Source organism: Adiantum capillus-veneris, chromosome 4 (assembly GCF_014529385.1).
Source record: "Adiantum capillus-veneris isolate H3 chromosome 4, ASM1452938v2, whole genome shotgun sequence".
In the NCBI taxonomy this organism is placed as follows: Eukaryota; Viridiplantae; Streptophyta; class Polypodiopsida; order Polypodiales; family Pteridaceae; genus Adiantum; species Adiantum capillus-veneris.
In genome coordinates, this window is record NC_140934.1 from 55547194 (window position 1) to 55691372 (window position 144179).

Consider the following 144179-nt stretch of genomic DNA (forward strand, 5'->3'; position numbering starts at 1 on the left):
TTTCTTCAGAGGACAAAGGACTTACCACATGCTGATTTTGATTGGATGTTGATAGCTGCTCCTCTGTTGTACAAGGTGGCACCCCTTGTTCCTCATTCTGAAATTTCTCTTCAATAATCTCTGTCCCTTCTTCTCCTACAATTGAATCCTCATAATCAAAATCTGAACTAGACATTTTTGCAACCTCATCATACAGAAATGGATCAGGCTATACATGCCCTTCTTGAAGAGGATTGGGTGCTGCACTAGTAATTGCTTCTTGAGCAAAGTGACTCTTTTGCCTAGTGAAATACACCCTGGAAACTCTTCTTGATTCATCACTTTCGGACATGCATACACCAATTCATCACACACATTGCCCAATTCTACAATCTTGACTTCTAGATTGGCACAAATTCTAGATACATACACATGGAATTTGATAACTACCCAACCCAGTGTGTCAAAAGATACAATCATACTGAATTCTGATTCTTTGAATCACCAGTACACTTTCTGCCTCATACTTGAATGATAAGAACACTTCCATGAACGCACAGAATACTCAAAACACTCAGAACACACAGAGATGGTGGCGATTGACATTCGTATTACAGTTTCAGGAATTTAGTTACATTAGTTACATATGATTCGAGAGAAGTACTCCTTATATAGATTTTTGAATATCAGATTGCCTTCTCACATCTCAAATTATCCTAAGGCTTAATTAGGCTTAAAATATACTCCTTCTATAGTCATAGAATGTGCATTAGAAGCACTTAAGAAGTGGTATTTGAATTTCTACAATGCAAATTACACAAAGTTGCCAAAGCTACTTTTGTTTGTATTTATGGATGATAAGAAAAATTTCATAAATATTGGAATTGTGAGAGCTATTGAAGAAGATGTGAGCTCTAGAGGTGAAGCTTGTGTGGAAGTCCATTCGCAAGGTGTCCATTCTTAGAAAGCTAAGAAGTGGCTCTTAGATCATGGGTACTATCGGGGATGGTTCTTGGAGCCAAATGATAGGAGTGACATATCGATTGGTGTTATCCTTGATCACTATCACAAGTTTGAAAATTCACTTGTCTCTATGAAAGGCTCCACAAAGAAAGCAAGGCAAAGTCAAGATCAAACTGATCAAGGATCCCCTTCTAAGCAAAAAAAAAAACGGAAAAAGGAGACTGTGGCCTCCTCAGATCATGACATGATTCAAGAAGGAGGGGATGTTTTGACCTCAAGTCCCATTGAGAACAGGTTATGAATGATGCTCAAGCTATAGAGCCAATTGCTACTGAGAGTTCAATCCAAATTGATGATGAAGAACCACCCGAGAAACATCATATTTTAAATTTTGCATATAAAGAATGTATTTAGGAGAGTGTTATCAAATACTCACCTAATGATGATATGTAGTAGAAGATCAATAAGAGTTTTGATGATAGAAGTAGTATCGGGTGAGCTGGACTAGTTTTATATGAGAAGTATTATCCATATAGACCAAGCAAATTTCAGTTACATTATGTGATTTGGCAGTTGATGCTTATAAATCTCAACCATTGTCAAAGAATGTATTAATTGATTGACTAGTAGAGGAGTTTGGGACAATGCTAAAGCCACGCTCCTTTGTTAGAAAATCTTATGCCATACAATTTGGAGACAAATCAACCAATTAAATCTCAACCACTAGCTCAGATTTGAATAGACATCAAATCTTCAAACCTCGTCTACAAGACCATATTTCTCATGGGTTTCCTATATATAGATATCAAATCCCACTATCTTTCAATTTACGTGTGGATTTTCCCTAGTTATGGTTATTCCCTCATCACCATTATCTCAAAGTAAATACCCTTGATAGTTGTTGTTGACATACTAAAATTCATCACAAGAGCACTAATTCAAGGGATGAGATTTGGAAAAATGTCTAAATCTTGAATCCATGCTTAAGCATGAGATTTGGATGATTGTCCAAATCTCATACTTGTCATTCATAGGTTATTGACTCTTAGCATCTATAACAAATACAGAATCCTATGCTGTTGGAATTAGGGTTGCAAGGAAACACACATAGCTTGGAGAAGAGAAAGGAAGCTCAAGGAACACAATAGAGAGCGTATTACTTAGTTTGCAATGGGAAGATAAGATAGCCCTAGAGTGATGGGCCTATATGCAATGCACAAGGAAAAAACCCTCCTAGTGAGGGAAAAATTCCTCGATAGTCCTAAGTGTGTTCTCACACATCACTACCACATGCATATGGTAACAAATCTGCCCTGGAAGTGATGTGTTGAACAAGAGCTATTACTTGTCTTGCTAAAAGTCTCTTCTTGACATAGTGATAATGTACCTCAATGTACTTTATGCGAACATGAAAAAAAAAGTTCCTCATAACTACCAATGTGCTCTTATTGTCAATGTAGATGATGATGGCAGTGTCGTGTCCAACACCCAAATCAGCCATTAGGCGTCTGAGCCATACACACTCAACCGTAGCTGTGAAGACTACCCTATACTTAGACTCACAACTAGAAGTGGCCACAATAGGTTTCTTCTTACTCAACCACGATATGCATGAACTACCCAGTATGAAACAAAAACCACTCGTGGACACTTGCGTGTCAAAACAACCATCCCAATCTGAGTCCAAAAAAGCATGTAAATCTGGTGGCAATGATCCCCCCTTGGGATAAAACAACCCAATATGTAAAGTGCCACTCAAGTAGAGAAAGATATTCTTAATAGCCTGCCAATGCTTAGACCCTAGGCTATGCATAAATTTGTTGAAGTGTGAGACTGCAAATTGAATCCAGCCTCATATTGCATGTATAAATAAGGCATCCAACATCATTTTGGTAAAGAGAGATAGTGGCAGGATCACCAGCATCATAAAGACTATATTTCAAACATGTTTCCATGGGAGTGCAATAGGTTTTCAATCCTTAAGTCCAAACTTACATAGCAACGTCTCTATGTAACTTGTCGGACACAAGGAAATGCCACCATCACACTACTTAAACTGTATGCCCAAGTAATGATGCAACATGCCCAAATCTTTCATCTTGAAAGTAGTATTCAAATCATCCTTAAATTCGGCAATATGTGCCTCATTTGGACCAGTGATCAGCAAATCATTTACATATAGAACAACGATGAGAAGTACATCACCCTCACACTTCACATACAAAGTGCTTTCTACTGGATTTCTATGAAAGCCTTGTTTGACCAAACGAGTGTCAGTTTTCTCATACCAAGCACGAGGAGACTACTTCAATCCATACACAGCTTTCTTACATTTGCACACTTTATCCTCTTGTTCTTTCTTGACAAAACCATGAGGCTTTATTACATAAAATTCCTCAAATATATCACCATTGAAGAAAGTAGTAACAATGTTTGATTGATGTACATCCAAAATGAGCTGCCAATGCACATAGAAAATGCACAATAGTCACAAGACAAGTGGGAGCAAAGGTCTCTTGATAATCTATGTATTTTTGTTGTGCATAGCCTTTTTCAACAAGTCAAGCCTTATAGCGATCAATTTCACCATCCGGCTTACGCTTCAACTCATAAATCCATTTTGTACCATTGGCCTTTTTGCCAATAGGCAAATCACATAAAGTCCATGTGGCATTTTCTATAAGTGCATCATATTCTGATTGCATGGCAACCATCCAATTTCTTAAATTATGTGCTTCATCAAAAGATAGAGGTTCCTCATCATCTCATAAACTAGAAACAGTCAAAGCATAGCAATCTCATGCATAAGATGCATGGTGAGAACATGAACAAGTGTGACTAGACAAAGGTGCATCCAATTTTTTGTCACGCAAAGTATGCAGCAACCATTTCAACATACCTCTAGCGTGCTCATTGTTAGCCCTTTCCTCATCATGTACATCATGTAAATCTGCATCAAAAATTGGCTTATCTGTAACATTTCCAGAAACCCCCATAGGCTGTACATTTTTCTCATTAGAACTTACATTCAAACTTCCACCACTGAAAAGAGGCAATAAACTGTCATAAATGTCATGTGAGCTTACATTACTATCTCTAGTACATGATAACAAAGGTTGAATATAATCTTCTATAACAGACACAACATCCCGTGAAACGAAGTTACACTTTGTTTGCGGATGGTACAACGTGTAACCTTTTTTTTCAACACTATAACCAACAAAAATGCACTTGATAACCTTATCATCCAATTTTCTACGCTGCATTTGTGGCACCAAAGCATAAGTCAAACACCCAAAAACATGCATGTGATTAATCTATGGAGTCATAGACTGTAAAAATTTTGTAGGATAGTTGTTGAGTACATACGTGGCACACATGATGATCTCAAGCCAAAATAAATGTGGCAAAGCTTGAATCTTGACCATACATCTTTCCATCTCCATAAGCGACATGTTCTTCCTTTCAACAACACCATTTTTTTGAGGTGTATACGACATTGTGCATCGGTGTTTTATCCCACGACTAGCCAAAAATGCATTATATTCATGAGACATATACTGCCCCCCTCGATCGGAACAGAGGGTGTCCATAGTACATTTAGAGACATTTTCAGCCATAGCCAAAAATTGCTTGAAGCACAAAAACACTTCGGACTTTGCCAAAAGTGGATACACCCATGCATGCCTGGAGTAATCATCAATGAAAGTCACAAAGTAAAGGTAATTGCCTACAAATAGCCATTCGTAGCAGTCAGCACAATCTTTCAAACTCCCTTGACTAGATAAGAGGCATTGTTGGCACAAGTGACTAAATTGCCATGAGGAAAATCCTTGAGAGAGGTAAAAAATTCATGATGAAAGATAATGTGCTTTGTAGTGCAATTTTCATGGGCCCACAAACAGCCATTCGTAGCAGTCAGCACAATCTTTCAAATTCCCTTGACCAGATAAGAGGCATTGTTGGCACAAGTGACTGAATTCCCATGAGGGAAATCCTTGAGAGAGGTAAAAAAGTCATGATGAAAGATAATGTTCTTTATAGTGCAATTTTCAAAGTACCACACACAAGCATCTGCAGAGCTGACATACATGCATCATGGACATGAGGAGCATAAGTGCATTTTGCACTAGAAGCTCATTTTGCATCAAAATTAACATCACAATCTCCTTTCACAGAAGACTCAACAATAGCATTTTTAGTGGAACCAACCTCTTTCTTCTTAGCCTCTTTTGCCTTCGACTTAGGAAACTCCTTGATCAAGTGATGATCAGCTTTACCATAATGGCAACGCATCTTCTTCTTTTCCTTTTCATCAAAATTCCCATACAAATTACTGCCAGCAGAAGCATTAGGAATAGGTGATTTACCACTCACAAAATAATAATGAGAAGTGGATACATTGCTATTACCACCTTTTCTTTGAGAAACAATAAAGGACTATTTCAACAGTACGTTGTTTAACCCTATTTTTCTTGGAAAGTGACTCTTGCAACAAAAATGTACATAATGCATCAAACTCGACAACTTCTGGATTCCCTTGGGTTATAAGTCTCCAAATACTAGCAAAAGTCTAGTAAGAATCTGGCAAATCATCAAGAACAGTCTGCATAAGGGAAATGTCAAAAACGACTTCACCTAAAGAAATAAGTTTCTCATTCATATCCTTGACACCAGCAAGGAAAGTGTCCATGTCATCTTCCTCATGCATAATCTTTGACTCTAGCACTTTACGCAATTATGCAATTTTAGCCTCATTGTGAATTGCATAAAGACAGCCACAATATCCCAAGCCTGTTTTGTATATTTTGCTGAACAAATATGAGGAGTAATAGTGCGCTTCACAAAAAATGCAATCAATGCATGAGCCTACTTATCTCTTACATCACAACAAGCTTGCTCAGTTGTAGGCAAAATAGCTCTGACAGCAACAACCCTACCACCAAAATCTGCAATATCCTCAACATCGCCTACATCCTTAGAACTAGGACATACATCAATGCCCTACACAATATTCCAAATGCCCTTTGACGCAAGGACATGTTGCGTCATGTAAGCCCACATAGGTAATTGTCCCCATCCAGTCTGTCCTCAACAATAAATATCTTGAACACATTTGTATTGTTGTCAGCCATGGTAAATGCCTGCACCTAATGTGAAAACTACTTGAAAAGAGAGAAAAAACAGGACCGAGACGTTCTATATAGGACAACCCATCGAAGACTATAAGGACCTATTATGCAAAAAATGATATTGACAAAAATTCTGCACAAAATTACAAAATTGCATGTGCAACATTGCCTGTAGTGGAAACGGAGGCCGAAATGAGCCCGAATCCAAAATTATAGCGAGCTTACCCAAAGTATTTGTCAACTTATTGAGACTCACCAAAGCTCACTAAAATTTGAGAAAGTGAGCAAGCATGTGTTGGCGACACTTACAACTAAGCACAATAGGATGCGACCTCCTCTAATACTAATTGTTGGAATTAGGGTTGCAGGGAAACACACACAACTTAGAGAAGACGAAGGAAGCTCAAGGCACACAACAAAGAGTGTATTACTTAGTGTGTAATGGAAAGATAAGATATCCCTAGAATGATGGGCGTATATACAATGCATGGGGAAAAAACCTCCTAGTGAGGGAAAAAAATGTCCTGGTGGTCCTAAGTGTGTTCACACACATCACTACCACATGTATATGGTAATATATACCATTATGAGTTATCGATAACCATCCAAACCTTAATTTGAAAATAGATTTTTGACTTATCTTTAGGCCTCCCCTAGACTTTATGAGACATGATAATGATGGTTGTCGATATGTCAATGCTTTCTTAGAAATATATTTATGGTTCTTAACGTCTCTAAAAACACAAAAATCTAGAAGACAATGAGATATGGAGAAATATATAGATTTAAACTTCAAAAATACAATTGAACACCCATTCTAATCTGAAACTCAAGCTACAAACACCAACTTTCCATGGATTTGTTGTACCAGATACTACATATGTATTTTTCAGTTTAACATGTGAGTCTCGTGCTTGTTATGCTTAATTTTTGGTTTTCAAAGCTTATTTCAATTTCAATTTTTTTGATAATTATTGTTGACATCTTAACATTCCCAACATAGATTCAAGTTTAGAAAAAGATATTTGGACAAGTCTATAAATCCAATCCAAGCTTGAATTAGAGATTTGGACAATTTTCCAAATTTCATAGACTTGTCACTAATAGAGTATGACTCTTAACATCTCTAAAATAGTAATTCATGGAGCATAATGAGATTTGGACAACCTTCTTGATCTCAACTCCAAACCACAATAGGATAACCATCCAAATCTCAAATCCAAGCCCCATAGGAAGATGAGATTTGGAGAGCCCCAAACAATATCCAAGCTTGAATTTGGGATTTGGATGGTTGTCCAAATTTGATATACTTCTCACTCACAGATTTATGATTCGTACTATCTCTAACAAATGTGATAACCATATTTGAGAAATTGTCCAAATCTCAAATCCAACCTTCAAAGTATATCTTTCCCATGGGGTTGTTGTATTTTCCACTAGTTATAGTGAGTTTTCTTGTTTTCAAGGCTTATCTCAAATCTTAACCCTTGAACGTTTTTTTAAACATCTTAAACACTTCAAAGACATATATAACCCTTTGAGAAGAGACTTGAATAATTGCCAAATCTCTTTCTCAAACCAAATTGATGCATGAATATGAGATTTGGATGATTGTCACATCTCATAGACTTTTCACTCTTAGATTTAGATTTCTCCTCATCTTTAGGGGATGAGAGATCTAGATAACCACGTAAATTTCAATCTCGGACCAGATTTGGAAAATTATCCAAATCTCAAACTCAAGCTTCAAAAACAACTTTGTCATTTCCAAAGACTTGTATGCATCTTGAGTTGATATTTATCTTTGTCTCTTTCATAGTCTTCATTAGATTTGGATGGACGTCCAAAATCCAAAAATACCGATTGGAGAACAGAAATTACTCACACTCAAATTCATGAACAAAAATTTTATAGAGTGATTTTGATTGATTTTTGTGTTGTTAGTGGTTGATTGGGTTTGTTTCATGGTTTGCAGGAATTTGTGGAAATTAGTCTCGTTACAATTGGGAAAGAGTTTTCTAATCATGACACCCACATTGTGTGCTCACCAAAGGAAGTTTATGATAGGTATGTCAAAATCATATCACCGCATGTAAATGATGGCTTTGGGCACCCACCAACAATCTCAACCTTCAGATGTCTACAAGGCTTGAATGCACAAGGTATTGAGTAGGTTCAAAAGGATTTGGAGAGCAAAAATACTATCATGGTGTGAGATAAAGCCCATTGCAATTATATGGATATACAACAATGTGTTAGGATGATTAAAGAGAATAGATAACTCTAAGAAGAACTCTTACAATTTCTTAAGAAATACTCCCTTCATTGGGAAGTTGAGGCTTCATGATCAAAGCTACATCGACAAAGAAGAATTTTTCATCTCTCCTCTCCAACATGAGGATGTTATCCTAGGGGCACCATGGTTCAACCGCATGGCTGCCAACATGAAGTTCCCTGAAAGGAGAATCTACTTTACCTATAGGGAAAAGAGCATGTATATAGATGCTAATGAGTCCGTTCGTACTATAACACTTGTAAATTCACCTGCTTTTGATAAGTCAATGAAAAGGTCAGTTTCCTTGTACATGATTTTTGTCAAAGAGTCTCTAAATGATGCTAATGTTTAACAAAACAAAGTGGTAGAAATAAAAAAGAATTAGACTTTTCTAATTTTCTAAATAGATTCCAAGATGTATTTATTGATGACATCCCTATGGAGTTACCTCCAAAATGAGGGGACGATGACCATAAGATAGAACTTCTACCTGGGAGCTCACCACCAAATAAATCTCCTTATAGAGTTTCTCAAGCTCAACAAGAGGGGATTATGAGGCAAGTGCACGAGCTTGTAGACAAGGGGATGGTGAGGCCTAGCTCCTCTCCCTTTTTTTCTGCAGTCCTTTTAGTGAAAAAGAAAGATGGCACATACCGCATGTGTCTGGACTATCGAGCACTAAATGGTATCACTATCAAAAATAGATTTCCTCTACTACGGGTAGAAGATTTGTTTGATAAGTTACAAAGTTCAACCTACTTCAGTAGGATTGACCTTAAAAGTGGCTATCATCAAATAAGGACATTGAATGAAGATATTGTAGAGACCGTGTTTCGTACAACGTTTGGTCTTTATGAATATCTTGTCATGCCTTTTGGTTTGACAAATGCCCTAGCCACGTTCAATTACCTGATGGAGAAAATCTTTAGATCCTACCGCAAGTTCACTGGAGTGTTCTTTGACGATATTATCATCTACTCCAAATCTTTGGAGGAGCATAAACAACACCTCCTCCGGGTAGTTTTTCAAGCTATGAGGTAGAATAAACTTTTCATTAACCAAAAGAAGAGTGAATTTTTCCTCCAAGATATTCAACATTTAGGTCATATTATCTCTCAAGATGGTATCCGTATGGATCCAACCAAGCTTGAGGTAATAAAAGGATGGCCTAATCCAAGGAATCTACATGAGCTACAAAGATTTATTGGTATGCGTGCATACTATAGACGCTTCATAGCTAAATTCTCCCAAATAGCAGGACCACTACATGACTTGACTAAGAAAAGTGTTAAGTACATATGGACTGCTAAAGAACAAAGTTCTTTTGAAAATCTTAAAGAAAAGACACATGCTTACACTACCGGATCTCTCAAAACCATTTAAGGTCCAATGTGATGCTTGTGGAGATTGCCTTGGAGCAGTTTTGCCTTGAAGGGCATGCCATAGCATAAGAGAGTCGAAGACTCAATCTTGACGAGCGAGTATTAGAAATCTACAAGAAGGAGCTACTAGCTGTTCTCCATGCCCTCAACACATGGAAGCACTATCTTGTGGGGACTGCATTCATCCTACGTACGGATCACCAAAGTATTAAGCACTTCATGACGCAAACCAATCTCTCCAACAAACAAATGAGGTGGGAAAATCTTCTTTCACAATTCAATTTTCACATTGCTCACATTGCTGGCAAGCACAATCAAGTAGCTGATGCACTATCACGATGGCCAAGAGCCAACGCAATGTCCATAGCAATTCACAATGATCTATCTTCTATGATAGATGAGTATGCAACTGACCCCAATTTTAAAGATGTAAGTTCAGCCCTTGCCTTAGGGAAGAAAGAAGAACCATTCACCTTGTAGGATGGTTATCTTCTTTATGGCAATAGGCTATGTGTTACTTGCTCTCTTTGTGAGAAAGTGATATTTGAATCCCATGCCCCTCCCTATGTGGGGCATCGAGGGATTCAACCTACCCTTTGAGGAGTAGAGATGTATTTCTATTGGCCTACCATAAAGATGGACATACAAGACTATGTGTCAAAATGTGTGGTATGCCAAAAGACAAAGTATGATAGGGGGAAGCAACTTGGATTGCTCCAGCCTTAGCCAATTCCTAATTCACAATGGGAGAGCATATCCATGGATTTTATCATTGGATTGCCCAAGTCCATCCACAAAAATATGGGAATATGGACAATAGTAGAGAGGCTTGGTAAATACGCACGTTTTATACTTGTCAAAAGGACTAGTAAGACACACCAAATGGCAACCCTCTTCATATCCCAAATTTTTAAACACCATGACTTGCCAACATCATTAGTATCAGATAGAGATCCTTGAATCACCAGTAATTTTTGGAAGGGTCTCTTTGAGAATCTAGGTACTAGGCTTAATTTCTCTTCGGCCTATCACCCACAAACGGATGGCCAAAGTGAAATAGCCAACCTTACAATTCTAGATCTACTTAAGACCTATGTTACTGAAGTAGATCAATGTTCTCAATGGGAAAGGTACCTACCTCTTGTAGAGTACGTGCATAATAACAGTGTCCACACTACTACGCGGAAGGAGGCACCTTTTGAAATCATTCAAGGAAGACCAAAAAGTCCCTTGCTACTTAAGGTACAAGGGAAGATCTTTGTTGTCGATGAGTATAGCGGAGACCTAGAAGAATCTTTCCAAAAGATTAAAGAGGCTATATCCATCTCGCAACAAAGGCAAAAGGCTACTACTAACAAGCACAAACGGTCCTTAGCTTTCAAAGAAAATGATTGGGTCCTACTCAAATTTCCCAAGGCTCGATTGAGGCAAACCACGGGCAAAAAATCCTACGGGCCACCAAAAGTATTATGCTAAACTAGCAAAAAGATACTATGGTCCTTTTCAAATCCTAAAACCAATCAATGAGATGGCCTATCAACTCAAGTTGCCCAATCATAGGCTCATTCACAGTGCTTTTCATGTGAGCCTACTTAAGCCTTACAAAGAAGAACCACCACAAGAACCAATCATTGAGGACCCGCCCAACATCAAAGATCAAGAAGAGATGCTTCAGCCCGAATTGGTTCTTTGACATGAAGACAAGGTACTAAGATATGGAGATTTGTTGTCCCTTAAAATACCCATTGGTAAGTTACAGTATCTCCCATCTCAAAAGCTTGCATGCCCAACTTTGTGGCCAACTCCATTGATATGAAGTAGTGAGTAGAGCCAAGATCCAAGATCAAAGAGGATGAAGGCATCATGCTCCCTCACATTCCTCCAAGCATATGAAAGGGATGATCCTTTGCAATGAGAGTCTTCATTTGGAGCTTCGACCGTGGAAGCTTTAGGAGTCTCATTGTGGGCATTTCTTTTGGGGCAAGAACGATAACCATGTCCTTGCTCCACACACTTAAAGAATTTGTGTTCTTTACAAAAAGCCTCTAGCTCTTCAGGAGAGAGTTTGTTTTAACCTTTGTAAACTCTTTTCTCCTTGGTCTTGTTGTTGTTGGAATTTCCTTGGGAAGAACTTTGAGCATTGTTCTTCCCCTTTATATCATTTCGATCTTTGTTTCCCATGGGCTTGGCATTCCTTTTAGCCCCTTGTTGGAAAGTGATATGAGATGCAACCATAGTGTGACAGATGAATTTGGTAATATAACCAAGCTATTGGGAGTTGACATACTTGTCCATTTCTTCAGGTAATCCCACACAAAATTTTTGCTTTTGCTCAACGAAGTCTATCTTTTGAAAGACTGTAGCTTTGAGATGTAAATCCCAAAACTTGTCTACATATTTTTGGATAGACTCCTGGGAGAGTAGCTTCAAGCTTCTCCATTCAATAAGCACTTTGTACTTGGCATTGCTTGCAAGTAATTGCTTCATTATCAAAACTCGTAGAGTTTTCCATGTCCTTGGGGCTTTGCCATTCTTGTAGAGACTAGCCCACCATTGACGAGTAAATTTTTGAAAGTGCATAGCTACACGGTGTAGCTTGGAGGACTCTCTGAAGCCCTCATCTCCAAAGGCCGCATTGAATTGCTGGATGAAGGCCAATACTTTGTCAGTAGCACCAAAGGTGCCATCATAGGTGAGAAAAGAGATACTCTTTTCTCCCTCTTTGAACTTCTTAAGCTTTTGGGACCTTTTCCAAGAAGGGTAGGATTTGCGATGTCCTCTCTTCTTGTATTCTTTAGGAGAATAACCATTGTTCTCATCGGAAGGGGAGGAAGGTGAAGAAGAAGGAGAAGAGGGTGACCTCTTTCTTGCCTTTTTCTTCCTTTGTTTCCTCTGTTCCCTTTCGGAGTGACGAGGAGAATTTTCCCTTTCATCTCTCATATACTATGTGTTACTCTCTGTACTCTGTGATTATGTCTACATATCTTAAAATTCCTCTTACACTCTCTTACACTCTTTCCTTGTCAGTCTGTTCTTTGTGTGTGTGTGTGTGTGTGTGTGTGTGTGTGTGTGCGTGCGTGCTGTCATAGTCAAGGTGTGTGTGAGTACTTGGTAATTGGAAGGGATAGTGAAAGGTTGATAGAGAAGTGTGCAAGCAAGCTTGGGAATTGGAAGCAATCTCTCTCTCTCTCTCTCTCTCTCATCTTCCTTCCAATAGTGGTATCAGATCAACAAGCTCGAGGAAATTGGCAATTAAAATTCAAAAGTTCAAGGAACTATTACGAATCGTCAATCTCAACTCTGCAATTGAAGCTAATTAACAAATTAATTTTGATTATCGACATCGAGATTTGGTATGGCCAATTTAAGTTTCAATTAATAGCTAACTCTTGGCGACTATGAAGGCGAAAGAGAGGGATTCATAGAAGCAAAGGGTTCCTGAAGGAACGGCGATTGAGAGCATGGCATCGGAGTGCTTTGAAGAAATCCTAGAATATTGAAAGCCGGAATAGATAAAATATTATCAAGAAGTAGTAGTGCATCTGGAAGCATTTACAATATTAGATATCAATTTAGTGGGGATAGAGAAGAGGAAGTAATTAAAGACGATGGGTTTCAAGATCTTCAAGTCTTCATAGAGTTGAAGGGGAGAAATTTTCATGGTTCGCAACCACTGTGGAAAGTTTTTCCTTGGTTGCTGGAAAAAATAAGCTTGCTCGTCGTCAATTTCTCATGAGAACCCCCTCCTACACACATGCAGTCACTGCCTTCGACTTCATGTGAAGCATGCAAAGCAAGCATTGAAAGGAGTTCCCTGGCATACTGATCCTTTTTTCTTTCCTACTCGCAGCCCAAAAAAGCCTATAGAGATCACCATCTTTTGTCTATCTCCCTCGCTTGTAGTTTTTGGCCGCTGCAGACCTCGCCAGTCAATTCTTTCTCCGTGCATTCACACTCAAGGTTGAGTTTAAAGGAAAAAAAAAAGCTTATCAAAGCATTTGCCGACCGCCCATGAAAGCTTGACCTTGACTTACCTTCAAGTTGTAGCTAGCAACCGTTCACCCCTTTGCCTCACCCTCTTGGTCGACAGCCAAACAGTAATTCCCACTCATTCCCCCCAATAACCCTTATTGCTTCAAACTCTTTTATTGGTCACCATATTCAAGAAGTTGCCAATCATCAGCAACTTTGGCTGCCCAATATTTCCCTCGGTTGACCACTCCACCGAACCATAATCAAGTCACTTTCAAATTTTTAGAACGTTGCCCATTCATTTCAAGAACTTAAAACTTACACCAAAAACGTGATGTCGATGGCAATTAATCGACAATCATCAAAGGGAAAACACCATTAACGATTGCCATCTACGGAGGAAGGAAGCTCGAACGTAAAAAATTTCCAATTTCTTGCTCACGGGCCTTTTCAATTGGACACCAATTTTTGATCTTGCCATCGTACTCCACAATTTGGACTAGACGGCATCATCCATCTACGAGCTAAGTACCCTTATTCTGTTATTTACTTTATTTTTCTCATTTGTTCCACATATCGAGCATACATTTATTACTACATAGTCATTTTTGAAAAATAAAATAAATAAATAAATGATAAATAAATATATACATAAAAAGAAAAATAAATATCAGAAAAGAGAAAAAAGAAAGAAAGAAAGAAAAAAAGAAAGAAAAGACGCCGTCATGGCACACCTTCCACATGCACCACGCACCCAGAGTTGCCGATCAGCTTGCCAATCTCCAACAATCTCTCACTTATGAACGCATGTGAAGGCAAGAGCTTGAAGATAAATTATTGCATTCTGCACGCATAGAATGTGCACCAACACCAAGCAAAACAAAATTAGCAAAAAAGCCTTCACTTTCAAGGATTTTGATGGCACTAAAGATGCTAGCACGGTTCTAGCATGGGTTAGTCAATTGGATGAATATTTTTATGATGAAGACATTTCGAAACGTGAAATGGTAAATTGTGCATCAAATCATCTCACCATTATAGCGCTGCATTGTGGTGGAACGCCACCAAATAGCATGGTAAAAGACCACATACCTGGCATGGTGTTTGATTTTCTTGCAAGCTTTTTCCAGAATTGACCTTTTTTGCAAACTTCTCGACTATTGAGGAAATTTTTATAAATAGCATACCACTTTTAAGACCTCTATAAATCATAAAGGCAAAACTGTAAGTGATGGTTTATACTCCCCTCAATCCTCCTTCACCCTGAAATGAATGCTCGAGGCAGGAAGAAATGCGACAGCATAGCTCTAGGTCAAACTCTCTCTCTCTCTCTCTCTCTCTCTCTATGTATGCATCTATGCATTCCCCACACTAGAGGATCTTCTCCTCTTTTCTATCTTGTGTGCAACCTTGCCAAGACCAAAGAGTACCTCCATGTCTAATACCACCTTGCACCTACACCTCATAAGATCTCAATATACCATGTTTCAACTCTGAAGGCCATGTTGATCAGAATTGCAAAGATTGAGGGTGGCCTTGATTCCCTTACCATGATGTTGTAGTACACCTAATTGAGCATATCATACCTTTATGGAAACTATGTAGTCTCTCTCTCTCTCTCTCTCTCTCTCTCTCTCTCTCTCTCTCTCTCTCTCTCTCTCTCTCTCTCTCTCTCTCTCTCTCTCTCTCTCTCTCTCTCTCTCTCGTTTTCCTCATAGGCATGGGGCTAGCACAATGGATTATGTTTTGGCTCAGCCCAATTTTATATTGTCTATACAATACTTTATAGTTAAGCCTAGGCCTACCAAGGCAGCTGTAGATCATGTCATTCTCATGTTTACCATCTCATTTCAGTTTAGCACAGCTCGACTAGCACAAACATCTACACGTACTTGATACACTTTTACCTCAAAGAATGATTCTATCTACATAGATGTCATATATATAGACGCTTATGCATAGAGGATCTAGGGAGACCTCTAGAGAAGCTCACATATATGTTGACAGAGACCTCTAGAACTCTGTGTGTATCCCCATCTCTTGCAAACTACACGAGATGGGGATACCCACAGAGTTGATTTGGGGGATCATGGCTCTATACAAGTCAGTAGTGGGGCATGTATGCGCTCTAGAGGGGGTTTCTAATTTGGTTCGCTCCACTATCGAGGTGAAACAGGGCTGCCTGCTATCTCTTACACTATTTGGCATGTATGTGGATGAGGTTTTTGACTACATTGAGAGGGATGGTGATAGAGGAGCACAATTGGTAGGGTCATATGCTGAAGATATTGTGTTGATTTTTGACTCTCCTGAGGGGATGCATCATCACTAAGATGATTTGTACACATTAACCAAGGTTATGGTGTTTAACACCACACCACAGTGAGTTAGGAGGTCAACACCCACATTTACATATGGCCAAGAGACGATGGAGTATATAGATGCATATACCTATCTTGGGGTAGTCTTTAGTGGACCTATGTTTTCATTGAGGAGAGCAGCAGAGACTAGACTGATAAGAGCTTATGCAGCCTAGGGAGGATTAGAGAGGATGTGCTCACAGATTCAACTTCACGAACCTTGAACAAAGCTTTGGACTTTTAACACACTAGTGGCTAGCGGCTATTCTTTACGAAGTTTAGGTTTGGAAACTCTTAGTGGACCACCATGGAAGATCTGGTAGCATTGATGGATGGAGATGTATGGAGAGGCCTTTAGTCTCTATGATCTCCTAGATGATTCAGGCTAAGGCCTCAGTGCAACATGAGATTATTCAAGCCGATTTAGTTGCCCCCCCCCCTCTCTCTCATGGTCGAGGCACGTACTGAATCAATATCCTTCATGCATAGTTTATGGGACCTCCCCATAGACAAATAGGCTCGGCTAGCCCGAGTCATTCCATCAACTAGCACTACATGGTGATATAGCATGTTGGTATGGGTAGATGACATCATGATTTTAGTCACATGGTTTCAACATGGATATGCTACCTCCGTTCTAGTACTTCTTGGATACACCCTCCCTATCTCTCCCATGGATAGAGATCACTAGACTTAAATGCCAAGATCTCATTCAACTAGATATTGGGAGCACATGGATATAGCTACACGAGAATTGGGCACAAAGATGGCTTTCTATAGAGAGCATCTTCTCCAACTAGCCAAGAATGGATATGTGATCAAACCGGCCTAAATGGACACTCAACTAATATACATCTATGATCCTGATATCTCATGGTTGTAGCCAACAATCACCAAAGCCCTCTCTGAATAGAGAATGAAAGCAGCCTCACATCTCATAGTATACTGGACAATGACAAATATGATGTAGCTCTATCTCTAGCTCTATATGACACAACTAGCAAATCTTGGCCTATGTTGGTACTCTTTCAAATTTGTTAGTCTCAATCTCTAATTAATGCGATGATGTTCGCATTTGACCAATAGCACATCATATCCATAGAGCAAGACGTCCATGTCTACAAGGGCCACGACATTGATAGAGGCTCTCAATATGACTATTTACAGTGGTGGACATTGACGATGCTCTTCAATGCGACAGATGCAATACTTTCTCAGACAACGCTCGATGTCGGGCATCCTCAAGCATTGATGATGATGGTGATGATTTTATTTTTTCACTTTACTTCATCTTTATTTTGTATCCAGACATTGTATTAGGTCCACCAAGATTGTATCAGCTTGGTCTCATCGGTCGTTTAATATTACATTTCATTTCATTTCTCTCTTCTCTCTGCAAAAGGGTGCAAAAAATGAAATGCAATGGTGCAGAAGGGTTGTACTAGTAGAAAAAAGAAATTTCATTCTCTTAGTAGCATCAGGCAAGGCTCATCCTAATATAAAATTCTTGACAAATCTAACCCACATACCACAATGCCACATTCTTAAGTGTAACATAGCTAATCATCTCCAAATTCCGGACCCATTGATGTTCTGCTCCAACTCCATCACCGTGCCTGAATATACCTCTCAACACTTGATATTTTATGCACAAACATCTGTCTGGTTTGTGAGTCACATGCCAACCAAAGAACATGTTAGTATATATACTGTGCAAAGCACGAGCTAACTAGAATTGTTGGACTATCATGGAGAGTGTCGTACTCTGAGTTGTTCCGTCTAGATTTGCAAATTGTCGTGTTCATTTGCAAAACATCAATGGCCACAATCATCAATTAGTTGTTGGTCTATACTCTCTAGAAAACAAGGTAGAAGCAGACATCTTGTATGATTTTACTCTCAGAACTATGTATAATAGTTGTGACTTGAGCATAGTTGGTATATACTCTCTAGAAAACAAGGTAGAAGCAGACATCTTGTATGATTTTACTCTCACAACTATGTATAATAGTTGTGACTTGAGCATAGTGAAATTAGTGATTGTCAGGAGGACTTGAACGATGAAACAATGAAGATGCTACCAATGAACCTTCCCAAAGGCTACAAAGCACTCATGGATCTTTGTTGGCTAGGGGGCAAGGGACCATCCGCGTTAACGCAGAGGACCCCCCCTTGCCAGTTTTTAGTGTGCAAAAAGTTGGTGTAATTTCATTACGCTAGGCCACGATGACTTGGCAAGATGAGATTATTCACGCAGGGGGTCATCCACGTTAACACATAGGACCCACCCAGTCAACTTAGTGCCTTACAGTGTAGAATGATACTGAAAATGGGTGGAATTTCATTAAGCCCACCCAAGCTTGGGCGAGATGATTCGGCAAGAGGTCATCCATATTAATGCAGAGGACTCCCCTTTGCCCGTTCAGCTTAGTACCTTAGAATGTAGAACGCTATGGAAAATGGATGTGATTTCATTAAGCTCGACCAAGATTGGGCGAGATTGTTTGGGAAAGGGGTCATCAACATTAACGCAGAGGACCCCCCATTGCTAGCTTAGTGCCTTAGTGGGTACATAATGTTGCAAAAAATTGGAGTAATTTTATTATGCTTGGCAAGATTGGGCAAGATAATTCAGGCAAGGGGTTCTCTATGTTAACGCGGAGTACCCTCAATTGCAAGCCAAGAATTCCTTTAGGGACCTCTAGAGATAAACATCCCTTTTGTTGGCCCACCCTTGTGACAATTAATGCACTACCCTTCCCCAGTCATTGGAAAGATCTCATTGAGAAGGGAACTTCATTAGCTCACTTTTCTCCACTCAAGAGTTTGACCAAAGTGTTTTGACCTCTAGCTCACTCTGCTCATTCTTGGCCATGTCATCCTATACAACCAAAGTAAGGTTAGCATTACAATGACCTAGCTGCTCATATAACCTAATGATTTTTTGGTAGAGATTGAAAACTTAAATGGCTTGCATGATACTAAAATCACATATTATCAAGATTCCCCCCTTCCCTTCTCTTCGCCCTCCTCTAAAGTCCACAACTGCTTCCAGTTTGCCTTGCTTGCCCTCTCCATCCCCTTCGCCCTGGTCTCCAATCGCACGACCTTATCATATATATATATATATATATATATAGACAGACAGATAGATAGATAGAGAGAGAGAGAGAGAGAGAGAGAGAGAGAGAGAGAGAGAGAGAGAGAGAGAGAGAGAGAGAGAGAGAGAGAGAGAGAGAGAGAGAGAGAGAGAGAGAGAGAGAGAGAGAGAGAGAGAGAGAGAGAGAGAGAGAGAGAGAGAGACCCTTTCATAATAGAGAGGGAGCCACTTTGCGCATCTCCACACACACACACACACACATAGAGTCTGAAGAGAAAGAATTTGTTGAAGAGTCCTCGATTTACTTTTTTTTTTTTGGTGTGGTCCACACATAATTGAGTTTTAGATTTTTTGGATATCAAGTGGCCAACCCATCATCTCTAGACATCGTTGATTAATCTTTTGCAATCTTGAACGTCAACCTCCTATATTTTAGGGCATATCTTGTGCACAATCGTGCCCAACAACACTGTCAAGAAATATGTACCTATGGACCTTATTTTGGTTAATGTTGCTATCTACAACTTTTAGTAATGGGTTCTCAAGCCCTCAAGCCACACAAGCAACCATCTTACTTGCAATCTCCCAACTAAGTAAGGTTTCATAGTATGTGGGTTCCTACATCATGCATGATCATTGCTCTTACTTAGTCTCCGTCATAATCAACTTTCACCATAGTTTGTTGCATAACCCTCCATCAACCAAGAGTGACCCTTCAAGCAATTGCTCCATCACCATTGTACAAATTACATAGAATTTTTTTCACCTCACTTCTAGTCTTCCACTATGTACCAAGAGTCCTTCTTTTAGTTCTCCAAGAAACTTGCTACCCACTAGCCTACTCTCATCACAAGCCCCATCTTAAAGTCCTTAATTTTTGCACAAGTTTGTAAAAACTTGAAACGTGTCTCCAAATATTGTATGGAAGTTTTCTTTCAGGGCATATCTTGTTAACACTTAATAGCATGACTAACTTATCTAAGGTAGGACTTCAAGTTTTCTTTCAGGGCATATCTTGTTAACACTTAATAGCATGACTAACTTATCTAAGGTAGGACTTCAAGTTCTTTCAAATTCTTTGAGCCCTTGGCACAACAAAGCTGGTTTCCTAGCTAGCCCTGTCAGCCTCTTTCCTTGCTTTTTCACAGACCTAGTCTTTTACTATCTTAGAAACAAAATGCTCAATAAACCTCTCAAACTTCTCTTAACCTTGCCCTTTGAAAATTTGCTAGAGCTCCATTGTCTTACCTATTGCAAGTCTTATAACTTTTGCTTAAGCCTCCTTGTTGCAAATTTTTATATTTTCTAGAGGTCCATCATCTTACCAAATACAACTCTTATAACTTTTTCTTCATCGTGCCTAGTGTAGATTTTCTCATTGGTAACTTTACTTGTTTCCCCCTTTTAGAATACTCTATGGTGCCCTTTGCAGTATCTACTACATTGCAATTTGAATCTTTATGGTAGGCCCCTTTATCTACTCCACACAAATCCCTCTAAAGTCCCCTAGATTGAGTTATCAAGTCACCCTATTAAGGCTCTTAGAATAAAATTTATTTCATGAAACCAAACCCTTTTTCCTTTAGTATTTTTACCTCCTATTACCATACTCCTGGCGCCTCCTACCCATAAACACAAGGCACTAAGCTTCAATATCTAACCCATCCCATATCTTTTGGTTAACCTTGCTAGAATTGTGGACATAACCTTTCAAAATGCTTATGGTTGAGAGGCGGATACCTTTCTTATCTGATTATCTTTTGCCTACCATACTCCCTCCTCATATCTTTATGTGTGTTGTCGGTTTTCTTGCCCATAAATTAGGGCATCCACCTTAGCATCCTATACTTGGATATGATTTCCCAATATCAACCCCAAACTCCACTAGCTTGTGGCTTCTTGAGAAACCTCTCCTTACTGGCAAGAAAATAACCCCAGCCTCATTGACCCTTTTTGATAGCCATGACCACAATCACAAGCTCCCTTCTTTATTCTTATTCAATGTGTTCCTTCATTGCTAGCTTGGTCAGACATCCCCTCCCTCCATGTGCATGTAAGGTATCAATTTTTGGTGATTGACAAAAAAGCAAGAAGAAGAGTTTCTATTGGCTTGCAATCTTAGAATGAGTAAGTACACTTAATTTCAAAATGAGCAAGTGAAGTTAATTTTCTTTTTAAGTCAATAAGTGCTAATCTTTGTTGAAAAAAAATTGTGGTATTTTATAGATTGGTGCATACTACTATAACTCCTACACTATCGCATGATATACTTATGTTTCAAAGATTTGGATCGATTGACAAAACTTCAATATTAGAGTATCTGAGTGAGGATCTAAAGAAGTGGGTTGCAATGGAATCTAGCTTAGAGCGACACATAGAAGATCAATGGTACAATGCTCCTGCTACTATTATAGGCCAACTTGTATGGAAGGTTATGTTGGGGCTCCCAATTTTACTAGATGTAGAGCTTAATAGTTTGTTGAAGAAATAGAACTAGTTGATTTGCAACAAGAAATGTTATTATTCTAAGTATCAATTTTCTATTTTAGATTTAGCACTCAAATTGAAGTATCTAATGTTAGATTTCAACTGGTTCACTCCTATGTAGAATGAGGGATGTCATATGGAAATGATCAATCTTTGTGGACTAAGATGTGATTGTGGTTAATTGTAATGAAATATGTCATCATGTTTGTTAAGTGGATAAAAGCTTGCATAAATAAACCATTTCCAATAAAAGCTTGTTAAATTGAGCTCGCGAAAAAATATCCCCAGTCCAATGGTAGAGAGAAGAATAACAGAGGAAAAAAAGAAAGTAGATGAAGAGGGTTTGGAAGTAGAGGATGAGGAAGAGAACTTGGATAAACCCCTTGAACAAGGAAAAACTTAATAGCTTGAAAAGATCAAGCAGTAGAAAAGAAGGAAAGTGGTAGATGCGGTGGAGCTTACCGACACCATGCGATAGCACATCCACAAAGTACTAAAGAGGTATGCTTAACAATGAGCACAAGTAGATTCCAAGAAACAAACAACAAATGATTTAGAATAATATGAGGACTCCCCCAAGGGCAAGGATAAAGAAACTTAAGAATTGCCAAGGGAGGAGACAACTGGAGATCCTCAAGAGATGCACACAGAGATCACACCACATCTCTCTTCGAGGCCGACTAGAATGCCACCTATTGTAGAGACTAGAGATGAATCTAAAAAGAAGGACATAGCTCAAGAGAAAAACCCTTTGGAGCAAATGGATCTTGTGGAAAAGGATGAAAAGCAAGCGGGTAAGGCAACTGACAACACTGATGACCAGCTACTTGAAGACAAAGAAAAAGAGGATTCTCAAAAGAATGACAATGATCAAGAGCAAAATCCTACAAAGCAAAAGGATCCTGAAAGGCAACAAGCTAATCTAGAGACCAAGGAATCTAAAAAGACGGATTAGACTTCACCAAAGGAAGGGAGCAAGATTGCTTTTGCTAAATCTAGTTGTAGCAATAGTCACTTAACTTGAAATCTGGTGTTGTGGACACTTTGGCCACCATCACATGTGCCATGTCAATTTCCTCTATCTAATCATTATCATCGTTTTCTCTATCTAGCTTGACTTTGCCTTTGTCCTCATGTGAATTCATGCTTTTGCCTTTGGCTTCCCATTCTTGAGCCAATAAAAGCGTCTTCTTGCATTTTTAGCAATAGATCTTGGACCTCGTGGGTACTGAGGCAGCTGGCTAAGCATTGGTTCTGCCATCCTTGTCAAGATTGCCTTTGTCTCCATCCTCTAGTGAGTTCATGTAGTTGCATTTGACTTCACAATCCTCCAATAAAAGCGTCTTCTTGCATTTTTAGCAATAGATCTTGGACCTCGTGGGTACTGAGGCAGCTGGCTAAACATTGGATCTGCCATCCTTGTCAAGATTGCCTTTGTCTCCATCCATCCTCTAGTGAGTTCATGTAGTTGCATTTGACTTCACAATCTTGAGCTAAACAAATCGACAATTTTCTTGAGAGCTTTGCTTGAGCATATGCTACTAACTTGGTGTTGGTTGATACACCTTGCATAGCCTTTAGTTGGTGTTGGTACTTGAGTATCAATGGGGCTTAAGCAAGGGGGTGCCATCACAAGGTTACAAGCCTTTGCAAGGATTTTTCCGCTCCTTTTATCTTTAAGGGTAGTCCCCAAGCCACACCAAAAACAAGTCTCCTTTGCCTTCCCAAATGAGCATTCGAGTGTCCATGGTCACTGTTGAGGGCCCTTTCAATATGGTTCCAACTCAACTAGCAGAGCCCAAGTGACATCTTAAAATGCCATAAAATCAAGCATAGATTTTTGCTAGCATTTCAAAATTCCTCTTGTAGTAGGATTCCCCTCCCGATCCCCTTCAATTGGTATCAGAGCGTAGGTGCAGAGGGAGCGCGTGTATGCACAGTCACGACGACAACGAAGAGACAGAGGAGAGTTGTTGGGGTATAGGCGTTTGTGCCTTGCCCGGCCGCCCAGAGTCTGGGCGCCCACTGACTTGTATACCTTATACATAGCATAAGTGTATAGGGGGCTGCTTACTCTTTGAGTCTCCCCACCCATATCTGTGTGTCGTGTGTCTCCTTCTCCCTCTCACTCTTTGTCTGTGGTGCTCCCCGATCCCCTTCAATTGGTATCAGAGCTATGGTGACCGCGGAGAGCACGACGGCTTTGAGAGCTTCGAGGCGATAGCTCGCTCGCTCTCAACGGTGGAGTTCGATCGCGGAGTTTCACGGAGAGCGATTTTAGCTTGAGGAGCATTGTCTTTGGAGCTTAGGAGCTTGGTGTGGTCAAGCTTGGTCGAGGAGGCGGTTGTGTCCCAAAAACACTGTTTTTGGTATATCTCACACACACGGAGTATTTTCTGCAGCAACCAACAAATTCATAGGTGTACACAGGTTTTTGGATATGCATTTGTCCAGAGAGCCACTCATGCGAGAGTGAGCTATGTTGCCATGGTCTTGGCGGTTTATGTATGCCATATATGGATTTGTGTATTTGTTTGTGGCTGAGATTATTTGAGATTTGGCTCAATTTATAGAAGAAACTCTGTTGGATTTTATCCAGGTTCTCGCCATAGCTTCTACGTATCCGTAGGTTGCTCTTTGACAGTTTAGTGGTTGAGTTTACTCCCACTTTGACAGGTGATTTTCAGTCATCATTTGGTTGGAGTTTGGAGTCACTTGTGTATGCCCTTGTGTGCCGTATTTCGCATTGCGCATAGCGACAGATCTTGCAAGGTTTTGCGAAATAGTGCTATAGTTATCTGGCAGACATTTGGTCATCGATTGAAAGGTATTTTGGCAACAATCTTCACATGTATGTCATTTGAGGTGCCGTTGAGTGGTACTCCGGCCAGAGCGGGTATGCTCATATGTATGACTTTGTGAGGTGATTCCGGTCGAGTTTATTCCTGGATTGGCCATTGTGGCATATATTATTGTCTCTTTGAGGTTTACTGTTGAGATTTTGCTCCAGTTACAAAGGAGACTCTGTCAAAATTTTGTCAGATATTTATGCGCGATTGAGTCATATTGACTTGTGATTTTGTGCAAGGTTTTGCACGGTTATTGGTGCAACTTTGCATCAGGTTTTGAGCCATATTTGCAGACTTTTGTTGATGCGATTCGAGCCAGTTTAGGGCTGATTTGGTTGACATTTGCTACTCATTGTTGGTTGCTCTTTTGCGAGCATTATGGCTGATTTTTCATTTGACTTCCAGCGTTATGGTCTGACACAGTTTGATGGTGTAGATTTTGTTGCTTGGAAGGAGCATATGCTTGTTGCATTGGCGGATTTGGGGCAGGATAAACCCTTGCGTGGTTTATCGGCGAAGCCCAAGTCTATGCGTGATGATGATTGGTAGGATCTTGATGAGTTAGCAATGTCTACGATTCGTTTGCATCTGGTTGAGTCTGTTGACTGGCAGGTCTCGAGGGAGACTACAACTCATGCTTTATGGCAGAGTTTACATGCTATGTACGCGACATCCATGTCTACAGGGGAGTCTAGTCCCACTTCTATGTCCATGGGAGAGATTGGTCCCACACGCAAGTCTCGATGGCATAGAGACTTGACATGTTGGCATTGTGGACATAGAGGGCACATTAGGCGTCGATGTTTCAGGCGTTTGAGACAACGGAGGCGACAGATGCGTGATGCAGATTTGGGCATGACAGATGCTAGTGAGATTAGTACGGTGGTTATTGAGCATGCTTGTGACGGCGATGTCACATTTACATCTAGCTTGTCTTCAGACGATCTTATGTCTACGGATTGCATATCGGATTGCACATTGTCTTCACATTGGTTACTAGATTCAGATGCTACTTTCCATGTCACGTCTCATCGTGAGTGGTTTAGCACATTTTCTAGTGGGAGACTTGGTTGTGTGCACATGGCTGATGGTGCTGTGTATGACATTGAGGGTGCAGGAGACGTATGTTTGTCCTTGCCCAGTGGTATGAGATTTACCCTGCGTCATGTACGTTATGTGCCAGATCTGAGATGGGATTTGATCTCAGTCAGACAGTTATGGTATAGTGGATGTCGGGTATCGCTGCTTGAGCGATCTTTTGCGTTGCATTTGGGTTCGCTAGTGATTGCGAGAGGTGCCAAGAGTGGTACAGGTTACCCATTGCATGTGGATCATGGGAGAGACGGTGTTGTCTCTGTGATCATGCAGCCAGGTAGAGAGCGAGAGAGTAGGCGAGTCTCTTTTGCTCATGGGTTGCAGGATGCCTTGCATGGAGTGCAGAGTAGTGAGCTCGTTGTGCACACAGTTAGGGCACGACTTGAGCAGTCACACAGAGAGGTGACAGAGTCAGACATGCATGCTTTGCTAGTGACTGAGCAAAGCAGAGAGTCAGTTGTGCGAGATACTTCTATGCAGGATAGACAGGTAGAGCGGTCTTGCTCTAGTGAGTCACGACAGGAGGACGTTGTGCAAGAGTCTATGCATACGGAGTTAGAGCATGAGAGCTCTAGTGAGTCACAGAAGATTGAGTGGTCATGTTTGCAGTGGATGATTGCAGGGGAGACTGAGATGTCAGCGATTATGCAATCATTCCTTTCTATGCTCGACAGTGAGCATGGGGATATAGTTGTGCAGGATATGTCTTCCAGCAGACACCTAGAGCAGTTGGTTTGCTCTGAGGTTGCACGACAGGTTGATGCGTCTTTTGCGGACAGTCAGGAGATGCATGTGGCTGACACGCCTTGTCAGTCAGAGATGCCTATTGCCAGGGATATATATGTTGATGCATGCTCCGTAGAGCTAGCAGGGCCCGCTAGCATTGCATCGGCATTCGGTGGTCTCATGTATGAGATGTTGATCTTGAGACCGGATATCGCAGCTGCAGTGGGAGCATTTGCAGTTGGGGTTGTCAGTCGTTTGTTGACTGATGATGGCATAGTGCACGAGGGAGATATGCAGGTATTGCGTACATACTTGCAGTACGTGTGTGGTACGTCTGGTGGTGTATGGACTTACACAGGAGCAGGACAGCCGGATGCACACGTTCACAGCCAGCCAGTGGGCATCGGTTGAGAGCGGTTTTCTCTCAGCTTTTGTAGTCTTTAGACTAGGTTCCCTTGCTTAAAGGCACAGTCGCCTTTAAGTGGGAGGTTGTTGGGGTATAGGTGTCTGTGCCTTGCCCGGCCGCCCAGAGTCTGGGCGCCCACTGACTTGTATACCTTATACATAGCATAAGTGTATAGGGGGCTGCTTACTCTTTGAGTCTCCCCACCCATATCTGTGTGTCGTGTGTCTCCTTCTCCCTCTCACTCTCTGTCTGTGGTGCTCCCCGATCCCCTTCAGATTGTAGTAGTACCTAAGAAAAGTAGAAAACTAAATGTGTGCATCAACCTCAAGAATGCGAATGCATCAACCACTAGGGACAACTATCCTCTTCCAATCACAAACCATATTTTAGAAAGAGCGGCTCAAAAAGAATCCTATAGCTTATTAGAACGATTTTTTGCCTAAAACCGACTGCCCATTGATAAGAAAGATTAACATAAAAAATCTTTTGCTATAGACTAGGGCATATTCACATACAGAGTCATATTTTTTGGGACGATTAATGCTTCAGCTATGTTCCAAAGACTTACGAGTCATGCCTTCAAGAAATATCTACAAAACTTCTTATAATTTTACACGGATGACTTGTGGATGCACTAATCCAAAAGATCTGACCATTGTTGAGCACCTCAACAAAGTCTTTGAGAAATACCATATATATAGGATTTTTTTAAATCTTGAAAAATGTGTATTCATGGTTAGGAAAATAAAAATTCTTGAACATATAGATTCCAAAAATGGGATTGTTATGGATCTGGCAAAGGTAATAGTCATTGTTGAAATGCCTAGATCTATGAGTGTAAAGTAAGTTCAAGCTTTCATGAGACATTGTGGACATTACTGTCAATTTATCTACATGTATGTTGGGATCTAAAAACCCATGTATGACTTGATCACTCAATTTTTCTAGACTAAATAATGCAAAGATTGTTTTCAAGAACTTAAGCAAGACTTGTCTTTGAATCCAATCTTAAAAGCTCCAGAGTGGAGTAGTATTTTCCATGTACATGCCCATGCTTCTAACTTTGCCATTGGCTGCATACTAGCATAACCAAGAGATGGACCCATGGGCTTCCCAATCTCATAAGCTAGTAGGAAATTGAATACAACCAAAATAACTTACACCATGATGGAACGAGAGGACCTTGGAATGTGCTATCAAAAAGTTTAGACACTAGTTATTGGAATATAAGTTTGTGTTCATTGTAGATTACTATGAGCTGCTCTACCTAGTCAGCAAGCCATGTAATATAAGCAAGATAGTAAGGTGATGGTTCATCATTTCACTAGAGTTTGATTTTGTAGTGGTTGTTAATAAGAAGGGTACCACACACCAAAGGGCTGATTACTTTTTGTCAAGGATCACCTCAAAAGAACCTCCTAGGGGATTTGATGATGATTTGACTGATGCTTATCTATTCTCCATAGAGATTATCCTTAGATGGTTAGAGGACCTAGTTACTTTGATGACTATAGCACAAGTAGACTCATATATTCCTACTCCTATAACATCAAAGATGATTGAGAGATCAACCATGTATCAGCTGCTGCTAGCAGGGAGATTATATAAGAAAAATAAGGAGGGGATCCTACTCTTGTGCCAACTACTTAAATCAAGCTCATATGATAGTAATCTAAATCCTATTTACTAAAGACCAAACCATGAGAAGGCTTACATGGTTGGGGGTATATTGGCCAATTGTGAAAAGAGACGTCCATCCAAATATCCACTGTACCCAAATGGAGAAAATATTTGTTTGCAAACAAAAGATTTATTGAAGACATGATCAAACATTAGGGAAATATGAACTACAAAAGGTCCCTTTAGAGTCAAAGATGCTTTTGGAAAATACTCTCTACACCAATAAGAATGGGCTTATGTCCACGATCCCACCAGTTTTTGCATTTTTTTTCAATGGCCATAAATTGAGCGTTTAAACTTCAAATTTGTCGGACAATAATGAATTTGAATTTCAATGCTAGCTCTTTCCATAGATATGCTACATGATATAGTTTTGAGGTACGTAGATATGGGCTATCCATGCCCCCCCCTCCCCCTTTTATGTCCTACTGTTGACTGAAATCTTATCCTTTGCTCTTACAAGTCCCTTTGGGGTTCATCTTTGTCCTAATGATGTGGCCAAAGGGTAATCAGAACACAAGCAAGAAGTTATGCAATGATTGATTGGATAAAAATTTTACCAAAGAGGAAAAGATCAACAGTTCAGACTATGTGCCAATGAGGATGAATATATCTCGATCTTAAAGAAGGAAATGTAGGTCTAGCGAGAGGCCATTTTTTCCATGAAACAATAGCTAGAGGAATGTAAACGGTTGGCATTTGGTAGCCAACTTTGTTTTTTTATGATAAGGAATTTGTGAGATGATGTGATGCATGCCAAAGGGCTTAGATGTCCACTCGAATGGATATGCATGCCATTCCAACCAATGATGGGAGCTAGGGTATTTGCAAAGTGGGAAATAGACTTTGTCAATCCTATACAACCACCAATCTAAAAACACAAGCACAAAATATTATTGTGGCCACAAATTATTTGACCAAGTGGGTTGAAGTAAGGGCTAAACAAAAGAATGATGCAAGAACCATGGCCACATTCCTTAATGAATGTGTCTTCACAAGGTATCGACTTCCAATCAAGATAGAGAGTGATTGGGGCACCCATTTTTTTAACAAAGTGATCAAGATTTTGCTAAATGACTTTATGATCATCCATAATAAACTTACACCATATCATCCTCAAGCCAATGGCCAAGCAAAGCATACAAACAAAATTCTTGCATTTGTACTTATGAAGATTGTGATTTCTAGACGTACTGAATTGGGAGATGAACCTTCATTTATCTCTATAGGTTTATAGAGTTCCATACAAAACAACTTTGAATGCTACACCTTTTAATCTAGTTTACAGTCTAGACATGATACTACCTATAGAATTTCTACTTCCAACACTCTAGAGTTGCAAACAAACTTGAGTGGATAGGTCATGACCTATCTAAATGTGTACAAAACCTCAATAGATAAGAAAAGGCTTGCAGCCATTGTGCATATCTATGCCCAGAAAAGAAAACAAAAATAGTTTTTTGACTCTCATCTATTGACCAATATCTTCAAGCAAGGTGATCCTGTGTTGACATATTACTTTAGACAAAACATTTCAAAATTCAAAAAAAAAAGGAAATGGTTCATTTTTTATTAAAAGTGCTTCACCCAGTGGGCTATGAAATTAACCACTCTAGATGAAGAAGTCATGGAAAATTGAATAACTGGTTGTCAATTAGGAAAATATAATATGCTACTAGCCAATGAACTACTAGAACAAATGCATGCAACAAAAGAATGTGGGACAAAGTGTCAATAAGTTGTTGATGAAGCTTAAGAAGAATCTCACATCAAAGTATTGAAGAGAAAAGAAGCAATGCAACCGACCCAAGATGTCATGCCAGTAAAAATGTTGCAGATCCAAGCTCTATAACTCACTCAAGCCATTGCCAAAAAGATGAAGTAGAGATGGGTGATAAATGGTTGGATGGGCTTGACATGCATATCATGGTGTCATTCAAAGATGGAATCTAAGTCGATGCCTTATCATATACAGGTGCTAGGATTAATGTTGTTAGCTACTCCACTTATAAGAAGGTCATTAGACAATCCTTGTAGTGCTGTAAAGACATAGTGAAAGCTTGTCACAAGGGATTCAATCCAAAATTAGGGATGATTTACCTCAAACTCTTGGTACAAGGATTTCCATGCCCACATATTTTTATCTACATCTAGATGAGCATATGAACAAAGACATGGTATTGGGAGTTCCCTGGATGAGGATGTACAAGGCATCTCAATATTGGGACATTAAGGTCTTTGAACTCTCTCTTAAGTACAGACAACTAAAAGTACCATCTGCATTCAATAAAGAGGAGTGTAAAATTGAACTAGGATCTTCTAGATTGGCAAAACTCATGTCAAAGAGCCACATGTGCATCACATGGGCATCAACATCACCATGCTTGCCACAAGATTTACCCTCACCAAATAGGCATGCAAGGATCTAGGCAATATTGGGTGCCAAAAATGCAACTTCAATCAAATTCTAAACAGATTTAAGTGCCCAAGAAATTTTATTCTAATAGCTACCAAGCTACATACAAGCCCCAAATACCACCATCTATTACAAAAAATAAGCAGAGAGTACAACCACTTGTGACTAGATGGGTTTGGAACCCAAAGGCAACACTATTAGAGAGAGCACTAGTCAAATAATCCTATAGATGGGTGCCAAAGCTTCCACAACCAAGGATTGAGCAGTCAAAACGTTAGCTAGTCTCTCAACCATTTGATCAACAAAATCACAATAGTTGTTTGTAGCTGACTATGAAAGAACATGCTCAACTACTACAAAATCCTCTATGTAAGAGAAACCACATGTAGGAAACTTCATCATCATAAACCCTTGATAAATACCCTCAAGGCCCTCTTCTTCCACAACATAACAATCAAGTATGTGGTTCTTGATATGTCTACAATAAGATAGAGTGAAGCTTGGTAGCCTAACCCAATAGTCCGAATGAAAGCTATGCTTCCCTCCCCTACACTCTTTCATGTTGCTTGGATTATTTTCACTAGTGGTGTGGATACCAACTCGCAACAACAACACATTCACAAGAAAACGGGGGTGGGAGCACCCTCATCATCTATACATTTGCTAATGTGGGGTGCTCTTGCCCCCTCTTTTTTTACTTGGTTGGTATATTGATCAGCTCTTTGCTTCACTTTGTTGGACTACTAAAGTGGAACTATAGGTTTATAAATATTTTTGCGACAAGAGTTACGTGAGAACAAGGACCCTCTCCTTTTTTACTTGGCTAGCTTGTTGAGTGCATCAAAAGCAATTCATGAAGTTGACAGGTTGGGTTTCATGTGCTTGATGGTAGAGGAGCATTAAAGATATATAGAAGGATATTTTTCATGAGGCTAAGTTGAAAGAAGAGGACCAACATAGAAATAGTGGTGATGATGGACATGATAGCATAAGTGAAGTCAATGGAAAAAGTCACAAAAGATATGATGATGGAGATTGCAATAGACATGATTGTCATGATGATGGAGATCTTGGTAGACATTATCAGCATGAGAGGAGGTATGAAATACAAAGAGACCTTGATAGAAAAGATGAAGATAGAAGAGTTCATAGCCACACAACTTATGATGAGCAGACTCACACAGAGTAGCAAGATGCTTGTAGGGATGTATACAATGGATATGTTGGCAATGACAATGATGATGAACGTAGAGACCCAATCAAGAGAGATTAAGACAATAAATACTTGAGCCATGGTATGGTTTCACATGTCACCCTTTCTGTAGTGTGCCAATAGTTGTGATCAAAAGGAAGGGATTTTGCATGTATCTAAGGTTAAAATAAAATATTTTACATTATTTCCATATCTAGTTTGGTGTTTCCTCTTTCATGCTCCTTTTCATAACAATCAATTACCAAATCAAATCTTGCTGAATTACCTAGCAATCTAGACTACAATAGATCTAGACACAAAATTTATCAACAACAAGTGCATGCACTCAACATAATGAGAGAGTAGGCTTCAAAACTAGCAGAAAATCAACCAGTACTACCTCACTTATTTCAAGTGCTATCTATACATATTAACATGAATCAAATTGATACAAGCAAAAACAACCATAACCCAACTTATGTGGAGGCCTCATTATGGAATTAACCTTAAGATATTTCTTTAAGTAAGCAAGCAAGAAACTTTTATAGGACCCAATACTACTACTACTACTATGAGAGAGAGCGAGAGAGAGAGAGACACTGGGGGGGGGGGGGGGGGGGGGGGGGGACTAGCATTAAACACAAGAGAATGAGGTAGAATCATATCTATAGGGCTAAATGTTGCACTCTTGCTTTACAAAAATTTCATAATCTTGTTCTTTATATAGTGAATTTTACTCTCATGATCTTTAAACTCTTAAGCCCTTTACCTTCCAACCTTCCAATATGCTAAGGCTCATCCGGTACCTTAAATCTCTTTAATGATTTTTTGGTGGGGGTTTCTACTGTCACACACATGATTGCTAATGCAAAAGATGGAGATCAAGAGGCATAGGATAAGTTTGCAGTCAACATTGTAATGAGAAAACATTGATAGGAAAGGTTCAATTCACACCAAGATCCATTGTCAAGTCTTGATTTATGTACTTGCAATACTTAGAAGCTGCCTAACATATTTTTCTAGTTGTGTGCTAGAGCTATAGCGGAGGGGCAGCTTGTATGTCATCTTGCATCCTCTTTCACAAGACCTCCTTGTATACGTCCAACAACTCAATGTCAAGTCAATGGACATGGTAAAGGTGGAGAGAGAAAAAAAAGGAAGAATGATGGGAAAAGGTTAATCCACCTAGTTACTCACTTGTAGGCATACTTCATAGGTTGAATTTTAGAAGGTCAACAATGGTGAAGTTTTTATTATGCATAGGTATTAGCTACTCCACCCTCTCATATATTTTCTCTCGTCTAAAATTTCATATATGACTCTCTCTCTCTCTCTCTCTCTCTCTCTCTCTCTCTCTCTCTCTTCCACAAAGTAGTATAATATCATAGCATAATAAATGTTTAAGGTTATTACCATGTGGACAAATCTTATTGTCTACTCTCTATCTCCCTCTCTCGCTCAATCCTTGACTTTTGTCCACATGGTCAAAACTCTTTCTCCCTCTGATTTCTCTCTCTCTTCCTTTCTTCCTCTATCCTTGAGTTTTGGCCACATTGTTAAAACTCTTTCTCTCCCTTTGTCTCTCTTCCTTTCTCCCTATTCCCCTTTGTCCACAGGGTCAAAGCTCTCTGTCCCCCTTTGTCATTAGAGAGAGGCCTTGTATAAATATTAATAACATCTCTCTTTCCGTCCCCATGTTTGTTTTCTCAATAAATCATTAGCCAAAGACATCTGCACATGCGACTTAGAGATGACCATATGGAATTATGGTCTTTTTTTGGTTAGGAAATCCAAAATACCAAAAGATCTCTCTTAGGAATGGTTATACTCTCTTACTTCATAGTCACCCCGTCAATGGTTTATTGTCATGCTTGGTGCATAGGCTACTTATAGCCATGATATAACTCAGATTTAGGAGAAACTCATTTGAGTCTTGATTTATGTTGTTGCAATACTTAGAAGCTCCCAAAAATATTTTTCTAGTTGTGTGTTGGGCTATTGGAGGGGCAACTTGTATAACATCTCGCATCCTCTTGCACAAGACCTCCTTGTATACATACAACAACTTAATGTCAAAAATCAATGGACTTGATGAAGATGGAGAGAGAATAATTAATAGAAGAATGATTGGAAAAGGTTAATCCACATAGCTACTCACTTGTCGGCATACTTCATAAGTAGACCTTAAGAAGGTCAACAATGGTGAAGTTTCGATTATGCATAGGTATTAGCTCCTGCACCCTCTCATATATTTTCTCTTCTCTAAATTCTCATGTTTGACACCTCTCTCTCTCTCTCTCTCTCTCTCTCTCTCTCTCTCTCTCTCTCTCTCTCTCTCTCTCTCTCTCTGTGAACACGTTTACCTCAAAGTGATTTTGCCTAAGCGTTTGTTCACACTTTAGCTTCATTCACCTTCAAGCATGAATACCCCAAAGATCACCGCAAGGGTCCGGCCAATCTTTGCGACTGTCGTAGCAAGCTCACTCAGACAGCTTCAAGCAGCCCTTGATCGGGTCATGGAGGAGAATCACAACCTCAAAGCTCGCCTTATAAAGCTTGAGGCACGCTTTGACCTTTCCTTTTGCCTTTTTTACCCTGACGATTGGACCCTCAGTCCTTAACTGATATGTAGTTGATGGCCTCACTTAGAAGCAACGAGTCGATGCAATGTTTTTGTGATGGTCCCATAGGTCATATCTGACCTCCGAAATCTCTCTCTCTCTCTCTCTCTCTAAATGATGATCTTTTCTTAGTACAAAACCCAAAATACAATCTAGGATGAGGTTTGAAAGCTTTCAATTGTCTGTGGATGCTCTTTTCATGGAAAGAGAGAGAGAGAGAGGATTGCAATAGCATTCCGCAATGATTTTTCTCTCATTTAAGTTGTAAAAATATGCCCTCTATCTAGGTTGATTCTATTTTTTTTGTCGACACTATCACCTCTATTTTTCTCCTAGGTGATATGCCATGTTTATATAAGAATTTTCATGCCATATCTTAACATAAGAAAGGTTTTTTTAGGCTCAAAAATATGTGCATTTAAAATGAAGAGCTCACAAAATTTATATGCCCCATAAAGGAAATAAAGCTCCCATTGCATTTCTCACAATATGCAACAACACTAAGAGCAAGCATCAAAACTCCTTTTTTCACATTGTGATAAAAGAGGTGACATGTCTTAAACCCTAAACCGTAGACCATGACATCAAGAGAAGCATCAAAATTGCATTGAAATAGAGGCAAAAAGCTTGAAGAATATAGTCAAAATACAAAATCACAAAAAGGAAAGCTCAAAAAAAAAAGAATCTCCCTTTGGAAGACTCTTCTCATTATTCCAAGATGAAAGTAATACATATTGAAGCAATTTATGAGGGTTGTATTATAGACTCTCTATGGCAGCTAATATTTTCCCCACAAGAGCTTGTGAGAATACATGGCTATTTCCAAGGTCACAAGGTGAGAATCATGGTAGATGATGGAGCCTCTCACAATTTCATTGATTATAAGTTGGTGAAACATCTCAGTCTGCCTCAGACACCCAATTCCCATCGCTATAAGTTGGCCATGATAAACAACCATGATATGAAGTGTGGGACACACAAGTTAAAGGTTTACCTCTTGAGATCCAAAGATGTCGGATAATCTTAGATCTTTAGGTAATGAATATGGATAGTGAAATTGTGGTTCTAGGTAGGGAGAGCTTGCATAGTTTAGGATCATCACACGTCGTAGCTATCAACATAACAAGTTGATGTTTGAATCCAATGGTATGCACATGCTACTGTTGGGAAAAAAAGATGTACCCTCCTTACCACTCATTTATACGAGCTTATGATTCTCTCTTTGAATGATGAAATAGAAGCTCTCTTTTTGTGTTACACTCTTTGTGTCATTTGTTATCAAAGGTTAATAATGATTCTATTATGGTCGAATATTCCTTCATGCCACATGATTCTCTTTATTCTCGTCATTCTCTTGTTACTTCTTTGTCACCACAACAAGCAGATATTGTCAATAAATTTAAGGAACTTGTAGTTGAATGCAAAGATGTTTTTCCACAAAATTTACCACTTAGGTTACTAGCGACATGTTCTGTGCAATAAGGCATAGAGGTGGTTGTAGGTAGTAAGCCAATTAGTAAACCACCCTATAGATTGAGCCGTTCTATGTCTATGAAGTTTGAACCTCAACTTGCTAACTACCTTAGTAGAGGATTTATTCAATCTATTTCATCACCATGGGCATCTTCCATTTTGTTGGTGAAGAAAAAGGACGGTAGTATTATGCACATGTGCATAGATTATCGTGGTTTGAACCCAAAAACTATTGAGAATAAGTCTCCATTACTACTATGGATAAGTTATCTGGTAAACTCATACATGCCCGTACTTATCAAGTGAGAATTAGACTTATTGATATACCTAAAACTACTTTGGTTATACCTTTTGGTTTAATCAATGTGGTAGTCACTTTCACGATGCTCATGAATATTGTCCTGAAACCATATCTGGGCAAGTTTTCCTTTGTTTTTTCAAAAAAATCTTAGTCCACAGTGCATATGAGGGACAAGCACAAGTTTTCCTTTGTTTTTTCAACAAAATCTTAGTCCACAGTGCATCTGAGGACAAGCACAAGTTTTCCTTTATTTTTTCAACAAAATCTTAGTCCACAATGCATCTGAGGACAAGCACTTACAACATTTGAAGTAGGTGTTTGATCTTCTCAGGCCACATATATTATATTCTAAAGAATCCATGTGATTTTTTGAAGACAAAAATTCACTCTTTTGAGGAATGTATTTTTTGTTGCAAACCTTCATATGAGGATGCCATCTGTAAATTTCCTTCTCTTAAAAAATTGAACGAGCTCCAAATTTTCTTAGGATTTGCATGTTTTTGTTGCAAGTTTGTTAATACTAGGTTGATTATGGAACACTTATGCGAAGATACTTTTATTTCTTGTTGATTGAGAAATTTCCTTGAATCATTTAAAGAATTTCAAAAAAGACTTTTAAGCTTTCTATATTCATAAATTCGACTTATGGGGTAAAAAAAGGTGGCATTTATTTGGGTTATCAGTTCTACGTTTAACTTTGTTCTGGCAAATGATTTTTCAACTTAAATTGTGCCATAAAACGAATGTTGTTTTCTTCATCTACACGAAAAGGAAAAATAACTTAGATCAACTTTCTTAGAATTCTATATAGTCCCAAAGGTTGCAAGCAGCCAATATTTTTATATAAGGCAATAACTTGCCCCCCACTACCTTCAAACATCAAGCTTCCCTTACTCTACATTTTCCATCATTAGGAACAAAATGGGGTCTAGGAGGGTCTCTTTATTTGGTAGTTTAAGGGTTTCAAACCTTTAGTATTTAGAAATTAATCAAAGGATAGCTTTTGAATTCAACTAGGCAAAACGACTAGTTTATTCGAATTCAATTTTCTTTCCAAAATAAAATTTGACATCTAGCAGATAAAACCATATCTTCTATCATATCTATGGAAAGATGTCAATGCATAGATCACAGATCTATAATATTTGCTCAAATCAAAAATCATATGTAGGAGTTATGGAAGGCAAAAAATCATAAAATGATCCACCTGCTTTTTGGAGGGGAAGGGGCATCCTTTGATCCCTTATACATACCCACCATTCTTGCATACATGGTATACAACTATTCAACAAAATGTTAATCCCCTCGATAATCTCATGGAAAAAAAGGAAACCCTTCTAAACCCCATCCTCTTCCTAACAGTTGGATATTAATTCCTCTTGTGTATCCACAATGCATGTGTTTCTCCCTGTACTCCTAAAAATCCTTAAGTGCATCAATAATATGTAAGTCTTTTGTTGCCTCATGTTGATGAAGCCCTCAAATATGAGCACCAGTGCATTACATGTCTTGCAAGGCCTACCTTAGCAAGTTTCACATGGATAATAGCTTGCAAGTTAGACATACTTAAATATACTGAAGAATACATAGAGGTGAGAGCAAGTAATGAGCCTTAAAAACTTTGGAATTGACTTATATAGCATACCTTACTTTAGAAATTTTAAAATCACTAAAAACCAAAAAAATTTAAAAAATGTGGAGAAAGTATACAAAAAATTTGAGGAGAAAGTATACAAAAACTCAATATCTACTAATTTAGAATGGCAATCCACTTTAGGTGGAAACTTGTGCAATAATGCATCATAGGAACACCACGCCCTTACAAAAATAATATTTTTTCTTCCTAGACCAGATAATGTTTTCATTGATGGAGAAAACATATTGCACGCTCCAAACTCCATATTTGCCAAGTCATTTGTCTTTGAAGAAACCAGTGTTGAGTCCAATGCCTCCCATCCTCCAATAAAGATTCCACCTTTTGACATGGTCTGTAATGCAATGTGATGTCTGAAAAAAGGCTTTTTGTGAGGTGAAAGATCATTTGAAAACATCCCCCTAATGTTACCACTAATGTTCTCAATCCATAGGAAAGGAGCCTTGATATTAATTGTTTTCCTGGGTAGATCCAATTTGTTGGTGTTTTGTGCATGTTTTGCAAAAAAAAAAAATCAAGAAAATAAAGTGGAAAGGACTGCATTAGGGATTCTTTATGTGAGCCATAAGTGAATTCATTGAAAACTAAACATCGACCTCCATTTGCCCTTTATGCACAACAATTGTGGCATTATTAGGTAGTATTGGGGCATTTCATGCTTGCCAAACTTGGCATAGGGAGGGGAATCAAAGTGCCCCACACATTATGCATTGGTGTCATATACCTATGGTCATAGAACTATATTTCCCTTGCCACAAGACTAATTACTACATAGCTAGCTCATGAGATATTTTTTATGTCCACATGATTCAAAGGTGATTGTAAAGACTCAACTAACTCCCATTCCACTTAATGTGATGGAGAAAGGTCTGCAAAATAGCCAACATATATAGGAAAAATTAGAAACTCCCACGTTACCTTCAATAAGATAGAACACTATACAAATTGGGGAACCTACAACACATTGAAAACCTTGTTTGATGAAAGGAGGTATAGAAAATTTTACCAGAGATTTAGTGCTTCAATATAGCTAGTCGCTCCCCTTCTAAGCTCTTCATTATAACTAGAGGATCCATGCCATCCAATAAATTGTCCATGAAGACAAGTTTCTTCTCAAGACCTTATGATAAACCCTTCTTTTGGCTTGCTTGATCACCCACATGAGGCACCGATACTCAATTGAGACCCATTATCTATTGTTTTCTTGCAAATCACTGCAAGATATTCCTTCAATGTAAGTTCTTGGATGTTGATCACTCAAGGAAGCCATAGAAAAGGTTGTGAAGCCTGTAGCTACTCAAAGCTAAATATAATATAATGCATTGACAACAAAATGGATAAGAGTTTCTAGGATAAATGTCTTACCAAGGAGAAGAAATATAGAAACATATTTGTTGTTTAAAATTGTAGCTACCTTTGAACTTGCATGAGCTCCAAATTTTTGGTTGAAAGGTTTGGGAAGACAAATCAGTAGGAATGGTTGAATTGAGGAGAAACCATGTTAAATCCAGCTACACCTTCTAGTCCATATCTTAGCAAGCTATTCATTTTGAAAGAGATGTTGTAGAAAGTAATGGAGAGCAAGTAATACCTTTAGAGGGATGTGGCTACGAATAAACTCTAATGGAAGCTCAATGGGTAGATAGAGGAGATGGAACAGAGAAGATTCAGACAGTAGCTTCAATGACAAGTGGAGGGAAAATTGAGGTTGAGTAAGGAGATAGAAGTTGCATAGAAACAATGGAGAGAGTAGAGATAGGGAAAAAAGTGATGCATGTTTTTAAAGGGATCCCTACTTTAGGAGGAAAAGGAGGGGAAGGAATGCCAATTTCTAGAGAGAGAGAGAGAAAATGGATTTTTATCTCTACTTCTTGAAAAAGGAGTCAAAACTTCATAGTTTAATAGTATTTCTTTTATTTTATCATAAAGGTATTTCTTTACCTCTAGACCTACAAGTTTGACCCCTACCTAATCTCATTTCTAATCCCATGGCAAATAAAGAAGCCCTCCTTGGGCACATTCCCTTGCTAATGGAATTGTAAAAAAAGATTCATTCACTTGGGAGACTATTGAGGCATCATGTAGCAAGTGTAGTGCATCCCATCTCCCAAACCATTTCTTTATGTCTTGCATCTATCTTGTGCTCAACGTCTTGCTTTTATGCGTCTTATGAACTTCTTTGCTTGCTTCCCATGGAATTGTAGGAAGTCAATGTGAGGAGTTTTAACGCATCTTTATCATATACTCCACAATATTTTCCATGCCCACAATGTCAACTAAAAGAGACCTTGACTCAAGGCGTAGGATCATATATGGTGTTTGAGTCTTAACTTGGACAAAGTTGGTAAAAAAATACCTTTGCACATTCTTAAAACTCTTTCCAAGTAAACTTTGAGATGCTTCCGCTCCACACTTCAACTCCCAACTTCCAAACGATGCATAGCACATTTATGCCACTTGTGATTGTCCAAAATCTCCAGGCTAAGGTACTTAAATCTCTGAACAAATTAAAGTACCTCATTGTTGTATACAACTCATGGCTTCTCCGTATGTTTGGTTTTCACAAGCATAATCTTTGTTTTGGATTCATTCACGATCAACCCACTATGCAAAAAAAAATCAAGGACAACCATAAGCTTTTCTATATCCTCTAAAGTGTGTGATAGAAGCACTACATCATCCGCATACAACAAAAGCATGATAACCGCATTGCAAATAATAACCTCTTCAATGCCTTCTTGTTACATAAATTCAAGTACCATTTATTGCAATTCTTCAATGCATAGACTAGAGAGAGTTGATGACAGTGGACATCCTTGTTTAACCGCAATAGTTCTTGTAAAAAAATTCACAATTGACGTATCACCTTCTCATAGATTTCAAAAACCATAAGCATAAACTCACTTGACATTTGGAGCTCTTCCATCCTTCTCCCCAAATGTTTAGGGAGAATCGTATCAAAGGCTTTCTTAAAGTCCACAAAGTAGCAAAACAATTGCTTAACTTTGAACCGACGGTTTTCCTCCATGAGAACACGAAGAGTGACAAGATGGTCAATGGTGCTATGAGTCAATATTCACTTTATATTCACACTATTGGAGACCGACAATAAAGAAGAAAATCCATTTGCATGCTTTGCCACGCGAGACTTTGAAAAAATGATTCTAGAAGTGGACCTTACAATTTTTTTATTTTTTTCACATCTCCCCCAGGCTTAAAGGTACTTTAGGAACCACGTAAAAACTCCTTAAAAATTGTTGAAATGGCCACACGAAAAAGAAATTTTGTTTGAGTGTTCAAGGCTTTTAACTATTGGGAATCACACACTCTCTCTCTTCATCTTATTTTTTTGTGGCAGAACTCACAATGGTGAGTTCAATGTATTACAATAACCACAAAGATTTACAAATTGAAGCCATGCTCATATTAAGCGTGGAGTCTCCCAAACACCACAAAATATATGCTCTTCAAAGTTCTTCCATTTCCCAATGGAGACAATCGCCTCCCTCTTTTCTTGAATAATCTTTGTGAAGCTAGTTGTTTTCAAAGGTGTTATTGAGTACCAACCGTTCTTGACCTTCCACACATGCTTGAAGTAGAAAAATTTAACAATTTGCATACAAATAAGCAACACGTGTCTTTTTATCACCTTCCATCCCATGAAGAGATCGTTCTTGAAGAAACCTATCTTCCAAGTTTTTTGAACCCATTTGCATATCTTTCTTGCTAGGCCACAAACTGTCGGGCACTCCGTGGAACAAGTGAGGGAGGTACTCACTAGCCATTCTGCATTGCGAATATCTATATGAACCAATACCTCTTGCTAGAACCTTCACACCAAAGTACCTTCCACAAAAAGTATTTCATCCCATGCGGCCATTGTGGACTCGAGATATTCTTCACAATGAAACTCCATCTTGATTCCGGCCAATGCTTACCCCATTGCTTGTTCAAAGAGGGAAATCGATCTAACGAGTCCATCAAGGTGTGGTATACATCCTTGCTTTGCGGCTTAAGAAAATGCCTCTCCTTGGGCCACCGCCACGCTCTCCACTCAAAATTGGACTCGCAAGCTGACAAATAGAACCTATCAAGCCCTTTGAAAGCTCTATTGATCAGTATACTCTCAGTCCCATTGAGGTGGAACTCTCTCTCTCTCTTCATCTTTGTTGGGGTATAGGCGCTTGTGCCTTGCCTAGCCGCCCAGAGTCTGGGCGCCCACTGACTTGTATAACTTATACATAGCATAAGTGTATAGGGGGCTGCTGACTCATCGAGTCTCCCCACCCACATCGTGTGTGTGTCTCCTTCTCTCTCTCTCACTCTCCGTCTGTGGTGCTCCCCGATCCCCTTAAAAACACAGAGACTGTTTTTTATGACAGTTTTGGGCTCTGTTGTTTTCTTTGCTGCAGACAGCTTACCCGTGTACATTGCAGGTAGCAGGCACATATGAGGTGTTACAAGATCGGGTTTGACTCCCAGGTATAGGTTGAGTCTAGTACTCCCACAGGTGTTGCCAGTTGCAGTTGAGTGGTTCTTCTGCAGTGTTGTGGCTTGCATACATGGTGTTTGAGCGGGTAATGCTCTATGTATGCTTATGTGGTGAGCAGTAGATCTTGTGAGCAAGTGCAGAGGTTGGTTATGGATGACATGTATGATCACCTGTGGTACTCTTTGTGAGCATTTGTTGGACACAGGTTTGCAGAGCTTATGCATGTATATTGAGTGTAGTTTGATGCGCATTGATTGCTCATTGTATTGAGCTTGCAGGACAATGGTTATTTTGTGTTTATAGCCATTGTACGTCGAAACTCTGGCGAAATTTTCCCAGGAGTTTTATGCGTATCATTTATGTGATCTAGGTAGAGATTGCGGGTTGCACTCAGCATTTGCGTGCGGTGTTCTCTGCAAGTGGGAGATTTGTGCGTGTGTATGCATCGATACCGCACAGTGTGGGCTTGGTGATTAGCTCACGGTTTGACAGGCGTACAATTATCTTGGCACACTCACAGGAGTGAGTATTGTGATGTATGCTTGTGTGGCTACGAGCTAGGTAGCCGGATTCGAGCACTAATGGCTTGAGGTTTTTCAGTAGGTTTTACAGGTTTACAAGTTTACAGGCAGGTTTGAGGGCTTATTTGGGTGCTGAATTTTCAGCCATTGTTTCCTCTTTGCAGGTGTCCATGTATGGCTCAGTTGTAGGCTGATCTAGGACATGTTTCTGACTTGTTTATGCAGCTGTTTAAGAGCTGAATTTTGGGGCTGATTTGCAGCCATATTTGCAGACTTTTGTTGATGCGATTCGAGCCAGTTTAGGGCTGATTTGGTTGACATTTTCTACTCATTGTTGGTTGCTCTTTTGCGAGCATTATGGCTGATTTTTCATTTGACTTCCAGCGTTATGGTCTGACACAGTTTGATGGTGTAGATTTTGTTGCTTGGAAGGAGCATATGCTTGTTGCATTGGCGGATTTGGGGCAGGATAAACCCTTGCGTGGTTTATCGGCGAAGCCCAAGTCTATGCGTGATGATGATTGGCAGGATCTTGATGAGTTAGCAATGTCTACGATTCGTTTGCATCTGGTTGAGTCTGTTGACTGGCAGGTCTCGAGGGAGACTACAACTCATGCTTTATGGCAGAGTTTACATGCTATGTACGCGACATCCATGTCTACAGGGGAGTCTAGTCCCACTTCTATGTCCATGGGAGAGATTGGTCCCACACGCAAGTCTCGACGGCATAGAGACTTGACATGTTGGCATTGTGGACTTAGAGGGCACATTAGGCGTCGATGTTTCAGGCGTTTGAGACAACGGAGGCGACAGATGCGTGATGCAGATTTGGGCATGACAGATGCTAGTGAGATTAGTACGGTGGTTATTGAGTATGCTTGTGACGGCGATGTCACATTTACATCTAGCTTGTCTTCAGACGATCTTATGTCTACGGATTGCATATCGGATTGCACATTGTCTTCACATTGGTTACTAGATTCAGATGCTACTTTCCATGTCACGTCTCATCGTGAGTGGTTTAGCACGTTTTCTAGTGGGAGACTTGGTTGTGTGCACATGGCTGATGGTGCTGTGTATGACATTGAGGGTGCAGGAGACGTATGTTTGTCCTTGCCCAGTGGTATGAGATTTACCCTGCGTCATGTGCGTTATGTGCCAGATCTGAGACGGGATTTGATCTCAGTCAGACAGTTATGGTATAGTGGATGTCGGGTATCGCTGCTTGAGCGATCTTTTGCGTTGCATTTGGGTTCGCTAGTGATTGAGAGAGGTGCCAAGAGTGGTACAGGTTACCCATTGCATGTGGATCACGGGAGAGACGGTGTTGTCTCTGTGATCATGCAGCCAGGTAGACAGCGAGAGAGCAAGCGAGTCTCTTTTGCTTGTGGGTTGCAAGATGCTTTGCATGGAGTGCAGAGTAGTGAACTTGTTGTGCACACAGTTGGGGCACGACTTGAGCAGTCACACAGAGAGGTGACAGAGTCAAACATGCATGCTTTGCTAGTGACTGAGCAAAGCAGAGAGTCAGCTGCACTGGGAGCATTTGCAGTTGGGGTTGTCAGTCGTTTGTTGACTGATGATGGCATAGTGCACGAGGGAGATATGTAGGTATTGCGTACATACTTGCAGTACGTGTGCGGTACGTATGGTGGTGTATGGACTTACACGAGAGCAGGACAACCGGATGCACACGATCACAGCCAGCCAGTGGGCATCGGTTGAGAGCGGTTTTCTCTCGCCTTTTGTAGTCTTTAGACTAGGTTCCCTTGCTTAAAGGCACAGTCGCCTTTAAGTGGGAGGTTGTTGGGGTATAGACGCCTGTGCCTTGCCCAGCCACCCAGAGTCTGGGCGCCCACTGACTTGTATACCTTATACATAGCATAAGTGTATAGGGGGCTGCTCACTCTTTGGAGTCTCCCCACCCACATCGTGTGTGTGTCTCCTTCTCTCTCTCTCACTCTCCGTCTGTGGTGCTCCCCGATCCCCTTCAATCTTATTTAGTGCTTTTGAGGGGGCATTAGCTTGGGGCCACATGCACTTTCCCATGCAAAAAGTATGTAGGCCACTATGACTATTCACCTTCCTTTTTCTCCTTGTTTCTTCTTTTCTCTCTTCTGTGTGTGTGTGTGTGTGTGTGTGGTGGGGGGGGGTGTTAACTCATTGAGGATAAGGGTATATGTACTCAAGCATTGGAGAATGCTTTATATGGTCATGCATTTATTGCACAAACAGATTATCAAGAACCAAAATGGCTTCAATCCATAACTTGTGCATATTAGAGTGATAGAAAATCACAATGACCTCAATTACTCTAAAGATTTGGTAGACTTATTGGATATGTGTTTGGTTATGCTAAAGCTGTGTTGCAAATGCATTGAGTATGCAGTGAAAATTTCTCTTTCTTGAGCGTAGCTCTCTTCTTTCCCATTAGAGGTGTTAGTTTTGATTACATGAAAAATAGGTATGCAAATATCAAATTTGAAAAGTATGGGTCATAAGAAGTGTTTGCACAAGGTCTATGTAATATGACATGCCTTATTGCACTACATCCTTGTGAAGATATGTGCATTCATTGCACAGATCTTGTGCAATAACTGCACCTTCTACAATATCTACACATGATCTGTGCAATTATGCCATGCCTAATGTTTTTCTTTTCATGTATAATTGGATATATGATGAAATATCGTAATGTATCCATTATGTATTGTACACATGACATACTTGTGAATAGATACTATGGAATTAGTGCAATATTGGAAAAAATTACACGATATTTTTGCAGGCCTAGCATAAGAAAGAATGTATTTAAATATGTAAAAAATGTACACTTTGTCAAAATATTAATGTTTCTTATGGAAAGGAGGTTCCCGGATATCTTTGCTAATTATTTGGGGTCTATTTAAAGACATATCTGTGGATTTTGTTACTAATTTAACTCCTACATTCATAAGAAACACAAGAGGCTTGAGTTAGTAATCTTTGAATGCTCATCCTTTGCAAGGCTAGAGTTACAACACAAGATGTTGCTAAATCATTCATTAAGCATTGGTGTCCTATGTATGCTCTACCTATGTGAATTGTATCAAATCATGATACATAGTTCATATCTTACATTTTCAAGCATGCTTTGTTTGAAATTTTTGGTGCACGATGTATTCTTTGAGTGCATATCATCCACGGTCAAACGATCAAATGAGATCTACAACCAGCTAGCTCTCATACGTTCTCAAAGAATATGTTCATGATCAATAATTTAAATGTTTTCTACTGAATGACACATTTTGTAGTGCTATTGGTCACACTCTTTACAAGGCTACATATGGTGGTCGTTTTCAATCATTGTTAACTAAGTACGTCTCTTAGTTGCATGAGGCTAGCTAGGCTTATGAGGAAATTCTTTGAGAGCATTAAGCTTTGGCTTACCAAGGCTTGAGAGTCTTATTCTAGCCAGAACTGACAAGATGTCTCATTTTGACTAGGTGTACTTGAGAATCATGAAGCGACATCTCAAGTAACTTAGTAAGAAATCTCGTGAACTCTCTTTTTGCATGTGTGATCTACTTTTCATCACCCAAAAAAAAATGTAAACGATGTATGGAATTACTATTGTCCTCTTCATGGATGTGTTCCATGTTTTGTGTTTAAAAGTGTCTCAGGGAGATGCTTTATCCAAGGCTACAGGTTGGTCACATATGTATAATAACAGCCATTGAACATGCGTACAAATCATTTTTGCAAGAGGGTTCTAACTCTCAGATACTTAACTTTATGGTCTTTGGACATGTAGATCCTTTGAACAAGGACATAAAATTTCCAAACTAAAATTCCTAGATTCTATACACATTGTATGGCTTTGGAAGTAGGCTTAGAATATCCCACATTGCACACGCGACTAGTATGCATGTGACATATCCTACTAGTGCGGAGCTACACGGCCGGGTAAGAGGCTATTAATTCTGGATAGTTGATGAGGGAGTTTACATTCACTCAAGCCAGTGTGCATGTGACATCCTCTACTACTTAACATGAGACATCATTGCCGAGCTACAAGACATCCTTGTAAGCGGCTAGCAAATTTGAATAGTTGATGAGGAACGTCCTCATTCACCCACGTAGATTCATGAGTGCCTCTATCCTTGAACTCCATGAAATATTGCCTTGCTTGCTTCCCGGTTTTTCTCCTCTCTTTCTGCACCCATGGCCAATGAAATTTGAGGTCGGGCTCCCACACTCGAAGCATGATGACTAGCAGCATTCTAGGCCTAAAAATTCCTACCTCAAATCTACTAGCGCTAATTTGGCCCCTTCTCTAGCATTTTCATTTCCATGTCTAACGCCCATTGATAGTACTTAGGTCTCTGTAACACACAAGCGCTCGGAAGGCCCGAATAGATTGTTTTGGGCACCTTGGCTATCACACATGACCGGATACATCAAAGCAATTGGTTAAGCGTGAAGCTCTATGCACGAAGTTCGGGATTCAAGATCCATTTTTAGCATTTGCGCCTTTTGACAAAATTGTGACCGCAAGTGAGGAAGGGGGTGGGGGGGACTCGACCGGACCTTTCCCTCAATGAACCATCTTTCGCCGACTCGATCTCAAACACGTCCTTCCGAATGTGTGTGTCATAGGCCTTACATCAACTATCACAACCCCCTTTCTACAGCATTTTGGCAACCCATCGCTCTCCTATTTGGCCCATCTCGATTCTCCATTGCTTTTAGAAGCGGCCTCTTGTTACCCATTCAATGACTCATATATAACATCTCTCCCTATCCATTGGAGCCAAATCTCCTGCATTTTTAGTCCTTTGTGCCCGCGTTTAATTCGCGTTTTTGCAACCTTCATCCCTTGAATCTCTCACATTAGAGGTGAAATTGAATCACAAGACCCCTTGGTGGCCATATCCAACCGAATCTCACCAATCCATCAAATTAGTCTGAGACATGGAGAGATCTTACTAATATATGCAATGTTACTACTCAATTACTCCAAGTGGAATACTTTTTGTACATAAAACTTTTGAAAATGAAGGATCTATAGTAATGGCTTCGAGCAAGCCTTCAACTCTCTCTTTAAACCTAATGGTTCTAACTTGTCACCCTATTCAGAACAAGAAGCTTTCTAGAGTCTTCATAGTTGGTTCAAGTTATTTGCAAGGATTGCCAAAAACAGTTTTCTAACCAAAGAAAATAAGGGCACACTTAAAACTCTTCCGAGTTTAGGTAAAAATATACGACATTTGTCAGTACTTTCACTAAAACTTGTAATATTTGCTGGTTTCAAGATCGGAACCTAGCTGAGATTTTGCAAATTTAGCCAGCTAAACATACATTAAACATCGGCTTTTTGCGGGGTACTCTAATCTTCAGTCTTAAGGAGCAAAGACATGGTAGCTTCAAGACCAACTCCTAACAAATTCTTGGATGACATACTTGAATTAGATTTGGGTCTCTCTGCATCAGCCAGCCTTCAAGGGCTTCCTTTAATTTCTTGGATTCATACAATCAAAAGCTTTGGGATAAGCTTTGCCCGTTTCTACCTTCAGATATTATATTTTGACTGATCAGCTTGAGATATGCACATTTGGACTACCTTTTCCACTCTAGAATTGCTGCATGGTTCTCAACATGAGGAGCTTATTGCTCATGCCCGAATTTTTCCTTTGAGAAAAGGAATACTCATTAGAAATCAGACAATTCAAACAGGTAACCGCATGGCAAAACACCTAGTTCAGGTCACCATGATTTTGTATTGAGGACTACACCTCAGTTGCAATCAACTTTTATTGCATTTTTTGTAATTTGCTTCACATATTTCCAGCAAAAGAGAGAGAGACTAGTGATTCTTTTGTTCATGGTGTTGCAAAGGTTTTGAATGGTGCAAATACTCATCAACATGTTCTTTGATAATATTGTCACGGTCTGCTATAGAGAACGTTCTCGGAAGATTCCGTCTATTGATTCTTGTGTTTTCGAAGTTTGTTGAATAAGGGGCTGGCACACCTCACATGCAAAAACAGTCCTGAAAAAAAGTGCAGAAAGGAAAAAACCGAGTTCAAAGCTTTCTCAATACGAAGTTATTTTTTTAAGACCATGTGTCTTACCTTTGGGCCAGCTTCCACCTCCGAACTTCCCCGTCACACCGCCGGCAGTATTTGTGACTGTAAATGTAATAATCATCTCCATTCCTCGAGGGAGAGGGCCTCACTGTTTATGCACATAATTGTTACAAAATGTGTGAACCATCAAAGGGTAGGCACTCATATACAGATCGTCCACAGCATAATGAAGCTCTAGATTTAATTGGTAATGTCAAGCATATGTCACAATGGGCCTACATAAAGTGATGCCTAATGATGGTCCTCTTACAAGAAATAGAAAGAACAAAAGCTTCCATCATGCAGCATTAATCAATCGATACAATTGCTACCAAGAGTTCCATGCTTCATTAAGGCCTTAAGTAGGCCAAAAATAGGGTCAGGTGCCTTGAAGGTCTAGGCCTATTTGCTTTGCCACAACTGGGTTCTTTTGAGATTAAGAAGATAAAAGGGTCCCGCTACCTAGAACTCACAACTAAATCTGTGAAGATAACCTGCATCACGATCTTCTCCACCAAAATCTGGGAAAATAATTACCCATCTGAAACTATAAAAAATTGTCACAAAACGGGAGCACACAATGAAAACAATTAACAAAAATATTGAATAAATGAGTTATTTGAGAAGCCACAAACACAGAGAGAAGAAGAGAATTTTTAACGTCATAGGAAACTATCCCAAGAGACCTTAAAGATCTATCCGACGAGGGGAGAGAGAGAGAGAGAAAGAAAGAAAGAAAGAAAGAAAGATTTTTAACGTCTATGTCAGGCCGAAATCGGCCTATGAGACAAATCAAATGTACATGGTGTGTATGTCATCCGTCTATCGGAAAGACAAATGAAACAAAAACTGATACAAAACTGAACTGAGTGTAGGTAGTGGGGTATCTGAGGAGGGATGGAGCTCTATCTCTAGGGGTATATGCATGTCTATATGCTCAAGGTAGTACAATCATGAGAATGCATCAAGCTATCTAGCTCCATCCTGTACTAATGGGGGGATGTAAGATGTGGTACATGGGCGGGTCTGGTGCCAAGGCTGCCCGGATGAAAGCTGTCGGGTTGGCCCTCATCCGGGCCACTCGCTCCTCAGTGGCACGGCGCTCCCGGGCTCGGATCTCCTCGATCTGTCGGTGGTGGGAGCTCGCGCCCCTGTAGCCTGTGACTCGTGGTCATCGTCTAGCTCGGCTCACCTCCGCCTGTGGGAGTGTCACTCCCCTCTGAGTGTCTGGTGGGGGAGGGGCGGTAATCCTCTGAAAGAAGTCTGTGAGCTGCGACTGTCTCCCCTCTGTCTGTGTAGCTGTGTGTGGCTGTAGTAGTGTGTCCCGATGGCTCTGTATCTCTAGTAAGAACCGTCCGAGCTGTCTCTGATCTCGAGAGTCCATGATCTCTCGGAGAGTGGGCTGTCCTCTGAATAGGGCCTCATACCTGCCTCTGATCTCAGTGTATGCTCTGCATCTACATACAAAGTGCTCCTCACTCTCCACCTCCTCTGTGCAGGCTCTGCAGACGCGCTCCTCCCTGGGAACACCAGTATGTCTCCCGATCTCAATCTCTAACCTGTGTGAAGCCACTCTCAGCTGACCAATCGCCACCCGTGAGCTATGTGGCATATATGTGTCCATGTAGCGTGGTCTCTGTATGAACCCCCCGGACAATATGGTGAGAAACTGGTCTCTGTAATCTGACATCCTCGTCCCCAAGCCAGGTGACTCCCAGACTCTCCTAGTGTATAGCTGCCACAGATCCTGTCTCAGTACCAAGTTCCTCTCACTGCGAGAGAGGTGAACATATGGTGAGTGGGGGTCGTACTGGAATGGTGGTAGGCTCTCCATGTCAAGACCGTGTCCCTCAAACCATGCTCTGACCTGTGAGTACCATGCTCTCTCATGCCCACTCTCTGATAGCTGTATAGCTGCCTCAAATGCTCTACGAGTAAGTCTGTCAGGAGGTAGCTCTCTCATCCTCTGGATGAAGCAGACTGTCTGGAATAGTGCCTCTACCACCATGGGTGGTGTGGCGAGCTCGGCTCTAATAATGTCATGTGGCACTGTCTTCTTGCTGCGGAGCAAGCGTGAGATCATACATACCTGTGGCCTCTCAAGCTGTGTCCACTGGTCAGCTGTCAATCCTGGTGCCCATACTGCCGCCGAGTACATCAAGGCCGGGGTGACTAAGGTGTCGAAAAGCCACCCCTTCGTGCGGGGTTCCTGAAAGTGTGCCTGGTGGCATCTCCGCTCTAGCATGGCCAGAGCTGCATATCCTCGGGTGAGCCTGTCAGCAGCAGCCTGCCTCATAGTGAAGGGTCCTGGTAGAGAGAGAGAGAGAGAGAGAGAGAGAGAGAGAGAGAGAGAGAGAGAGTCAAAACTCTTCTCTTATTGTTGGTGCTCTGTAATCACTTCCATCAAGTGATCAAAAGAAAGACGAAACTCACTCGATCTTTGCAAACTTGAATCATTTCAAAACTTCAACACGACTGAATTATTGAACAAAATCGGCAAGACAATGAAGGTTGAGAGAGAAGATAGTGGAGAGGGATGTCGATGGCCCTCAACCGCCACTGTCAACACCCCCACTCATGTATTTATTTATATTCAATAATTGGTATGAAGTTGAGAGCCAACTCTAAGAACCTGTGACTGTGTGAAAGTCATGCCTAGGAGCTGATTTTTATACTGGAGCCAGGCTCTCAATAGTAGAGGCCTTTAAAAACAAACTCTCTAAGGATTTTGCTGGATACATAGCTCATAGAGCAGGTTGTGGCGCTCTGGACAGAGAGTTTGGACACATAGGGGGACCCTGCTGCTAGAGTGGCCATTGGCCTTGTGGAGCTCAATCGTTTCTTCCTCCAAGAATTTGCAGCTCGCTTGGCTGCGACCAGGGAGGAGGAGAAGTGACTCCGATGGGGCATTGCCTCCTTGCAGCAGATGCAGGAGCATCACCCTGGTAGCCCTTGGATGGAGGAGCAGATGCAGCAGGCTCGATAGGAGCTGATCGCCATCGAGGAGCGGCGCCACGAGTTTTCCTTTCATCGTCAGGCATCTCAATGGACTCAGGTGGGCGACAAAGTTACTGGTGAGTCCTTTGAGATTGTGGGTCCTCGCCATGTGCACATCAGCGTTGGTCAGTTGAGGTCCAATGGGTCTGTTGCTACACAGCCGGAGGATGTGCGCGCAGTTGCTACTGACTGTTACCATGAGGCATTCAGTTGTGAGACATGAGGGGGGTGCAAAGCATGCGTCAGGATATTGTAGAGGCTATACCTGCACAGTGGCACACCCCTATGGGGTCCCAAGGCAAGAGGGTCCAGCCAGCCCGCTCTTTTGGGGACTGGCTGCAGTTTACAGTACTTCCTGAGGAGATCAAGAGCATTCAACTGCGAAACATGAGGGGGGTGAAGACCATGGGTCAAGATATTGTAGAGGTTATACCTGCAGAGTGTCACACCCATATGGAGCCGACAGCTCCCTGCCAGATGGGTTCTCATTTCAATAAGAGCTTGCTGGTTCCTGCATGTTCTTCGAGGTTCAGCGGGAAGGCCGCCTCCACAAAGCCACTGCAAAGGCACGAGAGGTGGCCGAGTCGCTTTTAGCGGATCAGAGTTTTGGGCATCAGTGGGAGGACTTGTCATAGACCACGACCTGTCAGATCTTGAGTCAGGACACTGATGGCTTTGGGCTTGGGAAAGCCGTCCTTCGGTGCGAGTACAGTGGAGCCCGTGGGAGTTGCATTGGCAGGATCCCTTTACAACCGATCACCCAAGGACCTCCTTCTTCCAATACATAGCTCGGTTGGGTCGCCACATACTAACACCGCAGAGAGAGGCTCGTCCTGCTGTAGCAATTTACTGGCAGGAGGAGGGTCTCACGTCCGAGTTCTTGGCAGGGTTTTGAGTATCTCCTGCAATCACCAGCTTGAGACCACCGTCACTGTTTGTGGGAATGTCCAATGGCACGACAGATTGGCTTCAGATTCTTCCGCAGATGTCTACACTCTCTACATCGTGCGAGTAGACTTGGGGTGCTGCAGCTTGGGCCACATTCACGGGCCCAGCACTTCGTTTTGAGATGGCTACAGTCACAGGATGATTGTGATACAATCCTGCTTGTGATACAGGAGGGCCGGCCTACACTCCAGCCTGCCACAGAGCTCCTCCCTCAGGAACGGAGGGGCGATAGAGAGTGGTGGTTGGAGCTCATCTACAGCCTTAGGCTGCCACAGAGCTCCTCCCTCAGGAACGGAGGGGCGATAGAGAGTGGTGGTTGGAGCTCATCTACAGCCTTACACTGAGGTTTATCTGGCGAGTCCGCTACTTCCGCTTCATCGAGGCTCGACCTATTCCTAACGGCGGAGACTCTTCGTGACAATTTGGCTGGAGCTGTTCCATACGCTTAGAAGCCATCTTGAGAGACTTCAGGGCAGCTCCAACCGCATGTGGGAGCGCCACGAGGCCTTCTTGCGACTTTGGTGCCTGGAGCCCTTCTTCACCATGGTTCATGGCGCGCCTAGATGGTGATACAGTCCACAAGTGTGGTTGTTTCCTCCTCCCATTTCCTGATTTAGCCATCATTTTACATATCTTGCATTTCACTGGGAGAGTCTCCCCACATGTTGATGTAGCCCTCTCTAGCAGGAGCAGATTGTAGCCCATTGGACAGTTTTCTTCACTAATGGAAGGATCTTTTTCTTGCCAACAAAAAAAAAAAAAAAACTCTCTAAAAACATACAACTCTAAGAGTAAGCTCCAAAAACAGTCAGCACATTTGGGGGGGGGGGTTAGGGTTTTTGTGTTGAGGTCATATGACATAAACGCGTCCCATCAATGCATTTGTTTGGCCAGTCACACTGACTCACTCTCCCTAGAAAGGCGATCCATGCCAATCTCTTTGTCAAAACCAAAATCCTCTATGCCATGATCAATGTCCTTATGTACTATATTTGCATTTGTAATCATACGCGTGGCATTTGGAACATCTTAGTGACCTTCACGTCTTGGACTAACTTGATAAGTTTTGCAAATCCCAGCTGAGGGGCCTAAAGCCTAGGAAAGAAGAAGAAAGAAGAAACCCCGGTTGGGATTTATTAATCCCAACCGCTGCCCCATCCTATCGCGTTGCCTCACCTGTCCAACCCGCACTTGTCACAAAGTGATGACGTGGCACGACCTAAAGGACAAACTCCAAACAGAGAGGGGCCAAGACCCTATGGAAAGATGCAGAGAAGTGCTACCAACTTGCAAAGCCCAGCTGAGAGACTTGAAAATAAAGACCAAGGATTTTCAAGTTGTTCGAACTTATGGGCTCCTTTCCGACAGGGCCTAAAGGGACACTAGAGGATTAAAATAAAGGAAGAACCCCCAAATCGCGTGGAGATGCTGACATAGCAGCGCTATACGGACGTTTTGCAAATCGCGTTGGCTGCTGCTGATGTGGCACCTGTACAGATTTGCGCGATTTGCGCTGGCAGCAAAGCACTAGCTTTTGGGACCCATATGCTTTCAGATTTTAAGCTTTTCATGTACATTGCTTTTGGAAGGCCAAGGGCCTATAAATAAAGTGCCAGGGCCTCAATCTCAGGCAAATACACTCGGGAGCATTGTTGAGATGAGGATCCTCGGACATTGTACTTTGTGAAGCATTAATAATAAAGAAATACCGAAAGGGGTGCCAATCTTTGGGGCCAATCTCTCTGAGCGCGGAACTACGCTGTGCCGTGTCGTCTCTCTCTCGGTTTTGTTCAGTCCTTTCAGTTTGCTCCTGACTTGGAGTGTCCAAGTCTGTTACAGTCGTATTAGAGCTCAATAGATTCTTCTTCTACGAAGGATCGAATCCCTTTACTCACAGAACACATGGATTCAGTCGATGAATGCCGCCAAGAGGAAAATGTGGCACCCGACCATTCCAGCTCGAGCGAGAACAATGAAGATTCAAACAGGCATTGTCCATCTTCTGAAGATTCGAAAGAGTACGGTCCATCTCCACCTATTGAGTATGAAAGGATGGAGGTGCAGCGGCAACAATAGGTTGAGGTTGACGCTTGTGCCCAACAGATGCGAAAGTACTCCAAGGATCCACAGTATGCGACATTTTTGGCCAAGCATCCGCTTGACAAGAGGCACCATCAGATCACCTCGGAAGTCAGCACTGAAGAAGCTGACTACGCAGCCCAAAGAGATAGTAGAGGATTGAAATAAAGCAAGAACCCCCAAATCGCGTGGAGATGCTGACGTGACAGCGTTGTACGAACGTTCCGCAAATCGCGCTCGCTGCTGAGGTGGGATAGTACGGATTTCCGGGATTTGCGCTTGCAGCAGAGCGCTAGCTTTTGGGACCCACATGCTTTTAGACTTGAAGATTTTCATGTACATTGCTTTTGGAAGGCCTAGGGCCTATAAATAAAGTGTCAGGGCCTCACTCTCAGGCAGATACGCTTGGGAGCAGTGCTGAGACGAGAACCCTCGTACATTGTACTTTGTGAAGCATTGATAAGAAAGAAATACCAAAAGGGGCCATCGGACATTGTACTTTGTGAAGCATTGATAATAAAGAAATACCGAAAGGGGCCCTCGGACAATCTCTTTGGGCGCGGAACTATGTCCTGCCGTGTCATCTCTCTCTTAGCTTTGTTCAGTTCTTTCAGTTTGCTCCTATGTGTTGTGGTAGATTCTCGACTTGGAGTGTCCAAGTTTGTTACAGCACCCCTGCCGTTGTCCCCCCCCCAACCCTTGCCTCACATTGACCAGCCCCGCCCTGAAACCTTTCAATCCTCTAGCCACCAGCCCCTCCTCCCTCGCGCGTTGCCTGTGGCCTACCTTCAGCTTATCAGTGGCCTTCATCATTGCCCTCGCAATTCCTCTTTCTAGGAGACATAGAATGGCGGCCCTTGCTCCATCGCAGAGGGACTCTATTGAAGCCCCTTCCTCCGACACCACGGAATCGACCCTTTGACTTGCTCTTTCACCAGAAGAGCAAGCGAGCTTCATGGCCGAGGTAGAACGACTTCAAGCCACCTCCGTCATTTGCAAGATTGTTGGCACACTGTCCCGCAGAGGCGAGGTTCCAAACTTGCTCCGAGCCCAACTCCTCACTGAAGTGGGCAAGCTTACTGATGTGCGAATTCTCGGGAGAGGCTACTACCGGTAGAGTTTGAGTCTCTTGAGATGGCAGCCAAAGTGAACTCAATGAGCTTGCTAGGCATTCGTGCGACTCGAGCTTACAATGGCACCATGGCTTCTACCCGACTAGAGATGTGCTTGAAAAGGCAGATCTCCCTATATGAGTATGCTTTCGAGGACGGAGGCGGGAGTATCTTCCCTTACTTTCTATGATTGGCTCCATGATTCGGACGGTCTTGGAGACCCCACGCACTTTAGCATCAGTTGTGGCCAAAAGGCCGCAGTGTTACCCACTGTGAGGGTTCTTGTTCAGGATACACTCTCTCCCAAAGATGGTTTTGTTGCCTTGGGTGAAGTGGTTCGATCAGACACAGTACGGAGTATTCGGGCCTCTCCAACAAGTGCTTCATTTGCAAACAGAAGGGCCACCTTGCAAGGGTCTCTACACACAAGAGAGCTCGCCACAGCTCCACAGCCACAAGGCCCCTTATCGAGTTCCGAGGTCCCCCAAACCGGCGCTTTGAAGATCCCTGGAGATTAAGCTTCAGCAACGGCAGATGACCACATTGAGGAGGGATGGCACCAGGTTGGGGCTGCCGTCTCTAGGGCAGGCTCCTCGCCCACCCATCCTACTATTCCTCTCAGGACCCTCCCCCTCCACATCTTTTGTGGAGGAGGATCCCCCCCCCCCCTCCTTTTTTTCTCCTTCAACTGCTTTTGAGCACACTCTTGCTGCACCTCATTCCTTGGGCAGCTCTTTTGTTGTGAGTAGGCTGGTTCGGCCTTTGGGGCTATTCCAAGGGGCCTCTCCAATTTCGGGATCAGCAGACAATGGGACGTCTTCAGCTACACCTTCATTCGGTTTCTTGGGGACCCCCATGCTGACTCAGCGGCGGCTTGCTTTCGGGTTCATGTCCTCTTTCTTGCGGCACATGGTACGAATGCTTTAGACTCTGCAATGGGATACTCTTTTACACTTTGTGGTTGAGACGAGCAGGATTGGACCTTGGATTCGTCACTTGAATGGCTTCGGACTCAGGCCCTTGAGTTTTCTCATCACATGGGGGACCTCGGGATCGAGGATTTGGTACAGATTTTGTGGCCGTTGGGTGAGGCTGTAGACACATTACTATTCACTTTTTTATAGATGTGCAGCTCCCCCTTGCTATGTTTATACTCATGAGGACTCTTCGGTAGAGGATGTGGCTCAAAGGACTGCACGGGCATCTTGAGCATGGGTGAGACATGTGATGCAGACTCGTTTATCTCGAGGTCGATCGGATGCGGATTACTCGAAGATTGCTCATCTGGCTACTGTAGAAGCATCGGTTTTCTCTCATTGGCCCCATGAAGATTGTCTCACGGAATATCCAAGGCCTTCGAGGACCACAAGTTGTGTGCCATCGGGGTCATTTGACACGGGAGCTCCAAAGATGCCTTATGGGTGGTCCTATTGATATTCTTATGTTGCAGGAGCATCATCTGTGTGTATGAGACATTTTTGCCAGTTGCTTTTGGTCTGGCGGCATTCAGGGAGGTGAATGTATGACTATTGCGGACTCATGTGTGGGTTTCTTGAACATTTATGCGCCCAACCATGCGAGTGCATGGGCTGAGTTTTGGTCACATACTGTGGAGTCCTTGCCTCATGCAGAGCAGTGGGGGATTGGGGGGACTTCAACATGTTGGAGGACCCCTCGGATAGGATTGGAGGCAGCCATGCTACTGTTCACGAGGCTGAATTGGCTGCTTAGGAGCGCCTATGTATGACTGAGCCGTGAGGATCTCAGATGTATGGCAGCTTGCAAGCTTTGTACCGCCCTCAGATAGCCTCTCTTTCTCTCGGTCTGACCATCGAGTAGAGGGCGTGAATCTATCTAGGATAGATCATTTCTGTGCTAGTGACCACTTTTGTGACAATGGCAGTATCTTAGCAGGAACTGCTTTTTCTGATCATGGCCAGTGATTCTTACTGTGTCAGATAGACAGAGGAGTAGCAGTGTCATGCTACGCATCTCTCTGGACTACTTTTTTCGATCATGGCCAGTGATTCTTACTGTGTCAGATAGCCAGAGGAGTGGCAGTGTCATGCTACGCATCCCAGAGAAAATTTTGTTGGATATTGAGCTCAAGGAGCAGGTTGTGGCCCTATGGACACAGAGTTTGGACTCGGAGAGGGACCTTGCTGCTAGAGCGGCCATTGGCCTTGTGGAGCTTAGTCGTTTCTTCCTCCATGAGTCTGCAGCTTGCTTGGCTATGACCAGGGAGGAGGAGAAGCAGCTCCGACGGGGCATTGCCTCCTTACAACGGATACAGGAGCGCCACCCAAGTAGCCCTTGGATGAAGGAGCAGATGCAGCAGGCTCGACAGGAGTTGAGATCACCGTCGAGGAGCGACGCAACTAGTTTTCCTTTCATCATCAAGCAACGCAGTGGACTAAGGTTGGCGATAGAATTACTGGTGAGTTCTTTAAGATTAGGGTCCTCGTTATGCGCACACCAATGCTGGTAGCTTAGGAGGCCTCATGGATCCGTTGCTACAGAGCCTGAGGATATGCATGTAGTCGCTACTATTGACTTTTAACATGAGCCTCTTAGCCGACAAAGCGGTGAGATGAATGCAAAGAGCAGGTGTGGACACAGCTGCCTCGTTTAGTCACTGAGAAGATGCCCAAGAGGCTTGAGCACCCACTCCAACCTAGGAGCTACAAGAGGCCCTTAGGGAACTCCCCAAGGGTAGTTGCCTAGGGGAGGATGGCTTGACTCCCAGTTTCTTCTTGGAGTACTGGGAGGTGCTTGGTCAAGACTCTATACCAGCACATTTTGCACATTTTTCACACTGGGGAGATGCCTGACAATATGAGTGAGGGATCGACCTACCTTATCCCCAAGAAGGTAGGCTCCTTGGACGAGATTCCACAGTGGCGACCCATCACCAGCCTACAAAATCCTACAAAATCTTAACAAAGGCTCTAAGTTTGAGAATTCAGCTGCTACTTGAGAGCATTATACATGAGACCCAGACGGGTTATGTCAAGGACCACAGCATCCTTGACAACATTTTTAGGTGACTACCCTTGCATGTCTTCGAGGAGAGGATCTTGTGATACTCCTCGATTTTGAGAAGACGTACGACAGAGTTGACTGGGGCTTCCTTAAGGGCACTATGCGTCGGATGGGGTTTTCAGATGCATGGATTAGAAGAGTGTCAACTCTCTACAGGCGTGCGCACAGTCAAGTGTTGTTGACAGGGGGAAGAGGGGAACGCTTTATGCTCACATGCTCGGTTCGAAATGGCTGCCCTCTTAACAACCTTCCTGTTCCTCTTTTATGCTGAGGCGATGAACAGGTTTTTGACCTCACAGGAGGTTGGTTTGCGTGGATTGCAGTTGCCTATTTGGGGAGAGGAGCTTCTGGATGCTAAGTTTGTTGATGACTCAGGCATGTTTTTGGAAGGTCGTGAGGCCAACTTGCACAGGTGTGAGCAATCTCTTGAGGTGTTCTGTTGTGCATCAGGAGCATCGATCAACTAGCGGAAGACAATGGCTTTCTGGGTTGGTAGTGCTCCCATGCCCGATTGGTCGCCTGGAGAGGGCTTTAGGTGGATTTTTCTAGGGACACTAGTACGTTACGTGGGCTGCCTAGTTGGTTTGGATCTATCACCAGAGCAACAGATTGCTCCTCTCCTCCTTTCCATCAAGAGGAAATTGCTCCATTGAGCTCAACGGCCAACAAGGCCTTCTCTAGCTAGCAGGGTTGTGATGGCCAACCAGGTGATGTTGGCTACTATGTGGTAAATCACATCTTGCTAGATTTTCTCCAGCACTCGAATCAGCAAGCTGGTGTCACAAAGTGATGATGTGGCGTGCCCAACTAGAAGAGAAACAGCCGAGTGGACAAAAGAAACTGAATCCAAGACAACTTAGAAGAAGTTGTGGCTGAGTGGGCTAAAAAGGGGTTAGGAATTCCACCAACTTAAAGAACTTGTGGAGCACCAGCCGAAGGGCCTAAAACCCTAAAAATTGAAGGCCTTAACACTGAGGCTGATTTTCGTAAAACGTGCTGGCTATGCCACGTGGCAGGCTGTACGGATTTTCGCTCTGTTTTGGACAGCTTTTCACGTCGCTTTTGAGAGTAGAAGCTTTTGGGCTCAGTCCTTCTGAACCTCATACTTTTGGGCACCCCATGTAAGTTTATACGTACCTAGAGGGTAAGAGCATTTGGATGCAGAGTCTCGGAGAGAGTTAGACCCCTTGGGAGTTGTACTTTGCAAGCATAATAGTAAAGAAATATCGGAAGGGGCATCAATCTTTGGGGCCAATGCGCCTTGGCTTGGACCGCCCTACCGTGTAGACTCTCTCTCTCTCTCTCTCTCTCTCTCTCTCTCTCTCTCTCTCTCTCATAACAGGTCTTCAGTTCAACTCTCGTCGGATAGATCTTTGAGGTCCCTTGGGATAGTTTCCTACGATGTTAAAATCCTCTTCTTCTTCTTCTTCTCTCTCTCTCTCTCTCTCTCTCTCTCTCTCTCTCTCTCTCTCTCTCTCTCTCTCTCTCTCTCTCTCTCTTCAAGTTCGTGTGTTGCTATTGATTTCTCGCTCAAAGTGTCCAAGCCTATAATAGTGGTATCAAAGCTTAGAAAGATTTCTTTTTACGAAGGATTCGATCCCTTCTTTAGTACACATGGGTCTCGCAGAGAATCTGATAGAGACAACACCTCTCTATGGGGAGATGAAGAAAAGTGGAAACCCAGTGTGGGAACTGAAGAAACCAACGGAAACTATCCATGAACAGGTGGCTAGGACGCCAATTCCTCAGGTTATACCAGTTCACCCAACCACGTTTGAGCGTCGCACCCAATCATCTTCCTTCAATTGCAAGTCGCGTCGATGTTTATGAGCTGCCTTTTTATGCCATGCTTGAGACTTCTCAAGAGCCTCGCAAACCTTGGCAAAAGCAGTGTCCAAATCTCTCGTATACTGAAGTGTTTGGTCTGAATGGACAAGGAACTACTCTCCAGGCTATGCATCAAGTATTTCCACCACCTACGGTACATCCTAGGTATTTTGGAGGTGGATCTGTGTTTCAAAAGCATGGCTGATTATGTGCCTAGAAATCAGTAGTACATGCCCAGAACAGTGTTTGGGGGTACGCAAGGCATGACGCCAAACCCCGTGTATGGTAATAGCAGCTTACAGCAGGGGTTTCAGCGTATTGAGTGCCAGTTTGGGGTGCCACATGGCACAGGGCAATTTTGGTATGGCTGGTTTTTCCAATCAGCAAGCAAATATGGCACTAGAAAGCCAAAATGTTAATGGCCAAGGAGCACAGATGATCCCAACCAATGTACCCATGTTAAAAACACTTCCTTATGACAACTTGACAGTGCTTGACAAGCCAAAACCATACAAAGAAGATGGTGCAACTGTGAAGTTTGACACTTTCAGTGGTTTTGTCACGAGGCTGTGGCAACCACTAACCTTAGTTGTTGGTTTCTTTCCCTTGATTTTTCTTTAATTTTTGGGACTGTCTGTTTGAAGCCACAAATGGCCGGATACTATGTAGCCAATGTGAAACGGCCGATGACCGAGAGTTTCACCCGCAGTCAGGAAGGGCAGGTCGCTACGAGATGGTCGGGCGAGTCGGCACTAGAATCCAAGAAGTAAAAGGGTGTCTAGGCTCAGTCATTTAGGCCCCACGCTACACTTTATAAGTTGGTGGGTACTAGGAATTTAAACCAAAAGAGGCTAAGTGGACACATGACAGTGCCAGATAAATTTACCAGATCTGCATGAACAGGGGGGCGCCCAAATTGAGACAAGGGCTGATTTGACTTCATTGAACTACTGTGTGTGAGATAGTAGGTGCAGGTGATCACAGCTTTAATGGAAAGCTTGCCTTCTCCCTTGTGTATGTAGCGCGATGATTCCGCTATCGTGCACACCTCCCCCCCCTTTGAATACAGGATCGTAATGCCCTGCTCGAGGGCTTTCCATCTGTATATACATTTGTGTGGACTCATGCGCGTATGCCGAGGCAAGAGCCTCTTGTCCAGGTACTGGATTAGCTAATTGCTAATCCCCTGCAGGTACAGGTGAATTCAGAGAGATTTCACGCGAGAAATCTCATCCGATTTAAAGGGCAAGTAGTCCTACAGGTGCAGGAGTACGAGGACTTGCTACAGATGCGACCGGCACGCGAAACGGAGCCCAAAACAGTGAAATATATCCTGTTGTGTATTTTTGCACGCTTTGGGTTTTGACTCTAATTGATCCATAATACCTCCGAGAGCTTCGGGGAAGTGATGGGATCACTGTACAGATGATCGGGCGCATTTTCACGGCAGAGAATTCAGCATGCTGCAAATTCTTGCCAGGTTTGGAAAAGTGTCCGTATGCACAGGGAAAGTCACCTTTGGCATGGGGATTTTGTCTGTGAAGCCTCCTACTGCGGTTATGCTGCCGAAATCGGGCTAGAATAGGCCATTTTCAGCCCGGTAAAAGCGGAACATCTCGTAGGAACTTGCAGGTTTTCTCCCAAGTTTTATAAGAATAAAGAAATATCAAAAGGGGCGCCAGTCTTTGGGGCCTATAGGGTGTAGTCTTTGGGGCCTACAGGGTGTCGTTGTCTGCTTGGGAGCCCTCTAGCTACCAAGCCGTGGTTTGTGAATTCCAGTCACATGTTTATTCGAGAAGTTTTCCTCTGTGTCATAAAGTCAAGTAAAGATTCAGGTGAAAGCTAAAGTCTACCACCCTAAGGGCGGTTTCAGGTTTTGAAGAAAAGACAAAGGCTCTTACCTTCCTCCAACAATTTGATACTCCTTATGCCGGGGGGGGGGTTTACAGAGGCTTCGAAGGTTCAGAGAGCTGCCACTTTCTTAAAAGGAAATGCGGGTTCATGGTGGACGACCTTATTGATGTAAGGACAGGCACCCGCCACATGGGCTTATTTCAATCAGATGTTTGCACTTGCATGGCTGTCAAATGAGTTTAAAGTTGATTTCATGACAGATTGGCACCAACTCAATGCGGCTATCTGCAAAAGCTTAGAGTAGTACAATCGGAAGTTTTGTAAAGCACTGCTTTCTGTAACTTCCTACAGATTTGTGCTATTGACAGAGCAGATAGAGAAGTATTGTTGTGGGTTGCCTAAAGGGCTTAGGAATTATTGTACAAAGAACAGAGTGGCCACCTTTACTCAGCTAATGGAGGTTGCCAACACTGATCATGCCTTGTTGAAAGGAGAAGACAGTGGATTCTAGGCAACATGAAAGGGGGTCAGTCAAGGAAAAATTCAGCAAAGAAACCCTTTGCAAAAGCAACTCCTGAAGCTTCCCAAGGTTCATGAAAACCGGAGAAAGCTAAGGACTCAGCCAAGACGTCTGGAGGACGGGCCAAGAAACAGAAGAAGCCTTTTAAGCGCAAGTCTTTCAAGGAAAATCAGGCTTTATTAGCAAGCAGCCTGGTCTCTTTGCTGCGGATTGTCCAAACAAGAAGAGGCTAGCTCACTTAGAGGACAAAGAGGACAAGAAAGAAAAGAAGCCCAGACCCACGGCCGGTTTATTGCCAGATATGGTGGGCGATAGGTCAAACTCTGATGCCAGTGAGCTATGCAGAGCGTGGGTTAAAGTCAGGGATCAAGCAGCATGTATTTTCTTTGATCCAATGCGAAGGCAAACTTTATCTCACCAGAGTTGGCTATCAAGTTGGGCATTAAAGCTGAAGAAATAGGGTACACAATTTGAGGCATGTTTGGCATGTCCTCGCCATTTAGAGTGTGTAACTCCGATCATTGGAAAGCTGCATTTGCATATTCAGTCGTATGTGGACAGGGAAGAATTTTATATCATGCCTTTAGAAGGGTGCAATGCTTTGTTGGAAATCCCATGGATATTCCGTGTACATGGAATGTTGGATGTCTTCAGCAAAAAGGTAACCCTGCGGCACAAGGGCAAAATTCACATCTTGGATGTAAAGTTGAAAGGAGAGTCTGTCCATATTGTATCAGCTTTGGCTATCACTATAATTAAAAATAATCTTTTTGCGTACTTGATTTTTGTGCGTGATGTTTCGGATATAGGTCAAGATTTTTTGCGAGAGTTTAGTGACTGTTTCTTTGATTCATTACCGTCTCAGTTACCGCTGGAGAGGCCTGAGGATCATGCAATAGACTTGGTACCAGGTTGTAGCCCACCAAATAGACCCTCCTATAGGGTTGGTGTGGCTCAACATCAACACTACCAACTGTGCTATGATGGTCCACTGAGGGTCCCCATATCTCCACTCCGTATAGCATGGCAGAAGTGACTAGAGTGTGGAAGAGCAAGAGCTTCGTTCGAGATTCTTGGAACTGAACTTGCGAACACGTCCTCTCCAGTCTCCCTAATGTTGCGTAAGCTTTGGTCAATCTGCTGAGAGAGAGAGAGAGAGAGAGAGAGAGAGAGAGAGAGAGAGAGAGAGAGAGAGAGAGAGAGAGAGAGAGAGAGAGAGATGAAATGATATATTAACTTCTTCAAAAGGCCAAAAAGACCTATGAGACAAAAGAGTTTACAAATGGTAAATCTGATACAATGTCTGTGTACAAGACTGAAAACTAAAAATTGAAAAACTGAAACTAAACTGAGCTAAAGTGAAATGGAACGAAATGAAATGGGACGAAATAGAATGAAATGAAAGGCTGAGATGCTAGAATCAAGTTCCTATCCTATGCTACCCAGCATCGGTCATTGGCGGAGCTCATCAATGTCCTCAAGAGTACTCTAATTGGGCGCCAAAACAGTCCGGACCCTCTGATGCAGCTTCCTACGATGTCTCGATGACCGTGGCAGTCGTGGGCATCTGGATCTCCCAAGCTCAGTGGCCCTATCAATCACTATACCTCTAGTACAAGTAGAATCCGAAGTCTGCTGTGATGCGTGCTCATTTGAATGTCGTGCATGTAGTCTGAAAAAATCAGTGATCTCCCTCTGTGAGTGTCTCCTACTGTCTGGAATCCTCAAGAGGCTCTCCCTATGTCTGCACAGCTCCAATAAAAATATCCCAAGGCATCTTTGATCTTGATATTTCATAACTTTGGCCATTGGTCCAAAACCCTCTCTGAATAGGCAGTGGAAACGGCCTCGTATCTCATAGTAAACTGGCAGTGACAGATGTGATGTAACTCTGCCTTTGGCGCTATATGGCATAGCTGACAAATCCTAGCCTCTCCTGGTAATCCTCTAAATCTACCAGCCTCAATCTCTAATTGATGTGATGATGTGCGCATCTGTCCAAAAGCACATCGTAATCCATGGGATAGATGAGTGTCCATGTAGGCGGGTATGATCACAAAACCATCATCTATAAGCTCAAGGAGATGCTCTCTATAGAAATCCACCTTCGTGCCAAGCACACGCATAGGCTGTATCCATGTCCTCCTAGTGTCTAATTGAATCAAGTCCTATCGGATGAGCTGAGTGATCTCAGTCCGTGTGAGGGGACAAAGAGGGTGCGTCCAGCGAATACTGGAAAGGGGGTAATCTATCCATGTCAAGACCATGCAACTTGAACCAAGCTGTCATCTGTGCATACCAAGAAGAGATGTCTCCCTGTGAGGCAAGCTATTGAGAAGACTCCAAAGATAGATGGACATATCTGTCTCTAGGGAGATCCCAGATACTGTGCATGAAAGAAACGGATCTGGTGAGTGCCTCGATGATCAGTGGTGGAGCAGCGAGATAATCTCATGTGGTACAAAGGGCTTGGCCCTAATCATCTGAGAAATCATAGAGACTAGAGCCCTCTCCATGCACTTCCATCCATCAGTATTGCCAGCCCGGCTATGGCGGTCCACTGATGGCCCCCACATCTGCACCCCATAAAGCATAGCTGATGTGACCAAAGTGTCGAAAAGCCATAGTTTCGTTCGAGGTTCCTGAAAATGAACCTGCGAACACATCCTCTCCATCTTCCCTAAAGACGCATACGCTCTCGTTAGCCTGTCTTTGCTGCTCTCCTCAAAGAAAACACTGGGCACTAAAGACCACACCAAGGTAAGTGTATGCATTTTTATACTCCACCGTCTCCTGACCATATGTAAAGGTAGGTGCAGATCGCCTGACCCACTGTGGTGTGGTGTTGAACACCATAACCTTGGTCTTGCCAAGGTTCACCGATAAGCCACTATCACTAGCAAACGTGTGCAATGTATCCAAAGGTCGCTACATTACCTATGGTGAATCTGAGATCAACACAATACCATCTGCATATAGTAACAATGAGATCCAGGTCCCTGCTAACTGTGCTCCTCTATCGCCTCTCTTCTCAATGCAATATGAAACCTCATCCACGTAAATACCAAATAAAGTAGGGGAAATTGGACAACTTTGTTTCACCCCAATAGTGGAGTGAAAAAGCTCAGACACCCCCTTGGGAGTGCGGACCTAACCCACAACTGTTTTGTACAGGGCCATGATGCCCCAAATCAGCTCTGTGGGTACACCCATCTCCTGTAGCCTGCGCATCAGTCGAGGTCTAGGGACTGTGTCAAATGCTTTGCAGAAGTCCACAAAAGTATAGCAGGATTCTACCATGTGATCTGCCCTCCTCAATAATAGCTCTGAGTGTCAATATGTGATCAAGAGTGGAAAAACGTCTCTTGGAACCTGCCTGTTCTGATGCTCGTATGCTTGCTCTCTCTGCCCATCTACTCAATTGCTGCTCAAGAATAGATGCATATAACATGGCGAGTGTGTGCCCAATCATAATGGAGCAATAGTTCCCATTGGATCTCCTGCCTTGAAAATAGGCACAACAATCGACATACTCCAAGTATCAGGAAAACGCTCACACATGGCTCTATTAAACATCGATGCAAGAAATTATGCAAGCATATCTCGGGAATGTATAAAGTGATCCACCACCAATCCATCATGATCATATGCTCTTCTAGTCCTCATCCTATCAATAGCTTACTTCGCCATCTCAGCGGTAAAGAAAATGCATGTCTCTGGACATGGCATCGAGGGGTCAGGTAGAGGCGGTTGTCCTGGAACTGTGCTGCATACTCACCCAAGTCTCAGTGGATGTGATAGCCGGTGGAGGGGAGTGCTCATGAAAGAATCTCCATGCCTCACCTCAGTCCTGGCTCAAAAATAACTTATACAACTCCTTCTCTAGCTGAGCGAGATAAGCCCCAAAGACACCTCTTTGAAGTATGGCTCTCGTTTCTCTACACTCCTCATCATACCAACTGTTTTGGGGCATGTTCCCAAAACGGCGTTTGTGCTCAGGTTGACTGTGTGGGTATGCCTCTCCTGCTACATCATGTAATGTCTCTATCAGTATCTGGGTAAGCTCCTCTAATGGAAGTCCCGGCTCCTCAATAGCTAAGCGTTTGTATATGCCATCTATGTGGACAGAATCAGTCTCTGACGTGAAATTGTATCGAGTATGTGTGGATGTTTGTGTCAATCGAGTTGTGCTGAACTAAAAAGAGACGATAAACGTGAGAAGGGCATGATCTACTGCTACACTGAGAGGCCTAGGCCCGACTGTAAAATCTTGAATAGAGGGTGTAAAATTGGGGCGAGCCAAAACATAATCCATTGTGCTAGCCCCATGTCTGTGAGGAAAACAAGTGAACCCACTCGATGCTAGAAATCTCTATAGACCATTCAAAATGGCCAGTCCATGTGTAGTCCCCATGTCTATAAAATATCCCCATAACCCATGTGCTCCTCATCTTGCAAACACCTGACCAAACCCATATCACTGACATCCAATTCTCTCAACATCTCCTCTGTGGTATCATAGAAGACTGTTTGAGAGTGGCCCGTCCTGGCATTGAAGTCCACAGAAGGATAACATCTCCATCTCTAGAGAACTCCCATATATCCTCATCCAAAATCATATAAGGTGACTATCCCTTAAGGGATGCATAGTGAGATGTGCTTGGTGGAAAATAGCATATTGCAATGTAAAGTGGCCTCCCAGTCTCCGCTCTCACCTTGACCCACATATACCTGGCATGCTCATCTCTATGGACAATACGAATGAGGGACTGCAACTCCTCCCTAAATAAGACTGCCACACCTCCATGCATAACACAATAGAGCTACAAAAATCAACCAAATAGAAGTGATTATCTGATCACACCCGACACAAACATTGCGCTCGCTGCTGATGTACGCTGCCCCCCCTCACCTTCGATGACCCCCCCCCCAAAGCTTCATTTCGCACTACCCCTGCCCTGCATTGCAGGCTGGTGCTCCAGCCCTCGCGCGCAGCCCGCTCCCCGCTCGCCCTCTGCCCACTCGCGCCAACCCCCCTCCTCCACCTCTCCCGCTGCTGCCGCTGCCTCAGCCGGCCATTGCTTCGCCCGCCTCCCCTCGGCCTCCTCAGCCCGCCTTTCGCAGCCCGCCTTTGCCGCCCAACCCCCCTTTGCGCACCTTTAGACCCCCGCCCCCCGAGGCCTTGCTCTGTTTAGCCTTGCAGTGGTGCTCTCTGGGACTCTACTCTCCGAATTTCGCAGGGATTTGTCTTCACGCGCCCCCTTTCCATCACAGGAGCAGACACATATGGAGGCTCATGCTCCGCCCTGAAGGGACCCCTCAGAAGCCCCCTCGCCCGACCCTGCAGAGCCCACCATCCGACTTGCTCTCTCGCCGAAAGAGCAAGTGAGCCTTGCCGCAGAGGTGGAGCGCCTCCAAGCGACCTCCGTCATCTGCAAGATCATCGGCACTTGACCTAGCAAAGGGGAGGTGCGTGATCTCCTCCATGCCCGCCTTTTGCAGAGGTGGGCAAGTCAGTTTCTCCGGCGTGGCTACTACCAGATAGAGTTTGAGACTCCTGAGATGGCATCCAAGGTCATTGCGACGAACCCCCTAGCCATCCGAGCAGTTCGAGTACACATCCAACAGTGGCGTCACGATTTCGACCCAGCTACCGACGTTCTTGTCGAGGAGGCAGACCTGCCCATCTCAGTCTGCCAGGATAGGCCCAGCGATTGGGACTGTCCTGGAGACACCTCGCACGACAGCCTCTATAGCTGCCAAGGCGGCCGGCATCTCCACAGTACGTGTTTTGGTTCGGGACACCCACACTCTCTCGAAGGTCATCCTACTACCTCGGGTGAGTGGTGGTTGGTTCCATCAGAGCGTGGAGTATTCGGACCTCCCGAATAAGTGTTTCATTTGCAGACAGATGGGCCATTTGGCAAAGGCCTGTCCTCGCAAGAGACCTCGACACACAGCGCACGCGCAACCTCCCAAGGCTGAGCATTCCCAGCAATCAGATACACAGGACGCACATGCTGGTACCTCGATTGAGACCAGCGATCAGATAGCTGACGGTTGGCGGTGGTGAGATTGACATTCTTATGCTACAGGAGCATCATCTTTATGAGAGCCGCATTAGACGGTGTGATCAGATTTTGCGTGGTCGCTATGAGACGTTTTGGTCAACTGCCTTTGGACATGGAGGCATCCAAGGAGGGGTATGTATGACTATTGCGGATTCTTTGCAGCAAGCCATTGTGGGAAGAGGGATTATTGTACCAGGCAAGGCTCAGTGGATTACTATGCAGGTTCAGGGTTGCCTCATAGGCTTCCTGAACATCTATGTGCCCAATGTGGCGAGTACATGTCACAAAAATACGGAAGCGTAAACTGACGTTTAATTGCACTTCAAATACTCAAGAGAATTAGAGGGGGAGAGAAAACTTGACACTCCATTGGGGACCAGAAGATGGGCTGGTCCCCCGCCATAAAGAGAATATCTTTATTACTAAGGGAGAATCTTTACAAGCACAGGAAGGGGGCATACGCCTGTCCTCCTATTCTTTCTTCTGTTCTGTTCTGACTACTGACTGAGAAAGTGTTTCCACTTTCTTTCTGCTTAGGGGATTTCCCTCTTCTGCGAGACTGGTTGGAAGCTCTCGAACAGAGAGTCTATCTTCCAAAACAGCTCATCGGAAGCTCTCACAGAGGAGAGTACATCTTCCCTTATGTGTTGCCTTCATGCTCATTCATTCATGCATCGAACACAAAAGAGAAACAAGCAAAATGCACACGCACATGCTTGCTGTAATTTTCTGCACATAACCTGAAATTCTTACCTGTGCACACCCCTACGCCGAAACAGAGGTCTTCTTCGCGATGGAATCGCGCCAAACTTGATGTAGACATAGGATAAGGAGAGAGAAGAGAATTTCTATGGCTGATCTGCTGAAAACAGCCCTAATCGAGGTGATTAGGGGCTGAAAACAGAGAATTACAGCAGCCGCACTCTGCTAAGAGAGCGTCTACGGCAGCTTCTCGCGATGAAACTTCACCAGAAGGTGTCTATGACTGTAAGATCCCTTGTTCTTGACAATGGGAGCACAAGGCTACCACATATGTCGCAAGGGGCTGCTCTCAAGCTTCAATGGAGGGCTCCACCGCGTAGAGCACGCTCACATTAGGGGGGGTAGGTGCACTGCCAGCCCTGAAAATGGGGGAGGGGGGCTCCTAAATAGCCATCAGGGAGAGGGGGCGCTAGGAAGAGAGAGAGGGTGAGAGAGAGTTAGTTTGCATTGGTAAGTGTGCCACTTGGCACACTTACTTTAAAAACCTAAAAACAATTCAACTTTTGACTTTAAAAACTTCTAGCTCATTAATTAAAAATGTACAACTAACTAACAAATGCTACCAATGATTCTTTTATGAGAACACCAAAGGTCTGCCGGCGCAATGCCGCACTGGCACTGCACCGCCTTTACCTGTTCACACTTGTCCGGCCGCCTGCCCGGGTACGGACCGTTAAATTTAATTTAACGAAACTTACCCTAAGGCTTTATTAGCTTTATTAGCCTTAGGGTCACTGTTCTAAGGACCCCATCTCATTCATGTGCTTGTACTGACGCGCGTATTTTTCTGAGCCTAAAATCTGAGGCTACTGCTTACCCCTTTCTGAAGACCCGATTTCCCAATCACTAGGGCTTCAAGGTAATTTCTACTAAGGTCCCTCTGAGGTGTTGTGGCCCGCATTTAGGCTCACCTGAGGCCTTAGAACTGCTAGGTCTATTCTGGTGTGCACACAACTAATTAGATAATTCTTTTTTCGTAAATAAATTAATTATTTACAAAGTCTGACTTAGTTACAGTACACGTGCAGAGTTTTGGTCTCATATTGTTGAGTCTCTACCGCAGGTAGAGAAATGTGCATTGGGGGTGACTTCAACATGTTGGAGAACCCCTTTGACAGGATTGGAGGTAGCCATACTATTGTGCATGGAGTTGAGCTGGCAGCTTGGGAGAGGTTATGTATGACTCTGCGGCTTTCAGATGTGTGGCAGCATTCTAGCTTTGTGAGGCCCCTAGACAGCCTAGCCTTCTCTTCGTTCGGATTGCAGAGTGGGAAGAGTGAATCTATCTCGGATAGATCGCTTCTACACTAGTGACCCCTTCTGTGATTTGGGTCGGATAGTTTGCATTCTGGCTGGGACTTCTTTTTCGGACCATGCACCAGTGATTCTCACAATGACAAATAGAGAGAGGAGGGGGAAGCTCAGCTTAGTCGGCTTTTTCTTCACGAGTCCATGGCCCGCCTGGCTACAGCGAGAAAGGGGAGCGGCATCTTCGACGGGGCGTTGCTTCCTTGCAGAGGATGCAGGAGCAACATCCAGACAGTCCTTGGTTGGAGGAGCGATTGCAGCAGACTCGCCAGGAGCTTGCCAGCACAGAGGAGAGGCGCTATGAGTTAGCTTTCCATCGACAGGCATCTCAGTGGAACCAGGTAAGTGACAAGGGCTTTCTTTGAGACAAAGGGACTCCGACATACACAAGGCAAGGTCAGCCAGTTGAGGAGGCCTGATGGGTCAGTTGCTTCAGAGCCAGAGGACATGCGAGCACTTGCTACTGACTTTTACCATGACCTGCTGTCAGCCGAGCCTCAATCAGAGCGTCAGGATGCATGCAGAGAGCAAGTTTGGGCACAGATGCCTTGTCTTGTGAGACTGAGGAGATGCACCAAAGGCTTGAGCTGCCTCTTCAAAAAGAGGAGCTCCACGTGGCCCTCAGAGAACTTCCTCGTGGTAGTTGTCCAGGTGAGGATGGTTTGACTCCCAAGTTTTTCTTAGAGTACTGGGACTTGCTTGGCTCAGATCTCTGTAGCGCTTTTCAGTACATCCTGCACACAGGAGAGATGCCTGACAGCATGAGTGAGGGTCTGATTTACCTCATTCCCAAGGAGGGTGGCTCCTTGGATGAGATTTGACAGTGGCGGCCCATCACCATCCTCAACTCAGCCTACAAAATTCTTGCCAAGGCTCTGAGTTTGAAAATTCAACGACTTCTAGAGAGCATTATACATGGGACACAGACAGGTTTTGTCAAGGAGCGTAGTATCCTTGACAGCATCTTACGTTTTGGGAGGCATCTGCCCTTGCTCGCCTACGTGGTGAGGAAGGTGATACTTCTCGATTTTGAGAAGGCCTACGATAGAGTTGACTGGGACTTTTTGGAGGGCACTCTACGCAGGATGGGGGGGGACCAGCCCATCTTCTGGTCCCCAATGGAGCGTCAAGTTTTCTCTCTCCCTCTAATTCTCTTGAGTATTTGAAGTGCAATTAAACGTCAGTTTACGCTTCCGTATTTTTGTGACAGTGGTATCAGAGCAAGGTGCTCTCTCTCTTCGTGAAGGGATTGACGACTCTTGGCAGACTGAAGAAAATTTGAGGACGCGAGATAGAGTTCTCTCTCCTTCAACAACAGGTGGAAGAGTTGCAGAAAGCTCTCTCCCATCCAGAAGTCCAAAAGATTCTCCATACTCTTGAAAAAGGGAAGAGAAAATGCCGATGGGGTCGGGAGAAATCCCGCAGAACCCAAAGGCGCCACAACCAAGAAAAGATCCTTTGATTGGAACTTCCCGCATGCACGAGAGGCAGAAGAAATCTCCAGAACGTCATGTGCGGTTAAATCCAAAAGTTCAAGAGCAGGATCCCCCTGATTCCCCTCAGTTCTCTTTCATGAAGGATCTGGCAGACATAGTTTCTCCGGAAGACATGTTTCTCGACGATCCGTCGCAGCAAGAAGTACATTCAAGGGAAAGGACTCCTGTCCCCAAGGAGTCTAAGCATCGAAAGAAGGAGCACCATAAGAAGAAGCACCACAGGCAGAAAACATTTAAGTCGGGAGATAAAGATGTGAAATTCGACACCTACAATGGACGGCGTGATAATGACAAAGCTTTGGCTTTCATCCGCCAATTTGAAGTTGCATTTGCTGAAGGGAATTTTAAAGAAAGATCCAAGCTTCGCCATGTTAGTTTGTACCTGAAAGGCACCGCCAGCAATTGGTGGTTAACCCTTATCCTGGAAGATCGCAAACCCCAAGATTGGACCGCTTTCAAGAAGGAGTTCTACGCACAGTTCCTTCCTCCAGACTATGAGGAAGAGGTAAAGAAAGAATGGGATCGACTTTCACAGTCAGAGAACGAAACTGTTCCACGCTATGTGGATAGGTTTTGGGACGTTCTCTTGAAAGTCACTCCATTCAAGAAGATTGACGATTCGGAGAAGATGAGCAAGTTTGAAGCAGGTTTGCATGAAGCCTTGCAAAAGGCTATGAAGCTTTACCCTCGAGGTAACTTGCAGATACTTATGGAATCAGCCCGCATAGCTGATGGAATACATGACAAGGGTACTCCCAGGAAGATGGAGCAAAGCACTTACCATGCTAAGCAGAAGGCTCTCCATGAGCAGCCTACCTCTTCTACTTCTCAAAAGAAGAAAAGAACCGCCTCCGAAGCAGAAGCAAAGCCAAATCAGCCCAAGAAAGGGAGATATCTCTCTCCTGCTGAGTTGCGAACATACATTAGTGAAGGAAGATGCTTCAAGTGCGGACAAGTTGGTCATATAAAGGGTGACTGTCCTACCAAACCTCCACAACCACCCTCTTCCAATGCAGTCCCAGATGTACAGGGAAATACAAGCAAGGATGGAAAAGAAAGAGCTCTTCTCAAAGCATGGGGTAGTATCAACAACCAGCGGACTCTTATTTTGTTTGACCCTGGTAGTACATACAACTTCATCTCTACCAAGCTAGCTGACGACCTGAACTTGCAGCCCAATCGTTTTGGAGTCTCTATTCAAGCGCAATCTGCTTTCAAAGGGCAGAACTCAAACTCTACTCCAATCATAGGGAAGTTGAATCTAAAGGTCGACGACTACAAGGATCAAGAGTCTTTCTTACTAGCTTCACTTGAAGGATGCGATGTTATCTTGGGAATGCCTTGGCACTACAAGATGCATCCCATTCCTGACTATGTTTAGAAAACCTTATCTTTTGCTCATAGAGGAAAGGAGTATCTTGTACTTGCAGATGCAAGTGATTGGCGTATTCCTATCGCCAACCACATTGCCATCAAGAAAGAAATGAAAAAGTGTGTTTCAACGTACTTGATTTTTGCAAGAGAGAGAGATGTGTCTGTTTCACAACTTTCTTTCTCTTTAGAGCAAAAAAGACTTAAGTTAATAGAAAGATATAAAGATTGTTTTGCAGATGAACTTCCAAATGAACTCCCACCTTCACAACCTGAGGATCATACAATTGATTTGATCCCAGGAAGTTCTCCTCCAAATCAGCCCCCTTATCGAGTTAGTCTAATGCAGCAAGAGGAAATTCTCAAGCAGGTTAACGAACTTTTGGAGAAGGGCTTAATAAGGCCTAGTACTTCTCCATATTGTTCACCTGTCTTGCTAGTACAGAAAAAGGATGGCACATTCCGCATGTGCATAGACTATAGATCTCTAAACAAGATCACAATCAAGAATCGATTTCCAATCCCTCGGATTGACGACATTCTTGATAAGTTACAAGGAGCCAGTGTCTTTAGTCGTATAGACTTGAAGAGCGGTTATCATCAAATCCGCATAGCTCCTCAGGATGTGCATAAGACTTCATTTAGAACAACCTTCGGGTTGTATGAATTTCTAGTGATGCCTTTTGGGCTCACTAATGCACCAGCTACATTCAACAGAATGATGGATAGAATCTTCCACTCATACAGAAGCTTTACAGGCGTTTTCTTTGATGACGTCTTAATCTTCTCAGAGACGGAAGACGAACACTATAAGCATCTCGCCTTAGTGTTTGAAGAATTACGCAAACACAAATTATTTGTGAATGCTAAGAAGAGTGAGTTCTTTCTAAAAGAAATCCACTATTTGGGCCATATAGTATCTCACAACCAGGTGAGAATGGACCCTGATAAGATTCAAGCAGTTGTAGAATGGCCTACGCCAACTACAGTACATGATGTACGAAGTTTCCTTGGCCTCTGTTCTTATTATCGGCGTTTCATTCGAGCTTTTGCCGCGATAGCAGGTCCCCTCCATGACCTAACAAAGAAGCGGATTCCATTCCATTGGGGGTGTGGACAAAAACAAGCTTTCGAAAAGCTTAAGTATCTACTCAGTCACGGACCTGTTCTCACCGTCCCTGATCTTCGCAAACCTTTCGAGGTATACTGCGATGCATCTGGAGATTGTGTAGGAGCAGTTTTGAACCAAGAGGGTCACGCGATAGCCTATGAAAGTCGGCGCCTTAAAGATGCAGAGTTGCATGTCTCCATATACGAGAAAGAGCTAATGGCAGTAATTCATGCTCTTTCCATTTGGAAACACTATCTATTAGGAGCTGATTTTATTATCAAGACAGATCATCAAAGTCTTCGCTACTTCCTCACACAAAGAAAGTTATCAGAAAAGCAGATGAGATGGGCCAACTTTCTTTCAATGTGACATTTTCAGATTTTACACACTTCTGGAACGAAGAATGCAGTTGCAGATGCTCTCTCCAAGCGTCCAAAGATCAATGCACTAACAACAATTTATCATGAGGAACTAGAATCTCTCAGCGAGATGTATCCTCAAGATCCAGACTTCGCCACAATTTGGGCAGATCTTCAAGCTGGTCATTCAAAGCCACCTTATTGTATAAGGGATAATACTCAACAAGCAATATGCATAGCTCAGCCCTTACGACAAAAGGTGATGGATGAAGCACATAATTCTCCTTATGCCGGGCATCGGGGAATTGCTTCCACCACTAGTGCCCTCGAAAGGTATTTCTTTTGGCCAACACTCCGTGCGGACATTGAAAAACATGTACGTGAGTGTTTAGTATGCCAAAAAGTGAAATATGACAGACATAAAGTTTATGGCAAGCTTCAGCCGCTCCCTGTGCCTAACACGCCATGGGAAAGTATTGCCATGGATTTTATTACGGATCTTCCTAGATCCAAGAATGGAAATGATGCAATCTGGACTATAGTAGACAGGCTCAGTAAGCAAGCACATTTTCTTCCAGTAAAAAAGACGATCAAAGCTGATCACATGGCTAGAATATTTCTAGCTCAGATTTTTAAACACCATGGATTGCCAAAGACTATTGTCAGCGATAGAGATCCCCGCATGACTAGTCTATTTTGGCAGGCATTGTTCGAAAACTTGGGAACTAAGCTTGATTTTTCATCAGCTTATCATCCTCAAACAGATGGTCAAAGCGAAATCGCTAATGCCACTGTTTTAGATCTTCTCAAGTGCTATGTTTCGGAACGACAATCCGAATGGGAACAGTACTTACCAATAGTTGAGTTTGCGTATAATAATACCATACATTCCTCAACTGGTAAAGCCCCTTTCGAAATTATTTATGGGAAGCCACTCTTACTTCCTATTATGGTGACCAAAGAAAACATCTTCGCCGCAGATGAATTTGTGCGCAATATTGATATTGCCCATCAACAAGTAAAGCAAGCGATTCTTCGTACTCAAGAGCAATAGAAGAGAAAAGCAGACAAGCACAGAAGGAATCTCAATCTTGAAAAAGGACAATATGTCCTGCTTCGGTTTGAGAAAACTAGATTGAAAAAGCGGGTCGGCAAAGGGAAAGTTGTCAAACTTTCCCATAGATTTTACGGCCCTTTCAAAATTACAGATAAAGTCAATGATGTGACTTTCAAATTGGATTTGCCTTCTAACTGGAGCATCCACAATGCTTTTCATGTCAGTCTCCTCCGACCATATGTTGGACCTCCTACAGTGGCGCCCGTACAAGAAGATCCTCCAGAAGTCGAAGAGACTGAGCAAAATCCTTCAACCTGAACAGATAATACACCACTCGGAGAGACAACTCAAGTCGGGGAGTCTACATCGAAAGTATTTAGTCAAGTTCAAGAATTACACTCCTTTAGATGCAAAGTGGATGACTGAGTCCGATCTCAAGGACTACCCTGACATCTTGCACAGTTATGTTGACGCTCTACAGTTGAGGTCAACTGTTTAGAACCAAGAGGGATGTAACTAAGTCAGACTTTGTAAATAATTAATTTATTTACGAAAAAAGAATTATCTAATTAGTTGTGTGCACACCAGAATAGACCTAGCAGTTCTAAGGCCTCAGGTGAGCTTAAATGCGGGCCACAACACCTCAGAGGGACCTTAGCAGAAATTACCCTGAAGCCCTAGTGATTGGGAAATCGGGTCTTCAGAAAGGGGTAAGCAGTAGCCTCAGATTTTAGGCTCAGAAAAATACGCGCGTCAGTACAAGCACATGAATGAGATGGGGTCCTTAGAACAGTGACCCTAAGGCTAATAAAGCTAATAAAGCCTTAGGGTAAGTTTCGTTAAATTAAATTTAACGGTCCGTACCCGAGCAGGTGGTCGGACAAGTGTGAACAGGTAAAGACGGTGCAGTGCCAGTGCGGCATTGCGCCGGCAGACCTTTGGTGTTCTCATAAAAGAATCATTGGTAGCATTTGTTAGTTAGTTGCACATTTTTAATTAATGAGCTAGAAGTTTTTAAAGTCGAAAGTTGAATGGTTTTTAAGTTTTTAAAGTAAGTGTGCCAAGTGGCACACTTACCAATGCAAACTAACTCTCTCTCACTCTCACTCTCACCCTCTCTCTCTTCCTAGCGCCCCCTCTCCCTGATGGCTATTTAGGAGCCCCCCCTCCCCCATTTTCAGGGCTGGCAGTGCACCTACCCCCCCTAATGTGAGCGTGCTCTACGCGGTGGAGCCCTCCATTGAAGCTTGAGAGCAGCCCCTTGCGACATATGTGGTAGCCTTGTGCTCCCATTGTCAAGAACAAGGGATCTCACAGTCATAGACACCTTCTGGTGAAGTTTCATCGCGAGAAGCTGCCGTAGACGCTCTCTTAGCAGAGTGCGGCTGCTGTAATTCTCTGTTTTCAGCCCCTAATCACCTCGATTAGGGCTGTTTTCAGCAGATCAGCCATAGAAATTCTCTTCTCTCTCCTTATCCTAAGTCTACATCAAGTTTGGCGCGATTCCATCGCGAAGAAGACCTCTGTTTCGGCGTAGGGGTGTGCACAGGTAAGAATTTCAGGTTATGTGCAGAAAATTACAGCAAGCATGTGTGTGTGCATTTTGCTTGTTTCTCTTTTGTGTTCGATGCATGAATGAATGAGCATGAAGGCAACACATAACGGAAGATGGACTCTCCTCTGTGAGAGTTTCCGATGAGCTGTTTTGGAAGATAGACTCTCTTTTCGAGAGCTTCCAACCAGTCTCGCAGAAGAGGGGAAATCCCCTAAGCAGTAAGAAAGTGGAAACACTTTCTCAGTCAGTAGTCAGAACAGAACAGAAGAAAGAATAGAGGACGGGCGTATGCCCCGTTCCAGTGCTTGTAAAGATTCTCCCTTAGTAATAAAGATATTCTCTTTATGGGGGGGGACCAGCTCATCTTCTGGTCCCCAATGAAGTGTCAAGTTTTCTCGCTCCCTCTAATTCTCTTGAGTATTTGAAGTGCAATTAAACGTCACATTGAAAGAAAGTTGGCCCATCTCATCTGCTTTTCTGATAACTTTCTTTGTGTGAGGAAGTAGCGAAGACTTTGATGATCTGTCTTGATAATAAAATCAGCTCCTAATAGATAGTGTTTCCAAATGGAAAGAGCATGAATTACTGCCATTAGCTCTTTCTCGTATATGGAAACATGCAACTCTGCATCTTTAAGGCGCCGACTTTCATAGGCTATCGCGTGACCCTCTTGGTTCAAAACTGCTCCTACACAATCTCCAGATGCATCGCAGTATACCTCGAAAGGTTTGCGAAGATCAGGGACGGTGAGAACAGGTCCGTGACTGAGTAGATACTTAAGCTTTTCGAAAGCTTGTTTTTGTCCACACCCCCAATGGAATGGAATCCGCTTCTTTGTCAAGTCATGGAGGGGACCTGCTATCGCGGCAAAAGCTCGAATGAAACGCCGATAATAAGAACAGAGGCCAAGGAAACTTCGTACATCATGTACTGTAGTTGGCGTAGGCCATTCTACAACTGCTTGAATTTTATCAGGGTCCATTCTCACCTGGTTGTGAGATACTATATGGCCCAAATAGTGGATTTCTTTTAGAAAGAACTCACTCTTCTTAGCATTCACAAATAATTTGTGTTTGCGTAATTCTTCAAACACTAAGGCAAGCTGCTTATAGTGTTCGTCTTCCGTCTCTGAGAAGATTAAGACGTCATCAAAGAAAACGCCTGTAAAGCTTCTGTATGAGTGGAAGATTCTATCCATCATTTTGTTGAATGTAGCTGGTGCATTAGTGAGCCCAAAAGGCATCACTAGAAATTCATACAACCCGAAGGTTGTTCTAAATGAAGTCTTATGCACATCCTGAGGAGCTATGCGGATTTGATGATAACCGCTCTTCAAGTCTATACGACTAAAGACACTGGCTCCTTGTAACTTATCAAGAATGTCGTCAATCCGAGGGATTGGAAATCGATTCTTGATTGTGATCTTGTTTAGAGATCTATAGTCTATGCACATGCGGAATGTGCCATCCTTTTTCTGTACTAGCAAGACAGGTGAACAATATGGAGAAGTACTAGGCCTTATTAAGCCCTTCTCCAAAAGTTCGTTAACCTGCTTGAGAATTTCCTCTTGCTGCATTAGACTAACTCGATAAGGGGGCTGATTTGGAGGAGAACTTCCTGGGATCAAATCAATTGTATGATCCTCAGGTTGCGAAGGTGGGAGTTCATTTGGAAGTTCATCTGCAAAACAATCTTTATATCTTTCTATTAACTTAAGTCTTTTTTGCTCTAAAGAGAAAGAAAGTTGTGAAACAGACACATCTCTCTCTCTTGCAAAAATCAAGTACGCTGAAACACACTTTTTCATTTCTTTCTTGATTGCAATGTGGTTGGCGATAGGAATACGCCAATCACTTGCATCTGCAAGTACAAGATACTCCTTTCCTTTATAAGCAAAAGATAAGGTTTTCTAAACATAGTCAGGAATGGGATGCATCTTGTAGTGCCAAGGCATTCCCAAGATAACATCGCATCCTTCAAGTGAAGCTAGTAAGAAAGACTCTTGATCCTTGTAGTCGTCGACCTTTAGATTCAACTTCCCTATGATTGGAGTAGAGTTTGAGTTCTGCCCTTTGAAAGCAGATTGCGCTTGAATAGAGACTCCAAAACGATTGGGCTGCAAGTTCAGGTCGTCAGCTAGCTTGGTAGAGATGAAGTTGTCTGTACTACCAGGGTCAAACAAAATAAGAGCCCGCTGGTTGTTGATACTACCCCATGCTTTGAGAAGAGCTCTTTCTTTTCCATCCTTGCTTGTATTTCCCTGTACATCTGGGACTGCATTGGAAGAGGGTGGTTGTGGAGGTTTGGTAGGACAATCACCCTTCATATGACCAACTTGTCCGCACTTGAAGCATCTTCCTTCACTAATGTATGTTCGCAACTCAGCAGGAGAGAGATATCTCCCTTTCTTGGGCTGATTTGGCTTTGCTTCTGCTTCGGAGGCGGTTCTTTTCTTCTTTTGAGAAGAAGTAGAAGAGGTAGGCTGCTCATGGAGAGCCTTCTGCTTAGCATGGTAAGTGCTTTGCTCCATCTTCCTGGGAGTACCCTTGTCATGTATTCCATCAGCTATGCGGGCTGATTCCATAAGTATCTGCAAGTTACCTCGAGGGTAAAGCTTCATAGCCTTTTGCAAGGCTTCATGCAAACCTGCTTCAAACTTGTGCATCTTCTCCGAATCGTCAATCTTCTTGAATGGAGTGACTTTCAAGAGAACGTCCCAAAACCTATCCACATAGCATGGAACAGTTTCGTTCTCTGACTGTGAAAGTCGATCCCATTCTTTCTTTACCTCGTCCTCATAGTCTGGAGGAAGGAACTGTGCGTAGAACTCCTTCTTGAAAGCGGTCCAATCTTGGGGTTTGCGATCTTCCAGGATAAGGGTTAACCACCAATTGCTGGCGGTGCCTTTCAGGTACAAACTAACATGGCGAAGCTTGGATCTTTCTTTAAAATTCCCTTCAGCAAATGCAACTTCAAATTGGCGGATGAAAGCCAAAGCTTTGTCATTATCACGCCGTCCATTGTAGGTGTCGAATTTCACATCTTTATCTCCTGACTTGAATGTTTTCTACCTGTGGTGCTTCTTCTTATGGTGCTCCTTCTTTCGATGCTTAGACTCCTTGGGGACAGGAGTCCTTTCCCTTGAATATACTTCTTGCTGCGACAGATCGTCGAGAAACATGTCTTCCGGAGAAACTATGTCTTCCAGATCCTTCATGAAAGAGAACTGAGGGGAATCAGGGGGATCCTGCTCTTGAACTTTTGGATTAAACCGCACATGACGTTATGGAGATTTCTTCTGCCTCTCGTGCATGCGGGATGTTCCAATCAAAGGATCTTTTCTTGGTTGTGGCGCCTTTGGGTTCTGGGGGATTTCTCCCGACCCCATCGGCATTTTCTCCTTCCCTTTTTCAAGAGTATGGAGAATCTTTTGGACTTCTGGATGGGAGAGAGCTTTCTGCAACCCTTCCACCTGTTGTTGAAGGAGAGAGAACTCTATCTCGCATCCTCCCATTTTCTGCAGTCTGCCAAGAGTCGTCAATCCCTTCAGGAAGAGAGAGAGGACCTTGCTCTGATACCACTGTCACAAAAATACGAAAGCGTAAACTGACGTTTAATTGCACTTCAAATACTCAAGAGAATTAGAGGGAGAGAGAAAACTTGACACTCCATTGGGGACCAGAAGATGGGCTGGTCCCCCGCCATAAAGAGAATATCTTTATTACTAAGGGAGAATCTTTACAAGCACAGGAAGGGGTCATACGCCCGTCCTCTATTCTTTCTTCTGTTCTGTTCTGACTACTGACTGAGAAAGTGTTTCCACTTTCTTTCTGCTTAGGGGATTTCCCTCTTCTGCGAGACTGGTTGGAAGCTCTCGAACAGAGAGTCTATCTTCCAAAACAGCTCATCCGAAGCTCTCACAGAGGAGAGTCCATCTTCCCTTATGTGTTGCCTTCATGCTCATTCATTCATGCATCGAACACAAAAGAGAAACAAGCAAAATGCACACGCACATGCTTGCTGTAATTTTCTGCACATAACCTGAAATTCTTACCTGTGCACACCCCTACGTCGAAACAGAGGTCTTCTTCGCGATGGAATCGCGCCAAACTTGATGTAGACTTAGGATAAGGAGAGAGAAGAGAATTTCTATGGCTGATCTGCTGAAAACAGCCCTAATCGAGGTGATTAGGGGTTGAAAACAGAGAATTACAGCAGCCGCACTCTGCTAAGAGAGCGTCTACGGCAGCTTCTCGCGATGAAATTTCACCAGAAGGTGTCTATGACTGTGAGATCCCTTGTTCTTGACAATGGGAGCACAAGGCTACCACATATGTCGGAAGGGGCTGCTCTCAAGCTTCAATGGAGGGCTCCACCGCGTAGAGCACGCTCACATTAGGGGGGGTAGGTGCACTGCCAGCCTTGAAAATGGGGGAGGGGGGCTCCTAAATAGCCATCAGGGAGAGGGGGCGCTAGGAAGAGAGAGAGGGTGAGAGAGAGTTAGTTTGCATTGGTAAGTGTGCCACTTGGCACACTTACTTTAAAAACCTAAAAACCATTCAACTTTTGACTTTAAAAACTTCTAGCTCATTAATTAAAAATGTGCAACTAACTAACAAATGCTACCAATGATTCTTTTATGAGAACACCAAAGGTCTGCCGGCGCAATGCCGCACTGGCACTGCACCGCCTTTACCTGTTCACACTTGTCCGGTCGCCTGCCCGGGTACGGACTGTTAAATTTAATTTAACGAAACTTACCCTAAGGCTTTATTAGCTTTATTAGCCTTAGGGTCACTGTTCTAAGGACCCCATCTCATTCATGTGCTTGTACTGACGCGCGTATTTTTCTGAGCCTAAAATCTGAGGCTACTGCTTACCCGTTTCTGAAGACCCGATTTCCCAATCACTAGGGCTTCAGGGTAATTTCTACTAAGGTCCCTCTGAGGTGTTGTGGCTCGCATTTAGGCTCACCTGAGGCCTTAGAACTGCTAGGTCTATTCTGGTGTGCACACAACTAATTAGATAATTCTTTTTTCGTAAATAAATTAATTATTTACAAAGTCTGACTTAGTTACAGTACACGTGCAGAGTTTTGGTCTCATATTGTTGAGTCTCTACCGCAGGTAGAGAAATGTGCATTGGGGGTGACTTCAACATGTTGGAGAACCCCTTTGACAGGATTGGAGGTAGCCATACTATTGTGCATGGAGTTGAGCTGGCAGCTTGCGAGAGGTTATGTATGACTCTGCGGCTTTCAGATGTGTGGCAGCATTCTAGCTTTGTGAGGCCCCTAGACAGCCTAGCCTTCTCTTCGTTCGGATTGCAGAGTGGGAAGAGTGAATCTATCTCGGATAGATCGCTTCTACACTAGTGACCCCTTCTGTGATTTGGGTCGGATAGTTTGCATTCTGGCTAGGACTTCTTTTTCGGACCATGCACCAGTGATTCTCACAATGACAAATAGAGAGAGGAGGGGGAAGCTCAGCTTAGTCGGCTTTTTCTTCACGAGTCCATGGCCCGCCTGGCTACAGCGAGAAAGGGGAGCGGCATCTTCGACGGGGCGTTGCTTCCTTGCAGAGGATGCAGGAGCAACATCCAGACAGTCCTTGGTTGGAGGAGCGATTGCAGCAGACTCGCCAGGAGCTTGCCAGCACAGAGGAGAGGCGCCATGAGTTAGCTTTCCATCGACAGGCATCTCAGTGGAACCAGGTAAGTGACAAGGGCTTTCTTTGAGACAAAGGGACTCCGACATACACAAGGCAAGGTCAGCCAGTTGAGGAGGCCTGATGGGTCAGTTGCTTCAGAGCCAGAGGACATGCGAGCACTTGCTACTGACTTTTACCATGACCTGCTGTCAGCCGAGCCTCAATCAGAGCGTCAGGATGCATGCAGAGAGCAAGTTTGGGCACAGATGCCTTGTCTTGTGAGACTGAGGAGATGCACCAAAGGCTTGAGCTGCCTCTTCAAAAAGAGGAGCTCCACGTGGCCCTCAGAGAACTTCCTCGTGGTAGTTGTCCAGGTGAGGATGGTTTGACTCCCAAGTTTTTCTTAGAGTACTGGGACTTGCTTGGCTCAGATCTCTGTAGCGCTTTTCAGTACATCCTACACACAGGAGAGATGCCTGACAACATGAGTGAGGGTCTGATTTACCTCATTCCCAAGGAGGGTGGCTCCTTGGATGAGATTTGACAGTGGCGGCCCATCACCATCCTCAACTCAGCCTACAAAATTCTTGCCAAGGCTCTGAGTTTGAAAATTCAACGACTTCTAGAGAGCATTATACATGGGACACAGACAGGTTTTGTCAAGGAGCGTAGTATCCTTGACAGCATCTTACGTTTTGGGAGGCATCTGCCCTTGCTCGCCTACGTGGTGAGGAAGGTGATACTTCTCGATTTTGAGAAGGCCTACGATAGAGTTGACTGGGACTTTTTGGAGGGCACTCTACGCAAGATGGGCTTCTCAGATGCCTTGATTAGAGGTGTGTCAGCTCTCTATAGACGGGCACACAATCAGGTACTTTTGGCAAGTGGTAGAGGTGATCCCTTCATGCTCACACATTCGGTCAGACAGGGTTGTCCTCTTGCCCCCTTCCTCTTTCTGTTCTATGCTGAGGCGATTTGAGCAGATTTTTGGCTTCACACCAGGTTGGTCTACGTGGCTTAGCGCTCCCTCTTCGGAGCAACGAGCTACTGCATGCAGAGTTTGCAGACGACTCAGCTTTGTACTTGGAGGGCCAGGAGGCCAACCTTCACAGGTGTGAGCAGGCTCTTGAGACCTTTTGTTGTGCATCAGGCGCACGGATCAAGTGGAGAAAGACAGTGGCTTTCTCGGTTCGTAGTGCTCCTACGCCTGATTGGCTGCTAGGTGAGGGTTTCAGATGGATTCCCCCAAGGACTGCAATTCGGTACTTGGGTTGTCAGGTTGGTTTGGACTTGTCTCCTGAGCAGCAGATTGCTCCCCTCCTTCTGTCCATCAGGAGGAAGCTTTACATTGGAGCTCCACACGACTTTCTCTGGTAGGCAGAGTTGTAGTGGCCAACCAACTTACCAAGTGTTGTTGGCTACTATGTGGTACATCACATCTTGTTGGATCTTTTCGAGCTCCTGCATCAGCCAAGTAGAGAGGCTGATCAAGAATTTTCTTTGGTCAGGGTGCGACACTGAGATAGTTCGGGCCAAAGTGGCCTGGTAGGTCATCGCTCTTCCTTATTCTCGCGGGGGGGGGGGGGGGATTACAGACCCAGCACAAGAGAGCAGAGCCCTTCTTTGGAAGTTTGTTGTCAAAGGATTGCTTCTAGCGGAGGAGCCCTGGAAGAAGTTTTTGCTTCAGCGGCTTAGTGCTAGAGTGCCTCAGGCTGGAGGCCCGTGCAGACCTTCGAACAGATGGATTTTCACAGAGATGCGCAGAGTTGGCCTGAGTAGGTCCTCCAAGGAGACTGGAGGACCGTTTTGCTGTGAGTTTGCTCCGCTCCTGGGAGCATTTGAGGAGAGGCCTGGAGCAGCACCAGCCTACTTGCACAGAGGAGCGTTTGCGACATCCCCTTGTTTGGAACCCCATGGTCAGCACTCAGAGAGGCCACTTGGTTGGTAGTAGGCCTCATGTTTCTTGGGGTTCCATGGCAGAGGGTCCAGCACGCACCGTAGATGATTGCTTTTAGTTCTCACGCTTGTCAGAGGAGCTTCAGAGCATCCAGCTACAAGGCATGAGAGGGGTGCAGAGCATGTGTCAGGACATCACAGAGGCAATACCCGAGTCAGCAACGCCCAGATGGATGGGGGCCTTCACGCGACTGGAGGTCATCGCAGTTCGGGCTTGTTCAGAGACTGTATCTTTCCTGTTTTTCAAGCTACAGGGTGAGGGTCATTTACACCGAGTTTCAATTGAGGCCCCACAGGTTGCAGAGTGCTGTTTTCAGAGGATTCGATTGTGGGCATCTGTGGGAGGACTTGTGTCATAGATCCTGACCCAACAGCTCTTGAGACTGCCCACTGGAGGCTGTGGGCTTGGGAGAGTTATCCACTGGCACGAGTGCAGTGGGATCCTGGAGAGTGGTTTTGGCGGGACCCCTTTCCCCTTAGTCGACCATCCAAGTGTCCCTTTCTTTTAGTACACTGTTCGACTGGGACGTCACATATTGGCCGCATGGAGAGAGGCTCGTCCTGCTGCAGCACCTCATTGGCAGGAGGAGGGTCTCAGGAGGAGGGTCTCACAACTGAGTTCTTGTCAGCTTTTTGGGCGAGGTTGTGGGACGCGAGACAGCCGCGGCGAGTCACTGTTCCAGTGGCTTTCGCATAAAGCTACAGTAGTGGGGAGCTGGCTTGTACATAGGTGGTCTCGGAAGCATGCGCAGCTTGTGGCCATCCTGTGGAGAGTCAACGTCATTGTCTTTGGGATTGTCCTATCCAAAGACAGTCCCATGGCACAGCAGGTTTGGCTTCGTGTCCTTCGGTTGATGCCAGCTTTTTCCACAGCACGACAGTACACTTGGGGGGCAACTGCTTGGTCCACTCTCACGGGCCTGGCACTACAGTTGAGCTATCCTCCACTAGCAGGATGATAGTGATCCAGGGGGGTCGACCTACACTCCAGCCTGCTCTACAGAGCTTACTCCACAGGAGTAGTGCATAGAGGAGTGTTGGGAGCTCATCTACGGCCTGACACTCTGGTTCATCTGGCAGGCCCGCTGCTTCCGCATCTTCGAGACTCGCCCTATACCACCAGCAGAGAGTTCGAGATATTTGGCTAGAGTTGATCCATACTCTAAGGGGAGAGTTCGAGAGACTCGAGGGCAGCTCCAACCGCATGCGGGAGCGTAGAGAGGCTTGCCCTCCGACCGCATGCGGGAGCGTAGAGAGTCTTTCTTGGGTGGGCTCAGATGGCACTATCGTCCACTTGTGTGGCTTTTCCCTCCTCCCATCTCCTGATTTAGCCTCATTGTACATATGTTGTTTTATCATTGGGGGAGTCTCCCCTTATGATTGCTGTAGACCTCTCTAGTAGAGGTGGTTGTAGAGCTATGGGCAGTTTCATTAGCTAATAGAAGGATCTTTTTCTCGGGAAAAAAAGAAAAGATTGCGACACCTCCTGACCCACGTCCTCTATACTCCGATCTCACCTCCCGTCTACAAGTAATCTCCCAACAATACGTCGACACTCTAGGTAATGTGCCACCGGGAGTCTAGTGCGTCTCTGAGTAGAAAATAATGTCTCTTCCTTTGAAGCTATCTTCAAAGGCGCCCACATCTAGCTTCAATGACCCAATGCAATTCCATGCTGCTAGTTTTAGGCTTCTCCCATAGGTCTCGCACCGTCATGCGGTGCTTCTTTACAGAATCACTACTTTCCCTCCTCTGTAAAAAGCAATTTTTTTCTCTCTCTGGCTGCCTTGATCTCTGGCATCTTCTCTTGCATGTGCGCTATCTATGCTAGGGTGAGATCATCCCCCAAGAAAATCCCAGTCTTCTTGAGTGCTGATCTTTTCTTCAAAAACTCCTTCCTAGCCTCCCAAGTAGGGCTCTTTCTTTGGAGCTACCTATCCCATCTTTCCCTTTCTTCCCCACTCTCCAAGCCCCTGTGCGAGTAGGCTCGGGGATGTTCATTCATTTCAAAAGTTCCTTAACTTCTTCTTCCACATTGTTAGTGTCTTTGAGGCCAATGACACCTACATGAAGAGCTCTCATCTCTCTTTTTCTCCTCCTCCAAGGTCAAGTTAATGATGGTAGATGGGGGTGTGGTAGTAGACATTCCACCTTTTCCTTTCTTTGCAGTCTCAGTCCACTTCTCCGCTTCGTCCGCCTTCTTCTGCGTTTGGAAGAGCCTATCTGCCCACAAGAAAGCTTCCTGTGTTTTTTGTTGCTCTTCCTCCTTAAGAGTTTTTACTTGCTCTTTGATATTGTTCAATTCCTTGATCACTTTGGGCTGGTCTTCTTTAGCTTTTTCTGGTTTACTTTTGCACTCTGCAAACTCTCTTGAGTTCTTCAATGAGGGCATCCTTTTCAGTCATACACTTCTCCATCTCTGATTTCCAAACCGCAAAGGTGGTGATTGTTGAATCCAATTCCTTTCTCCAAAGGACCTCTGCTACCTCTATTTCTGCCCTCATCCTTTTCTACATTTTTGCTATCAGTTCGTTATACCACTAGACTTTGCTTGCCTCCTTGGCTTTGACAAGTTCTTTTTCCATGTCTGCTCTCATGAGATTTAGTTCAACCCGAATAATCATCTGAACCTTTTCATACATGGTTTCATCCTTGCTCTTGTTAATCTTGTCTGCTCTCATAGAGTTCAGTGAGAGCACACTATCTTGCATCTTCCGCCGAAAGCTGGCCATCACCTTAGGTGGAGTCCGGTAGTCATCACCCTCTTCATTCATAAGTGGGTCCATCTTGGCACACTCCACTAGAGAAAGATTTTTGTCCCCATGGTGCGAGTTGATGCGTTTACAAACTTCCGATTGCCTTGCGCACGCCGTAGAGCATCGTAGAGGGAGAGAGGGTAAAAGGGAAGAAGGGGAAAAAGCGCAAGGTGTTTGTCTTCCACTTTTTTGTCTCACGACGCGCAAGGATGCGTTTACTACCCTTTGGTTGTCATGCGCGCGCCGTAGAGCATACTAGAGAGAGAGGGCTCTATCCTTCCCCCCTCTCCTCTGTCGTCTTCCCTCCTGCTTTGGTCCTCCTCTCTCGCACTTGCTTCCCCGCTGCTCCTCCCTCCGCCCCTCCTCATGCCCTTTCCCTTGTGCACCTATCTAAGAGAGAGAGAGAGAGAGAGAGAGAGAGAGAGAGAGAGAGAGAGAGAGAGAGATGAAACTGTTGACCTGAAAACTCTGAAGCCCGGATTATTTAGGGTTTCATGTAGCAGTCTGCCGCATATTTAGGGGCTTTGTTGAGCTCTCCACACTGTCCTTCATACCTGCGTGCTGCCTTGCGAGAGAGAGAAGGAGAAGAGAGACGTGTCGGCCAGTTAGGGTTTCACCGTGGCGAGCTTGCTACAAGAGAGAGAATGCAGTCTGAGCTTGCTACGAGAGAGAGAGAGAGAGAGAGAGAGAGAGAGAGAGAGAGAGAGAGAGAGAGAGAGAGAGAGAGAGAGAGAGAGAGAGAGAGAGAGAGAGAGAGAGAAACATATTCTAGACTTAAAACATTCTGCCAGGAGAGGGAGAAAACGATCCCCACCTATTACAGACAAGCAATAAAAATCAGGTTTGGAAAAAAAAAACCAACAGTTAGTGTGTGCTTAGGGGGATTCTTGCAACAAACTAAAGATTGTCATGGACCACCTTTCTACAGAGAGTGAGTCTGTGACTGGCTGAACAAACACTGTAATTAATTGTGCCTTCGATCGACACATAGAGACCATAACCATGAAACCTGTCACAAGAGGACAATCAAACTTGTACCCTACTGATATTGTAATAAATAAATACCTCCACGGGCCCTGACCATGGTGACTCAAGACCACCAACTTCCTTTACGAATAAGTGCTCATACTAATCTGATAGAGATAATAGCATACATCATCTTCAGTATCGCCTTCTAGATGGTTATGATAGCATCAAGGCTAGATGGTTACAACTGAATTTCTAGAAGGAACCGAGAAGCATGGAATGATTTAGCAGTGTGGCTACTATTGCTAGATGGTGGATTTGGTGTACCAGATGCATTCCATGCACTGGAATATTTAAAAGTATGACTCCTATAACTGATAGGTGCACTTTATGAAATAGAGATCCAACAGCTACCAGCTTGTTTTCTTTAAAAACTGATGGACTACGATTCAAACAATGATTTTTTTAAATGCCACTCTCATCAAGGGCAGAAAAGCTAAGTAGAGCAACTCAGAAAAACCTGGCTGACATGCTCTAATTTCTGTGAGAAAAAGAGAACCTAAATCAGCGCACACTGCCCCTATCTAGCTTTTCTACTTCCTCAGCTCCTATCTAGCTTTTGCAGTTTGTTTTTTTCCTTTGAACATTTATCTTGTGATGCACAGATCCTTGATATACTCTTTCAAACTAACACATGAAACATAGAGAAGTCAACTTGCTACCCCTGAATTAGAAACCAAATGGTGCCAAAAAGAAATCTTCCCTCAGCTTGACAAAGTTTTAGAGTCAAGTCATACATGCTTCATCTGGAGATACTGTGATGAGTGACCCTGTGATGACTCCAACTTGAAATAGTCTTTGAGCCTGGTGCACAAAGGTACAAGTTAGCTGAATCAAAAGGTCACATATATAAAAGCATATTCAAGTATCTACTCAACTACACAGTACATCCTAAGAGTTTAGATGTACACATATAGAAGAATCGCAGAAAGGGGTGATGCAATCAAACGTTCTGCTTCTTTGAGCACCAGGTCTCAAAACGCTTGGCTTTCTTCAGATTATGATGAAGCCTCTGGACATAAACAGAATTTTTGTGAAGGTCAATACCTCAGACCACAGCTGCTCAAAAGTGGAGCGTGCCAAACTTGAAGCTGGTTGATTGGGATGCACTCCAGTAATAAAAAGCAATTCTGTGACACATGGCGTGAAACAAAGTTCAGCAATCGAGGTAAACAATTAATCAGCATGGCACCAAAGTGTTGAGGCTTGCCTCAAGAGATGATGTACAGGCCCACACAATATTTTTGAGAAAATGGAGGTTTCCATGAAATAATATAATGCATGCCAATCCCAATATTAAAATCATCTGACATTATTATGTAAGATGCATTTTTCTAATTGTACCAAAGTCACATCTAGCTACCACTCTGGTATTAAGCTTGTTTCTTGAGCTTATAACCTATATAACTGCAGGAAAGTAGGTATCCTCGGCTTTCCCCGATTGCACAAAAACAAAAAAGTTGGTGTGCTTTGAAAATTCGTATAGCATATGACTGAAAAACAATTCTGATTCTTTCTTATTCGGTATAAAGAGCTCAGAAGATTATCTGCCAAAACAAGATGTACCCACAATTGTTCACAGATGTTTTTCATTTGCAAAACATCAATTTAGAACCCCAAAAAACACATGAAACTTGAAAATATTCCATCACCACCTTGCAGCATATGATTATTGCTGGAGAAGTAAAATGAATTATTCTTTCAACCCATTAACCCTAATCCTGGATTACAATCCTGCTAGATCATAATTAGGAGAAAAGATGTCGAATTGGTGTTTCTGGATGTTGAGTAGAGACCCATGTTTGATACAATATGGCGTCTCAATTTGTGTCCAAAAATTATTAGATTCATTTGATCTAAGTAATTATATCGCTGTCTATTTGTTAATATGAATATTCATTCATTTTATTCTTGTAACTAGTTGCCTCAACTTGAATCAGAGATGGATACGATGCTGGTTGTCCTCTGTGATCAACCCCACTTTTACACTCCCCCACACTGAAATTTTGCTATGAGTTACCAATTTGAGAAAGGCAATGATTCTCATAGCCTTTATTATATCAATCTTGTACCATACTGTGTCATAGCCTTTATTGTATACAATCTTGTACCCTACTCTGACAAACTATTGATTCTCACGATTAAACTGTTCATTTGAGGTTCCTCAAGCCCTTGCCTCTATTATCCATACATTTGTGCCACCATCTAATTACAATCACTTTTCCAGAGCCTATCCACTGGTGTGCTCTCCTTATCACTATCCATCCATGCTTCCAGGTCCTCAACCCCTTGCCTCTATTTTCCATACATCTGTGCTACCACCTCATTACAATCACTTTTCGGGAGTCTATCCACTATTGTGCTCAAGATCCTATCCTCCTCACCATCCATCCACGCTCCCAAGTCCTAAGCCCTTGAAGGATGAAGGCTACATGATCAAAATTGATCCCTTTTTCCATTGCAATCAAGCTTTGTAATTTCTTCAACAGTTTGGCATCATCTTCACTACAACATTGATACTAAAGACTCCCAGATTGCTAGAGCGCTCTAAAACAGAATGCTATAAGCAGAACGCAGATAGAGGAGAGTAAATAGAGGAGCCCACTGTGAGAGAGAGAGAGAGAGAGAGAGAGAGAGAGAGAGAGAGAGAGAGAGAGATGAAATGAAATGAAATGATATATTAACGTCTTCAAAAGGCCAAAATGACCTATGAGACCAATTTGTTACATACTGGTGAATCTGATACCATGTCTGAGTACAAAAAAAGAGATACTAAATTGAATCTAGGAGTGTTACTAGCTGGAACTGTGCCAGGTATGTGTGATCACTGATACAATGGGTGCCCAATGCAAGAGAGAGATACAATGGGTGATGAATCCATCCTCATCTGTACTCTGGATCATCTCCGTCTCTGGCTCTGTATGGCATAGGCGGCATATCCTGCTAGCTTTTGGTATCCCTCTGAATCTACCAGTCTCAATCTCAAGTTGGTGTAAAGATGTTCGTATCTGACCAATGGCACACCGTAACCCATGAGATAGATGTGTATCCATATAGTTGGGTCAAATCACAAACCCATCCTCTGTGAGTTGGAAAAGATGCTCTTTATAAAAAGCCATCTTCGTGCCCAACTCCTGTGTCCGCTCTATCCATGTCCTCCTCTATCCATGTCCTCCTGGTGTGCAATTGGGTCAGGTCCCGGCAAATGAGTCTAGTAATCTCCACCTGTGTAAGAGACACTGATGGTGCATCAAGGGAGTGCTAAAAGGGAGGCAAGTTGTCCATGTTGAAGCCATGTATCTGAAACCATGATGGCATCTGCACATACCAGCATGATGCGTCCCCCTGTAAACCTAATTGTCTAGAGGACTCAAGGGCCAATCTAGCATATCTGTCTCTCGTAGTATCCCATAAGCTGTGCGTAAAGGAGACCGATCTGGTAAGCGCCTCTATCTCCATAGGGGGGTGTAACAAATTTGGACACCCCAAGTCAAGATTCTACCGTGACACAACAGAGATTCACTTCAAACAGTTCACAAATTTGACACAGGCTTGGCGTAGCTCTGTGCCCAGAGGTATTGGCCCCAAAGATTGGCGCCCCTTTCGGTGTTTTTTTTTTGTATTAATCTGTGTTCAAAGTACCAGAGAGCGGGTAGGTGCTCACTCTCAGACTCCGCGTCTAGATGCCCTAAGAAGTGAGGCCTTGCCCACTTATTTAAAGGTACAAGGGATGCCCAAAAGCAGAGCTCTAAAAGCATTAAACTCAAAAGATCTTAAATCAAAAGCAATTGTCCCAAAAGCTTTCAAAAAAAGTAAAGCATTCAGTCCCAAAAGCTGCCGTAAATCAGCCAACGCAAATCCGTACGAAAATGCCACATCAGCTCTGTCACAACGCAATCTACACCATAAAATCCGGAAGTCCGTACAATGCCACGCGTCACGCTATTAGCGCAAAACGCGGCGCGTTTTCCGGGATATCCGTATAGTCAGCCTCTCGGCGCCTTTTTGGGGGTCCTTGCCACGTCATCACTTTGTGACATACCCCCCTCTTGAAAGAATTGTAGTCGTCCTCAACTATGCTTGCAAAAACAGACAGAGGCCATAAACTGTCTTAGTAGACATTGACTGTTAGTACCGACGCACTAGGCACAACACATCTAGCACATGTACCAATCGACAGTCACATCACCGAACATCACCGGACATCACAGGACATCACATGACTAATCACATTCAAATTCATTCCAAATCTCATATCATGATTAATTGGCAACGTATTTAGCAATCGCATCTAGATCCAGTCGGGACCTCACAATTGCCCGATTAACTAATCCATATTGCAATCATGTCTATTGTAACAGACTTGGACACTCCAAGTCAAGAATCAATCGCGACAGCGCCAAATAACCACTTCAAAACAGTTCACAATTCACAATAGATTTGCACTGGCCCGGCGAAGTTCCGTGCCTAGAGATATTGGCCCCAAAGACTGGCGCCCCTTTCGGTATTTCTTTTTGTATTAATCAATTCAAAGTACAAGAGTGGTTGGGTCTCACTCTCAGACTCTACGTCCAGATGCTCTCCAAAGTGGGAGCCCAATCCACATATTTAATGTTTACAAGGGATGCCAAAAGCAGAGCCCCAAAAGCTTAAAAATAAAGCAAGGGCTCTTTTTCTCTCTCAAGCTCTCTGGAGCTTATCAAAAATAAAGCAAAGTTCCTTTCTCTCTCTCTCTCTCTCTCTCTCTCTCTCTCTCTCTCTCTCTCTCTCTCTCTCTCTCTCATGATAAGTGCGTATAGCAAAAAGCTAGTCACGCAAATTCCAAAAATCTCCTTATTTGGCGTCGCAAACACCGGAATTATGCCACGTCATCATGCTTGCGCAAAATTTTGCAATGCTGCCATTAGGATTAGGTTTAGGGTTTTTGGCAGGTTTTAGGGTTTGTAGGTTTTAGGGTTAGGGTTAGGATTAGGGTTTTTGGCATATTTTAGGGTTTGCAGGTTTTTGGGTTAGGGTTTCCAGAATTAGGGTTTTCAGCAACAGTTAGGGTTTCTGCTCTCGAGTAGACACGTCATCACTTTGTGACATCTTGAAAGCATTGTAATCGCCCTCAATTACGCCTGCAAAACACACAGAGGCTATAAACCGTCTTAGCAAACACTGACTGTTAGTACCTACGTACTAGGAACACACATCTAGCACATGTACCAATCGACAGTCACATCACACGACATCACAGGACATCACTAGACATCACATGACATTCAACATTCATTCGGATCTTAGACCATGATTTTTTGGCACTGTAGTTAGCAATCGCATCTAGATCCAATCAGGACCTCATTGATGTCCGATTGACTAACCCGTATTGCAACCATGTCTATTCGAGATCAATCAGACCAAAATGCTGCAGTCATTTCATCTATCAATTCCTGCACTTAAAAGAAGTCAAGAACAAATCAGTATCATATTCAGGAATTCCATTTCATAAAGTCATACAGCAGAATACTGTCAGCTTTCAGTATCCCTAAAGCTCAAAGAGACATCAGTGACTCTAGTATCAAAATCAAGGCATCTGTTGACAAAGGAGCGGAGTAATTCCACTCTTGTGCATCCCACTGCACCAGATCTCCGGCCAAGCTGAATTCTGGGTTCCATTTGGAGTAGACTATGCTAAACCAAAAGCCTCGAGGTAAAGTTTCACAATCTGAGGAGTATCTGCTAGGTCCTCCTCCTCCATCCACTTCGCATCCAATGCAGGATAGTTCTTGAACTTAACCAAGAACCGCCTTCAAACTTTACCTTTATTCTTCGTATCCTTATGTGCCAAAATCTGTTTAGGAACAAGGGTTGCTCATAAGGCTCCCCATCATCAAGCACGTCACCTTTGAAAGGTTTCAAGAGACTCACATGAAATGCATTGTGAATCCTCAAGTATCGCGCAGTTTCAGTCGGAAGGAGACATCATGTATCTTTTCAGAGATCTGGAAAGGTCCGTAGTATCACATACTAAGCTTTGGAAAAAGCCTCTCCTTTCCCTTTTTCTTTCTGAGGAGTGCCTTCTCAAAATGTAAGAGCACCCAATCATCCTCCTTCAATTTCAAGTCGCGACGATGGCGATCCGCTGCCTTTTCCTGTCGTTCTTGAGATTTCTGCAAAGTCTCGCGAGCCTTGGCAAAAGCCGTATTTAAGTCTTGCGTATATTCATCCGCTTCAAAAATCTTATCTTTCGTGCTTAGGAAGGGTGGAACCTTCGCAACACCTTCAACAATCTCAAATGGCGCCTTCCCCGTCGAAGAGTGTATCGTGTTATTGTAGGCAAATTCCACAGAAGGTAGGTACTTTTCCCATTGAGTCTTCTGATCCGAGATATAAGACTTCAATAAATCTAAAACCACTGAATTGGCAATCTCATATTGCCCGTCAGTCTGCGGGTGGAACAATGACGAGAACTGCAACCGCGTGCCAATGTTCTCCCAAATTGCCTTCCAAAACAAACTCGTAAATCTAGGGTCCCTATCGGAGACAATCGTCTCAAGCATGCCATGTAATCTAAAGATCTAGGCCACAAACAGTCTCGCTAAGTGATCCGGCTTGACTGTCTTCTTCACTGCAATGAAATGAGCCTGTTTGCTAAATCTGTCAATAACAGTCCAGATACCATCGTGACCACTCTGTGTTCTCGGGAGATCAAAAATGAAATCCATTGCGATACTTTCCCAGGGGCGGGTGGGTATGGGTAAAGGCTATAACAATCCCTGTGCTTTATGCCTGTCAAACTTGACCTTCTGGCATACTAAGCAACTGCGCACAAACTCTTCCACATCCTTCTTGAGTCTCGGCCAAAAGAAGTATCTCTCTACCCCTTTCATGGTGGTAGCAATGCCGCGGTGACCCGTAAAAGGTGGACAGTGGCATTCAGTCATAACCTTTTCCCTCAACGGCTGTGTAACGCACATCATGGTTTTTCTTATCAAGTAGCCATCCCGAATGGAATATCCCGCTATTGTCTCCCCATCCCGCGTCCGTGTGAAAACGTCTACAAAATCTGTATCTGTGGCATACTGGTCGACCATATCCTCGAAGCTCCTATGATGTATCGCGGAAATAGCCAGAACCAACGGCTTTCGAGACAAAGCATCTGCCACCACATTCTTTTGTCCCTGCACATGGACAATTTGGAAGTGAAACTGTGACAAGATGTTCGCCCACCACATTTGCTTTTTCGAAAGCTGCTTCTGTGACAAGTAGCGCAAACTCTGATGGTCTGTAAAGACAGTAAAATCCGCTCCGAGTAGGTAATGCTGCCATTGAGTAAGAGCATGGATAACCGCCAAAAGCTCTTTCTCATAAATCTGTGCTGTCATCTCCGGCCTTGAGAACAATCGGCTCTCGTAAGCAATGACATGGCCTTCCTGCATTAAGACCGCACCCAGACTACGACCACAAGCTTCACAACATACTTCAAATGACTTCTGCAAGTCTGGCAAAGTCAAAATTGGTCCCGTAGTCAATTTCTCTTTCAATGTATGAAAGGCAGTCACCTTTGTGGGGCCCCACAAGAAAGGGACTCCTTTCTGTGTCAAGATATGCAAAGGGGAAGCAACTTCTGCAAACTTTCGAATGAACCACCTGTAGTACGAACACAATCCCAAGAAGCTTCTAACTTCATTGACATTCTTCAAATCGGGCCAACCACGGATAGTCTCTATCTTGGCCGGATCCATTTGCACTCCTGCTCCTGAGACAATGTGTCCCGAAAAGTGTATCTCTGTTAGGAAAAATTCACTTTTCTTTGCATTAATCACTAACTTGTGATCTCGCAATGCCTGAAAGACCTGAAGCAGATGATCTCTGTGTTCTGCCTCATTCTTGGAGAAAACAATGATATCGTCAAAGAAAGTGCCATAAAATAGCCTGTACTCTCGAAAAATCATGTCATCATCCGGTTAAATGTCGCACGAGCATTGGTTAAGCCAAAAGGCATCACCAAAAACTCAAATAACCCAAAAGTCGTCCGAAAAGCTGTCTTGTAGACGTCTCCCGACGCGATTCTAATCTGATAATATCCACTCTTCAAATCAATCCTGCTAAAGCACGAGGATCCCTGTAATCTGTCGAGTATATCATCGATCCTAGGAATCGGAAATCTGTTCTTGATGGTGATTTTGTTGAGAGCTCTATAATCGATGCACATTCTCCAAGATCCGTCTTTCTTCAAAACAACAACACTGGAGAGCAATACGGTGAAGTACTAGGCTGGACAAGACCCTTTTCCAAGAGGTCTTTCACTTGGTTCATAATCTCTTCATTCTGTGCTCGGCTCACAACGGTAAGGTGGCCGGTTTGGTGGTGTGCTTCTAGGTATCACATCAATGGTATGATCTTCACAACAAGCAGGTGGTAACTCGCCTGGTAGGCCCTCTGAGAAGCAATCGGCGTGAGAGTGGAGAAAATCTTGGCGTTCTTTATCAAGTTTAGACATATTTGTCGTATCCTTATCGTTCAATTCTTTCATAAAGATCGAGTAAACGAACAGACTGAATTTCATTAATTTAAAAATGGCCGAAGCCGATACAATAGGGACAGACTCGCCGTTCAGTTTAATGTCAAGTACAATGGTTCTACGCTTCTCTGTAGTCAATGTCGCTTTCCTCCCCGATAGTCGACCACGGTATTGTTCTTGTGGTACCAGGGAATTTCCAAGAGAACATCACAACCTTTCAAAGGCATTATGTAAAAATCCTCATGCCCCAAATACCCCTGACAATGCAACCAAAGTTTGCCAATGACAAGTGTAATGGCTACGTCCCTGCCGGGTGCCGCTAGAACTGCCTCGGCAAGTGGTCCCATCCGATCCGGAGTGACCTCGAGCCGTGCCGCCAATTCCGGTGAAATGAAGTTGGCCTTGGCTCCTCCATCAAAGAAGATCAGGGCCTCTTGGTCTTTCACTTTGCCCCAAGCTCGGCAAAGTTTTGTACTCTCGTCCAACGTGCTGGGATCGGTACCCACGCAATCTGGAACCAGTCCTGTTTTCATCTTGCCTTTTCTTCCACGTTCCTCAGCTGCTCTCGAACTCTCACGCCTTTCGTCGTCCTTGTCGTTCTGTTCTTCTTGTGCCTTTTTTGGGTACTTCGCGGAGATATGTCCGGTTTTCCCGCATCCAAAGGACTTCCCCTCCCTGATGAAGCGAGCTCTCCCCTAAGGAGTAAGCTTGGATCGTGCATCCTTCTTTTCTGGGTTGCTCTTTCTCTTTCTACTTTCATTTGTTGAAGTTTGTTCGGCTCTATTTGTCATGATCTCATCGGTGGGGTAGGTTAAACTGCCAGAGTGAATGGCAAAATCCCGTTTCGCATGACTCATCAACTCTTGAATGGAAGCTGACTTCTGTTCTAAGCAATGATCTCGGATCTCTGTAGGTAGACCCAAGGTAAACCGCTCAATTTATTCCTTGAACGAGATCTTCTTGAATGAAGAGGCGGGTAGAAAAGAGCTCCAGAATCTCTCGCAATAAGCGTCCACTGTATCTTTCTTGGTGATCCGAAGATGGTTCCAAGCAGCTCGTATATCGCGTTCATACTCTCGAGTCAGCCAAGAAGAAATGAAAGCTTCTCGAATTTCATCCATTTAACTGGTTCAATCTCGTTTAAAAGAAGCGTGGACCACCAAGTTCGAGCATTCCCCTTAAAGTAAGAGGCAGCTCTCCGAATCTTAGAGTGCTCTGAGTAACGCCCTCCCGCGAAAGCAATGTCAAACTGCTGTACAAAAGACAAAGCCTTCGAAGCATCTCTATAACCAAAAAAAAATGTCAAATTTAATTGACTGTCCACCTTCCTTAAACTCTCGGACTTTCTTGCGTTTGTCTTCCAGAAAGTCATACTGGTTGGCTTTATAAAAATTGTTCTTCTTTGCATAAAAGTTGTTGTCGTCAGAGTCTGAACTGTCTGTAGACGAGTCCTCTGTAGAACTGTCTCTCACTGGCGACATTTAGACTTCTTTGCCTTTTTCTTGCCCTTTCCGAAGCGTTGTTTCTTGCTTCGCTTTTTGCTTTTTTGGTCTTCTTCGCTCGAGTCAGATGAGCTAGAAGAACTCGAAGAAGAAGAAGAAGAAGAATTGGGTACTCCTTCAAATCGAACACGCTTCTTCTGTTTCTTTGCCTTTTCAAAAGTCAACTGACGACCCAAATAGCCCGAGAAGTCAGTTCCTTTCTTCTGCTTTTTGCCGTGCTTTTTAGCTTTGTTCTGCGCGTCAAAAAACTGAACAATTCGTGCATCAACCACCTCTTCTAATTCCTTCTCTGTATATTTCTTGTGAGAAAAAGGTTTCTTGAGAGCGGGTTTTGGGGGTAGTGGGGTTTTCTGCCACTGCACGTGCACCTCCTGGAAAGAAGTCTCGCTCATATATTTTGCAAATTTTGGGTCCTTCACAAAATTGAGCATCATCTTTGTTGCATCGTCGATCAACTGACGATGCTCCATCTCTCGACGCTCCGCCTGAGTAGGCGAAGGCCATACTCCGCTCTGATACCACTGTAACAGACTTGGACACTCCAAGTCAAGAATCTACCGCGACAGCACCAAATAACCACTTCAAAACAGTTCACACTTCACAATTTTATTCGACACTGGCCCGGCGGAGTTCCGTGCCTAGAGATATTGGCCCCAAAGATTGGCGCCCCTTTCGGTATTTCTTTTTGTATTAATCTGAGTTCAAAGTACAAAATTGCAAGCAGGCGCTCACACTCAGACTCTGCATCCAGATGCTCTGCGTTGTGAGAGGCATGCTCACATATTTAAAGGTACAAGGGATGCCAAAAGCACTGCCCTAAAAGCTGAAAATCAAAAGCTTTCTAAAAATAAAGCAAAAGGTTTTATTTCTCTTTCTCTCGCTTAATAAAATAAAGCAAAGAGGCTTTCTCTCTCTCAATTGCGTAGGAAAAAAGGAAGGCCAAAAAGCTTTGCCCAAAACTACCGCAAAAGCATCGCTCAAAATCTGCCAGCGCTGCCACGTCAGCTCCGTGAAAAGCGCCGCAAAATGTGCTGGTGTCTATATTGCCAAGTGGCAGATTCTCCGCAAACTTCGGAACTGCCGTACGGCCAGCCACGTCAGCATCTGACCCGTCAGCATTCTGTCCGCAGCAGCCAGCCTGGGTGCACCAGGGGGGTGTGTGTGCACTGGGCAGCCACGTCACCAGTTTGTGACAGAGTGCGCACACCTGAGGGGCTATCAAAGATTTTTGAATCTAACATTGCAGTGAAACAGGGCTGTCCACTTTCTCCCACTCTTTTTGGCATGTATATTGACGAGGTTTCAGATTATATTGACAAAGATGGAGACAGAGGTGCATTGTTATCAGGGACTTTGATACCCTTGTTGTTGTATGCAGATGATCTTGTGCTCATTTCCGAATCAGCAGAAGATTTACAGAGCCAGCTGGATACATTGGAGAGAGATGCACATGATAGAGACTTGTCTGTGAACCTTAGCAAGACCAAGGTGATGATTTTTAATACCACGGCACAATGGGTGAGAGCATCAGCACCAACGTTTCTCTTCGGCGAGGAAGAGGTGCAGCTGGCTGAGAATTACACTTACTTGGGGGTTGTTTTCACTGGACCCTCCTTCTCCGTGAGAGAGGCAGCAACCTCTAGACTTACACGAGGATATGCAGCTCTAGCACGCTTGGAGCAGATGTGTTCACTAGTACAGTTCCAAGAGCCCCGTACTAAGCTGTGGTTGTTTGATACGCTGGTGACATCCACCCTATTGTATGGAGTTCAGATTTGGGGACCGAGTCTTGACCACCGCAAGCGGTCTGGAGAAACCTCTGACGGGTGGAGAGGGATGGAGAAACCTCGTCACTTGATCTCCAAGCTGATTCGATGCAAGGCAGCAGTGCCCCATCAGATTGTTAGGGCAGAACTGGCAGCTACTCCGATGGTGGTTGAGGCAATTACCAGGTCAGTTATGTATGTACATGGATTGTGGGATCTGCCATCTCAACTAGATTGGCCCTTGAATCATCCCGCCAACTAGCTTTGGGAGGTGACTCCAAATGCTGGTATGCACAGATATCAGCATGGTTTCAGCTACATGGTTTCACGATGGACAGGCTGCCACCTTTTCAATACTCCCTGGATGCAACATCGCTCGTACTGACTCGCCCGGAGATCAGCAGGATAGTCAAACAGGATCTCACACAACTCGACACACAGAGGACATGGTTGAGCCCCCCTCAAGAATTGGGAAAGAAGATCGCTTTTTATAGAGAGCATTTTCTTCACACTTCCGAGGATGGATATGTCTTGTGGCCGCGATACATGGATTCAAACCTCTCACATGGACTCCGCTCAGTGACAGGTCAGCTCCGCACCTCCTCCCATTAACTACATATAGAGACAGGGCGATATACTTCGACTCCTGCAGAGGAGCGGATATGTGAGCTATGTGACATAGCGCCAGAGACAAAGGAGCACTATATCTTCCGGTGTCCAGTGTATTATGAGATCAGGGGACACTTCCACTGTCTTTGGGCCTTTGTCTAGGGTGATGGATTACACTGATTAGAGGTGCCTCGGGCTCTTCCTGCTCGAACTACGGCGACACAAAGAGGACCTATTACAGAGGGTGAGGTGTTCTAGGCGGGGGCCCATCCAGAGGCGAGTTATAGACTACTTCCCGAGCAGCCGCCCCCAAGCAGCAGACTACATGACAGCCCCGACCCACACCACGTGGGATTCTACTTGAGAGAGCCACAGAGATCAACAGATCCCGACGCCACGACCTCCCCGCAGGTCACACCGCCGCTCCATATACCACCAGCGTATTTGGGCTATCATTGAGAGATACAGAGCGACTCCTACGAGGTTCTTCACTGAGCAGGAGATTGATATCATGTTATAGAGACCCATGAGAGAGTTCACGGGATGACAGAAGACAGAACCAGGCCCAAGAGGACACCCCTACACCAGCTGCTTGGAGCCTGCTCCTATGCCATCCACTCACCCCCCCTCCTTTTCAGATGTTCAGCCTTTACTTTAGTACTTTATTTTTGTATTAAACACTTGGACACACTTGATGAGGATGTGACGTATTGGTCTCATAGGTCTTTTAGGCCTTTTATAGATGTTAATAAACGTTTCATTTCTCTCTCTCTCTCTCTCTCTCTCTCTCTCTCTCTCTCTCTCTCTCTCTCTCTCTCTCTCTCTCTCTCTCTTATGCCACATGTGAAGGGTTATTTATGGGAAACAGCTGGTTGACCAGACAAGAGATCTCTATGGGGTAGCCGGGGTTCAGGAGTAGTAGCAGTCTTATTTAAAGAGGAGCTGAAACCACTACTACAGATTATCAGGAAAGATGAGCAAGCAAGGTATATGTGGGTGAGAATGAGAGCCGAGATAGGTAAATTTCTATATATCGCTATATGCTACTTCCCTCCAAGTACATCAGTCTACTCCTCACCTAAAGGACAGTCCCCTTTCTCCATATTGAATAATGACATATGGGAGTTCTCTAGAGATGGAGACATCGTTCTCTTAGGAGACTTTAATGCCAGAACGGCCAACTCTCAAGCAGTATTCTATGATACTTCTGAGGAAATGCTCAGAGAAGTGGATTTATCAAAGAGGGGGCTTACTAGAAACTCACAAGATAAAGAACACACTGAATATGGGAGACATCTCATGGAGATGGAAACTATACATGGTTTGGCCATACTTAATGGTATAGAGAATTTCCCTTTATCTGGGGGATTCACATGCTTCCCGCACAGGCATGGGGCCAGTACAGTGGATTATGTCATGACTTCACCAAGCTTTATTTCTAGTATCGAGGACTTTAAGGTGGGACCCAGACCGGTTGGGATTGCAGTGGATCATGCTCTCTTGACCTTATCAATCTCCTTCCAATACAATGCCTCTCAAGTACAAAGGAAGAAGACACACACAAGATATACTTTCACGCCAGAGACTGATTCAGTCTATGTGGAAAAGATCTATAATAGGATGTGGGCAGCCGAGCCAGTATATACTGTAGAGGAGATTACTTCTCAGTTAACAGAGAGATACTACATGGAGCAGCACAAGAGGCATACCCACATACTCAACCTGACCAGAAGAGAGGATCTGGGAACATGCCTCAAAACAGTTGGTATGACGAGGAATGCAGAGAGACGAGAACCCAGGTCCAGAAAGAGCTTACACTTGGGATCATCACATATAAGCAGTCTCGGATTGCTCTTCGGCGTATAGTACGTCGCAAGAAAAGGGCATCTCTAGCCAAACTGGAGAAGGATTTATATCAGCTCTTCTTGAGTTAGGACTCACATGAGGCCTGGCGTTTATTTCACGAGCACTCACCGCCTCCGACAATTACTTCTCCTGAGATTTGGGGTCAATATGTAACATCATTATATATGGTATCTGGACAGCCTCCATTACCAGATCCGCTAGAGCCATGCCCTGCTACTAGTACTTTCTTTACTACGGAAATGGTGAAAAAAGCCATTGATAAGATGAAGACGAGAAGAGCATATGATCATGATGGTTTAGTAACAGAACATCTGATCCATGCCAGGGATCTACTTTCAGAAGTCCTTGATCGTATGTTTAATCGGGTCATGTGTGAAGGATTACTTGAATCTTGGAAATTATCTACTATCGTACCTATTTTCAAGTCAAGGGATCCTATGATACCTGGGAACTACCGTACCATTATGGTAGGTCACACATTGACCCGACTGTACGCATCCATTCTTGAACAAAAATTGAGTAGATGGGCAAAGAATGAGGGCATAAGGGCAACAAGACAAGCTGGATTCAGGAGGGGTTACTCCACTTTAGATCATATTCTTACGCTCAGAGCCATTATTGAGGAAGGAAGAGCAAGCGGGAGAAGGATGTATTGTTGCTTTGTGGATTTTCAGAAAGCTTTTGATACAGTACCAAGGGCCAGATTGATGCGCAGGATGCAAGAGTTAGGGGTCCCCAAAGATATTATTTGGGGGATCATGGCCTTATACGGGTCAGTAACTCGTTATGTACGTACTCTAGAAGGGGATTCCGACATTGTTCATTCCACCGTTGGAGTAAAGCAAGGATGCCCACTGTCCCCTACTTAATTTGGTATGTACATAAATGAGGTATCGGATTACATTGATAGAGAGGGTGACAGAGGTGCTCATCTTGCAGGGTCATGGATCCCTTTATTGTTGTATGCAGATGATATTGTATTGATAGCAGAATCACCAGATGGAATGCAGAGGCAGCTAGATGCATTACATAAATTTGCGGAGGACAATGGACTATCGGTAAACTTGGGTAAAACCAAAGTTATGGTGTTTAACAACACACTGCAGTGGGTTAGGAGATCGGCACCTACATTTGCATATGGCCAGGATACAGTAGAGTACACAGATGCATACACATACCTTGGTGTGGTATTTGCAGGACCGAAGTTTACTCTTAAGAAAGCAGCGGATGCTAGATTGTCCGGAGCCTCTACAGCCTTGGGAGGGTTGGAGAGGATGTGTTTACAAGTGCAGTTTCAGGAACCACGAACAAAACTTTGGCTCTTTGATACTGTGGTGGCTTCGGCTATGCTTTATGGGGTCCAGATTTGGGGACCATCTGTGGATCAGGATAATTGGAAGTCAATGGAGAGACCTTTGGTATCTATGATTTCCCGAATGATTAGAACCAAGGCCTCCGTACCACACGCGATTACCCGAGCGGAACTAGCTGCCCCTCCGATAGAAATTGAAGCTCTTACCATATCAGTGTCCTTTATACATGGTTTGTGGGATACAAATAATTGCCAATATACTAGACTGGCCCTCGAATCCTCTCGACAATTAGCAATGAAAGGGGATACATCATGCTGGTATGCGCAACTGTCCTCGTGGTTTCAGAGACACAGGTTCAGTATGGAAAGATTACCCCCCTTCCAATACTCTCTTGAGGCTCCATCACTGGCAATTACACGAACGGAGATTAATAAAATCATCCGTCAGGATCTTATACAGTTGGATACTAAGAGGACATGGGTAGACCCTACACAAGAATTGGGCACGAAGATGGCCGACTACAAAGAAAACTTCCTGCAGCTATCTGAAGATGGATTTGTGATTCGCCCGAGCTACATGGATACCCACCTATCTCATGGTTTGAGATGTGCTATTGGACAGATTCGTACGTCCTCACACCAGCTTGAAATTGAATTTGGCAGATTTAGGGGAATCCCACCTGAGAGCAGAATTTGCAAGTTATGCAGAATGGAGCCAAAGACAGAATTACACTACATATGCCATTGCACCGTATACTATGAGATACGTGGGCGTTTCCATTGCCTATTTAAAGAAGGCTTTGGACCTCTAGATAGAGTCATGCAATACCAAGATCAAAGATGCTTAGGCTTGTACCTACTGGAACTACATCGGCACAAGGATAATCTAATGAGAAGACAAAGAGCACTACAACCTCAAAGGCAGATCACAGATTTCTTCGGATCGAGAGAAGCAGGAGTGGAAGGAGAAGCAAGAGGCCAGCAGCCAGCACAAAGGAGTACCCACATTCATACCAAAGGCACCCTCATTGACAGGGCGATTGAGCTTAGGAAATCGAGACGACCACGACCGAGATGCAAAAGCACACTTCACCGGAGGAGACTACAACAAAGGATTAGAAGCATTCTAGCCAGACACCCAGAATGCTCCTAAGAAGTTTATTTAATACTTTGTATTTATTTTTTCACATTCACATTTATTTTCACACTTTCACACTTAGTACTTTAGTACTAAGATACCCAGACATTGTAACAGATTCACCACTTTTGTATCAGTTTGGTCTCATAGGTCATTCTGGCCTTTTGAAGACGTTAATATAACATTTCATTTCATCTCTCTCTCTCTCTCTCTCTCTCTCTCTCTCTCTCTCTCTCTCTCTCTCTCTCTCTCTCTCTCTCTCTCTCTCTCTCTCTCTCTCTCTCTCTCTCTCATCATTGGTACTAGACTCATCATTGTAATCAGTTGGTCTCATAGGTCATTTTGGCCTCTTGTAGACGTTAATATATCATTTCATTTCATTTCATTTCTCTCAGAGGGACACCAGCAGATAGCAAGATATGCCGCTTATGCCTTCTAGAGCCAGAGATAGAGGTACATTACATATGTCATTGCACAGTGTACTATGAGATACGAGGCCGTTTTCATTGTATATTCAGAGAAGGTTTCGGGCCACTATCTAGGGTCATGAGTTATGAGGATCAGAGATGTCTTGGGCTTTATCTACTTGAGCTACACAGGCATAGAGAAACTTTATAGAGGAGAGCTGAAGAGAGACAACCCCAGAGACAGATCACAGATTTCTTTACACTAGATACTGAACACCCAGAAGAACAGACAGAGGAGCAACCAACAGTGGAGAGGTCTACCCGCACTACTGGCATTCTCATAGACCGTGCATTTGAGCTAGGGAGATCTAGACGGCCCCGATGGAGAAGAGGAGCTACACAGTTTCGAAGGAGGCTGCGGCAAAGGATTCGAGCCATACTTTTTCGTCGTCCAGAGTGCAGATGAAGATGGATCTCTATGCAGATAGATCTCTACTTCCCTCCCAAATTGTCTACACATTGTATAGCTCAGTTCACACGTTTCACGCCTCTCGCCTTTCACACCTATCCGCTTAGTTTAGGATTCCGCAGTATTTATATTTTGTTATCCCTAGTCTAGTTTAATTTATTTTGTTAATCTGACTTGATATCAGATACACCGCATTGTAACTTCCTGGTCTCATAGGTCACTTTGGCCTTTTGAAGACGTTAATATAACATTTCATTTCATCTCTCTCTCTCTCTCTCTCTCTCTCTCTCTCTCTCTCTCTCTCTCTCTCTCTCTCTCTCTCTCTCTCTCTCTCTCTCTCTCTCGCACGCACATAGATGAATGGTTTATTCCTTTATTCCAATTTGTTGATCATGGTATGCGCTCCTGTTTTTCACACACACTATATACATACCATCATCAAGCAATTGGAATAAATGAATAAACCACACACACACACACACACACATAGATGGTATGCGCTCCTGTTTTGTCTGGCGTGCGCGCGCGCATACTGGTTTATTCATTTATTCCAATTGGTTGATGATGCTATGTGCTCCTGTTTTGTGACACAATGCTACATCAAAGATAAAACTCTTTCAAAAGCATTGACAATCATACAGACCAGTATCACTTCAAAATTCTGGACAACGAGCCAAGAGAACCATTGCCCAACTATTCAGACAGATGATGAATGCAATCGACATTTCAAAAATTTTGATAGCGATTTATATAAATATATGAACTCATACGCCTACAATGCTCGATCAAATGCTTCAAAATTCAACATGTATTGCCTTAAGCATTAATTCCCAAACTACCTGTCCTGTAAATGTTTCCAATACCAGCTACTAGTGATTGATCCATCAACACAGCTCCAATCTTCTTTCTGCTAGTCTGGAAATAAATACAAAACCATATTGAGGAATCTGACCTCGACATTTAAATAGGGATACCGTGCTAAAAACATGGTAAATTGAGGATACCACCTGCAAAGTAGCCCATAGACGCTCCTTATCTCCATCTTTCCGCAAAGGGTCTGGTCCAAGGCATTCAACCTTTTTCCTAAAGGAATCATTGAAACAGAGCCACACAATCGTTGATCAGCTGGGATGCCTTATTCTAGAGAAAAGGTGTACATCATCTATAACTAGCTAGATCTCTGCATTTTTCATATGCAATTTATTCACTTGTCACATGGAGCAAAACAAGTTTTAGATGGGATCAAAATTCGGCAAAGGTTTCGCGTGTGCCATGCTACAAACCAATATTGTACTGGGCTCCAAAAAAGCACTCTTTGGTCTGCCTAGAAAATATTAACCTTACCTATGCTTGCCTCATGAGTCAAAACTCTATGAATCTGTTTAACTCATCTTAAGAGTCTCACAAACTCAAAATTTTGCTGCTGATCTGATCATATTCTACTATTGAATCATGTTAGCTTAACCCCACAACCCAGCATGTCACAAAATCATGGATAGTTCATCTGCTGAATAAACGGGAGTACAACATTTGCACCTTTTGAATATCCCATTTTTGTAAGACGTGGTGTGCCATTGTCAGACTTCATTGGGAACACAGAACCAGCATCATATGAAGCTTAAGTCTCACCCAAAACCAGAATCCCACATCCCTTCCCTAAATGCACTCGAAAAATCTCTCCATCCATGAGGGAAATGGAACCCAAAAAAACCACCAATTTGACCCTCTGCACGCACAAAACCCCAGGAGCTAGTCTCAAGAAACAGTTGAAGTGCATGCTTTCCACACACCCTGAAAAACATTGAACCACCTTCCCTATCATAGAGGTAATCATACATGGTAAAATCCAAAATTGTGAAAAAAAGCCAGCTCACGAGGACTACAGTCAGATGGGCAATAAAAGGCCTGATCAAACAAGACACCAATACTATGTCAAAATCTTGCTTGCAGGTTAGCTTATTATATCCTTATTCTTAACCTCAACCCCTTGAGTGAGTACTATTGCCTTCACAAATTGAGAATACCCTAAGCATCACTTCAGCGCCACTGTGTGATTCGTCACTGAAATTCCTCAACGCCCACATAAGCCATTACATAAACTTGCCCAACATATAAGCAGCAAAAGAAAGGTAGATTTGGATGCACTTTGGATATGATAACTAGTCTATTAGCCAACAAGGTAAGCTTCTTCAAGAGAACAACCCCCAGGAAAACACAATCTGCAAACTGTTGAGATATTATAAGGTGCCTCCAAAATCCCCGTTTAAGAAGACAGGCCATTCATCATGCAGAAAATGGATGCAAACAGAAGAAAAACTGAGAAGAACACTAAAGGACCAGCAAACAACACATGACAGTGCAAGAAAAAGAAAAAACACCTCTACCTGTAAAATTCAAGATTTCCATGACTGCAGACATTGGCACTAAGATGAGCCACAATGCCCATTTTCTCAGCAACCAACCTTAACCGTGTTGTTGGACGCACCTCCGGACCTGAAAATATTTAAACTTTAGATATGTACCTTCATGAGTCCAAAAGAAAGTCTCAATTTATGAGCTTTAAGAGGGGTCTGCGAAATTTGAAAACATACGGAATGAAGTCTACCAAAATTCACTTGAACTTTCTCTTCTATGAAACATGATTTGAAAGTCAATATACCAGGGGCAGTATACGTTTTAAAAGATCCAGACAGTCCAAAATGAATGTGAACAACAGTGGCATCCTCTGGAAGATGTTGCGGAATAATTTGGTTGCTGTTTGCAGGCTTCAAGCGCGTAAAAAACTTGAAGACCATTACAAAGAGCATATTAGTGAAGAAGTAAATACAATCAAGCCTATCACCCATCAAGATCTCTACAAAACTTACATAAAATATATTTTTCCCATGTGCCTCAATAAGGGCCAACACTTGGTTATCAACCAAGGCTGCTCCACCTCTAAACTTCCCATTTGGAGAGGATGCCCTTAGCCTCTGAACAAGCATGAGAATGAAATATCATTGCACAGCAACAGAAACGTAAAACACTATTGGAGATGTTCAATAATTCCTTCCAATGACATTAGCTGCAATTGCTTTTATTGGATGATCTATGGTGATAATGTTTATTTGAGTGAGTTATGGTAAAAAAAAATCGGTGATACAAAGCTCCAAATCAGAAAAATGACATGTTAACACATTACAAGACCAGTATCAAGCTGACATTACAGCAGCAATAAGCATCTATAACTATTGAGTGTTCATGCCCACATCCACCCAATAAACATATGTTGTCTTATGCTTATGTAAAATACAGATGTGAAATGCTATGGTAACTAGGAAGCAATAAAGGGACCAAGCATCTCTCATTTTAGTAAAACCACTCCTTCGAAAGCATGTTGGCAAACACCATTTCCGTCTGTCAATATGAAAGTATGATTCTAGAAAGACTATATTCACTCATCTTAATGTTCAAGGATAACAGAGAAAGAAATGATCTAACCAGCTTACAGCCATCAAATAATACCTGGCCAAGGAGTAGCCTCCTATGCACAGTGGCAACGAGGTGCACCAGAGGACCCTCCACCATGCTTTCAGCTGTGGCATGCGTACGCTGTCTTCTTTATCTCTTCTTCTTCTTCTTCTTCTACTAAACGCGCGACAGAATGTTTCAACTTGGAAGTTTAGCTCAAGATTGCATGCAAGTCCGTCTTTCACTCGCCAACTTTGCATACTCTGACGACACATGCATGTCACCAGCCAAACTTCAAAATGGGACATGGCCCTCTTTTTATGAGTTGAGTTGGACATCCATGTCACGGCCGTCTTTACTTCGATCCCGCCAATCACAAGCTGCTTCTTCTCCCTGACCACAAGCCTACTCGAGAGCATAATCTACTCCAGCACTCTCCCCCTTGGCCAACTAAATGTGACAGCCATGCCAAGCCATCACTCTCTAGCTATGGACCCATGTAAGGATGGCCATGTGTCCTCCGGCAAGATGAACCATAATGTCATCAAGGTTGCAGGTTCGAGCACTGTTGAGTTAATCCTACTTGATACAAGCCTAGGAGGAAGTGTGGTGTTCATGCGTGGGTGTGTTTGTCCTCTGCAACAAGCTCATAAAACAACAAAACAATGCATTTATTTTTTTGTAAAGCTAAAAGAAGTAAAGTCAAGTTTCTCATAATTGTATGGTCTCTTAAAAAGTATCTTTGTTGAAAGTCTTAGCTCTTCATTGTTTTAAAATCCACCAATGGATTGCATGGTACTAACATGGTTTTCTTGGATGTGGAAGGGGGTGAAGGAACTTGTAGACCAGTGCACACATAAAGCAAGAAGCTTGGTAGCTCTCTCTGTCTCTCTCTCTCTCTCTCTCTCTCTCTCTCTCTCTCTCTCTCTCTCTCTCTGTAATCATGCTTTTGTTGTATGCGGATGATGAAGTGCTTCTAGCACGCACTTTAGAGGATGCACAAAAGCTTATGGTTGTTCTTGAGAATTTTTGCTTGCATAGTGGGTTGATTCTGAATGAATCCAAAAGAAAGGTTATGCTTGTGAAGACCAACCATAAGGAGAAGCCATGCATTGTTTACGACAATGAGACACTTGAAGTTGTTTAGAGCTATAAGTACATTGTGTAGGGTTAAGGTGGGTGGATTAGTGTGTCATTCATGCTAATGGCTCTGGAGAGGTTAGTGTAGAGTTAGAGAGAGAGACTATTGCACAATATAATAGGGTATAATTGCAAATGATAAAACTTACAATTATTCAGCAGGATGTGCCTCTACATACGCTTATACAAAAGAGACAGCTTTTTGACACATGAGCACAAGATGTGGTTGCCTATGCACAAACATCAAGTGGCTTTTCTTTACACATGGGTTGTAAGCGGTTCTTCACATGGGCTATTGACACATGACACTTTTCTAGGTGGAAGATTGTTCACACAAGAAATGCAACAAAACCTCGCATCCCAACAATCCTCCCCTATATGGGTTTTGGCTGCATATCACTCACACAATCCTCCCCTCAAAACACACTAGGGTGAGGCACACTAAACACAAGCCTCCCCTTAAACACAAATCTGCCTCCTGTAGACACAAAGGGTGTAGGCACACAAAATATCAAGGTGCAAGCACACACAAGCCTTCCTTGGCACAAATAGAGGGTAAGGTACAATTGAGAGAATGCTCACAGTATATCATCATCTTCACGATCTGGCTTGTCTGCCTGGTTGTCCTCTCCTTCTTCATCCTTCTCTTCTTCCCTTTTAGAATCCTCATCAAGATTATTCTGTTTTTCAATGTAATCCATGATGGCTTGATTTGCCAATGTTGTATTGTATTTTGAGAGCTTTTCTTGTAGATCCCTTTGAATAGTCTCCATTAGGGCTTTCAGATTATCCATATTCAGAGTGACATTGCCCTCTGGACTCAGAATATCAACAAGATTATTGTAGATATATCTCTCTGTCAGAGAAGCCTTGATCAAAGTGTGAGCTGTCATCAGTTCTTTGTAATCTGTTCGCTTCATTTGGAGCAGATTCTGAAAGCGATCAGCATCTCTCAAAGCTGATGCCTTGTCTTTCTTTAGCTGTCGATTTTCTATTTCTACTTTTAGTAGCTTTGTCTACAGATCATTGATTGTCCTTACTGATTGATTCTCAACAACAGTATGCCTGAGTTGTTGTGCAGCCACATCCTTCTGGAGTTTTTGAACTTGTTGTTGGCTGCTCTCTAAATCTTCTTTGAGCTTAACCACTTGCTCACTAGGCGCCGATGCATCCATCATCTGACATTAAGCATTGAAATGGTATTCCATGATGATTGGATAAGCATTGAGCAACTATCAGCCACATTTTCCTGGTCAGTTTGAACTGGCTCATAAACCATTACAGGAGCCATGTATGGTAACTTTGTTAAATCAGTGGTCTGAAATGTGAGTTTGCCTTTAAGGGGATTATGATGCAATTGCTGCAGTTTATCTTTCTTGGTAATGGACAGGCTAATTCACTAAAAGGAATTATGTTTGATGGATTGCCAAGTACTGGTCCCTTCCCCTTATCTTGTACTACAGGCTGTGCAGTGCTTGTCTTTTCTTTGGAGCCCTTTCCAGTGTCAGTGTCTACTGGGGTCTGTTCCTTTTGCTGGCCCTTTGTAGTACTGGTCTTTGCTGAACTTTGTTCTTCAGTTGTGGCTGAAGTTTGGCCTGCTGAAGCTTTCCCATTAGACAAAGGCTTTGCCTGATTTTCTAGCTGCTTATAATAAAAGGAGTGCTTTTGACCAATGTAGGCCTTGGTTTCTTTGAACCACTGGCTTCCTCTGGTGTAGCCTTCCTCTTTTGTCCAGTTAGATCCAATTGATTGCCTAGAGTTTCTTCATCTGAAGAAAGCTCAACATTGTTGGTCTTCGGAATGGGCTTCTGACTCCAGGCCATCCGTACCTGATAATGAGCATCTGAAGAAGTTTCCCAATAAAGAAATTGCCAGACATACCAAGCTTTGAAAACATTATGGGATTTCAACTTGGCAGTCTGCTAAAGCACGTTATGAGATAAAATTTGACATAATTTGATGTTGGATGTAGCATTTAATTTCTTTGCAAGCAGCATGTCAAACAGCTTTTCTGACACATACGTTGGGTTGTTTTTCAGACTCGCCACTTCAGCAACAAACCTGTAACCTGCTACTACTGGAACCCCTTGTGCACTAGCCTTGTGTTTTTTCTTAACTGCTTCATCTTCTTTGAGAGTGGAACTTATCTGTTTTGTAGTTGCCATGGTCGGCTTAGGCTCATTAGGCATTTTGAAAGTATACGCAATACTATCAGAAGTTGTTGTAACACTACCATCTTCGGCATTGAAGGAATCAAGAACCTGCTTGATTACAACCATGTCAAAGTCTATTCTGGTAGCTTGCACCACCACATGCAAGCCTCATAATTGCAGTAACACTTTGGCATGTTTAGTGAACACATACCTTTGTATCTTGCTATGGGGAATAAGTGGTAGAGAGGCTTTAACATCAGTAATGAGTGCCGAAGTTTTGTCTATGGTATCCTGCATCTTCTCCAACATTTTCTTCCTACCCATGCACTGTGAGGACGATAAGTCTGTAGAGGAAGAAGATTTACTTGGATAGTCAAAGCCACAACCTAGTGTGTCAGGTAGAGATAGGTAGTGCTCGACAGAGTTTGCTAACGATGAAGTTTGAGATTGTAATGAAGACTCCTCAGAGCTCCGCAATGGCAAATGTGTAACATCTGGGAGACGTCACACATGAGATTTATGAGGAAGAATACCCACCCTCCTTACTGTTATACGCGTTCTTGCCATAAAAGCTCCACTACTTATCGTTCCTAGAGTTTTTTGCATTGTCGGTGACGTAGCATACATGCATTGGCTTATACTCCCCATGTTCCTTCTAATGATTATCACTGGTCCTTTTTCCCATAAACACTGATACCAATTCTAACACTTCAATGACTCTGATACTGGCACTATTTTGTCATGTTGAGACTTTGTTGACACCGTGGGATTGGCTCTGGCTCTGGTTGTAAATGGAGAAGATTCATAATAGCTGGTTCTGAGAATTCCGGACCATCAGTACCCAGAATGCCAGTATCCTCTTCTTTGGAAATCTCTTTCTCATTAGAATAATATAGCCTGATCTTGGCCCTGTTATAAATACCTGACAGTAGTAATCCAAATAAATCCTTCAACCTTACTGTGCCATTGGAAAACACCTAGTCCAATTCATATGGACCAGCCCAAGCTATCTTTAAGTTTGGCTTCTTCAAGCCCAGTTTGGATTGATAGAGCAAAACCAAGTCACCCTTCTGAAATTCCCTAACTTTGATTCTCCTATCATGCCAGTGCTTCCTTCTTTGCTGAACAATCTCCTGTTCTAGCATAGCTCGTTGTCTTAACTCATCCAAGTGTGTTAATTCCTTCAGTCTCTGTTTAAGATTATGATTAAAATCCAATCTATATTCCACCGCCATCCCGAGACTGGGAATCACAAATTCCATAGGCACTACAACTTCAGTACTATACACCAATTTGAATGGTGTCAGTCCAGTGGTAACTTTGGAAGCTGTCCTGTAAGTCCATAGAGCAGTTTGGAGCTTAATATCCCGCTGGTGTGGTTCCTTTTGCACAATCTTGTTGAGAATGTTCTTAATGGTTTTGTTCTGCTTTCAGCTTGCCCATTACACCTGGGATAATATGGCATTGACTTCCTATGTTTTACTGAAAGCATTTTCGTCAGAATATCCATAATATCATTAATAAAGTGTGTTCCTTGATCAGACACAATCTCCACAGGGCATCCATGACGACAAATAATATTTTCAAAAAAGAAGACATCAGTGGACTTTGCGGTGTTATCTGGAAGAGCCTTGGCCTCGACCCATTTGGTGACATAACAAGTGGCCATCAATATATATTGGTTCTTCCTAGGAGAAATTTTCTTGAATGGACCCATGAAGTCCAAACCCCATTTCAGAAACACTCCCAGTGGGGCTGAACTAGAGTTAGTGGAGTCATATTTGCTGCTGTTGGTCTGCCCATCCTCTGACATACATCACATGTTTAACAAAAACTTTGAACGTCATATATCAGAGCTTGCCACCACAATCAAGCATGCAAAATATTTTTGTAAGTAATATCAGTGGAGAAATGTCCTCCAGAAACCCCTTCGTGTGCTTCAGAAATAACTTGCATCCTTCCTTCCATCGACACACGCCTTCAAAGAACCCCATCTACTCCTAGTCTATAGAGAAACCCTACAATGATGGTGAACTTCAGACTCTTAATAATCAGAGCCTTCTTTTGATTTTGAGTCCAGTTGTCTGGGAATCCTCCTTTGGAAAGGAGCTGATATACATCCGACCATTCTGGATCTGTGTTTTCCTTAGCTGTTACTTGGAACAATTCTGCATCCACTGGCTCATCTCTCAAGGATACTTTTGAATAACCATCAGAGCTTCTGGATAGGAAATCAGCTCCACAATGGGATATACCAGGTTTATGGAATATACGGAATTCAAATTCCATGAAGAACATCATCCATCTAATCAATTGGCCTTGAATAATGACTTTGTTGATTAAAATGTTGATTAAAAACAACAATGCCTGATGATCCACATAAAAATAAAACAGCTTGCCCAACACATAATGTCAAAATTTAGTGGCACTAAAAACCATTCCTAAAGCTTCTCTCTCCGTAGTAGTGTATCCTTTTTCAGCCTGATTGAATCTCCGACTAGCAAAATATATCGGATAGTCAGTCCTCCCTTCTGATTGAGCTAGGATTGCTCCCATTTCTAGTCCTGATGCATTGACATGCACATGGAAGATAACTCCCCAATCTGGCTGTCGGAGTATTGGATTACTGATAATGGCATTCTTCAAATTCTAAAAACTCTCCTCACATTCAGTTGTCCAATTGAACTTGTTGATTTTCTTTGTGAGCTCATAAAAGGGTAATGCCTTGGAAGCAAACATATGAATAAATCTTCTATAAAAATTGATCTATCCCAGAAATGAACTTAACTCTGATGTTGTGCGAGGTGCCTTGGCCTGCTGGACACTCTGGATCTTATCATTGGCCATCTCAATGCCATTCCTGGACACTATATGTCCCAATAGGATGTCTTGTCTTGACCAAAAAAACAGATTTGAATGGGTTCAAACAGATCCTCTTTTCCTTAAATCTTTGAAAGACCATTTCTAGAAGTAATAAATGCTTCTCCTATGTTGAAAATATAGTGAAATCATCCATGAATATAGCAAGAAATCGATGTAGGAATTCACTGAATATTTCCATCATACACCGTTGGAAAGTTGTTGGAGCATTGCAAAGACCAAATGGCATCACTAGATACATGAATGCACCCCATTCAGTGATAAAAGTGGTTTTACTCCGATCTTCAGGAGCAATCTTTAGCTGATTATAACCATTATAGCCATCCATGAAGCTATACATCTCATGGCCTGTAATCTCATCAAGAAGCATGTCTGTAAAAGGTAATGGAAAGGTTCCTTGATTGTTTGAGCATTCAGCTTTCGATAATCCACACACCCCCTAAGCTTTTCATTCTTCTTGGGCACAACCACAATTGGAAACAACCAGTCGCTACTGGCTACCTCTGTGATGAATCCAGCCTTCAGAAGGTTTTCGATTTCTTCTTTAACCTTCTTGGTGTAATTTGGATTCATTCTGTATCGTTGTAGACGCACTCTAATGTAATTGGCCTATTTAGCTTGAGAGTAGCGGAAATTATTGAGAGTACTTTTGAGAAATGACTTTGTGAGCATAGCGGATGAACGTAATTAAAGATAGAACATAATCATAGCAATTAGTTAACTTGGCATGAACAATACTTTTGCAAGAGAGAGAATTTAGAGAACATGAGAACAGTTGAGGATCCAATAGGCATTTGTATTATGATTTCTCCCATTAAGAGAGACTTGTTACAATACAATCTTTGTGTTCCTTGTGACCTAGGTGATGCAATGAATATGGAAAGCTTCATTCATCACAAGCATAACGAAAGCTTTAACTATCCCAAGCCTCAGTCCCAAGACCTCAAACACCTTCGAAGGTGGAGAGAGCTAGCAGGGAATGAGGGTAGGGAAGAGGAAGAAGAAACATTTCATAGGAGAAGGAGTTAGTTCCTCACTTATCATAGCTCTTCTTGCTAGCATACATAATAGCATAGTAATGAAGATGGAGAAGATGGCAAGCTCAAGCATTGAATCATGGCTCTTGGTTGGATTTGCACTCCATAGCCAAGAGTGTTGGTGTAGGCTCTCAACTTCTCAAGGAACTTGAAGAAGGAGATGGAGCTCTTGCACTTTGCATAGCACCAATGAGAGCGTTTGTGAGTGTGTGTGTGTGTGCGCTCCTTGCCGCACTGTCGAAGCAAGGGCCTTGCCTAACACTGTGTGCGAGCCATAGACGGATCCAAGCACACAACTAGCTTAACTAGTAAGCTCAAAAGAGGGCAATGGTGTGTCACTCACCGCTCTATGCTCCTGCCGTGGAGGATTCCTCGCCGCGAAGAAGAAGGAGACGCCGCTACGTCGCGCTCAACCGCTTCACCACCGTCGTGCCGCCGCAATGCTCGATCGCTCTCTCTCTCTCTCTCTCTCTCTCTCTCTCTCTCTCTCTCTCTCTCACACACACACACACACACACACACACACACACACACACACACACACACACAAGGAGGTGAAGAAGAAGAAGATGGAGATGGAGATGAAGCAAGAGCACTCTTCTATTGCACAAATGAGAGAATGAGTGAATTTTAGGTTTAGTTGGCTTTTATATGAGCTCACCCCATTCACACTTGGGCACCCATGCTTAGCCAACTAATCCCTTGAATGTCCCAGTTAGAGTGCGCCTCTCATCGACGATCACTCTTACCCTTTTCCTATTGGACCGACAAGCCCGGTACCTGACTCTACCAAATAAATAATACAATGTCCACCGTAGGTTACAACGTCCGTCTCGTAGGTGATAGGGTGTCCGTGAGCCGTGAGGGTTAACATGCCCCCCTTCCTGATGTAGATTCCGTCCTCGGAAGCTATTGAGTTGAAGCTCGTTGGTCGAGGTGGAAGAGCATTTGAGATGAATGTCCTTAGCCTTCATTAGTCACTGCAAAATCAAACAACATTGCACATTAATTGCATTTTCATAAGCGATTAAAAAGCATATGCAATTTTAGGCAGACAATTGATTGGTAACAGAATTTTCGGTAAGGTCTTGAGCAATAAAGACTGGTTTAGACTCCTCACCTGGTTCTACTAATTCTATCTCTTTAACTACCGCTGGACCATCAAAGACTCCACTGCTTCCATTGGTAGGTATTCGTTGGGCTTTGGCATACACAACCTTTCGCTCCCCTGTGGTATAAGATTTAAAATGTTCAGGAGCCGTATGTAAGTCAGCAGGCTCTTGTCCTGACGGAGACCTTTCTTTTAGTTCTGCCTCCTTTTGTTGTTGTGCTAACTCTCGGTTTTGACGTCTTCTTATAGTTCGACTCAATTTCGGCTTTGTAACCTCCAATTGAGCGAGGTCAATGGGTCGCGGGTTGCACCACATGACACTCTGGAGATGTTCACCCCAATTGTCTACTAGCTTTCGATGAGCATCACATGCCCCTAGATAGCTAAGCCATTCTGCAGTAGATCTTTCCTTGTTTATCCTAGCTCTCACATTTGCTCGATATCGTCGTCTCTTATATGACCTTTGTTTCTTGTTAAGGTTTTGATTTTGGTAAATGTTTGAACTCGACTCGCCTGATAGGTCTTCGCTTGTATCTTCTTCACTCTCATATAAATTACCATAGATGTTCGTACTAGGCCTTGAGTGTTTAGTTTCTATACTTGGTTCACTCGATGTTTCCTCAGGTTCTGAATCCATTTCTTCCTGAGATTCCGTTTCCGATGTGTATTGGCCTGAAGCCTTTGAGGAATCATCAGTTTCACTCTCAGGTAGGTGTGCCTCTTTCTTATCATCGGATGTTACATGCGCTACACCTAACATGTTTACTGGTGCAATGTGTGGTATCTCTTCCCCATCTGGTGTTACCCAGGTTGTTCCTCTAGCTCCCCATGTATCTATAGTTGCCGCTAGGTGTACCCAATCGACATTGTCTGACTCAGCCATTCCGGGTAGGATATCCATATAAGGAGAGTTCTCCCCAATATCCGTGTCTTCATTACACGTGTAACAATACTGTAATGGAGCTGAGTGAATTGTTGTGTCTGATCGATTATCAATGATGAATTTATTTCCTAGAGGATGCGTTCGATCACTTAAAAGATCAACTCGAATGACAGAGTCTTGGAACTGTAAGTAGACGTGGTTTTTGGACTAGTCATGCACCATTTTTGCTTCCCTCATGAATGGACGCCCTAAGATCATCTCAAATGACATAGGATGCTTGGAAAAATCCATAACAATGAAAGTCTGCCTTACCTTGTGTCCCAAGACCTTGATTCTGAGATCCTTTAGCATTCCAATAGGCGTAACAATAGATCCATTAGCCATTTTTACCACTACGCTTGTGGCTTCAAGGTGAGGTCGCCCCATAGACTCCCAACAACTCTTTGTCACCATTCTGACTCCCGCACCACCGTCAAGGACCCCCTTTATAGTTAATCCTTTAGTAGTGATTGGTAGAGTAGCATTAGATTCATCACCTTCAAAGTATTGCCCCAACTTGTTAACGGGTACTTCAATTACAGATTCATGTCCGGCTAGGTCAGATGGTGGTGCTAAATGTTCCTCATCATTCATTACCGAGTCAGGTTTCTTCATATGTGCAAACTGTGGTAATCCGGCCTGTAATTCTCCATTGAGGAAGGCTCGAAGAGCTGAGACTAGCTCGGGGTCTTTATATAGTTTGGACATGATGGTGGTTCTAACTTCTGAAGACATGAAATCCATCAATTTGGCAACATTTAATGGCATCTTGTGGGACGTAGGACCCTGACAAGAGAATGGTGAAGATGGAACCTTCACTTTCTCAAGGGGGTCGGGCATTCCCTCACCAAACATTCTCTCTAGTAGGAAAGGTGTGTGTCCACTTTCAGATGTCCTACCCTCACTCTCTTCCCGAATGATACTGGGTATAGCTAACGGCCTGTAGTTCTTGTGAGGTTGAACTTGTGTGGGAAACACTGTGTCCGACATCTGGATATGTTTGGGTTCAGGTTCTAATGGTCGTTGAGTTTCTTCCACCAAAACCCTCAGTTGTTGGACTCGTTCAATTTCCACTGTTGGGTTTGGATAGGTTCCAATCTTTCTCTTGCAATCCTCATTTTTTGTCTCTCGTGTCTTATCTTGGGGGTTCGCAACTGGGTGGTTTAACTTTGAATACTCTTTTGGTGTTCGTCGTAATTCCCTCTCGTGATCCTCCTCACTGGCTTTTTCCTTTGTAGTAACAGTTTTGGTCTCCGTGGTCTCTATCGAATCTGAGTCATCCTCAGGGTCATTCATATACACGGGATCCTCTTCTGTCCCTATGTTAGTCTTTGAACTAGGTTTTGAGCTAGAAGTTTCTTCGTGTTTTCTTCTTTCTCGCTCGGCCAATGGATGCAACATCTCTCTCTTCGAGGATATAATTTTGCTTTTGGAGCATCGACCGTGTGAGTGCATTCACTGGTGCTATGTTTATAGTTGGTGGTGTCCCATCAACAATCTCTATTAAGTTCAATGGTGTGATTTTCGGTGCATTTGGATTGTTAGGACACTGTGCGATCAAATGATCTATGCCACAACGATTACAAGTGAGTATTGGCATTGCCAATGCACTCCCTTGACTTGTTTGCATTAGTGCAACATTCTTTTGCATTCTAATGGGGCACTCAACTACTCGATGTGGTCCACCACATTCATAGCACTGAAGAGGTGGTCTCCTGGCAAAACTATTAATGTTTTCGCCTCTTGCTGCTAGCGCAGTAGCTTGATATACCGATTTGATTTGTCCCCAATGGTCTTTCATATAGTACATGGGACACTCCTCAAGCATGTCGACTCCATAGGTGATACTAGAGTCTATGTCCTCTTCGCAATCTACATAAGTACTAGATGACTCGCAACCTATTTGGTTCATAGGTGTAACTCTTGGATGAGGGGGTTGCGGTCCTAGCACTGGAGGTGGCAACGGTGTGGTTTGGACCACATTTTGGGTTCTAGGGACCATGTGTTGTAATGGAAACTGTTGCTCCATGGGTGGGGTAGGCATCAATGCAGGAACTAGAGGTGAGTTTGCCCAAGCTATAGGCGGTCTATTTTCCATGATGCGTTTAAGCATTAGGCAATCCTTCGCTTGATGGCTATACCTACCACACACGTTACAAGTCCTGTTAAACTTTACTCTGAAAGTAGGGCATTCACTCGTAGTATGTGGGCCCAAGGAAATTGAGCACCATTGTTGCTCCCTTCTTGGATACATATGAGTGTTTTGTGGAGCACGATTACCCCTAAGGCTTTCTTGGATGGCCTTGGTGAGATCTGCCAAAGTCATCTCAGATATCGTTTGCTCTTTCACGATTGGCTTTATCTTCATTGGCTCATGCCTTGACACTTGCGAGCTACTAGACTTCGGCTTGGCGGACACTCTTTCTCCTGCAATCATTAAATTATCCTCCAATTGGATTGCATTCATGGTGACTGCTTCCCAAGTAGTGATACCTCTAATGACTAGGCCATTATAGATACTTTCATGTCGTAGTTCCCTAATAAATGTATCGAGCAATTGGTTGGTGTTGAATCGCTCTTTTGGATTGCATCGAGAATTCAAATTCTTTAGGCGACTAATGAAGTCTCTCACGGATTCACCTTCTTCTCGTTGGGCTTTCTGGAGCTGAGAGGCTACACCCCAAAGTACTCCCTCTCGTATGTATTCTTTTAAGAACAGTCTCCTAAGAGTAGAGTATATCGTTTTCTCTTCTACTCTTAAGGTTCTATACCAATCTCCAGCCTTTCCGCTTAGGGTCAAACTCAAAGCCTTACACTTATGTAGCTCATTGTGCTCTTCCAAAGAATCGCACACATGTTCAAAGACTTCCATATGCTTTCTACCATCTCCGTCTCCACTGAATTTCTGTGTGAGCTTAGCTACTTGAACTGCCTTGCTCCTAGGCTCTCTATCAGGTGCACTACGCATGTTTTCCGCAATAGAGCGACCGATAGTTTGAGCAAATGCTGCCAAATCTCCTATTTGAGCAGGTATAATGGGTGTATGTGCTCCTGGAATCACATGTGAGATGGGAGTTGGCCTTGGCCTTGGCATACGCGTGGCTCTTGGGTCCCATATTTCGTATGGTGGTGTACCAGACGGTGGTCCAAAGTTTACAGGCGTGGCCCTAGGCATAGGGGGTGCCTGATATGGCATGGCTCCACTTGTATAAGAGCTTGGATAATGCCATTGTGGATTGTAAGCTCTTGGAAAAATCGGAGGTGTAGGAGCTACATGAGGCTGAGGTACGACAGGTGCACACGATTGATACATACATGTAGGTATAGTTGGGGGCACTGTGCTGCTAGGCATCGGCGCAGTGTTAACAAATGAACTCCATGGTGTACTTCTTGTCATGCTCACCACTGGGATATGCATGGTAGACGTAGTGTCATTAAGAGAAAGATGAGCTAGATCTGGGAAGGTAAAGCTGCCACTTGTGGGCTCAGATTGTACTGAGGCTCCTGGCGAAACAACATATGGAGGATCAATGGGGCTCACTGAGGGAGTCTCCATTTGTGATAGGGTTTGTTGGTTGGCCTTTCCCGTATCCAAGAATCTCATTAGGCCTGTTGAAGGCATGTTGATCCGTGTGTTCTGTCTTTCTAACTCGACAATCCTATGGAGGACATCACAGACTTTCTGTTGTTGCTCATCTATGCTAGTAGCACCCGATGTGGATTGTAGAACATCTAACCAACCCACATGATAGGTGTGTCCTGTGTACCGATCAGTTAAAGCTTCTGCTTGTAGGTCATACTCCCAATTTTCGTTTAGGAATATCCCATCTAGGCCTGGTGTGCTGGAGGTTTCCCTCGAAGTGGAAGCATTATTGCTCCCCATCGCTTGCCCCTCCGTGACTGCTACCTTGGGAGCACTTGGTTGCTCGGCTGGCATGATTGTTGTCACAGGAGCCTTTGCTTTCAGGGCTCGACTTTGTTCTAGCCTTCGTAGGTTCTCAATTTCCCTCTCCCTTGTTGCTTGCATATAGCGTTCGATCTCTTGTACTTCGGCAAGACTCCTACCATCGGGTAGTAAAACCTCAGAGGGAGATAGTCCTAAAGGATTAGGAGGTGCAGTGGATGGAACATTCACATGCACACTCTCAAGAAGCATAGGGTCTATTTTAGGCATGAATGACGAATTTACTTCCCCACTCCCTTCATTTATTTCATTAACCGCATGTTCGGAGCGAGTAGCTCTACTAAGGGTCTCTTTTAAGCGGCTAAACACGCTGGACCCGGGCCGTGGGCCCATGGCTTGCATGTCTTGACTTGAACTATCAGGGTTTGGTGTAGGATACCCCTCCATGACTTCGTAGTCAGAGGCAGAATCACTAGACGCGATATGAGGATCTTGGGTCGCGCTACCTTGAGTCCCGGCCGAAGGTCCAGAACCTAGGGTGGAGGAATAATGGGTGCCCGCGTAAATGGAGGCACTACCAATATGCTCGTGCTCTAACACTCGTCCAGAGCGTAGGTTCATATGACTTGGATCCCCTAGAAGTGTCAGTGAGTGCCCGTGAAGGCTGCTCACCTAGTATTTTTGGGTGTTTTGCAACCCAAGTCTTTTCTTAAATTTTTTTTTGATTTTTTGATTTTTTGGTCCTTTTTTTCTGACCCAGCTATAGAATAGAACGTATGATAGCTCAAAACGAGTGTCTCGGTCAGAGTGACGTGTCGTGCTTTACAGCCCTCCGTTTGGTCACTTTATGTCCTCGGAATCCCTAAAACCGTCAATTTCTAGTAGGGAACTAGGCCCAAATTAGAAAGTCTAAGGGTGCAAGTGGGAAGAGAAGGGAGGAGAGTGGAGGACTTGCCCCACATGCTCTCATTCCCTCTTGAGGGGATAGGGTATATATATAAGAGTGAGTCTAGTATATATCATAAGACTGAGGACTGAGGCCTAGGCCTGGTCCTGGGCCTGGCAAATGATCCCGATCCCGATCAAAATTTTAGTGTAGCCCCCCAGTCACTCACGCTTAAATATTTTCGGTTTTTTAAAAAAAATAAAATAAATAAAGGCGACGATCGCGCGCGGTTTAGGTGACCCTTTCTTGGCCACACACACTGTCAACACCTACCTAACCTCTCTGTCAACAGCTCACAGACAGCTCACTACCTTATCTACTTACTAACAGTGCTGCTAACCACTAACTAATCTACTAACTAATCTGTTAACCATTCTGCTAACTGCTTACTGACAGTGGGCTAACTGTCCACCTACTTCCTCTCTCACTACCTTATTGTGCAAAGACTGTGTGCAGGCAAACCTTGACAGAAAACTGTGTACAGACTGTGTGCTAACAGAAATTGCTAACTGCCTTCCTACTTATTCATTCACTGCGAACAAGCTAACGACTACTAATTGTGCAAAGACTGTGTGCAAACAGAAAACACAACATTATGCAGAAATCACAGATCTTGCAGACAATACAGAAATTAACAACTTGCAGAAAAACAACTCATTCCTCTTCCTCTTCCTCTTCTTTCCTACTACAAACAACTCATAGGAGAAGCACAAAGTGCCTCTTGGGCTTAGTGCAGGGCGATTCCCTGGAAACGGCACCAAAAATGTGCGCTCCTTGCTGCACTGTCGAAGCAAGGGCCTTGCCTAACACTGTGTGCGAGCCATAGACGGCTCCAAGCACACAACTAGCTTAACTAGTAAGCTCAAAAGAGGGCAATGGTGTGTCACTCACCGCTCTATGCTCCTGCCGTGGAGGATTCCTTGCCGCGAAGAAGAAGGAGACGCCGCTACGTCGCGCTCAACCGCTTCACCGCCATCGTGCCGCCGCAATGCTCGATCGCGCTCTCTCTCTCTCTCTCTCTCTCTCTCACATACACACACACACACACACACACACACACACACACACACACACACACACACAAGGAGGTGAAGAAGAAGAAGATGGAGATGGAGATGGAGCAAGAGCACTCTTCTATTGCACAAATGAGAGAATGAGTGAATTTTAGGTTTAGTTGGCTTTTATATGAGCTCACCCCATTCACACTTGGGCGCCCATGCTTAGCCAACTAATCCCTTGAATGTCCCAGTTAGAGTGCGCCTCTCATTGGCGATCACTCTTACCCTTTTCCTATTGGACCGACAAGCCCGGTACCTGACTCTACCAAATAAATAATACAATGTCCACCGTAGGTTACAACGTCCGTCTCGTAGGTGATAGGGTGTCCGTGAGCCGTGAGGGTTAACAGTGTGTGGGTGAGTATACCCCCTAAGAAACCCCCTAGCTTGCTTGGGTCGACCCCCCCCTTGTAGATCATGCTTGAAGCTCATTGGACCCCTTCAAGCCTAGCTAATCATAAGCAGGAGTCATACTAAAGCAACAAGGGTAGCCTTGGGACAAGTGTCCCCCTTTCCCCTTTGAGAGATAGGACTTGATAAATGAAGAATCAATTAATTAATTCTCCTAAAATATCATTGGACCCCTTGGGTGGCTAACCAATAGGATCGAGGCACACCATGAGGGCAACATGAGGAGGAACTTGACAAGTGTCCCTTTTGCTTTCTTTGTACCATGCATGCCTTGTGTGAGTGTGTGGGTGTTCTCTCTCATCCCCCCTCTTGTAGGGCTCGCCCCCTCCTTGTAGGGATTGGATTGAACTTTTGAACACCTCAAGCCCCTCATGCATAGGCCCAGTTCCCACCACAAGCTTGCCCTTCAGCACTTTAAGCTTGGGATGGGTTCTCACCTCAAGTACAACCCTAGCATCTCAAGCATGTCAAGCACCTCAAGCATCTCAATCATCAAGCATCTCAAGCACCTCAATCATCTCAAGCACCTCAAGCACCTTAGTCATCAAGCATGACGAGCATGACAAGCACCTCGAGCTAGGTCAGGTTCCCGCCTCAAGCTCAGCCGTAGCTTACCTAAGGTCAAAGGACTTTTACACACATTATTGGAGGTCTTCAATGAAGCTAACCCTAAGGGCTCATGCTCCATTGGTTAGCCTTGCTCTTTGATAGACCATCTCTCATTTGGGCCCCTTTACCATTGGCCCCGTGTTGAGATAGATCTATAAGCATATGTCTATATCTTAACCCTTGTTCCCGTTTATTCTCCCACATAAATTGATCAGTTTAATATGAGAAAATCATTTGGGTTGGTTAGATATTAGATTTTATGACATTACCTCTCTCTTGAAATCATAGTCGTCCTCGACTATGAGGTAGAAGAGATAAAGCCTTAGTCATTAGTCAATTTTACTTAGCGGGTAGAGGATCCCTTTTTACCCTACGACATCTTTCCAAGATGGATGACTAATCCATTTGGTGCTTGGGAGACATAGCTGCCACAAGCATGTCTACTCTTTAGTCCATTTCCTTATCCCAAAGTAGAGCAACAAATTCTACTTGGTGTTTGAGAGACGTCGTCATCACAAACATGATTCTAAGCATGCATACTAGTTAAATTTGTGCACAATTAAAAAGAGAACTAGTCTTATTAGACAAAAACATGGGTCATTCAAAAGAAATTTGATAGTTGCTTACTTTAATGTAGCATTGTAAGCATTGACAAGGTTCATACTATCCTTAAGTTGTATTCCTTGCATCCATCTAGCATCTTCAAAAGTATAACTTTTGAATTTAATAAGATACCGTCGGATAATCTTACCATGTCGTAGTACCTTGTCTTCATGCCGAAGGATAGCTTTGGGTTGTAGCACCTCTTCTTGGTCTTCAACTTTGGGAGGGTCTTCAATAATTGGTTCACTTGGTGGCTCTCATTTGTAGGGCTTGAGTAGGCTCACATGAAAAGCATTGTGGATGAGCCAAAGGTTGGGCAATTTGAGTTGGTAGGCCGTCTCATTGATAGGCTTCAAAATTTGGACAGGACCATAATATCTTTTTGCTAGCTAATCATAATACTTTTGATGGGCCGTAGGATTTTTGCCCGTCGTTTGCCTTAGTCGAGCCTTAGGAATCATCTGCATAGTGCCAATCCTTCGCTCGGATGTCATCTTTCCCTTCTGTACTGTTTCCTATTCCAATTAGGTTTGATTTGACGTTTTCTAGATCCTCCACCCGTCCTTGGACTGCAGCCAACATGGTCTTAGTAAGTCCAGATCCTAACTGATCTGACTGTCCTTTCTCAGAAGACTGGGTTGGTATCTTCTGAATGACTCGAGCATCAGAGCTTTTTGGCTGCTCTAGTAGCTTCTTTGCTAGATCCTCTATGATCTTAGCCACCAGTTCTCTTTGCTCTTGCCATTCATCGACTACCTTCTCTTTGCCCTTTGCCTTCCATACCTCTCTCTGTTGAGTCCATTTGCTACTTGCAGGACTGATTGGTTTTACCGGCTCTTCTGGGATTTCTTCAATGACCACACCTTTACTGCGTGTAATTGCTCTCACTAGAACTAGCTCTGAGACTTTTGCCTCAGTAGTCGCAGTAGTAGGCATCTCTAGACATTGAGCTGCAAAGTGCCCATACTTGCCACAAGTATAACAATTCAGGCTTCGATTTTGAAAACTACCACGACCTCGGCCCCGGCCAATACCTTCCTGGTATCTGCTGCGCACAGTACGAGTACCACTGATACCCGATTTCTCTTCTTGAGGTACACCGGTTATTTCTACTCTGGCTGGTTCAGCATTGGTAAATGCTACTACTCACAACTCCTTTCCTTCTTGAAGTGATGGATGTGAATGCCACAATTGTTCCATAAATGACCATACGCTTTGCAATAGGTACACTGTGGACACTCATTGGAAACATGATCTTTAGATTTGCACTTTGAACACCAAGTTTCCATTCTTCTCACTTATTGTCTGGTCTGGCTGATTTCAGCAATCTGCCGGGCCATTTCATCAATCTTTCTGGATCAAGACCCCTTTTTAGCCTTGTCCTTGTTTTTCTCATATCTGAACCGCTGTCAGAGCTGCTGGAGGTTGCACTCAAATCAAAATTCTCAGAGGAAGAACTGCTGCTATTGGACCTCCTCTTCTTATGGCTTCTCTCCTTTTTAGCTTGTTGTTCAAGTTTCAAAGCTCTCTGCACTAGATCATTGAATTTCTTTGTTGGTGCAGGTACCTCTTGTTCTCTAAGCTTCGTACTACAAAACCCATTTAGAAACCATGCGCGTAGCCTCTTTTCTGATGGTGGCTCCTGCAGCTGCCTGGTTAACTCCTTGATTTTTTCAACATAGCTTCTCATTGACAGCTTTCCTTGTCTAATCTTATCTAGCTCGCAGAGGATATCCTCATCACCCCTATTATCTGAATATTCCAATTTGAAAGCTTTGAGCAATTTGTTGTATGATCTGAGTTGGCAGGCTGGGTAATGGTAGTACCATTTTCTTAATGCATCTTTGAGTGTCTGAGAAAAATATTCCCCCCAGTCATCTTCATTAATATTCTTCAACTCAGCATATTGTTCAAAAGCCTGAATATGAACATCTGGGTCATCTTTCTTCCCTCCTTTGAACATTGGGAAAGAGATTTTCAAAGCAGAAGTATAATCATGCCGGATATCATCATTTCTGCTTCTTCTGTCCTTAGAAATCTGAATTTGGTGAGAAGACTTTTGGTAATGATCTGTATCAGCTTCCCAGTCAACTTCTCCTTCAGTCTTAGTTGTTGTCTCTTCTCTGGCTTTTTTACTGGAACTGTGACGACTACCCTTCCTACCTTTGGCCCCATGTGACTTATGCGTGGACCGAGAACCCCTGGTTTTGTGTTCTTTCCGCTCAGCCCTTCTCCTTCTAGAATGACTGGAGTGCTGAGAATCCTTGGCCTCGTCAGCATGACTGTGCTCCTCTTGAGCCTCAGTCTTGCTCTCCGGGTCTTTCTTATGTTCAGAATCTCCTTCTGAGACCTCAAGAATAGGGTTAGCGCGGTCAGAATCATTGCCTAACCGGGTTGACTTCTTACGACCACAATTGACTTTGGGTGCCATCAATGCAACTGCAAATTTCTAAATGGGAGTTAAGAGTTTTCTGTCGAAGAGCAAATAGATCTAACCATCATGATCGCCAAAATGGAATTGGAGCTGATCTCTTCCAGTGTTAGAATCTAAAGCTATTGGATATGCTGTCAATTCAGACAGTGAGACTAGAACAGAGCATTGACTGAACTGAAATAGATAACTAAATTGGAATATGATATTGAAACAAGAGACATAGTTAGAAAACTAGGGAGAGTATTTGCCAATTCAGATTAATAGCTCAATGTCAACCAGTACAGTGTGTAAAGGTTCAAGCTTAGATGATTACATAATTGATGATTACAAAGTGAAACTAGAGGCGAAGAGTTCGAAAGTGCTAAGAAAGCTAAAGCCAAATACAAACAATCTGAGGACCCGATTACAATGTAGCGGGTCCTATTATAGCTCTCCTGAGTTACTGCAATAATTGCCTATGGTAATTACCTCCCGCTGGTCCAACTTCTAAGGGAAAGTTCCCGACTTCCAGGACTATCTTCACCTTATACAGCACCACTGTCGAAATATCACACATGTGAATCTACAGCAACTGACATGCATGCATCGTGGACAACAGGATTGTCAGTGCACTCTGCACTAAAATCCCATTCTGCATCAACATCAACATCATAGTCTCCTTTCACAGAAGACTCAACAATGGCTGCATTTTTAGTGGAACCAGCATTTGCAGTGGAACCACCCTCTTTCTTCTTAGCCTCTTTGGCCTTCAACTTAGGACACTGCTTGATCAAGTGATCATTAGCTTTACAATAATGGCAACACATCTTCTTTTTGTCCTTCTCATCAGAATTTCCACGCGAATTGCTGCCAGCAGAAGCATTAGGAACATGTGATTTTCCATTTGCACAAGAACCATAAGAAGTGGTTGCATGCTGTTACCACCCTTTCTTTGAGAAGCAATAAAAGCTTGTTCAACTGCACACTGACTAGTCTTGTTTTTTCTGGAAAGTGACTCTTGCAACAACAATGTGCACAATGCATCAAACTTGACAACTTCAGAATTTCCTTGGGTCATAAGTCTCCAAGTACTAGCAGAAGTCTAGTAAGAATCAGGTAAGGCATCAGGAACAGTCTGCACAAGGGAACCGTCTGAAATGACTTCACCTGTAGAAATAAGTTTCTCATTGATATCCTTGACACCAGCAAGGAAAGTGTCCATATCATCTTCCTCATGCATAATCTTTGACTCTTGCTATTTACGCAACAATGCAATTTTTGTCTCATTGCGGCTTGCATAAAGACCGGCTAGAATATCCCAAGCCTGTTTTGCAGATTTCACTGAACGACTGTGAGGAGTAATGGTGCGCTTCACATAGAAATCAATCAATGCATGAGCCTGCACATCCTTTACATCCCAATGAGCTTGTTCTACCGTAGGCAAAACAACTCTAATAGCAGCAATCCTTGCAGCAAGACCTGCCACATCCTCAACATCGCCTACATCCTTAGAACTAGGACATACATCAATGCCCTGCACAATATTCTAGATGCCCTTTGACACAAGAACATGTTGCATCATGTAAGCCCACACAGGGTAATTGTCCCCATCCAATCTATCCTCAACAACAAACATCTTGAACACACCTATGTTGTTGTCAGCCATGGAAAATGCCTGCACCTGATGTGAAAACTGCCTGAAATGAGGAGAAACTGCGTGAGACCATCACGTGCTATATAGCACAACCCATAGTAGACTGTATGGGACCTGTTATGCGGTATTTGACAATGAGAAAAGTTTTGCACAAAATGACGAAATTGCCTGTGCAGACGTGGCTGTAGTAAAAATGGAGGCTGAAATGAGCCCGAAATGAGCCCAAAATTTTTGGCGACCTGTGAACTCTCGTCAAAGCTCAGTGAAATCGGAGGAAAATGAGCAGGCGTGTGCTGGAGCTATTAGCGACTAAGCCTGGGAGGATGCAACCTGCTCTGATATCAATTGTTGGTATTAGGGTTGCAGGAAAACACACAGAGCTTAGAGAAGATGAAGGAAGCTCAAGGCACACAATAGAGAGTGTATTACTTAGTGTGCAATGGAAAGATAGATAGCCCTAGAGTGATGGGTGTATATACAATGCACAGGGGAAAAAACCTCCTAAAGAGGGAAAAAATACCTCGGTGGTCCTAGTGTGTTCACACACATAACTACCACGTATATGGTAACAAAAAGGCCATTGGTATAAAGTGAGTTTACAAGTTGAAATGCAAGCCAGATGATGAGATTGATCACTATAAGGCTCAACTTGTTGCAAAAGGTTATGCACATTAAACATGCATAGATTATGAATACGCTTTTGTTGACTATTGTGCATTTTTTATGTGCATTGGCAGCTCATTTTGCATGGGATGTACAATAATTAGATATTGCTACTTCTTTCTTGAATGGTAATATATTTGAGAAATTTTATGTAACTCGCCTCCCGGTTTTGTCATTAAAGGACAGGAAGATAAAGTGTGCAAATGAAAGAAAGCTTTGTATGGGTTGAAGCGATCTCGTGCTTGGCATGAGAAAGCTAACACTCATTTGATTAAACGAGGTATGTAAAGAGTGAGGGTTATGTACTTCTAATCATCGTTGTTTATATTGATGATTTGCTTATCACTAGACCCAATGAGACACATATTGCTGAATTTAAGGCTAATCTGAGTGCTACTTTGAAGATTAAAGATTTGGGGATATTTCAATCATTACGTGGGCATAAAATTTAAGCAGTGTGATGGTGGTATTGCCTTGTTCAAACAAGTTACATAGATAAAACTAAGAAGTTCTCTCTCTCTCTCTCTCTCTCTCTCTCTCTCTCTCTCTCTCTAGTTTGTGATTCCAAAAACTAGGTGGTGTTCCTATATTTGCCAATTTTTTTGTGTAGTGTTTGGGTGTGTTGTTGTTGTTTGCAATATGCATATTGTGTTTAGACCCTAAGCCTTATGAGCAACACGGGAGCCTTGAGAGGTACCTAGAGGCCACTTCTCTTATCGCTTGCCCTAAACTGCCTCAACATGTGCTCTTACAATTTTAAAAGCATATTTAATTTTTGATGGATTTGCTTTCAAATTGGGTGTTTTAATTAAACGATTTCCTAAAAAATAGCAAAGGCAACAAATCATTGCCAAGGGCAGTACCAAAAATACCCCATCAGGGACACTACCCAGACCCCCATGGTGGGGATGGATTGCTTGTGGACCCCCACATGGGACGTTGCCCCTAGACCTCCACAAGGGGCACTGCCTCCGGACCCCTACTAGGGGCGTTGCCCCAAACCCCAGTAAGAAGCGATGATCACCACAGCCCTCGTTATGGCATTGAATCTAGATCCCCTACTAAGGTTGTTTTCCTTGGTATCCCCCATTTGGCTTCTTATATGGGAACAATCTTCAATGCAATGCATTTTTTAGCATAAAAAATAGGCCCTTTTTTGGAGCTCATATCTCAATAGGTAGCAAGAATTTGAACGTGCTTGTGAGTTCAGCCTTGTAGATTTTTAAGCACCTTTTCTCAAAAATTAGCCTAAAATTTTTAAATTTCTAAAGAGAGATGACAAAACATACATTTTCTCACATTTCCACGTCTTCAACATGACCTAAAAACCACTTTCAAACATCCACTATACAAAAATTTCAAAAACAATCATTATAAAAAAGTACACCCAAGGAGGTCATTTCAATTGGAACTTTGGAGAGATTGAACCAATGTGGATAAGCTCAATTGAGGCATGACAAAATTGAAACAAAGCCCAAAACTTGTTTGAGTAATGCTTGGCAAGAGGCCCGCCACTTATTCACATTGAACTCTATTGATGCATAAAGATATCGGAACAAAATCAATCACTTGCCCAAGCTAGGATCAAGACCACCTCTTCTCTAGTATTCTCCAAATTTGAGACATCAAAACATTGAATCAAGGTCCACCACTTGTCCAACCTCCACTCAAGACCAATTGAGCCTCATTGGAGACCTCAAAACATTTAAGCAAGACCTATTCCTTGTCCATATTGCACTCAAGATCTATGGCATGTCCATACTATATTTTATTAAGACATGGGCATAATGTGAAATTATGGATTATAGATTTCTTATATAGGACATCAATGCATGTGATGTATATGGTTAATACATAGTGACGAACCTTTAATTCACACTATGCATGCTAAAAAATTTAACAGCTTGTGGGCCTTGCATCAACTATTGAAAGCTTCAACAACTCATGGACCTTGTAGCAAAAGCTCCCATAGTCATGTTTATGCAATTTTCTTTATGGTTTAATGAAACCTAGCTTGGCCAAGTGGTGGAGCATCATCAATGAAACTCCATTGTACAAGTGGTGAATCCTAAGTGGAGATTGGAAAAGTGGTGAACCTTGGGTGGCTTGGTCCAAAGAGTAAGTGTATAGAGCCACAAGGCCCATAGTCTAAGCTAGACATGGAGCATTGAATAAAGATCCACCATGTGTCCAGCCTATGGTAAGTTTTAGGATAGCTAGTTTAGCAAGAGCATTGCTCTATGAGTTTGTGGATAATAGCTCTAAGAAGATGCCACATAGAAGTGGAACAATGTTGAATGACTAAAGGTAGACCCAATTGGTAATTCCATGAACATACAAACAAGTGGATATATTGAGTGAAATCAACATGACACTTGAACAAATGGGATGTGAAAAGAATCTCTCCAGGTCTTTTTAGTGAGTTCTCTAAGTACAATATTTGTAGTTCAATCCAAGCAAAATGGGAAGCCATTAAGAACCAACTCATCTTCATCCCCAACTCCATTCTTACTCACAAAGGTCCCTATTTCAAGAAATATTGTGGTGGCTACCTTTGTGCTGGACATGACATACTTGTTGGTCAATTCAAACCACTTCAATCTAGGCCCTTTATAAAAGAGAAGACATCGGAGATGCAATATAAGGCATATGTAGGTGTTTCAAACTAGAGTGGAAGTATTCATCTTTGGAAAATAGAAAGTAAAGGGAACATCCAATGTTAACACAAGAAAATCCATTTTTGGTACCAATGGTCCAATATGTTAAGCCCGGGGCGGTCACTTTTTAGAATGTGTATGATATCACGTGAGTTAACCGGAGAGGATTATTAAAAGATCAAAATGTATACTTTTATGTATACATTAGAGGGGGGTGGGGGTTTTTTAAATAGGCTCACAATGTAAGTATAGTATGTATATTGGGGCCTTATTAATTACCTCTTGAACGCACGTGATATAGGGATCTTTTCATAAGTGACTGCCCCGGGATGTTAAGGCCCATGAGGAAGTGATTCTAAGACTAAGGAAGTACATGAGGTTATGACAAAAATTAGGGAATGGTTTAGGTGTGTCAAAGTACTATAGACCAATGATAGGTTATTGGAGTAAGGCAATCGACGATATTAAAAGAAAAATCATATCAAAAGCAATCTTGTACGAAAATTTCTGGCCAAAAATTCAAGAATGTCATCAATTACAAAGCAGTGTGATGAATTCCAACAAGGAGCAAAAAGATGCTTAGGCTTGGAAGAGTTAAATGATTGTTTATGTTGACCTTGGCGAGATAGAACAATGGAATAATTTAACCCTATAATTGATGTGCAACAGGGTGACTTCATAATGTTACTACCAAGTGACACAAAAGTATATCCCATTTGGCTTGTGATGGCTTTGTTAGACATTGACATGGGGCCTACATCACCAAAAGAAAGAAATATTTTGATTCAATGTTGGGCACCTTGTGCTGGAAAAAATGGTATGATAGATGCTCAAACTCATAGTAATTGTTGGAAGGGTTTTTGGGCTATAAACTACAAGAAACCACATGCGTGGAAAATTTTTGATGCAACTGTGTGGTTTTGGATACCAAACAAACAAGGGCCATTTTTTAGAGTTAAGATTCCAATGAGGCATGCTCTAAAAGCCAACACAAACCTAACCTGTGCACATTCACCATGCTTGAATCAAATGTTGGATATGGCATCAAATGACGAATAGATTTATGGGAGCTTTTATTGTCATTGTGCTACTCAATTTCATAAACAATATCTATGGTTATATCTCTTTTGTTTTACTTAATTCATGGTATTCCTTTGAATTCTACCTTGTGTATCCTCTTAAATTTTGATGTTTATCAATGCCACAATTTACAACGTTATCATCTCTAACTACCAAGCATAGCTGAACACAAATACCTCATTTTTCCTCACTTTAAGTGGGAACTTCCCAAATTATATGAATATACTTGATTTGGAGATTCCCATAGCGGCAATATTTTTACCAAAATACTTAAGACATAGGATTCAAAGTGGCACACCAACTTGGGCTTCATGGTGTTATCTCATCCTCATGGACTATTTGCTTTGGTGCTTCAGCAAGCTACATAAACTTGACCTTCTTCTCCTTGGAAAACTTCTACTTGGACATGGATGAGGCAAATCAAGTAGTTAAATTTTCTCTTTCAAGTTTTGGTTGTCTTGAAATTTTGGTCAATAGCACAATTGGAAACTTCTTAGCACTAGCAAAGGTAGTGACACCAAAATTATTTAGGATTGGTATATAGTTGTTTCCATGCCATATGCTTGTTTGAGGTGAGTTATTATCTAGTACACAAAGTTAGTATTTCTGGTCTGCATTTTACCGGCTATAATATGTAGATTGTAAATTTTGTTATTTAGTGTTGATTATACCCAACATCAATCAGGTGAGAATTTTGTTGTCTTGTGTGTGTGTGTGTGTGTGTGTGTGTGAGAGAGAGAGAGAGAGAGAGAGAGAGAGAGAGAGAGAGAGAGAGAGAGAGAGAGAGAGAGAGAGAGAGAGAGAGAGAGAGAGAGAGAATTAGAATCCATCTAGAAATTTGTGAAGCATGTGCAAGAGAGGAGTGTGTGTGATTTGTACTTCCCCTCGAGGAAAGCAGAAGACATAAGGGCAGTGGATTCTACAAGCATGGCTTGCTTAGACCAATTGAAGCTTGTGGTGTCTGTTCCCTTGCCCAAATCTAGATTCTTGCATGATCCCTCCTTTATGCCTACCCTTGCCTTGAGTGGTTGCGCGGACAGTCCCACCCTACCATCTTGATGGCTCCTCCCTTGATGACTTTCAATTCAATCCCCTCAAGCTTGTTGAGGTACTTGAAAAGTTTTCTTGCTTCAAGGAGTTAGAGCTCATTCACTATAGATGGGTGATACTTGTAGTGCTAAGAGTTTTGATGATGGAAGCTCTAGGGTTGGGTAATTGGGTGGATGTACAAAAGTGTGTAGCAACATGAGGCAAACATACAACCTATTTAGGCAACGTGGTACCCTGGGGCAACTTGTCCTTCATTCTTGCCTTCAAATATTGTTTTTTTAGAGGCCTTTAGATATGAGGAGAAAGACCCTTCAAAGAAGAAGTATCCAGGTGGGCCTTTTGACCCTCTTGGTTTCTCCAAGGACCCTAAGAAGTTTGAGGAGTGCAAGATGCGGGGGTGGAAAATGGCGTCCTGGCCCTCATTGACTTTATGGGCTTTGCCTTTGTAAGATCTACCATCCAAGTGGAAAACTACCCCATCACTGAGCCACTTGAGAATCTTGCTATACATTTGGTTGATACGTGGAGCAAGAACATCATTCAAATCATAAATCCCAAGAGTATTTTGTAATCTAGATGTTTCTTGGCTAGTTGGTTGCCTGCCCTATGTAGATTATGATTGCTTTGTGTTGATGCCTTTTTCGTCTTCTCGTGAGAGAGAGAGAGAGAGAGAGAGAGAGAGAGAGAGAGAGAGAGAGAGAGAGAGAGAGAGAGAGAGAGAGAGAGAGAGAGAGAGAGAGAGAGAGAGAGAGAGAGAGAGAGAGAGAGTCGCACATTGTAGGGGAGAGTGAGAGGGATCGGGACAACAACAGGGCTAGAAAAGAGAGAAAACTACCAAGGTAGGAGAGAAGGATGATGGGATCGCCTAGTGGGAGATGAAGACGGTGAGCAATCTTGCCATTCTTATGATAGATTGGGTTGGTAGCTTGGCACTCTAGTTTCTCTCACCATTTCAGGGTACAAATACATAAGACCCCTCCATCATTGTAGATTTGACATGGTTCTCTGATGATGTAGATGCGCTCACACACATTGCTTGGAGGAAGGAGATGATTTTGGAGTGATTTTCAAAGAAGGCAATGAGGAGGGTGTTGAATATACTATATTCTTCCATACACAAAGCTGAAGTTTGTGCTTTAAGAGTTGACTATGGGTGTTGATGATATCTATGATGCTCATAATATGGTTGTTGGGATATTATTTTTAGCAAGTGCATGGTCTTTGTTTCTATATTCCTATTTTTGTGCAATATGAGTGGCTAATGGTGTTATATTGTATGTATGCCCATCACTCTAGGGCTAGCTTATCTCTCATTTGTGCACTGAGCAATACTACTCTCTCTTGCATGTCTTGAGCTTCTTCGTCTTCTCCAAGCTGTGTGTGTTTCCTTGCAACCCTATTTCCAACAATTGGTATCAGAGCAGGTTGCATCCTCCTGGGCTTAGTTGCCATCATTACCAGACCACGCCTACTTAATTTCTCAAATTTCAATGAGCTTTGGTCTGCTCAAAATTTACATTCGGCCTCATTTCTGCCTCCATTTCCACTATATGCATAATGCGTAGGCATTTTTTTCCCTTTTGTGCAGAATTTTTGTCAATGCCATTTTTTTGGATAACAGGTCCCTTACAGTCTTTTTCGGGTTCTATTACATAGCACAACCCAAAGCACATATTGTTCTTGCTTCTTTTTTCCTCTTTTTAGGGAGTTTTCACATCAGGTGTGCAGGCACTCGCCATGGTTGACAACAACACAGATGTATTCAAGGTGTTTGCTCCTAAGGATAAATTGGATGAGGACAACTACCCAATGTGGGCTTACATGATGTAACATGTTCTTGTGTCAAAGGGCGTTTGAAATGTTGTGCAAGGCATTGATGTGCGTCCTGGTTCTATGGATACATGCGATGTTGAGGATGTTGTAGGTTTTGGTGGCAGGGTTGCTGCTACCAGAGTTGTTTTGCCTACGGTTGAGTAGTCTTGACAAGATGTTAGAGAAGCATAGGCTCATGCATTGATTGCATTATCTGCAAAAGCGCACTATTACTCCTCACATTTGTTCAACTAAATATGGAAAATAGGCTTGGGATATTCCAGTTGGTCTTTATGCAAGTCGCAATGAGGCTAAAATTGCATTACTACGTAAAGAGATGGAATCAAAGACTATGGAAGATGACATAAACACTTTACTTGTTGGTATTAAGGGTTTTAATGAGCAAATCATTTCTACAGGCGAAGCCATTTTTGACAGTCCCCTTGTGCAGACTGTTCTTGATTCTTGATTAGATTCTTACGGGACTTTTCTAGAAGACTGATGACCCAAGGAAATCGTGATGTTGTCAAGTTTGATGCAGTATGCACATTACTATAGCAAGAGTCGCTTTCAAGAAAGAACATGGCTAAATAGCGTGGAATTGAACACGCTTTTGTTGCTGCTCAAAGATAAAGTGGTAACAGTAATGTGGCCACTTCTCATGGTTCTTCTGCGAGTGGAAAATTGCATGTTTCCAATACTTCTACTGGAAACAACTTGTTTAGGAATCTTATGAAAAGGGAAAAAATAAGATGCATTACCATTATTATAGGGCTAATGATCACTTGATCAAGCAATTTTCTAAATTGAAGGCAAAAGAGGCCAAGAAGAAAGAGGCTAGTTCCACTACAAGTGCAGCTATTTTAGAGTCTTTTGTGAAAGGAGATTGTGATGCTGATTTAGATGTAGAATGGGCTTTTAGTGCAGAGTGCACTTATGATCCTTCTGTCCATGATGCATGTATGCCAGTTGCTACCGATTCTCATGTCTGGTACTTTGATAGTGGTGCTACTTATTATGTATGGAGCTTGATTCATCCCTTGTAATTTTCAGTTTAAAAAATGCACATTTGTAAGGCCCCTCTTATGAGGAGAAGTCATCGTGCGTAAGTCACTCGCTGAAAAAAAATCACGTCCAGGCTCGAGAATATTATGGCCAAAAAACCAAAAATTCACGTTGAAATGTTCCCTTTCACCGAAATATTATGGTTGGATGGTGGTCGACGAAAAATGGCTGGTTGGTTGGTCGATGGCCGGTGGCCAGTGGATGGAAGTCTTTGGTCGGTGGCCAATTTCTAGACGCACTTGTCTTCTCAAGGGCGGTCACACATGGACGCATTGGAGAGTCCAACTTGGACTTGTCTACACAAGGGCGGTTACACACAGCTGCCTCTCATGATAGAGGGCAACCCTTTTGGCCTATAAAAGGAGGCCTCTTCTACACACAAAAGGCATTGTCTACACAAGGGCGGTTACACACAGCTGCCTCTCATGATAGAGGGCAACCCTTTTGGCCTATAAAAGGAGGCCTCTTCTACACACAAAAGGCATTGTGAATTTGATGAAACAAGGTGTATGTGAGGTGGTGAGAGTGAAGCAAGGCGGAAGCTCCATCAAGGGTATAATCCCTTCGTAACCTACTTCTAGTTTGAATTACTAAAGCCATTGAGTGATTGCTTTCCCGTGGATGTAGCCCACATCGGGTGAACCACGTATATTGTGTGCTCTCTCTCTCTCTCTAAACTCTCGTGTGTGAAAATTATCTCTCTCCATTAAGTAAACTACTCTAATCTACTTAGTTATGTCCTATTTAACATTGAAAGCACATTACCTCTCATCATGACTTGTTTACCTCTTTTGAGGCTATCCCTCATGGGAATACAGTCACTTGTGCCAACAATGCCTCTTAGCTAGTCAAGGGAGTTGGAAAGATTGTGCTGACTACTGCAAATGGTAGTTCTTTCACACTTGTTGATGCACTTTATGTACCTGGGATAAAAAAGAACCTTTTGTATGTGTTTTGGTGATGAATTTTTTGCAATTGGCATTTTATGCCATGGGCTGTATGAGCTCACTTTGTATGACAAGTGTGGGCAAACTTTTGCAAATGTAGTTGTGAATTCAAAGGGTATTTCAAATGCAAAACTTTGGCATGCATGTTTTGGGCATTTGAATTTTGCCAGTTTGTTGCGTTTGCAAAAATCTTATATGGTTGCTTCTTTGCCGCCTCTTGAAGTACCTAATAAGCATGTTTGTGAATGATGTATTTTGGGTAAGATGCAGTGTTCCAAGTTTCCAAAGGATGGTTCAGTGAGGGCTACATGTAGGTTGTAGCTTGTGCATAGTGATGTTTGTGGGCCTATGCAAACTCCATCCTTAGGCAATTACCTATACTTCATGACTTTCATTGATGATCACTCCAGGCATGCATGGATGTATCTGCTTAAAGCTAAATCCAAAGTGTTTATGTGTTTCAAGAAATTTCTAGCTATGGCTGAAAATGTCTCTATATATACTATGGGCACCCTTTGTTCAAATCGAGGGGGGAAGTATATGTCTCAAGAGTTAATGCTAGTCGTGGGATAAAACACCGATGTACAATGTCGAATACACCTCAACAAAATGGTGTTGCTGAAAGAAAAAACAGGTTGCTTAAGGAGATTGGTCAAAAGTCAAGCTTTGCCACATTTGTTTTGGCTTGAGGCCATCATGTGTGTTACTTATGTACTCAACAAGTGTCCTATGGAAGCTTTGCAATCTATGACTCCTTATAACGCAATTTATTGATGACATGCATATTTTGATTGTTTGGCTTATGCTTTGGTGCCACAACCACATCACAAAACATTGGATGATAAGGCTGTCAAATGCAAATTTTTTTGTTACAATATTGAGAGCAAAGGTTATAGGTTGTACCATCTGCAAACAAAGCGTATCTTGATGTGATGTTGTGTTTGTGGAAGATTATGTTCCTTTGTTGTCATGTACTAGAGACAGCAATGTAAGTTCACATGACATTTATGGTAGTTTGTTTCCTCTTTTTAGTGGTGATTTGTTGTTATGTACTAGAGATAGTAATGTAAGCTTACATGACATTTATGGTAGTTTGTTTCCTCTTTTGAGGGTGAAAACTCGAATGTAAATTCCAATGAGGCAAATGTACAACCTATGGGGGTTTCAAAAAATGTACGGATCAGCCAATTTCTGATGCAGATGCACATGGTGTGCTTGATGTGGAAAGGGCTAAGAATGAGCAGGATAGAGGTATGCCAAAATGGGAGTTGGATACCTTGCAAGCCAGTAAATTGGATGCACCTTTGTCTAATCCTACTTGTTTAGGTTCTTGCCATGCATCTTATGCATCAAATTGTTATGCTTTGGCTGTTTCTAGCTTGCGTGATGTAGAGGAACCTTTGTCTTTTGATGAAGCACAAAATTCTAAAAATTGGATGGCTACCATGCAATCAGAATATGATGCACTTATTGAAAATGACACATAGACTTTATGTGATTTGCCTCCTAGAAAAAAGGCCATTGATACAAATTGGGTTTACAAGTTGAAACGCAAGCCCGATGGTGAGATTGATCGCTATAAGGCTCGACTAGTTGCAAAAGGATATGCACAATAGAAAGGCATAGATTATGAAGAGACTTTTGCTCCACTTGTCGTATGACTACCGTGTATTTTCTATGTGCATTTCCCATGCATTGTTACCATATACATGTGGTAGTGATGTGTGTGAAAACACTAGGACCACCGGGGCATTTTTTCCCTCTTTAGGAGGTTTTTTCCCCCGTGCATTGTATATACGCCCATCACTCTAGGGCTATCTATCTTTCCATTGCACACTAAGTAATACACTCTCTATTGTGTGCCTTGAGCTTCCTTCGTCTTCTCCAAGCTGTGTGTGTTTCTCTGCAACCCTAATTCCAACAATTGGTATCAGAGCAGGTCACGTCCTCCCGGGGTTAGTCGCCAGTTGCTCCAGCACACGCCTGCTCACTTTCTCTGATTTCAGTGAGCTTTGGCGAGCGTTCGCAGGTCGACAAATATTTTGGGAAAGGTCAACGAGCTTGGTCTGCTCAAAATTTTCTCCGTTTCCACTACAGGCAATACTGCACAGGCTATTTCGTCATTTTGTGCAGAATTTCTGTCAATGCCATTTTCTGCATAACAGGTGCCTTATAGTCTTCTACGGTTTGTGCTATATAGCACAGGTTGTTTCCGCTCCATTTCTCCTATTTTCGGGCAGTTTTCACATCAGGTGCAGCATTTACCATGTCTGACAACAACAATACAGATGTGTTCAAGATGTTTGCTGCTGAGGACGGGTTGGATGGGGACAACTACCCTATGTGGGCTTATATGATGCAACATGTTCTAGTGTCAAAAGGTGTCTGGAACATTGTGCAGGGCATTGATGTACGTCCTGGTTCTGAGGATGTAGGCGATGTTGAGGATGTTGCAGGTCTTGCTGCAAGGATTGTAGCTGTTAGAGTTGTTTTGCCTACGGCAGAACAAGCTCGTTGGGATGTTAAAGATGCGCAGGCTCATGCATTGATTGCGTTGTCTGTGAAGCGCACCATTGTTCCTCACATACGTTCAGCAAAATTTGCAAAACAGGCTTGGGATATTCTAGCGGGTCTTTATGCAAGCCGCTATGAGGCTAAAATTGCTTTGCTGCGTAAAGAGCTGGAGTCGAAGATTATGCACGAGGAGGATGATATGGACACTTTCCTTGCTAGTGTCAAGGATATCAATGAGCAGCTTATTTCTGCAGGTGAAGTCATTTCAGACAGTTCCCTTGTGCAGACTGTTCTTGATGCCTTACCAGATTCCTACCAGACTTTTGCTAGTACTTGGAGACTGATGACCCAAGGAAATCCAGAAGTTGTCAATTTTGATGCATTATGCACATTGCTGTTGCAAGAGTCACTGTCCAGAAAAAACAGGACTAGACACCGTGCAGTTGAACATGCTTTTATTGCTTCTCAAAGAAAGGGTGGTAACAGC

The 144179-nt window shown here is 43.0% G+C and overlaps 1 protein-coding gene and 1 pseudogene across 2 annotated transcripts; one reads left to right on the top strand and one right to left on the bottom strand.

Annotated features, from left to right (window-relative positions):
- Positions 1-48830: 48830 nt before the first annotated feature.
- On the bottom strand, positions 48831-111486 carry LOC147459202 (uncharacterized). Of its 2 annotated transcripts, XM_086509786.1 has the most exons (10): positions 111118-111480; positions 110481-110585; positions 110273-110396; positions 109998-110106; positions 108621-108696; positions 108453-108528; positions 91086-91168; positions 90776-90842; positions 49190-49292; positions 48831-49107 (listed from the first exon to the last, which is right to left on the bottom strand). In XM_086509786.1, exons 1-10 carry the CDS (start codon positions 111178-111180, stop codon positions 49011-49013), a joined length of 903 nt encoding a protein of 300 aa, XP_086365912.1. In that variant the 5' UTR covers positions 111181-111480; the 3' UTR covers positions 48831-49010. The 2 variants fall into 2 exon arrangements, with proteins under 2 accessions (XP_086365912.1, XP_086365913.1); XM_086509787.1 differs by lacking the exons at positions 48831-49107; positions 49190-49292 and adding an exon at positions 49362-49704 and having other exon boundaries at positions 111118-111486.
- Positions 111487-137222: 25736 nt separating this feature from the next.
- On the top strand, positions 137223-137925 carry LOC147459203 (chlorophyll a-b binding protein 1B-21, chloroplastic pseudogene; annotated as a pseudogene).
- The last annotated feature ends 6254 nt before the right edge of the window (positions 137926-144179 follow it).

What these genes read in the sequence shown, in the direction of transcription:
- LOC147459202 (XM_086509786.1), bottom strand. Translation starts at nt 111,180, where the DNA reads ATGGTGGAGGGTCCTCTGGTGCACCTCGTTGCCACTGTGCATAGGAGG. An exon ending in TAAAACGTATACTGCCCCTG is followed by an intron (nt 110,107 to 110,272) that starts GTATATTGACTT and finishes AAATATTTTCAG; the next exon opens with GTCCGGAGGTGCGTCCAACA. An exon ending in TTGAGCAGCTGTGGTCTGAG is followed by an intron (nt 90,843 to 91,085) that starts GTATTGACCTTC and finishes TTTGTGCACCAG; the next exon opens with GCTCAAAGACTATTTCAAGT.